This window comes from Schistocerca gregaria, chromosome 4 (assembly GCF_023897955.1).
Source record: "Schistocerca gregaria isolate iqSchGreg1 chromosome 4, iqSchGreg1.2, whole genome shotgun sequence".
Classification (NCBI taxonomy): Eukaryota; Metazoa; Arthropoda; class Insecta; order Orthoptera; family Acrididae; genus Schistocerca; species Schistocerca gregaria.
In genome coordinates this window covers 251228897-251373075 of record NC_064923.1, presented here as the reverse complement: position 1 = coordinate 251373075, position 144179 = coordinate 251228897, and the positions used below count along the sequence as shown (strand labels likewise).

Here is a 144179-nt window from a genome sequence, read left to right as displayed (position 1 = left end):
TTTTTCATAGTTCAGAGCAAGCCCAATAGCAGAACACCATTTAATAACTTTTCCAAAGACATTATTTGTATCATTTTCTATTGTAGTTTCTTTTACTGCATTAATAATGATTCTTGTATTACCAGAAAACAGTGTCAGTTTAGCTTCTTGTTTCAGATATGAAGGGAGGTCATTCACTTATATCAAGAACATTAGGGGACCCATGATCGAACCCTGTGGAACAGATAATGTAATTTCACCCCAGTTAGAAGAAGTGGCGAATTTCCTTAAATCACTTACACCATATAAAGAAACTTTTGGCTTCCTCTTCTATCGATATGACTTAAACCACTCATATGTTGTTTCATTTATACCATAGAATTGTAAGTTCTGCAACATAATGTCATAGTTCAAACAATCAAATGCTTTGGATAAGTCACAGAAAATTCCTATTGGCGACATTTTACTATTTAAAGACTATTACATGGGCAGTGAAATTGTATATTGCTGTCTCAGTGGAAAATCATTTTTGAAATCCGAACTGTGATTCACTACATATCCCATTACTAATGAGATGGCTAACCACTCTTCAGTACATTACTTTCTCTATGATTTTTGAAAATGCTGCAAGCAAAATTACTGGTCAGTAATTATTGACATCTGTGGTGTCCCCTTTTTTTGTAGAGAGGCTCGACAATGGCATATTTTAACTTTTCTGGGAAAATACCTTGAGTTAGTGATGCATTACATATGTGACTCAGAACATCAGCAGTAACTGTTCCACATTGTTTTAATATCCTGTTAGAGATGTCATCTACTCCAATAGACCACTTATTTTTCAAAGATTTAATGATTTTCTTTCTTACACAGGAGGACATTATGTGAAAATTAATCTGACTAAGATTTCTCAAAAGTGATTCTTCCATGTACTGATTGGTTTTTTCATTTGAACTATTCTCATCAATTTTTTCACCTACACTTAAAAATTGTTGTTAAATACATTAGTTACCTGTGTACTGTTGGTTCAGATGGTCTCATTCTCTTTAATTGTAATACTACCCACCCCAGTGGCTACTTTTACAGCCTCCCTTCTAACAAAATTCCATACTGATTTGATTTTACTGTCTGAGATATTAATTTCTTCTTCAAGATACATATTTCTTGATTTTCTGACAACTTTCCTCAGTATGTTACAATAATTTTTATAGTGTAAAATTACTTCTGAATCTTCATTAATTCTTGCTGTCTAATATAGTTTTTGTTTTTTTCTGAAGAGAATTTAATATCTGTAATAATCAAAAGTTTCTTTGAAGACTATTTGGTATTGCATCAGGTAATTACTTGGGCAACTGTGGTGAAAAAATGTTATAAATTTATCAAGAAATATGTTGCAGTTATCATTAGCATTTGACTCATCATATATGACTCCCCAATTAATATTACTTAAACTTTTTCTGAAGTGCTCTATAGACACCACGTGAACAACCTTACACTTTTTCTTAATGGCTTCGGAACTATACACCCTGATAGATTTTACAAGTTAATCAATTGTGCATAATGGTGTAATAATCCATTTATCATAGGGAAAGCATGTGCTAGTTTTACTTCCTCTTGCTGTATAAATTCATTGTCGATTAGAGTGCTACTGTCTTGAGCTATACCCACAGGGAAATTGATCACTGGTTCTAAGTTATATGTCATTAATAACACTTTAGTTCACTTTTCCTATCAGAACTGCTTAGAAAGTTTACTTTGGAATCACCACAGGTTGATAAATTCTTCTTCTTCTTGTCTGACAAGCAGCACAATAGAAAGTCAAACTTTGTATGAATAGTTCCCAATCTCCTAATGGGAAGCTGGACACTGTTGCTAATATCAACACAATATTATCTAGCTGTAGTATTTTTGAGGTCATCTGAACACACTAACAGCTCATCTAATTTATTTTTTATTCCCCTGATATTCTGATGTAGTAATTGACACTGCCCTTAGCTTTATCCCTAATTAACGAACATGAAGCTTCTTTTATTCTATTTTTCCTGATTGTTGTCTGACTGGACTTTGGCTTTAACATAAAAAATCCGTATCAGCGGCCTCAGTAGTCATTAGTGATTTAAATCTTCGATATTGTGCCTCTTGAAATGCCAAAAAATGGTCAAATGTGTGTGAATTTCTAAGGGACCAAACTACTGAGGTCATCGGCCCCTAGACTTACACCACTTAAACTAACTTATGCGAAGCACAACACACACAGCCATGGCTGAGGGAGGACTCGAACCTCCGGCGAGAGTGGCCGCGCAGTCAGTGACATGGCGCCTCTAACCGCACGGCCTCTTGAAATACCGAACACTTCGGCTCGCTTGGTTACACCAACAATTGCCCAAATTCGAGTTCACTCAGTTCAGACGTAACTGTGCAGAACACTGTCTTGACCACGACTGACATTTGCGAAGTAGTGATTGCATTACACAGCCGTCGTTCCAGATCAAATGCAACAGCGCAACCTGCATGCTTGCTTAGTATCTGCATATATGTTCAAGCATGCATTTCTCACGGTGTTTCCACATTTTGTGAACACATGTATTCTGATAATTTGCTGTCTAACACCCTAATCCACAAATCATCATCATCATCATCATTATCATCTGCCCTCTCGGTTGCTAGATACGTGGGGCGGTTGAGATCCTGCATTACACTAAAAGCCAACCTGAAATTTGGCGCTATGCGCCATCTTACCGTGCCACAACTGTTTGCGATTGGTTTGAAGAACATTCTGGATAATTCGAGCCAATGCACTGGCCACACAGATCGCGTGATATAAATACCGTCAAACATTTATGGAACGTAATCGAGAGGTCATCTCGTTTACAAAATCCTGTACCGGAAAACGTTCGCAGTTGCGGACGGCTATAGAGGCAATGTGGCTCAATATTTCCTCATAGGACTTACAACGACTTGTTGAGTCCATGCCACGTCGAGGTGCTCTACTACGACGGGCCAAAAGAGGTCCGAAACGATATCAGGAGGTATCCCAAGACTTTTGTCACTTCCATTAGTCTGTAGAAAGAGGTGGGATAGTAAGAGCAAATTTATTACTAAAATCTTAAAATTACATCTTCTCTATATGATTATCAAACAGAATTAGATATTTATTGCCACATCTCTTAGAGAACTGAGAAATTTCCACCACGTAAATTTCTGTGGCATGAGATGACAGAATTTTGTTCTTCACCGGAGTCTTGGGAGCCTGGCCAGTTTTTAATGCTCGTGAACAGGTGGAAGTCATCTGGAGCAAAGTCCGGCCTGCAGTGCGGATTTAAAAAAAATGTATTTTACCTGACACAACAATTCTTTTGTTTATAGGGTACAATGTGTGCAGAGAGCATTGTAGCAAAAAGCCTATAAATCATTTTTCTTAGTCTGATTGTTGTTACTCAGATTTCTTAATGTCTGATAACACGCTTCAGAATTGACTGTGGTTCCACAGTGCATAAAATCCACAACAAATTTTATTTTAGCTGTAATCTTTCTGTCTCCGAATCTGAGCGCACTTTTTGGTTTGTTGCGTTGGGTGGCGTGCTCTATCATCATTGAATGCTGTTTCGTCTCTGTTTCAGTATAGCAAACCCATGTCTTGTCACTCGTTCCGATTCTGTTAATTTGGTCTTTAACGTATCGTAACGTAAAACATAGACCATAGAAGGAGGCATCCAATGAGTTTTGCCGTTCTCGGAATGGAATGTCGGAACGCAACGAGTAGCAAACGTTCAGTAACTTAACCGGGATCACGATCTCAGATTCGCTTTCTCGACGATTCTACAGAGAAACTCTTTTCTTTTGTCATCAGTGCACTCAAATTTCAGCATCGATCTACAATACTAGATCGCAAAGCCTTCGATTGTTTTCTTAACCGGTTTTTCCACAGTCCATAATCTCGTCTATAAAATCCCGTGTTCCGAAATTACTTTGTCAGAAATTTATTTCTCAAATTAAGGCCTATGTTCGATACTACTAGACGTCTTTTGGTGGGCAATGCTCTGTTTGCCTGTACTAGTGCAGTTCATACGTCCTCCTCTTTCGTGCATGCGTTACTTAGCTCCAGTGTTGGTAGAATCATTCACTACGTCTGCTAAGTTATCCCAACTTTGAAGTTTATCGCTACTTTCATTTCTGATGCTCCTCGAGACCTTTATGTTTTTCTTTGTGTTACGGTCAAAGTTTATGCTATGTGCAGTAATATTTTGATATCAAAATGTTAGAAACAGTCACAATCAGGCTACAGTAGACCATTACAAACAGTACTGTGAGGTGCTTAAAAATGTGATTAGGAAGGCAATGAGTATGTGGTATGCAAATAGAATAGCTAATTCACACGATAAAATTAAAAACCTATGGTCAGTTGTGAAGGAAGTGTGTGGTCAGCAGCACAAGGTCGACGATATAAAGTCAGTTCGTAGTAAAATATTTCTGTTGCTGATAAATCAGATATATGTATATTACTTAATAATCATTTTCTGAGCATTGGTGGTGAATTAAATAACAATTTAGTTTCTACAGGGAATCATTTAACTCTCTTGGCAAATGCCTTTCCGAGATTAAGGTCTGAAATACTCCTCTGTGATACAGGCAATGGGGACATTGAGTCATTAATTAAATAACTGAAGACTAAGGATTTTCATGGACATGCCTAGCAGAATATTAAAGTACTGTGCTGCACATGTTTGCCCTGTACTTAGCCATATTTGTAATTTTTCCTTTAGGAATGATCAGGTTCCTCAACGATTAAAGTACACAGTAGTAAAGCCACTTTATAAAAAGGGAGAAAAAGGATAATGTAGATAATTTTAGACCTATTTCTATGCCATCAGTGTTTGCGAAAGTTATTGAAAAGTCTGTGTATGTAAGGATAATTGATCATTTTATATCACACGATTTGCTATCAAATGAACAGTTAGGCTTTAGAAGTCGTTCAACAACTGAAAATGCTATATTTTTTCTCTGTGGGGTACTGGATAGATTAAACAAAAGGTTTGAAAGCTAGGCATATTTTTTGATTTAACTAATATGATTGTGTTGATCACGAAATATTGCTCCAGAACTTGGACCATTACGATATAGGGGGATTAGGTCACAATTGGTTCACCTCTTACTTTAGCAACAGGCAGCCAAAGGTCATTATTCACAGTGTTAAGAATGGCTGTGATGTGGGGTCTGAGTGGGGTGTGGCCAAATGGAGGGTGCCCCGGGGATCAGTGTTGGGGCCACTCCTGTTCCTTATTTATGTAAATGATTTGTCCTCTAGTATTACAGGTAACTCTAAAATATTTCCCGTTTGCTGATGACACTAGCTTGGCAGTAAATGATGTTGTGTGCAACATTGGTTCGGCTTCAAATATTGCAGTTCATGACATAAGTTCATGGCTTCTAGAAAATAAACTAACGATAAATCACAGTATGACTCAGTTTTTACAATTTCTAACACACAATTCAACAAAACCTGACGTTTTAATTTCATAGAATGGGCATATGTTTAGTGAAACCGAACAATTCAAATTTCTGGGTGTTCAGACAGATAGTAAACTGTCGTGGAAATCCCAGGTTCAGGATCTTGTTCAAAGACTTAATGCTGCCAATTTTACTATTCGAACGGTATCTGCAGAGATCGTTCGACACGAAAATTAATCTACTTTGCTTATTTTCATTCCATTATGTCGTATGCTATTATATTTTGGGGTAACTCGTCCCATTCTAAAAGGATATTTTATTTTGGGCTCAGAAAGGGGCGGTTCGGGCAATAAGTGGTGTAAGTTCAGGAACCTCTTGTCGACCCCTGTTCACGAGTCTGGGTATTTGGACGTTTGCCTCTCAATATATATATTCCTTGCTATAATTTCTTGTTAACAATATCCGCTTATTCCCAAGAATAAGCAGCTCTGAATCAGTTACTACTCGGCTGAAATGAAACCTGCATTTGAATCGGACTTCTTTAACTCGTGTGCAGAAAGGTGTGCAGTATACTATTGCATCCATTTTCAATAAGCTACCACAAGAATTAAACAATCTTAGCAGTAATCCAAGCGCCTTCAAATCGAAACTGACTAGTTTCCTTAAGGGTTACTCCTTCTATTCTGTCGAGGAGTTCCTTGAATAATTAAGTTGATTCTTGTTGTACTCTTGATTGCATTTACTTAAACTTATGGCTTGACTTTTTTTGGACTCATAAACATTTTATTTTTATCTGTTATTAGTTTTACGTTGTAACTTCATGTACTGACACGTTCCGAGACCTTGGAGATTTGCTTCTCAATTTGGTCCTACGGAACCTGATGTGTAAATAAGTAAATAAATAAAGGTCCTATAATAATTCTCTGCTTTCTTGCAGGATAGAAATGTCATCGGTAAATATTATCATCGATATCATTTCACTCACAATTTTAATCCCACATCTGAAACTTTGTCTTATTTTATGCGTTGCTTCTTACAAGGGAACCTCCCCATCGCACCCCCATCAGATTTAGTTATACGTTGGCACAGTGGATAAGCCTTCAAAAACTGAACACAGATCGATCGAGAAAACAGAAAGAAATTGTGTGGAACTATGAAAAAATAAGCAAAATATACAAACTGAGTAGTCTGTGAGCAAGATAGCAACAACAAGTAGAATGTGAGATCTGGTGTGTCGTGGCCCCGTGGTTAGTGTGAGCAGCTGCTGAACGAGAGGTCCTTGGTTCAAGCCTTCCCTCGAGTGAAAAATTTCAATTTTTATTTTCAGACAGTTATTATCTGTCCGTCCGATGCCAGGTAACTGACATCCACAAGAAAACCTAAATCGGGCAAGGTAGAAGAATCTTTTTACCCATTCGCCAAGTGTACAAGTTAGGTGGGCCGACAACATATTCCTGTCATGTGACGCACATGCCGTCACCAGTGTCGTATGGAATTTATCAGATGTGTTAACCTGTGGAGGAATCGGTTGACTTATTACCTTGCGATCAACTGTTTTCGGTTCCCATTGGAGAGGCACTTCCTTTCGTCTACTAATCGCACGGTTTTGCGGTGCGGTCGCAATACACAGACACTAAACATATTACAATAAACAGAGACGTCAATGAACGAACGGACAGATCATAACTTTGCGAAAATAAAGGAAGTAACCAAGGACCTCTCGTTCCGCAGCTGCTCACGCTAACCACGGAACCACAGCGCTCCGCAGATCACACTATCCTTGGTGTTGCATTATCTTGCGCATGGGCTACTGAGTGTATATTTTGCTTATTTTTTTCATAGTTCCATACAACTTCTTCCTGTTTTCTCGATTGATCTTTGTTCAGTTTTTCAACGCCTAACCACTGTGCCTACTTGTAACTAAATCTGACGGGGGTGCGATGGGGAGGTTCCCTTGTTAGATGTACAGGTTGAGCAGTAGAGGAGAAATACTGCACCCAGACCTTGCGACGTTTTAATCCCAATCTTCTGTCACCCTCTTGGTTCCTGTACTTTTCATATATTATGTCTTTCCCTTTCTGTGTATTATTTTTCCGATTTAAAACGTTTTGCATCATTTTACATTTCTATGAACGAGTCCTGATTTTTCTTAAGCTTTTCTCTCACAATAAAGCGCAACAGTGGAACTGCCTCTCTTGTGCTTTTACGCAACTAAAGTCAAAATTATCACCAATGTAGAATCTCAGAAGTACGGGAGGACAAATGACGTTTACGTAACTAGTCGGTAGAGGCGACGAAATGAAATACTCCGAGCCATAATAAAATAACACGTATTATTCCGTGGTGAAGGGCTAATCATGAGTATAAGCTGGCTAATAAAAATATTTAAATGCAGCTTAAGGCGGAAAGTAGTTGCAATTCATGAGACTCTTTTTTAATTTCAGATTTCACTTAGTTAAAGGCTAAACATGCCTCATTCCAGAAGAAACAACTATAAATAAAGGAACAAAGAGCTTGGAATGTTTCACAGGAAATGGTAGATGTGTTTGTAGCTTACTCATGATGATTGCACTACAGACAGCGTTATGATTGATGAGGAAATGATGAATGTTGTTAAGACAACCCCAGTGAGGGAACCGTTCCACAAATGTGCAGGAGCAACTCCGGGAGGACAGAAGTATTGTTCCGACTGAGATTTTACGATGCAGATAGCAGGCTTTTTACAGTGCCGGTGGCAGCTGAAACCAAGTATTATTTCGTACTACGTGCTTTTCATTAGTAATTACATTTTAGTTACGACTCTTATCGGCATTGTAAAATCTTAAGCTCCACTGTAGAGTGAGGGGCTCTCTGCCGTCAGATATTGCATTGCATGTTATTGTATGCTCCATCTACAATTTCATCCGCACTCTGCAGACCACTGTGAAGTGCATGGCAGAGGGTACTTCTCTTTGCACCACGTATTAGGGTCATTCTATTTCAGTTCGTCTATGAAACCTGGGTGGAATGACTTCCTAAATGTCTCTGTGCGCGCTGTAGTTGGTCTAATCGCCTTCGCGATCCCTACAGGAGAGCTGTGTTCTGTGTGGTGTTGCGTATGACGTAACAGGTTAGAGAAACGGCACTATACTGATGAGTTGTTATGGATGGGAGAGCAGGCAACCTGTTTGAGGATTATTTGGTTAGTAGAGGAACTGAGCTGTGGCTTACAAAGATGAGAGAAAGAGAAAAGGTGACGAAGTGAAGTCAAAGAAGGGAAGTACTAGAATAACTCTCTTAGTTCATAGTGAGAGGCTGTTGAGGTAGGGCAGTTGCACAGTATGAAGAGTATGTAAGTATCGCTCGAGGGAGATGTGTCGGTACATGCGTCGCAACGTACTAGGACTAAAAATTAAGGAACACCGAGAGACGTTATAGCGTAGTGGTAGTGACAGCGTCAGTGCTTAGATTATCAGTATGGACGAAGAAGTAAAGGACTTTGACAATCCCGGTAAAAGATCCTATCAGGAGGCTGTTGTGCCAATACCTACGGCTTTATTCTAAAGTTTTAGAGATTGAAACCGAAATTGAATCTGAAGGAGAAAAATCGTTTCTACTTCTAGACTGCGGCTAGGGTTGTTCGTTCTCAACGTCCTCATATATCTCTTCCTTGACCTAACAACATTTCCCCTTCCTCTACTCCCACAGCACACAGTTATCGTGTGTCCACTTACTTTCTGTTTTCTTGTATTCCTGCTGTTGCTTGCTACTCCTCAAAATTCCTGACACTGCGGTCTTGCCGGGTGGCGTCTTTGACAAGTAATCAAACTTCGTGGGTCCCCGCTCCGATTCCTGCCAAGGCTTAACTTTGGATTAAAAGTAATAAATAAACGGCATCTGAAGACTTACGACAACGGCCTCATCAAAGAGCGCAGACTAGCAGAAGGAGGCTAAGGGCAACCTGTGGCCCTTGGGGTGGGAATATGCTCCTAAGAGGCGAAGGAATCAGCGATGATCAATGCTAAGAGGATGGAGAAGGCAATGGAATCCGCTGCATTTAAGATACGTAATGTGTATTCACAGAAAATGTGGTCTGTAAGTGGGAAGTGTCGCTGGCAAAATATTCCAGATTTTTCCTCCACTCGGATCCTCCATGACGAGGCTGAAAAAGGGATGTAAGCATGAGAAAATGATTGAATAACTAACAAAAGGACAACATTCTATGAGGCGGAGCATGAAATGTCGCAACTCTAAACGTGGAAGGGAAACTAGAGAATCTGAAAAGGGAAATGCCAATGCTCAATATAGATATAGTGGGGGTTTAATGAAGTGAAACGATAAGAAGGCAAGGATTTATGGCCCTAAATCACATAAGGGGAGCAGGTTCGTGATAAATGGGAACATAAGTCAAAGAGTGAGTGACTTTTACAATTTAGTAATAGATTTAATCTCACCAGAATTGAGAGCAAACCAACGCCAATGACAATAGTTCAGCTGAGCATAAAGTAGTTACAGTCACATGATATTCCCTGATAAGTGTTTCAATGTAGTATCCGATTTTAGAACTGTCTGAAGGAATGCGCACTGGAGACCGGCATAAGCAGTTTCCGGCATTTTGTACCGTTTTTTTTTTGTTGAGACATGAAGTTCGATTTTGTGAAGCATTTCAAATTATTTTTAATTTTATATTTATAACTTCTGCATAATATATTGACAGTGTTTTTAAATTTGTTATTAGTTTTTCAGAAACAGAATTTTATAGTAAGTAAAATTTTACACTTTTATAAAATATATAAAGTGTGGACGCTGAAGCCATACTTCTCGTACCTTGAAATGGAGGAGGGGGTTCTTCCATGTAATGTGTGATATTTGAAAATAACGGAGTTTCTTTAATGTCTTAAGACTTTTACTTGTCTTGAAAATGGAAATTGTGTTCTGTTTCAGTATGTTTTATAAGATAAGGGAAAACAAACCGATATGCCAAAAAATAATTAGAGTAGAGTAATGAAATTTTCATAATGTATTTGTGTAGGTAACGTATGTAACTGACTAACATTGCAAGATCACAGGTTAAAGTTAGCGTGATACAAGCTATTACAAATGTGAAGCTCTGGTTCATTTATAACAGGTGTAACCGCCAGAAAGCTGAATGCAAGCATACAGGCGTGCATTCATTGTTTTGTACAGGTGGCTGATGTCAGTTTGTGGGATGGAGGTCCACGCTTGTTGCTCTTGGCCGGTCAATAAAAGGACGGTTAATGTTGGTTGTGGATGACGTTAGAGTTTTCGTTCCATGATATCCCATGCATGCTCTATTGGAGACAGATCTGGTGATCGAGCAGGGCAAGGCAACATGCCGACGCTCCTTAAAGCTTGTTGAGTTACGATAGCGGTATTTGGGGGAGCGTTATCCTATTGGGAACACCCTCAAGAATGCTGTTCATGAATGTCAGCACAGCAGGTCGAATCACAAGATTGACGTACACATTTGCAGTCAGGATGCGCGGCATAACCACACCTCAGCTCTTCCTGTCATATGAAATAGCAGCCCAGACCGACCCAGGTCTAGATTCCGTGTCTATCACACAGCCAGTTAGGTTGCAGACCGTCAACTGGCCTCCTCCTGGCCAACACACGGCCATCACTGGCCCGGAGGCAGAACCAGCGTTCACCAGAAAACACAACAGATCTCCACCCTGCCCTTCGATGAGCTCTTGCTTGATACCACTGAAGTCGCAAACAGTTGTGGTTTGGAGTCATTGGAATGCATGCTACAGGGCGTCTCGTACGGAGCTGCCCTAGAAGTAATAGCTTTGTAACAGTTCGTTATGTCACTGTGGTGTCAAATGTTGCTCAAACTGCTGCTGCAGATGCAGTACGATGCGGTCTTCCAGTGCCACGGGGCCGTCCGGAGCCTCGTCTTAATTGCGACTGAACACTCTCGCGACGAACGCTACCAGCAAACATGTACATTGGCCACATTCCTGCCAAGTCTTTCTGCAGTATCGCAGAAGGAACTCCAGCTTCTCGTAGCCACATTACAGGACCTAGTTCAAACTCAGTGAAGTGTTAATAATGGCGTCCTGTCGCTCGTAAAGGCATTCTTTACTAACATCAACTCACTACGTCCAGTCGTGTAGTTAACTAACGATCACGACCGTTACAGCACGTATTTGAAGCAAACGTGATTTGCATCCTCAAAGCGACGCTACTACCGCCACTCTTATGCGACTGTCGCGAAATATTAATAGACACCATGTTTCAGATGTAGAACCACCCTTACTAACATTAGTTTATGTCGCACGACTCCTTCCTGGTGTTGCAATTTTTTTCCCGTCGCTGTACATTTGATAATATTGTACTTCTACTAAATTTGCTTTCACTTACTGATTACTGATGTGTGACAGAATAATAATATGATAGATAGACTATTAAATACAATAATGACAAGATTTTCTCGAGTGCAACTCTAAAATTTCTGTACGATCTTTGTTCCTAGATACATGATCATGTAGTATCTTAAAACATTTTTTCACATTAGCATAAAAACCTAACTTTTCCTTAGTTTTTTTGTAATTTTAGAAAAGACTGCAGGACACAAAAAGTGAATGCTGTCGTTTAATAACGGAATACTGTAATGTATGAGACTTCTATTATCCGGCCATAAGTGTAAGTCTAAAACCTGTTCCAAGGTACAACATTCCCCCCCCCCCCCCCCCCCCCAAACACAACCAACATTACAAACAGAAAATGGAAAGTATATGACGATACTGAACGCGTAATTTAGTGTGTAAAGGGAGACGATAGTGTAGTAACCACAGAGTATTTAAATGTAGCGGTAGGGAAAGAAACTGAAAATGGTATTATGGGAGAATATGGCCTCGGTAGTAGCCATTAGAGAGGAAAAAGACCAATAGCGTACAATTGCTGGAATACGGTAACGTAAGTCCCTTAGGAATGGAATAAGCAAGAAGCGCAGGGAAACTAAAGAGAAATGACTGCAGGAAAAATGTGAAGAAATAGAGGAGGAAATTATCGCCGGAAGTTTGAGTCAGCAGACAGAAAAATCAAGAAAATCTTCTGTGAAATTGAAACCAAACTTGCTTTAAGAGTTGAAGAGCAATTCTACTCTTAAACGAAGAAGAGAGAGCAGATAAGTGCGTGGAATTGATTGAAGACCTCTAAAGGGGGAGGAATTGTCTATTCACGTGATAGAATAATAAATGGGTGAAGATATGGAAGAAATACGGGATCCATAATTACTGGCAGAACTTCGGACGACGTACAATCAAATAAGGCGGTAGGAGTGAATAAAATTCATTCGGAATTACTTAAATTGGGGGAAGTGGAAACCAAATGCGTACGATATTGCAGATGGCGTGTAGAATCTATAAGACTGGAGACATACCATCAGAATTTCGGAAAAATATTATCCACACAATGCCGAAGATTGGAAGGACAGGTACGTGCGAGAACTATCGCACAGTCAGCTTGACAACTCTTGCATCAGAGTTATTGGCAAGAATAATACGCAGAAAAATGGAAAAGAAAAAGAAAGGGTCTGTTAGATGACGACAGTTTGGGTTTCGGAAATGAACAGGCACCAGAGAGGTAGTTCAGATATTGCGCTTGATGAAAACAAGACTAAAGAAAAACAGGATCTGTCGACCTAGAAAAAGTGTTCGATGGTGTAAAATGGTAGAGAACTTTCGAAATTCTGAGATAAAGAGGAGTATGCTATAGGGAGAGACGGGTAATATACAATACGAATAAGAATTGACAAGGAACAATAAGAACGGAAGGCTAAGGACGAACTGAGGATTAAAAATGGTGTAAGACACGGGTGCGGACCCTGTAAATAACATTTCAATCTGTACACTGAATAAGCAGTGATCAAAATAAAAGATACATTCAGAAGTGGGGTTAAGAATCAGAGTGAAAGAGTATAATCGGTAAGGTATACTGATGTCACTCATATCCTCAGTGAAAGTGAGGGAGTAGTATCGCACGTTCTGAACGGAATTAACGGTCTGCTGAGTGTATAATGCGAATTGAGTGTAAATAGAAGAAGGGCGGAAGTTATGAGAAGTTGCACAAATAAGATGAGTGACAAAGTTAACACAAAAATTTGAGACTTGATATTATACAGAGAGATGGAATTCTGCGACACTGGCAGCAAAATAATGCATGACAGACTAGCAAACACAAAGAGGACTTTTCTGCCCAAAAGAAATCTACTAGTATTAAACATTGGCCTTAATCTGAGGAAGAAATTTTTGAAAATATACCCTTTGAGCGTTGTGTAGAAATGAATATGGACTGCGGAAAAAAACGGAAAAGTAGATAATCGAAGCGTCTGAGATGTAGTGCTACAGATGGATGCTGAAATGAGGTTGGCTGATAAACTAGGAAATCAGGAGGTCCTCCAAGGACGACAGGACATACGTTAAGACATCTGCGAGTAACTTTCGTGGCACCAGAGGAAGCTGTAGAAGGTAAATCTATAGGGCAAGTTGGATACTGGAATACATTCAACAAATATTTCAAGACTCAGAGTACAGAGGTTTATTCTGAGATGAAGACATTGGCTCAGAATGGAAGTCGTGACCGGTTGCATGCAATGATGACTAAAAGTAAAAGAAGTGTTCCCTTAAATATACCTTCCCATTTAATCCTTCTCAGGAATGACATTTAACACTCCTGTTAGTCTCTGTTTTCTGTGGTGTATTTACCTCTTACACTCTTTGCAACCTACAAATTACAATGGCATTATAAAATTTAATTAATATTTGTGGCCACTCTTTTCAAGTGATACGTATGGGTCTATGGTCCACCTCCCCCACCATATGATTGGCGTCGCTGCGTCCAGTGTGGAAGGACTCAGATGTAATTTTTGGTACCTTCTCGGATTTTTCTGAAGTTCAGAGGTGTGGAAGTGGGGCACTCAGCCTCATTAGGCCAAATGGGGAATTGTATGAATAAAGAAGCGGTGGAGGGAGCGCTGATATGAAACATCCCAACAGATTAAAAATGTTTGCCAGACTGGGACTCAAGCCTGGAACCTTCGACCTTTGCGGGCAATTACTCTACTGAGCTACCCGAGCACGACAAGACCCGACAGATCGTGAGTCGTGCCCGGATAGCTCAGTTGGTAGAGTGCTTGCCCTATAGAGTCAGACAGATGTCGTGGGTTTGCATCACGGTCTGACACACACACTATTAATGTGTTCGGCCAAATGGGAATCGTACAGGCGCTGTTCTCTACAAAAGGATTACTTGTAAGTTTCTGTTTTTGCCATCTCACAGTTATATCCCGTCCCCTGAATTAACGCAAACACAATCCATAAACACTTACGAAAAATAAGCAGTCGCTTCCAACAATTATCGGATGAGTCACCGTTGAGTCGAAAGTGACAACAAAGACATTACGATTCTCCGTGTTCCTGTATGACTTACCAGCAGTGCTGCCAAAAGGGGGTCGTGAGACCAGTGACCCCAAAGTTGGATTCACGTTTACACCAGTCTCTTCGAATAGCATATGCGGTCGTGAATGAAAGTGGACGTGTCGCGGCCCACTCCGGGCGCTGATAAGGCAGCCTTTATATGCGAAGGTTACGCGCCACAGTGGCAAACGGTACGATGTGTTCCTCAGGACTGCGTCTCCTGCTGTTGGCAGCACTATTGGCTTCTGCTCTGGCAACCGTCACCTACCGGGGGTGAGTCAGTCTCGCAATTATTCCAACTGACGTAGTGGCATCTCTCATATTATACGGATGCACGGTAGAAACGCCCTTACTATTGTAAACATTTGAGCCGTTTAAGAAAATATAACTCGCATACATCTAAATCTACATGACTTCTGTGCAATTCACACTTACGTGCCTGGCAGAGGGGTAATCAAACATCAGATTATTTATTTACCGTTCCACTCTCGAACACAATGCGGGAGAAACCAACACCTAAATACTTTCATGCGAGCTCTTATTTCTCTTATTTTATTATGATGAGCATTTCTCCGTGTGTAGATAGCTGTCAACAAAATATGCACACATTCTAAGAAGAAAGACGGTGATTGAAATTTCGTAAAATGATCTCGCCACAACGAAACAAGCCTTTGTTTTAATGTTTTCCATCCCAAAACGCATATCATATCTGGGACATAGTTTCCCATATTTCCGATAGTACAAACCGAGCTGCCCTTCTTTCAACTTTTTCGATATCCCCTGTCAATCCTATCTGGTGCAGCAATACGTACTCAAGAAGAGGACCGACAAGTATTGAATAGGCAGTCCTTTTAGTTGATCTGTTGCGTCTTCTAAGAATCCTGCCAATAAAATTCAGTCTTTGGTTGGCCTTTCCCCATAACATTATCCAAGTGATAGTTCCAGTCTAAGCTGTTTGTAATCGAAATTCCTACGTATCATTCCTTATGTCATTTATCGTGCAATCGAGGTTTTCCTGATTCCTTATAATACTCATGTGGATGATCACACACATTTCATTATCTAGAATCTTTCACACCATACAGATATCTTGTCTAAATCATTCTGCAGTTGTCATTGATCCGATTGCGTTACTGAACTGTAGACGAGAACACCATCTACAAACAATCTTAGAAGGATGCCTAGATTGCTAAACCGTTTATACAGATTAGAAACAGCAGTCTGTAACACTTTCTTGGGGAATGCCAGGTATTACGTCTGTTTTACTCGATGACGTTCCGTCAGTAAGTATGAACCGTGCCCTTTCTGACGGAAATCACGAATCCAGTGGCGATACTGAGACGATACTCCATAAACACACAGTTTAATTACAACCCGCTCGTTTGGAACTGCGTCCAAAGCATTCTGGAAATCTAGAAATATAGAATCAGTTTAAAATCTCCTGTCAATAGCACTAATTCCTTCATTTGAATAAAGAGCTAGTTCTGTATTGCAAGAATATTTTTTTGAATCTGTGCTGGCTGCGAGGTAACTCATAACTTTTCAGCGTGGTATAGTTCCCAAGCCCTATTGCAAATCAAGGTCAGTGATAATGGGTCTGTAATTTAATGGATTACTCCTACTTCCAGTTTTGTGTATCGCTATAGTGTGTCCAATTTTCCAATCTTTATGTAAGGATTTTTCGTTGAGAAATCTGTTGTATATGATTGCTACGTAAGAAACTATTGTATCAGCATACTCCAAAAGGAACCCAGCTGGCTGCATACACATACACTGTGACACTTTCACTTATTTATCAAAATATTCGAAGAGGTGCTCTATAATATTACAGGGCACTCATGGTGGTCATGCTGATATAACTTACAAGATAAAAGTGCACTTTTCGGTGACAGACTTATTCTGTCATTACAGTGGAAACTATAAGACACTACAATGAAACATTTCCATGCAGATTAAGATCCTACATTACCTGCAAGATAACTTCATAGGTTAATACCTATAGGATAACTTCATAGAAAACCCATTATTGCGTTACGTTTACTGTGGTTTACTGTGTGTTACATTTCAGGCAAGTGAAAACAGAGTTAGTACACTTGATATAGTGAAGGAGTGGAAGTCGGAAAGCTAAAAAATAGTTGATGGAATGTGCTTCTGCTTTAGACATACCCATGATGGTTGCTACCCACAGGGTAGTGATATAGGAGAACAAAGACAAGAAACAGCATGCTACTCCAAAGCAAAATCTGTAAACAATTCTGTGTGTCCCACTCCAGCATACCATAAAGCTTATCTACAACCACTATGGCGCACTGTAAACTATAACTACCTTTCCCTATCTGGCAAGTGAGATCACAGTCACTACATTTGTCATAATCATGGAAATCACACCGTTGTACTTACTGGCATATATACACTTGCACATCAGCTTATAAAGTGAACATTTTTTGACTCACGGAAATCCCTCCAGTCTGCATGCACATATTACCAAATTAATTTACCTGACACTTCCACTGTACTGCGTTCGTGTTTCGCTTTATATTATGTGATACCTATATTCAACAGGTTCATTGCAAATTAGTCGAAGCTGTCACACTCTTTACTTATTCATATGGAATTCCCTGATAAAGTTTCACATTTTATTATTTATCCTTAACTTACATTGTATTAAGTACTGCCTTTAAATCCCTGGAGCTCATATTATTCTGATTTCCTTATACATTTACCTGTGAACACATTATTAGTATCTATATATTTTAAGTACAGAACTCACACTGTAATGTTAATCCCATCACTGTACAAGCTTAATCTATCTAGAAGGTATTTAATGTTAATTGCATCAAAATTGGAGTATTTATAGGATAATTTGCTTAATGAATTATTGGTCCTTCAACTTCAACATTTGGTTTAAGTGAAGAAATAATAATAGTTTCTCTGTGAAAGTGATAATTATATTTAACAAACATTCCATCAGCTAGATTAAAATTTACATTTATTAATTAAATGCAATAAATTTAGGACCATTGTTAGTTATTGCTTTTTCTTTAACTTCAGTAATTTTGTTATTAAATTCTCAAGTTTCACCAATACAATCTTCTTTATCGATAAATAATTTAATATCACTTTCAATAACAAATTTATTTAAAATTTTACCTTCTTTAATCTGTATATAAGGTGTTTTCGACTGAATATATTTTTCCAAATTTTCAAACTATATTGACCAATAGGAATTTTTTAGTTGTGGAAAAAAACACTGATGATTGGTAATTATGTTTTAGTACCTGTATAGTGAAACTGGAATAAAATTAATCAATCATATTTTTTCTAAGAGTTAGATCAACCACAATATCAAGAATTTATAAGAGATATGGAAAAAACTGAAGACAAAATTAATGAAAAAATTACACATTTTACTGAAAATAATGATGATATTACTCTCTTACATGAATATGAAAATAATTCAGTTGTAGTTTTTGATGACTTCATAAGGTAATTGATTGTTTTTGCTTAACCCAGACTTACACAAAAATAACAAAATCTATGTGTTTTAAATATTTTCGTATAAGATGACAAAATTTAAAATCATATTTATCATGAATTTGTTGGAAGTAATTTAAAATTTTAAAGAAATGTGTAGTAAATGTTGGCATATATATATGAACTGAGTTTTATTACAATAGATATAGGAAGAAAAATTAATAATGGTGAATACAGGGAAAGGGTTAAGATTTTTTTAACATCAAACATAAATGTTGAACATAAAAACGTTGTCTGAACATAAATGTTGAACATAAAAACGTTGAACATAGATATGTTAAACTTAAAAATGTTGAACATAAGAATGTTGTCACAAAACATTGAACATTAATCATTAAATAAAAATGATGAATGTAAAATAAAAATGGTTATTGTATTTTATCCCTAATAAATGTCTTCAAAATACGATCCAGAGGTGGTTACAGAATCTAGACAAAATAGAAAGATAAAAGAAGAGGTTTAAGAAATAAAAAACAACCAAGAACAAAATATGAAGAATTTAAAATAGAGATCGAACAGTTATTGATGCAATTGAAATAGGAATCAACGGATTAGGTAATAATGGGTTAAAAGCAATTGAAGAAAATACAGAAGTTAAAAAACTGTTCCTTATAACCAACATTATTTAGCGGAATTTAATGATTTTCCAACACTTAAAAATTATTTTAGTGATAAAAGAGACTGTACATGAAGTAAATTGGAAATGAGTAATTTATTGAATAAATATGAAGAAGTTAAACATAGAAAAAATTGGAAGTGAAGATGTAATTGAAGGAATGTTAAAAATGATCAGCCATACTGAAGATACAATTTCTGAATTAAGGTCTGTTGGTCAACTTAAATACATTGATAATTTACCAGTTAAATTCAATTATGAAATTGGTAATAAGGAATATGAAGCTTCAGATTGGTTAATGAATGTTTTAAATGAAAAATAAATTGCTGTGGATGACTTAGATAACCAATTTAATTATACTGATTTACAAAAATATGCTAGAATTTTATTCAACTAAAATGCTGTATATTCAGTTAATAATCCCAATGAAATTAAACCAAGTAAAGGGAAAAATATAATTATTTGATAAAAACATTTCTTGGAAATGATTTTCGTAATTTTTCAGTAGGAAATCTAAATGACAACTAACTGTTGATGAAGGATTAGCAAAAAGGATACATAATAACCAGTTGAACATATTTGGATCAATGTTTGCCAATTAGTTTACAGAGTAGGAGTAATTCATGGTGAAGAGTTTGCTGAAAATTAATATTATTATAATGAAAAAGTTGCAAGATCTCAAATGTTAACAAATAAATTTAGTGATTTTATTGTTAATGACACAAAAGAAATTCCTTATTAAATTAGATTTTGGAATAATATACCACATGCATTTTGGAAAAGGGAAATATGTAAAAGGAGTAATTAATACATTAATTAAAAAATACTTCTGAATTACATGTATAATTATTTTGGACCTGAGACAAAATTAGAAGAAATATTACTAGAATTAATCCTTAGGGTGGAGGTTGTACAGAACATGTTTTTATAGGGGTAATAAAGTATTAGAAACAAGAAAAGGAGCTGATAAAAACTGTAGTTATCTTCAAAATAAAGAATGTATGTACCTGATGCTTCATTTGGTGAAGAATAGCAAAATATTTTGCTGCAGATCTGAAGATAGTCATTATGGACCGATACCGGTAATCTGTTGATGAAAGGTTGTGACCATAGACGTAAAGTAAAGCAAATTTATTTTATATATGGGTCACTGGTTTATTCGCGACAATGTTGCAGCTTGTGCACTTTAGCTGGCATTAATATCAACAGACTTTCGATATTCAATACATTTTAGATTAACATTCGTAAATTTATGTACCTTCTTTTCCTGTTACTGCTATTGTGCATAGAGACTGGTATGACAATACTGGTTCCAAATCGCCTCTCCTCTGCTCACACAGATTATTCTTGTTTGCTTCGATATTCTTGATGCAGGATTCTCAGTGTGAGAGAAACGAAGCACAGAATATGAATGTGTGAATAAACTTTGTTTTACTAAGAACGTTCTATAACACTTCTTTAATGTACAGTTGGAATACACATTTTTTTGACAATATTAGCTTGGTGGAACTCATCATACGTCTGTCTAACATCACTTACAGAGGCAAACAGGTGAAGATAAATCAATTGAAGTGTGTATCTCTGCTTGTGTTGTTTGTATGTTAATATTATCTGTGGTATATATATATATATATATATATATATATATATATATATATATATATATATATATATATATACTATGGTATATATATATATATATATATATATATATATATATATATATATATACTATCCTATGGTATAATAAGAAAAGATTGAGAGGAAAAAAAACAATATCATTCTTTACAATTGCCCCACACTGCACACTGATTTCATATGGAGGTGCACCGTGGCTGAGCTTATATCTCTGTTTATGGGTTGATAACTCTGGCCAGTATGAGCCTAGCCTTTATTTTTCAGCAATTGTAGTTATCCTATATGGTTGTCAATATATATATATGCATGTCAGTTCCCTTAACACATACATACTTTTTCCTTCATGACAAAGTGCTCGCTTTAACCGCATAGTCCCATTATTGTCAATCAGTATCTGCCCAGTGTTTAGCTTGTGAAGCATAAGTGCCCAGCTCAGGGTCTGTTACCATCTCAGATTGTTTTCACATGTTTAATACAAAGTCAGAGTGCACGTGTTGTGCATTCACATAGCCTTCACTGCACAAATTCGTGAAGCTCATGTTCAGCGGCGTGATCCTTTGTGAAATCTTCGATGTGTTGACAACTGGTTTCCATATCAGCAGCCCGAGGAATGAGTTTCACCTCGTCGCTCACACTTATTCAGTGGGGACACAAGCCGTACATCTGACATCCACTGACAAGGTAAGTTTCTTGTCACTTCTACAATGTTGTTGAGCATAGAAAATTCACATTTTTACGACGTTGTCAAGCATAGAAAATTCATGTTACACAAATTATTGTCATTTTTAGTTCATCGTGTGCACACCCACATATATCACTCGCACAGACTTTTGCATGTTTTTGCACTTTGCTTATGGACGTCTTACATACTGTTGCATTACACATAATTTCTGTAGTGTCCTTTCCACATGCTATACACATTACAAAAAAAAAATAAAAATATAAGAACAAAAGTAAACTTCTCCTATTCATTTACTGACATACCATTATCATTGCTCATGTACATTATAGTCTGATTGTCATTTCGTTTTAGTACATTTTATTAAATTATGATTTCGCTGTTCAATTCCAGTTATATGAGTACACTCTTTCCTCTCACTTGGTTTTACATTCTTTGCATAACAATTCATATAATAACAGTATCTTTTTTCTTTTTTATGGCATAAATTAACATAATTTCATTTTAATTTACAGTGATTTCTTGTTGGAGCATATCTATCAGTTTCAAAGAATTAAAGAAGCAAACAATGCAACAGATTCTACGCACTGCCCAAATAACTATGCATGGCCGTGCCTCTCTATCATTCTCCTGGATGGATCTAGACTCTAAAGGGTTTAGGAAATTTCATGGAGGGGCATTTATGTGCTGAGTTATGTCTTGTTACTAGACTTAATTGTGATCCCAAGAACAAAATAATTTGTTGTTTATAAACATAATGCAAACCTGAAAATACCAATCATATCGAATACTTGTTCAATGTTTAAAGAGGAGCTCATATTTACTTGTTATGTTCATTGTATAAAGGATAAGTGTATCACTTGCTGAAGTATACAGAGTTGTATCATCAATACCATATGTTATGTACAATGAGCGTAAAATAGTGTTTATGTAACTAACAAATGTGTAAAAAAGATATAGATATAACGGTACATAGTAACGTAACTTCAGTAAATATTTCGTAGTTTAGGGTTTAGGATCCATTTCCGTACATATAATCTCTTAGCTTATCTTTGTTTGGTGTATTTTGTGTAGATAGTCGTATTTGTAGTAGAGACTCTCCCTTAATTTCCTGTGTTCCGTTTTATGCAATAGGCTTTAAAAATGCTAGTGCAGGCTGTGGCTCATAGGGTTTGTTTGTTTTGGGTGCTCCAAGACTTTCAGCTGTGCCTGTCTGGCGTTCACGCGTTTGCTGTTGGTTGACTAGCTTACTCCCCAATGCGCATGTGCTGCTACCATGTGTTTCACAAGTTCGTTTATTCATTTACAACTGGGCTACGTGCAAGGCAAGGCGTTGTGTTTAAAGTATCACAGTATCTAGACACACAAAAATAAAATTCTTCCTTGTTACATCCACTCACATTATCATTTACATACTTGACATATAAGAAAAAACACAAATAAAAAGTTTCGTTATCAACTAACAACATAAATTCTCGAATGTGATTTTACAACATGCTAAATCTAATATTGTTAAACATATACACAACTTAGAGTGTATACCTACCTTCATGGTATCTGATAAAGCAAATGTTGATCAAGCTCATGCACCCACTCCACTCTAAGGTCACAGAATGGGGGCCTACCGTGACCGATTGAAGTTTTCTGGTGTCGTGGTGGCATCGGTCTCTGTGTTAGGCATAACATCCACTATGTAGACTGTTGGTGTTTGATCAAGCCAATTAGTATCCTGAGAGGCTCTCGACTGAAATTATCTTTGCCTCTGCGCGTTATTCGGCATATGTGTGTTACTTTGCTGGCCGAATTCAGCTGTCTGTTGGTTATTCTGTTGTCTGGTATAGTTTTGCGCTTGCTATGGGCTCGGCTGATTAATGCTGGTAGCTTGTGTCTGTATGTATTGTAAAGGCTGGCCGTACGCTACTCGCCCATTGTTATCGTCTTTGCTAAGTTTTTGCCCATTTCTTTTATATCCACTTTTGAATTTATGGATTTTTCCATTGCCATTGTGATTATCGTTACCATTACCATAGGTCAGTGTGGGGTAAGGTTGTCATCCGTGTTGCACTACGAATCCGTAGTTTACTTGTTGGTCCGTTAATCTTGGTTGAATACTTCAAGCCTGAGCCTCTCTTGTAGGGCCTCAGACCAATACATATCCAAAAAATGCCCTCTCAAACTGTTCATAATAGTGGCAACGTTCCGCCATGTGCGTAGCCCATAGCAGAACGTCACCCTGTGCGTTCCCAACAACGAATCTAATTTTCTGGTCTCCCCCCCCCCCTTTCTGCTAACGCAAATTATTCTTGTTTGCTTCGGTCCTGTTGATGCAGGATTCTCGGCGCGGGCGAAATGAAGAACAGAACCACTATCACTTATAGAGACAAACAGGTGAAGATAAATCAATTGAAGAGTGCATCTCTACTTGTTTTGTTTCTATGTGAATATTATCTATGGTGCAAAATTATTAATGTTTTACATGTATATCATATATGTATTGCACCATCTCTCCCAAAACTGTCCGAGTACAGTTTTTTGCTCACCTGTACATATTGTGCTGTACCCCCCGCCCCCTCCACCCGGCCCCCGACAATTGCGTTCAAGCCTACTGCTGTGCTATACATTCTTGCTGATGTGTTGGCTCTACCACATACGTAAGTCGTATATAGCATCATATTTGTAAAACGGGACCTGCAGTAATGTACAAAACAAGAATGTCCTTTTGAATTACAGCCTGTTGTTGCCGAAAATAAAATGTGTATATTTTTTCCAAAATGTGAAAAAATGGCGAGAAAGGCCTTATTCTGTAATGTTGTTTCATGTGTCTGAAATGTTTGCAATACCCACGAGCATGACAATATATTTACAGGGACTGATTTGAACGCCAGGGATTTCAGAATTTAAATATTTGCTTTTTCTTTACTCTGATCAAAGTTTAGAAATAATAAGGTCTTTCTGCAGTAATCGATAGTTTTTGCAACAAAATAGTGGAACATTTTCCATTTTGCACATGGTAGGTTTGTATAGGAGATATGGAATAAGTTGATACTTCTGTCAGATGTACCGCTATTGAGTACTGGCCTTTGCAATTTGGTCATCGGTATTTGGCTGTAGTGCTGTAGTTTTCTTTCACATCGTTGGATATCACGAAATAATGGGAGGTGGTTGAGAGAGAGAGAGAGAGAGAGAGAGAGAGAGAGAGAGAAAGAGAGAGAGAGAGAGATGCGAACTTTACCCTGATGTCGAACGTAAAATACTATACAGATTTTGACCATGAAACTAAAGGAAAATAGACTACACGTATTTTGGTGGAAACAAGACATTTATTATCATCACGATTGTGTTTTTTAATAGATGCTCAATTCAATTACAAGAGGTGTATTGATGTTAAATGCAATTGTCACAGTGAAGTGTTTTCCCTCACAGAATGGTAGGCGCTTGCGAGTTGGTATGCTGGAGGTGTGGGTGCATGTTCCATAGGAAGTCACAGAAAAAGAAGTTCTGGTCGGGGTAGCCGTCATTTATCTCGCTTTGTTCCATGGCCCGAGGGTATCACAGCCCGTCGTGTATGTCGGCATCGTTAGCAACGACCGACCCCCTGGATCACCCAGCCAAATGCACTGCTGGGGATACATTGGACTGAAGACTCTTCTCCCAGACACGGATGGAGGTTACAGTCAGCATAGGTGGTAGCAGCTGCCTGTTCCCCAAGCTGTGGATGTTTGAAAAAGTGATTTGGAGAGTACTCCGAAATTTCGTTGTTTTTCTGAAAGGGGGGGGGGATCTTTCCAAGAAATACGTTTAATAGATTGCAAGAAGCGTCCATCTGAGACTGATTTCCGAAAATCGGAGATAGTATATCACTCCCAACAGACAGATCGGCTTGTAGACCATCAGCGACAAGATAGAAAAGGTTTGTATCGCTACCTACGGTGAGAAGACGGAGGAATGAGGGCTTGAAGAGGGGAGGTAAGACTGGCTCTTAGTTGGTTAGTTTGTGACTGCACATTGAGGACAACAGATGTGCAACCACTGAACCTCTCTCCTGATGTCATCTTTTGAGACGATGATTTTTCTAAATCCCAGTTCATGTGTTGCATTATACTCGTAATTTATGAGTGCTGTTTTTTCACGAAAATTTCAGTGTGTAATTGAACAGTCAAACAATTTACATATCTCGTGGTAGCGTGTATTGGCATTCCTGAATTTCGATCATTTTGGCTGCAGGGAGATTGTCGCACAATTCAGCAGGAGACGTCTGTAGTGAACTCTGACATCAAACAGAGATAGACATTCCTAAGCTGTATGCTTACAAATAATACACTTATTAATCTCCTCTCTGTCCAACACCAAAATCTCATCAGTTGAACACAATTCCCGCTAAACATGAAGATAGTACCTTCCACTCCAACCTATTTCCCCGCCAGCTTGTAGGGGACAGGATCATCCCATGTGGGCTTTAAGCATGTATGCCACTAGGTTGGGGTGGCATTGTGAAGTTTTTTCCAACAGGATAACACTAGTTAAATAATATTGTAAGTTTTTGAGCTGTATTGCGATTTAGGCACTCATTGTGTAGAGCTAAGGCATATGTGTATTAGGACCGATTTTTATGATTAATAACGAAGTTATATTCCACCCCAAAATAAGTACAGTACACTAACCTAACCTTCCTCTCCTGCAGCTGGACAGTTTCCCTGTGCTGGAGTGTGCACTTGAGCTTTCTGTCCAGAAGGTGTGGGGTTCGAGTCCCAGGATGGTCACTGCCATTTTGTATTTCCCGCCAATTCCAGTGGGAGTGGGTGGGGTGGGAAGTCAGCATGGCCTTGTGTCAGAGAAATTCCCATTTTGGAATTGCACCATTTTTTGGAATTTCCCTCCAAAATTCGAAATTCCGTCCAAAATTCGAAATTTCCGCCAATTGCGTAGTTGGGGAGGGGGAGGGTAGGTGTGATGAGTGGGAAGGAGCAGGGACCCAATTGCCGACTGGGGATACAGATGGCATCATAGGGGGGTTGGGGTGGGAGGTGTGGGGCACTTAATAGATCAGTTTAATTAAGTTGCGTATCAGTTTGATATCAAAACTGTCCTCAGAGTCCCGTCATCGCCTTACTGCTGCTCTGACTCTGTAGACCTCTGTTCTGTCTTTTGGGCTACATCCAGTACATCTATTGTTTCAATTTGGTATATCTAATCTTCTTCTGTCTGTATCTAATCTTCTTCTTTGCAATTAACTAAACCTTCGTCTTTCAGCAATAGCTGCCAAGTGTTCCTTCCTTCCATATTAAATCTATCAGGAATACTGCTTCGTTGATCTGGAACAACTATTTTCCCGCATAGAAGGCGACACATCCCTCCATCTCCCAGATAGTGTCCTTGTCCAAAATAAATTCTGATATCTATCCTTCAACATATAAAAAGACATATCTTTGGCTGTATTTCCTAGCGTTAGATTTAACTACTCCTGTTTTCTAACATTCCTTCAATTCATGCCTACCGCCTCAACAACTTGCAATTATGTAGGGGGAAAGTTGGCACATGAGCTGTGTGCGATATTCGTTAGAAAAGCAGACTTGATGTAACAACCACCGTTACTCCAGCATCAAAAACAATAGTGACTTGAACAACTACAATTGTTGTAGAAATTTCAGACAAAGGTACTAATGGGTGCTGCTGGTCACGTTAATCAAAATCTCGCTAGACTTAACTTTCAAACATTTTCCTTCAGTATATTTTAATTTATGTACATAATCATCAACACCCCTATTCTCTTCTGCAGTCGGTCCTCCGAGGTGTGACGCAACTGGATTTAATTTGACGAATGTATATCACCATATCAGTTAATCTCATCTATCACATCTATGATTACAGGTGGTAGCGACCTTCACTTATTATGTTGGCTGTCGGAGTTTCCGTCTGTGCCTGTACTTGTCATTGCCCATTATTGTTGACAACCCATCTCTGGTTATTATTTTCATTATAAAACCTGTATCTGCTAAACCCATTTCCATTTGATATGTTGAAGAATGCTGAAGATTAGATGGGTAGATCACATAACTAATGAGGAGGTATTGAATAGGATTGGGGAGAAGAGACGTTCGTGGCACAACTTGACTAGAAGAAGGGATCGGTTGGTAGGACATGTTCTGAGGCATCAAGGGATCACCAATTTAGAATTGAAGAGCAGCGTGGAGGGTAAAAATCGTAGAGCGAGACCAAGAATGACTACACTAAGCAGATTTAGAAGGATGTGGGTTGCAGTAGTTACTGGGAGATGAAGAGGCTTGCACAGGATAGAGTCGCATGGAGAGCTGCATCAAACCAGTCTCAGGACTGTAGACCACAACAACAACAACAACAACAACAACAACAACAACAACAACAAACATGTTGTTGTTACAGCTATGTGGTTCTGCTCGGTTCGGATCGTTATCGTATCCTACCACATGAATTGCATGACCGTTGTTTGAGTTGTTACTGTTGGTACATGCATGACTCGGTCCAGGATTTGATCTCAGATCTGTTTGTAAAACTGACATGAACTCCTCTAACGTCTCTACTGATACACGTCTTAACTTTTATCATGATGTCCATGGGCAACTCTGCCTTTAAAATTCTCAAAATATTGTTAATTTCTGACAGTTTACAATCGTTGTAAAGCAACGGCCATTTATTAATTTCATGAGAAATATAAACTGTGGAAATCCTGTTAGAAGAGTCACTAACGAGATAAAACACCTAACAACATAAATCTTCTGAGTGATGTCTGTCAGTTGCGTCTTGAGCAGGCACACGTATGTGTATCTTAACCTAAGATTATTAAACCTGTCTACACTCAACCCAATCAGAATATTTCCACTGCTGGTCTTCTTGGCGGCGTCTGGTATCAGCCTGGTTACGATGATGCAGCGGTTTGTCTAGAAGTCTCTGAAATTAGTTATTATATTCGCTCGCCACATTGAATCATCCATGTGCGATGATAAATATTTCAACGGACTATGAATGATCGTCCAATAAAATAGTGCTTTATATACACTCCTGGAAATGGAAAAAAGAACACATTGACACCAGTGTGTCAGACTCACCATACTTGCTCCGGACACTGCGAGAGGGCTGTACCAGCAATTATCACACACACGGCTCAGCGGACACACCAGGAACCGCGGTGTTGGCCGTCGAATGGCGCTAGATGCGCAGCATTTGTGCACCGCCGCCGTCAGTGTCAGCCAGTTTGCCGTGGCATACGGAGCTCCATCGCAGTCTTTAACACTGGTAGCATGCCGCGACAGCGTGGACGTGAACCGTATGTGCAGTTGACGGACTTTGAGCGAGGGCATATAGTGGGTATGCGGGAGGCCGGGTGGACGTACCACCCAATTGCTCAACACGTCTGGCGTGAGGTCTCCACAGTACATCGATGTTGTCGCCAGTGGTCGGCGGAAGGTGCACGTGCCCGTCGACTTGGGACCGGACCGCAGCGACGCACGGATGCACGCCAAGACCGTAGGATCCTACGCAGTGCCGTAGGGGACCGCACCGCCACTTCCCAGCAAATTAGGGACACTGTTGCTCCTGGGGTATCGGCGAGGACCATTCGCAACCGTCTCCAGGAAGTTGAGCTACGGTCCCGCACACCGTTAGGCCGTCTTCCGCTCACGCCCCAACATCCTGCAGCCCGCCTCCAGTGGTGTCGCTACAGGCGTGAATGGAGAGACGAATGGAGACGTGTCGTCTTCAGCGATGAGAGTCGCTCCTGCCTTGGTGCCAATGATGGTCGTATGCGTGTTTGGCGCCGTACAGGTGAGTGCCACAATCAGGACTGCATACGACCGAGGCACACAGGGCCAACACCCGGCGTCATGGTGTGGGGAGCGATCTCCTACACTGGCTGTACACCTCTGGTGATCGTCGAGGGGACACTGAATAGTGCACGGTACATCCAAACCGTCATCGAACCCATCGTTCTACCATTCCTAGACCGGTAAGGGAACTTGCTGTTCCAACAGGACAATGCACGTCCGCATGTATCCCGTGCCACCCAACGTGCTCTAGAAGGTGTAAGTCAACTACCCTGGCCAGCAAGATCTCCGGATCTGTCCCCCATTGAGCATGTTTGGGACTGGATGAAGCGTCGTCTCACGCGGTCTGCATGTCCAGCACGAACGCTGGTCCAACTGAGGCGCCAGGTGGAAATGGCATGGCAAGCCTGCATTGCTGCGAAAGGTGGATATACACTGTACTAGTACCGACATTGTGCATGCTCTGTTGCCTGTGTCTATGTTCCTATTGTTCTGTCAGTGTGATCATGTGATGTATCTGACCCCAGGAATGTGTCAATAAAGTTTCCCCTTCCTGGGACAATGACTTCATGGTGTTCTTATTTCAATTTCCAGGAGTGTAGAGTTGCAGATTAGAACAGGACCGTGTCTTAAACGTTCCCTAATAGCATCCAAAATCCATCAGGTCACACCATTTGATACCTACGTGCTCATAGGTAGCAAACCGTGCCTAGTACACGTCCAACGTGGCGCTCAGGGGCCACAGCACAGTTGCGACAACTAAGGATGGTCTTGTGAGAGCCCGAAACCGGTCGTTATAATAAAAGAAATTTACAACTGAAGCGGTATTTTCAACCTCTAATTTAATGCTCAGTTGCGGATGTTCGTCTAAAAGGATTGTTTGTTGCTTCTTATCATGGACTGAGTGGTATTCCTTGTCACATCGGCACTTATCGAAGCACATGCTCTGGCGGTTCTCTCTCGCATATCTTCAAGTGTAGTTTAGAACATCTATACAAAGAATGTCTTTTACGAATTCCCACAATAAAAAAACCAGAAGCGCCAAGTCTGGCGAACGAGCCGGCCTCAACACATCTCCTCCACGTTCAATCCAACGATTTTGGAAATGTATCTGCAACTCATTTCTGGCGAGAAATGTACTGGATACCCGTTGTGTTGATACCACATTCTGTTCCTTGTTCGTAAAGGTTGTTGTTGTTGTGGTCTTCAGTCCTGAGACTGGTTTGATGCAGCTCTCCATGCTACTCTATCCTGTGCAAGCTTCTTCATCTCCCATTACCTACTGCAGCCTACATCCTTCTGAATCTACTTAGTGTATTCATCTCTTGCTCTCCCTCTACGATTTTTACCCTCCACCCTGCCCTCCAGTACTAAATTGGTAATCCCTCGATGTCTCAGACATTTCCTACCAACCGATCTCTAGTCAAGTTGCGCCACAAACTTATCTTCTCCCTAATCCTATTCAATACTTCCTCATTAATTATGTGATTTACCCATCTAATCTTCAGCATTCTTCTGCAGCACCACATTTAGAAAGCTTCTAGTCTCTTCTTGTCTAAACTATTTATTGTCCATGTTTCACTTCCATACATGGCTACACTCCATACAAATACTTTCAGAAACGACTTCCTGACATTTAAATCTATACTCGGTGTTAACAAATTTTTCTTCTACAGAAACGATTTCCTTGCCATTGCCAGTATACATTTTATATCCTCTCTACTGCGACCGTAATCAGTTATTTTGCTCCCCAAATAGCAAAACAACTTAACTACTGTAAGTGTCTCATTCCCTAATCTAATTCCCTCTGCATCACCTGACTTAATTTGACTACATTCCATTATCCTCGTTTGGCTTTTGCTGATATTCATCTTATACCCTCCTTTCAAGACACTGTCCGTTCCGTTCAGCTGCTCTTCCAAGTCCTTTGCTGTCTCTGACGGAATTACAATGTCATCGGCGATAAGTTTTTATTTCTTCTCCATGGATTTTAATACCTACTCCGAACTTTTATTTTGTTTCCTTTACTGCTTGCTCAATATACAGATTGAATAACATCAGGGATAGGCTACAACCCTGTCTCACACCCTTCCCAACCACTGCTTCCCTTTCATACCACTCAACTCTTATAACTGCCATCTGCTTTCTGTAGAAATTGTAAATAGCCTTTCGTTCCCTATTTTACCCCTGCCAGCTTCTGAATTTGAAAGAGAGTATTCCAATCAACATTGTCAATAGCTTTCTCTATGACTACAAATGCTAGAAACGTAGGTTTGCCTTTCCTTAATCTTTCTTCTAAGATAAGTCGTAGAGTCAGTATTGCCTCACGTGTTCCAACATTTCTACAGAATCCAAACTGACCTTCCCCGAGGTAGGCTTCTATCAGTTTTTACAATCGTCTGTAAAGAATTCGCGTTAGTATTTTGCAGCTGTGACTTATTAAAGTGATATTTGGGTAATTTCCACATCTGTCGACAATTGCTTTCTTTGGGATTGGAATTATTACATTCTTCTTGAAGTCTGAGGGAGTTTCGCTTGTCTCATACATCTTGCTCACCATATGGTACAGTTTTGTTAGGACTGGCTCTCCCAAGGCTGCTTAGCCAATTCCACTTTCTGTCAATATCATTTCTGAGACGTTTGTATTCCTTTTTGCCTGCTTCATTAAGTGGAGTTTTAATTTTCTCCGTTCATCAGTTAAATTAAATATTTCCTCTGTTACCCAAGGGTTTCTACTAGCCCTTGTCTTTTTACCTATTTGATCCTCTGCTGCCTTCACTATTTCATCCCTCAAAGCTACCCATTCGTCTTCTACTGTATTTCTTTCCCCCATTCCTCTCTATTGCTCCCTTACGCCCTCCCTGAAACTCTGTACAACCTCTGGTTCTTTCAGTTTATCCAGGTCCCATCTCCTTAAATTCCCACCTTTTTTCAGTTTCTTCAGTTTTAATCTACAGTTCATAACTATTAGATTGTGGTCAGAGTCTACATCTGCCCCTGGAAATGTGTTACAATTTAAAACCTGGTTCCTAAATCTCTGTCTTACCTTTATATTATCTATCTGATACCTTTTAGTATCTCCAGGGTTCTTCCATGTATACAGCCTTCTTTCATGATCCATGAACCAAGTGTTAGCTATGATTAAGTTATGCTCTGCGCAAAATTCTACCAGGCAGCTTCCTCTTTCATTTCTTAGCCCCAATCCATATCCACCTACTATGTTTCCTTCTCTCCATTTTCCTACTCTCGAATTCCAGTCACCCATGGCTATTAAATTTTCGTCTCCCTTCACTCCCTGAATAATTTCTTTTATCTCATCATACATTTCATCAATTTCTTCGTCATCTGCAGAGCTAGTTGGCATATAAACTTGTACTACTTTAGTAGACATGGGCTTCATGTCTGTCTTGGCCACAATAATGCGTTCACTATACTGTTTGTGGTATCTTACCCGCACTCCAATTTTTTTATTCATTATTAAACCTACTCCTGGATTACCCCTATTTGATCTTGTATTTATAACCCTGTTTTCACCTGGCCAAAAGTCTTGTTCCTCCTGCCACCGAACTTCACTAATTCCCACTATATATAACTTTAACCTATCCCTTTCTCTTTTTAAATTTTCTAACCTACCTGCCCGATTAAGGAATCTGACATTCCACACTCCGATCCATAGAACGCCAGTTTTCTTTCTCCTGATAACGACGTCCTCTTGAGTAGTTCCCGCACGGAGATCCGAAAGGGGGACTATTTTACCTCCGGAATATTTTACCCAAGAGGACGCCATTATCATTTAGTCATACAGTAAAGCTGCATGCCCTCGGGAAAAATTACGGCTGTAGTTTCTCCTTGGTTTCTTGCCGCAGCCAGCATGGGTTTCCAGTTGCCCAATAATGCATGTTATGCAAATTAACATTTCTATGGTTCGTTAATGTAGCCTCGTCAGTAAATAAAATCAAATTGATAAATGTGTCATCCCTCTGAATTGGTCGTGGCGGAGATGTGGCTTGTCTTGCTTGTTCACCAGACGTGACGGCTCTGGATTTTTTCTTGTGGGGATTCGTAAAAGAAATTGTTTATAAAGACGTTTCAACTACACCTGAATATATGCGAGAGAGAATGGTCAGGCATGTGTTTCGATAAGTACCTATGTGATAAGGTATACCACTCAGTCCATGATAAGAAGATTTCAGCACTGCATTCATACCAGGGGTCATCATTACAACACCTTCTGTAGGCTAAATGAACGTTCATGCCGCCTTTGTGACCTTCGTTGACCTTCAAAGACCTCACTGTTACACATCATTGGATTCGTCTCGATAGACGCTATCAGAAAATAAGTACCAAAGTATAGCATCCCATTTCAAAAAGAAAAAAAAAATGATCTTCATATCTCTGAAGCGACCCCGCCTAGCAACAAAGAACCAACGTCATATTATGGACCCCGTTGTTCCATGCAACTTTTGTCCGATAAACTTTTCAGCTCCTATCGTGTTTTCGGAGTTATTTTAGGTGACAATAGTCAGTGACTCACCCTATAAAATGGGACAGTGCATATACACTTACGAATGAATTATTTTGGCAAGATCTAAAAACTATACTTTGCGCTGCAGTGTAAGGAGTGAAGATAAATGTTTTACGAGGGTTATTTGGAAAGTAAGTTCCGATCAGTAGAGAAATGGAAACTTCAGTAAAAATCTGAGATGTTTTATTTGCAGCGGTTTGCTACACCTTCCAGTTACTTAGTCGCTGCTCCTACTTAGACATTTGTCATAGCATTGTACCAACGTTCTAATACCCTCATCATAGAAGGCAACTGTCTGTACTTTCCGCCACTTTTCTACACTGGTCTGCAGTTCGTTGTCTGCGCCAAAATATTGTCTTGATAGCCAGCGGCTCGTGTGAGCAGCGATGAACATCAGAGGGAATCACAGTCGGGTGATCTTCGTACTTTGATGATATAATTCTCTACGAAGATCCATCCCTCTGTAAATTCTACGCAAAGCGCTCATTTATCGCCTTAATTTCCTAAGTAAAGCTGATTTTGTTACTGCAACATTCCATGATTTCTGGACGCCATTTTATAGCAACAGCTGTTCGGCTCCATCTTGGAGCTGGAGCTTGCACCTCGCGTACAGGACCCCAGGGCATGTCGGGTGAGGCTGTTTGTTGTATCTGGAATGTAGCGATTCCAGATATCACGCACTGTCGGTCACTTCTGTCGCTTGCACACGAAGCGGCGTTAACGACATAACTCAATGGAATGTTACTGCCACATGTTACAACTTCGCGTGTCGAGCGATTTGCTTGACAGGTGTTATGTGTGAGAGAGATTATGGTGGTCTCGTGTTCTTGTTCACGACATTAGTGCAGCATACTGTTTAAGTTTGGACGTCAAACGCTGCTGTCCAGCACACGTCTGATTCTATCAAGAGGTCTGCTTCCAATGCATCCGTTTTATGACTGGAGGAATAACTACACTGATAAGCCAAAACATTATTATCGCTTCCCACGGCGGCGCTGGGTGACGCGTGGTGTCTTTGTGGGCATGTGATGCGACAGCAAAGGTATGCAAGCGCAGCAGACACGGAGGTGGGATAACCCTAACGAGGATATGGACTGCAAATTGGAAAATCTATTGAGATAAGCGTGCCACTCGTCAGTGACATCGTCTATGACATCAATGTTGACCTACGTTGGCCCATGTTGACCTACTTGTCACCTGGCTCCCAAATCCAAAAGATACATTTCAACCCAAACTTGCCTAAGGAGACTTTTTGTCGCATGTAGCGTCAAGAGTAAAGTATGGAGGACGTGGTGTTATAGTACGGAATGTTTTACTTAAGCAAGTATGAAAACATTTTACAGCAATGTGTTCTGCGTACAGTAGACGAATGGTTCATAGAAGATGGTCATTTGTATGAGCATGAAAATGCACCGTACCATAAAGCAGTGTCACTGAGGCAGTCTTTTATGGACAATAACATTCCTTAAATAGACTGCTTGTCCAGAGTCCCAACTGGAACCAAATGGCACAGCTTTGGGATGAGTTACAACGGAGACTTCGTTCCACTAACCCCAGCATACAACATCACTATCTTCCTTCTCTGGGTTCGACTCTTGACGAAAACTGAACTACCTCTCCTCCACAGACATACAGACACCTTACGAAAAGTGTGCCAAGCAAAATCGTCATAAGAGCGAAAAAAAGAGAAGGATAGACACACTCTATTTTAAGATCCACTAACAGATGTCCAGGTACAGACGAGCAGGTAAAGTATGATCTTACCTTGACCATCTTAAAGCAGTGTGTATACCCTACTGCCCATTAAAATTGCTACACCACGAGGATGACGTGCTACAGACGCGAAATTTAACCGACAGGAAGAAGATGCAGTGATATGCAAATGATTACCTTTTCAGAGCATTCACACAAGGTTGGCGCCGGTGGCGACACCTACAACGTGCTGACATGAGGAAAGTTTCCAACCGATTTCTCATACACAAACAGCAGTTGACCGGCGTTACCTGCTAAAACGTTGTGATGCCTCGTGTAAGGAGAAGAAATGCGTACCATCACGTTTCCGACTTTGAAAAAGGTCGGATTGTAGCCTATGGCGATCGCGGTTTGTTGTATAGCGACATTGCTGCTCGCGTTGGTCGAGATCCAATGGCTGTTAGCAGAATATGGAATCGGTGGGTTCAGGAGAGTAGTACGGAACGCCGTGCTGGATCCCAACGGCCTCGTATCACTAGCAGTCGAGATGACAGTCATCTTATCCGCATGGCTGTAACGGATCGTGCAGCCACGTGTCGATCCCTGAGTCAACACATGGAGACGTTTGCAAGACAACAACCATCTGCACGAACAATTCGACGACGTTTACAACAGCATGGACTATCACCTCGGAGACCATGGCTGCGGTTACCCTTGACACTGCATCACAGACAGGAGCGCCTCCGATGGTGTAATCAACGACGAACCTGGGTGTACGAATGGCAAAACGTCATTTTTCCGAATGAATCCAGGTTCTGTTTACAGCATTATGATGGTCGCATCTGTGTTTGGCGACATTGCGGTGAACGCGCATTGGAAGAGTGTATTCGTCATCGCCATACTGGCGCATCACCCGGCATGATGGTATGGGGTGCCATTGGTTATACGTCTCGTTCACCTCTTGTTCAGTGGACGTTACATTTAAGATGTGTTAAGACCAGTGGTTCTACCCTTCTTTCGAACTCTGCGAAACCATACATTTCAGCAGGATAATTCGCGACCGTATGTTGCAGGTCATTTACGGGCCTTTCTGGATACGGAAAATATCCGACTGCTGCCCAGGCCATCACATTATCCAGATCTCTCACCTATAGATAACGCCTGGTCAATGGTGGCCGAGCAACTGGGTCGTCACAACACACCAGTCACTACTCTTGATGAACTGTGGTATCGTGTAGAAGGTGCATGGGCAGCTGTACCTGTACACGCCACCCAAGCTCTGTCTGACTCAATGCCCAGAAGTATGAAGGCCGTTATTATGGCCAGAGGTGGTTGTTCTGGGTACTGATATCTGAGGATCTATGCACCCAAATTGCGTGAAAATGTAATCGCATGTCAGTTGTAGTATAATATATTTGTCCAATGAATACTTATTTATCATCTGCATTTCTTCTTGGTGTACCAATTTTAGTCGCCAGTAGTGTATTTAAACAGAGATTTGGGACAAGGTAATGAGGCAGTTGTTGTCTTTCTGTGACAGACACAAAGTTTACCGGCTGGTGCCCACAGAGCAGCAGCTGAAAATAATGTCGCAGCTGAGGGACAACCCGTCCCTTGACATCTGGTCTGGAGCTCTCCGTGCTGGCCACCCTGTGGACGTCCGGGTGCCACCCAGAATGCACGGCAGCATCCAAGCCTTCCTCAACCGCCAAGGAGTGCTGCATCACGTCGTTATTAATGACCTCCAACAGTAAGTTTTCCATTCACACTCAATGCTACAGTTACCTTTGATTTCAGAACTGGGAAATGATACACTGTGAGTAGTAAGCGAATTTTGCTATTGGGGCAACAGAATAACTGATGATAACTGAGGTAGAGCAGATTAAAAATGCAGTATAGCTACAGCAAGAAAAGAATTTGTGAGAAAGAGATGTCTGTTAACATTGAATATAAATTTATTCGTTAGGAAGTATTTTCTGAAAATATTTGTCTGGAATTTGGCCTTGTACAGAAGTAAAACGTGGATGATAAAACATTGAAGTAAAAGTAAACAGAAGCTCTTGAAATGTGATGCTATAGAAGAATGCTTAATATGTGTAGGGCGACTTAAAATGGTTAGGGTGTGGGGATCCGGGAGTGGTAAGGGACTGAGCCCACACTCAGCAGAAAATTTTTACACTTTATTTGGTTTCAACAATTTACGAAAGCCACACGCCGTTAACCAGAACACACTGGATTGTCAAGTTAAGCACTCGTAAGGTAATTATTGAATTGTTTAAAAGCGACAGTAAATAAATGAGATACTATCAAATAAAGGCGCCAATAAGAAAGGTAGAAATATAAACATTAAAAAAGTTATGATTGAAAGAAGGGATCTGTTGGTAGGACACTTTGCAAGGCGTGAAGGAGTCATCAGTTTGGTAATAGAGAAAAGTGTCAAGGGCAAAAATGCTACAAAGGGATCAAGGGATGAATACAGTAAACAGGTTCAAGGGTCTGTAGGTTACAGTACTTATGCAGAGAGGATTGGTTGGTTGGTTGGTTTGGGGAAGGGGACCAAACAGCGACGTCATCGGTCACATAGGATTAGGGAAGGAAATCGGTTTTGCCCTTTCAAAGGAACCATCCCAGCATTTGCCTGGAGCGATTTAGGGAAACCACGGAAAACCTAAATCAGGATGGCCGGACACGGGTTTGAACCGTCGTGCTCACGAATGCGAGTCCAGTGTGCTAACCACTCTGCCACCTCGCTCGATGTGCACAGAGGAAGATAGACTAGTGAATACAGCTAAATCAAACCAGTCTTCGGACTGAGGCAACACAGAGCATACACATTCACGGAAACTGTTGTTTAAAATGCGTTGTTGTTGTGGTCTGAGTAAGACGACTGGTTTGACGCAGCTCTCCATCCTACTCTATTCTGTGCAAGCCTCTTCATCTCCGAATAACTATGCAACTTCCATATTTCTGAATCTGCTTACTGTAGTCATCTCTTGGTCTCCCTCTACGAATTTTATCTATTTTACTCCCCAGACATTCCTCCAGTACCAAATTGTGATCCATTGATGTCTCAGAAAGCGTCCCATCAATCGATCGCTTCTTCTGGTCAGGTTGTGCCACAAATTTCTTTTCTCCAGTTACATTCAGAACCTAACTAATCTTCAGCATTCTTCCGTAACATCACATTTCAAAACCTTCTATTCTCTTCTGTCTAAACTGTTTAGTGTCCGATGATTCACATCCATACATGGCTACAGTCCATAAAATACTTTCAGTAAAGACTTTCTGAGACTAAAATCAATATCCGACGTTAACAAATTTCTCTTCTTCAGTAACGCTTTCTCTGCCATCGCCAGTTATTTTTCTTCCCAAATAGCATAACTATTTTACTACTTTGTGAGTCTAGTTTCCTAATCTAATCCCTTTAGCATCACCTGATTTAATTCAACTACGTTCCATTGTCCTTGCTTTGCTTTTCTTGATTTTCATGTTATATCCCCGTTTCAAGACACTGTCCATTCCATTCAACTGCTCTTACAAGTCCTTTGCTGTCTCTGACAGAATCACAATGTCTAATTTACTTGACTTTAATTTGGAATTAAATTCTGGTTGGTTCTAGTGTGGAAGCTAGCATTCTGATTCAATCATATTCTGTGAAGCAGCCATCTTTAATTTGACGTGTCACTTAATGGAAATGGTTTTCTTTAGGAAAAATTTTGCGTTGAGTAAAGCCAGGTTGTGCCACAAATATCTTTTCTCCAGTTATATTCAGAACCCAACTAATCTTCAACATTCTTCCGTAACATCACATTTCAAAACCTTCTATTCTCTTCTGTCTAAACTGTTTAGTGTCCGATGATTCACACCCACAGCAAAATAATTAGGTCAGAAAGAACTGAATCACAAAGCACCAATGTATTCAATTAAAACTTCCATTTTCTGTGTGTGAATTGTCACTTATGTCAGCAGTGTTAACATCATTGTTTTCAGTTCTTTTAGATCACGCAGCACAATGGGTTGAAAGAAATGTTTCAAGTAGTTACAAAAGTGACTTGGATTCAGGAGCATGAAACCGATTAGATTGAGTTTAACACTGTCTTTAACAATTATCAACATATAATTTACCAACTATGACGTAAAAGAAACTGCAATAAGCTCCCTTGCAGTTCTAGTCAATAATAAAATTAATTGGAGAGCCTTGCCTTATCATTTTGCGTGATGTCCGACGGCCAAAGCAAAACTGCACGGCTACTTCAGGTCTCTGATGCATTAATTACTCGTCGACCAATATGACGCCACTTAGAGCCATTGCTGCTTCGGCAGCCATAGCTCCAAACTTAACTGCGTCACAAGTGTCGAAATTCTTTCATCCGCTGTTTACAGGTATTGAAGACGATTTGATGTCGAATAAAGTAACACTACACTATTTTATAGTTGTTAAAACGCTATTTTTCCCACAAAGTAAATTTTTACGTCACCAGCTACAGAAAAGCGACTGCTGAGTTCGGAACGTCGCTACCCCCTCTCCCCTTGCTACTGCACATGACACCACTTCTCGGCCCATCTGCGCAGCCAATTACGACTCGCGACTCCCATTATTCTGACTTTCAGATTGAAGTAGTTTTTTATCAACACTTGGAGTAGTGCATTAAACTAAATTAACAAAATTAATTATTACAACTCTTTCTGCGTATTAACTAACACATATTCAAAAACTTGTAACTTATCTGAGCTACAAAGGTATCTGCTCTCCATTTACTTACAGCTATATATCGAAATTTATCAGTCAACCACAAAATACCAACAACGTTTATGAAAACAATTTAATATTATTATTTTTTGTTGTGAACTGTAGCAGTTCCGTTACATCCTCGACTATTATAACCGCCGTTTGGTTTCTTTACAAATCGTAAATAGCCTTTCACTCCCTGTATTTTACCCCTGCTACCTTAAGAATTTCAAAAAGTGAATTCCAGCCAACACTGTCAAAGGCTTTCTCTAAAACGTAGGTTTCCATAAACGTAGTTTTGCCTTTTCTTAACCTAAGAGTGCCAAAAGATCAGTATTTCCCAGCGTGTTCCTACTTTTCTCCGCAATACAATATATCTTCCCCAGGGTCGGCTTCTATCAGTTTTCCCATTCTTCTGTAAAGAATTCGTGTTATTATTTTGCACCCATGATTTACTAACCTGATAGGTCGGTAATTTTCACACCCACTTTCTTTGGATTTGGAATTAACATATTCTTCTTCAAGTCTGAGGGTATTTCGCCTGTATCATACATCTTGCTCCCAGATGAAAGAGTTTTCTGTGTATTTCGCCTGTCTCATACATCTTGCTCCCCAGATGAAAGAGTTTTGTCATGGGTGGCTATACCAAGGCTATCAGTAGTTCTAACAGAATGTCATCTAGTTCCAGGGCCTTGTTTCGGTTAAGATAAATCTGTGCTCTGTCAATGATTTTCAAAAAATGTCGTTGTTGTGCGTAATGTACGGAACGACGTTGTATGCAATTCATTTTCGGGTGTCTAGAACATCAATGAATGTAGCCAGCGAGGTCATGCATCAAATGAAATAATCTGAATCCATGACAGTGTCTGAATAAAGCAAGTGTCTACAATAACAAGTGTATACAAAAGGATGTAAATAATTTGCAATGTTAAAATGGAGCCACTCTTAGCGACAATAGTTCAATAGTTGGTTCGCTAATACTGCAAGTGTTTATTGACATAATTTATGAACGATTTTGGATTATGAAATTAGAGCAGCAAGCTACTCCAAGAAGTGGTATTAACTCTCAATATGAATTGTATCCATACCACGAAACATTAGTACAGATAAAATACTGTACTTTGCTTCTCACTTTTTTTTGAAATCCGACAAGAACTGCTATTGTCAATCAATGCAGGTCTCTCACAACTAATTCCTGAGCTAATATTGTGAAGGGAACTGCATGCAAGGAAACTTTGAAGCTCGTAAAAAACATCGCTGAAAGTGGTGCATGAAGCTGCACGCCTGCAGTTCATTCAGGCTTCCAAGAACGTGAACCAGTAAGTTTATTCACCAGTCTATGTGACCAAATGTTGCCCTTTCTTCTACAAATCTTCTGTGTTGACTTCTGTCTTTCGAGACAACGACGGCCGTGTTCACACGACTGCACACATATGTTCGTTGTTTGATGAATTGTTAGGGATTCCATCACATCTCGACAAACCCGCTAAATTATTGGGTATTGGGCCCATGGAAAATGTCTTGGACTATTTTGAACAGTGGGTGACAACTGTAGAAACTTGTATTCTCTTCCTAGCCGGACTGAGGCCATTGTAGAGGCGGGCGTCGGTGGTACTAAATCTTAGAGTGATGTATTCTGCGATGAGTGAATTCTTGCCCCGTGTTCTTATGAGAAGTGTGTTCAGTGTCTCCCAAGTCTCAACACACACACTCATCACGGACTAAATTACAGCAGCCGTGCAACCATGCGCAGTGTATCTGCAGCGAAGTACAGAGTGAAGTGAGCCGATACGAAAAAATATTTGGAACACGCTCGCCCTATCATGTGACACTTCTGTCAGAGACAGTGCGCTCGGCCCCACTTGAACAGACTATTTCCAGAGATCCAAAGACATTTATTTACACTGACAACACCAATAGTCATAGAAAGTAGATCATTGGATGAGATGGAAATATAGTTTACTAAAGCACTTGAGTGCCTGCACCAATACTACTGCTGTCCAAAATATCTAATTCCGGTCTCCACTAATCATCTTCGCAACCGGCAGTCCTCAATAAGCTGATGACTTGATGTCGAGTTACGATACAGGACCACTATGCCAATCCCACTTACTTGAGATTTACTGTAGCTGCAGTCGAGATGTTCCATAAAGATTTTCACAGCACCATATTGAAGACCAATGTTAGAAATCATAGACTTTGGATGTTAACTAGCACAACTAGTGAAGCCAAACCATTTGATTTGTAAACAACGACATCAACAATGTCCAAGAATCGTAGCCCTGTGTGGTATAAAATAGCACATTCCAAGAAATTTGACTATGCTCTAAATAAAAGCCACAGATTTATTACAATGTTTAAATAAATAAGTAGACGAAACAGAGATAGCTTCATCCAGTAGAATATCTTCAATAAAAACAAATACTACAGAGATATTCACAAATGCAGCTAGTATTCAGAAAGAGGTCAGTGATTTTACTAACACAGGCACGATATCTTTACTGAAAGAGTTGAATGAAATTAGATTAAAAATTGAAAAATATTACTACTGTACAGTAAATCACAGTGCAAAAAAATACAAGTGAAGACCACTATTTAAAAGTTTGTACTTTACATAATTTTTCGGCAAAAGGGAAACTCAGTCCTAAAGCTTTTGTGAAACAGTTTCAAGGGCTAGTGCAAGAAAAATGGGACGAGAGGAAGAAAATAGGATGTGCTACGGGAAGGAGATGCTCAGTCATGGGGAACAAAGTAAAAATTCTTAGACTAGTACTGGGCTAACAGTACTGAATGCAGTGTTAGAAATACCACCTTTCAGGGGGCAAATTTCTTAGACCTTGGGTGTGATAGCTATAACGATTATTTTCAAAGTTTCTGCGAGAAGAATTTGTATTTAGATAACCCACTTAGTCATCAAGACCTTATTGGTGTAGTATTGGTCAAACTACAAGTGAATATTCAGGAAATTTTTTTAGGGATATATAAAAAGATAACAGAAGATATTTTACAAGTTTTAGACTAGCTGGATGCAATTTGAAAGTAGGAAATATCCAGTAATTGGTGGAGAGGAGTAATTTGGAGAGCGAGAGAAAGTGGTGATTGGAGGAAACAAATTAGAAACCATAATGATCAAAAGGAACATAACAGAAATCAGAATGGGAGAGGCGACGACAGGCATGGCAGTGGGATCAACAATCGTGGTAGAGGAGGCTGGAACCAAAAGGTAATAATAATAACAATAACAGGCGGTGTCAAGAACAAAATGAGAGACGTAATAATGACAGGACTGGAAGAAACTACAAAAGGGGAGACCAAGAAAGGGAAGACTAGAAAGGAGTTTGTGTGAGGTCCAAACACAACCTCAGCTAAGTGTTGTACCATTGACTATGAAGAGGTTGACAGGGAAAGTCCTGGGGGTTTTACAGAAGTTCTTTTCAAAGATAATGAAATAGACATGAACAGACAATAAAGAAGAATGCAAACCGGTTGTAGATGTAGAAATTGATGGAATTAAAGTAATTAATATTGTTAATACAGGTAGCGAGTTATGTACTGTAGCAGACCAAATAAGCTGTGTCCAAATAGCTATGGCCACATTAGAGATAGAATGAGATACCAGTATAGCCATTAAATGAGTGCAGTAGGTTCAAAAAGTTAGAAAATAAAGAATCAACGGTTATTAGTTGTAAATATTCGAGGAATTTTATTGGAGGTTGGTGCTATGATGGTCCAAAATCTTGGTATTGGACTGATACTTGGGACAGATGTTTTGCTGGACCACACAGCAGTTATGGATTTAGGAAAGGGTAGTACGACCTTAACGGTAAACGGTACTCATAGAGAAATTGAATTTGGTATCATGTTTAGTCCCTGCGTAGGTTGTTTAAATGGCCTACACAAATAAATAAATAATGGCGCTATCTGTACTGACAGAAAACGGAATGCTGAAGATAAGAAATAGCACTTATTTTATGTACCTCATTTTTTTTACCGATCTCGGTGTCTGTCAGTCTTCTGAGTTGGTGTGAAAAAGACACATGTAATTAAGTCTCAGTATTTTGTTAAGTAAAAGTTCTAATACGCAATAGAAACAAGTTTTCATTCTACTACCGAGTTATTTCTTGATTGCCTTCTACCGATGCGACAAGAGCTTGCATTTTTAAATGGCCACATTCGGAGACAAAAGTTATTTACGAAGAGAGAACAGCCGCCGCAGCTTCGTAGGCATTGTTGTACATCACTGGGGACAAAAGGTAAGTTACCAGGCTGCTCACCAAAACTACGAGATTAACATTTATCTATACCTACACGCATTTCTGGGCAGACAAGACGTGATGCGGCTTACTGGTAATTGCTGCATATATCTCTCTCCAAACCAATATATCCCATAGGGAAATTGCAGGATAAGTATTACCAAAAATAATGTGTGCATATGTTCAGTAGCAAGTAAATAAAGAGGAAGGTATTCCACAGCGAAAAGAAAATTAGAATCAGAAACAGTAAATGAAATAAAGTATAAAGTAAAGAATATTGATGTTATTTATAGAAAGCATTTTCTGATAGATCAGGATTAATGAAGGGAGAATCTTAGAAATTTAAGTTCAAACCACATCAACCTTTTAAGGTGAGAGCACATGTAACATATGTGTAAATAAACTAGGCCGTTGATAGAGAAATACAGAAGACGTTGTCTTTACAGATTAGAGAGAGATCAACCAAACATTGCTGTAGCCCACTAGTTTAAGTTACCAAAACGTAGCCTCAGTTTAAGTCAAGAATAGCTAGTAAGTTATCTAGTATGGACTTGGTCATGGACAGAACAATGTCAGAAGGAACTTGATAATATTGAGCGGGCTCTCTGTAAAGATGGAAAATTGTTTCACCAAGGCTAGATAAGGAGTTTTGTGTATCTGCTAACAGTTCCTGTTTACGAATTGCAGCACATCTATTCCAAGTAATTCAGACTGAGAATGGTGCAGACCAGAGATCAATTAGTGTTGCTAGGAGAATGTTAACAAAGTCTGAACATAACTATACAGTTACTGAAACAGTGGCATTAGCAGTTTTGTAGTGCTTGAAAATGTTCCAATGCTATTTGATAGGGAAACATATATAGACCACAATGGACTGTCTTTTATTAAGAATTACAGACTGACACATGGTAGACTCACCAGATGGGCCATTGCTCTTCAGGAATTCCAATTTGATATACATTACGTCCTGGCAAGGAAAGTGTGGTGGCAGAAACATTGTCACAATTGCCATTAGGAACGGAACAAGGGGAGCAGAGTGAATCAGATCGCAGAGAAATACGTTTGTTTTACATGACAGAGGTAAAGCACGAAAGAGAGGGTCCGAAAATCTTGAGAAACATAAAAAAGGAACAAGAAAAAGATCTGATTTTGGCTATGGTAGAGCAAACGTGGGAAGACAACCAGAAGACCAAAATTAGGGAACACTATTTGGTGGAAAAAGGAACTGCAGAACTAATTTGGTGTGGGAAGACTGGAAGTTATATTCACCTGAACATATCATAGATGCGTAAAATTACGGTATATCGATAATTTTTACTTATGAACCGTCTGACAGCAACTGAATAAAACACAATTCTAATGCCATACACGTTTCGCCTTTATTTTCCGTAAGGCATCATCAGTGGTTTGGAATATGTTTGCTGTTTAATTTACATTTTCGTCACTGTACCTTGTAATGGTACTTGAATTACGCAACCATTACGGCACCTCACCTGAACCTCTCGATACCAGTAATATTCTACTGTATTTCTGTTAACTACTTAACATATTTCTGAGACAACATTCGGATTTGATTTCACTTTTGATACATCGATGTGTTTATATTGCAATGATATTATTCTTATGTGTATTCTTTCTTTTGTCACTATGATCTTTGACGTATTTGTAACTCTGATTTTTGGGCGCGTAAGCGATTGTTAGTTGTTGAGTTGTAAGAGAGTCGGATCTTGAAAAGGTCACGTCTTGGACGTCATGTTGGAAACACGCATTTTGTAGTTGTCTTATAAAATGTGAGGAAGATGTTTTCAAGTATGATTTGTATTGTGAAGTGATATTTTGTGTTTACGTGATATTGCAATTAAAAGGAAGTGTAACTTAAATTCGGAGTGCCGATTGCTTTTTTTACACCACCATTGTCCTGCAAAACCGTACTCTTCAAGAATGGTTTGTGAAGCGCATCTACAAAACTTTTGAATATAGCAGAATAAAACCTAGGAAAACTTTTGAATATAGCCGAATAAAACCTAGGCCTCTTTGCATCCGAGCTTGGAATCATAACCACTTAGATTTTCAACGACTGAGCCATGATTTTACGACGAGACCAGCGTGGGAAACACAAAAAGATGAGTGTCTAGTTTTTTGATTATTACATGAAATGACTTTATTAACTGTGCTCCAATGACACCTGCCACATAATATGACTGTTGTTGCCCGAAAATGCAGTATTTAGCAGCGTGAGAAACACCACAATCGTTATTAAATGCTGACCTTTGTTGTGGTAGGGTTGTTAGAACCTATAGGTTATAAGCAGTTCTGGTGGTTGGTATTTCCTATTAAGTAGTAATGTTTTGAACTGTACTTATAGGTTTCGTGGACGATTTCCTATATATTACGCTCCTGTTGCATATTTGGTGATGTTATTCTTTTTATGAATGCCAATTAGCGGTTTTTTCCCACATTCCACAGCACTATGAACTGAACACTTGTTTCGATGCAATGTTTTGGTTTCTGTTGCCGACTGTCAAATGTTTTTGTCAAAGATCGAATGTTATTGCCACATTTCGAGTGTAAGTATTGAAGCATCTTTGATCTGTTCGTGTATGCACTTGTGTGTGTATGTGTGTGTGTGTGTGTGTGTGTGTGTTTGATTTGGTGTGATATAATTTTTTTGTGCTGTGTGTATGTTTTTTGGTATGATATACAGGGTGTTACAGAAAGGTACGGCCAACCTTTCAGGAAACATTCCTCACACGCAAATAAAGAAGAGATGTTATGTGGACATGTGTCCGGAAACGCTTGCTTTCCATGCTAGAGCTCATGTTAGTTTCGTCCACCTACACTCAATGGAGCACGTTATCATGATTTCATACGATATACTCTACCTGTGCTGCTAGAACATGTGCCCTTATAAATACGACACAACATGTGGTTCATGCACGATGGAGCTCCTGCACATTTCAGTCGAAGTGTTCGTACGCTTCTCAACAACAGATTCGCTGACCGATGGATTGGTAGAGGCAGACCAATTCCATGGCCTCCGCGCTCTCCTGACCTCAACCCTCTTGACTTTCATTTATGGGGGCATTTGAAAGCTCTTGTCTACGCAACCCCGGTACCAAATGTAGGGACTCTTCGTGCTCGTATTGTGGACGGCTCTGATACAATACGCCATTCTCCAGGGATGCATCGGCGCAACAGGCATTCCATGCAACGGAGGGTGGATGCATGTATCCTTGCTAACGGAGGACATTGTGAACATTTCCTGTAACAAAGTGTTTGAAGTCACGCTGGTACGTTCTGTTACTGTGTGTTTCCATTCCATGATTAACGTGATTTGAAGAGAAGTAATGAAATGAGCTCTAACATGGAAAGTAAGAGTTTGCGGACACATGTCCACATAACATATTCTATTTCTTTGTGTGTGAGGAATGTTTCCTGGAAGTTTGGCCGTACCTTTTTGTAACACCCTATATATACAGTCCTGGAAATGGAAAAAAAGAACACATTGACACCGGTGTGTCAGACCCACCATACTTGCTCCGGACACTGCGAGAGGGCTGTACAAGCAATGATCACACGCACGGCACAGCGGACACACCAGGAACCGCGGTGTTGGCCGTCGAATGGCGCTAGCTGCGCAGCATTTATGCACCGCCGCCGTCAGTGTCAGCCAGTTTGCCGTGGAATACGGAGCTCCATCGCAGTCTTTAACACTGGTAGCATGCCGCGACAGCGTGGACGTGAACCGTATGTGCAGTTGACGGACTTTGAGCGAGGGTGTATAGTGGGCATGCGGGAGGCCGGGTGGACGTACCGCCGAATTGCTCAACACGTGGGGCGTGAGGTCTCCACAGTACATCGATGTTGTCGTCAGTGGTCGGCGGAAGGTGCACGTGCCCGTCGACCTGGGACCGGACCGCAGCGACACACGGATGCACGCCAAGACCGTAGGATCCTACGCAGTGCCGTAGGGGACCGCACCGCCACTTCCCAGCAAATTAGGGACACTGTTGCTCCTGGGGTATCGGCGAGGACCATTCGCAACCGTCTCCATGAAGCTGGGCTACGGTCTCGCACACCGTTAGGCCGTCTTCCGCTCACGCCCCAACATCGTGCAGCCCGCCTCCAGTGGTGTCGCGACAGGCGTGAATGGAGGGACGAATGGAGACGTGTCGTCTTCAGCGATGAGAGTCGCTTCTGCCTTGGTGCCAATCATGGTCGTATGCGTGTTTGGCGCCGTGCAGGTGAGCGCCACAATCAGGACTGCATACGACCGAGGCACACAGGGCCAACACCCGGCATCATGGTGTGGGGAGCGATCTCCTACACTGGCCGTACATATCTGGTGATCGTCGAGGGGACACTGAATAGTGCACGGTACATCCAAACCGTCATCGAACCCATCGTTCTACCATTCCTAGACCAGCAAGGGAACTTGCTGTTCCAACTGGACAATGCACATCCGCATGTATCCCGTGCCACCCAACGTGCTCTAGAAGGTGTAAATCAACTACCCTGGCCAGCAAGATCTCCGGATCTGTCCCCCATTGAACATGTTTGGGAGTGGATGAAGCGTCGTCTCACGCGGTCTGCACCTCCAGCACGAACGCTGGTCCAACTGAGGCGCCAGGTGGAAATGGCATGGCAAGCCGTTCCACAGGACTACATCCAGCATCTGTATGATCGTCTCCATGGGAGAATAGCAGCCTGCATTGCTGCGAAAGGTGGATATACACTGTACTAGTGCCGACATTGTGCATGCTCTGTTGCCTGTGTCTATGTGCCTGTGGTTCTGTCAGTGTGATCATGTGTTGTATCTGACCCCAGGAATGTGTCAATAAAGTTTCCCCTTCCTGGGACAATGAATTCACGGTGTTCTTATTTCAATTTCCAGGAGTGTATATATATGAAGGGGTAAGATTATTTTGCCGGCCGCGGTGGCCGTGTGGTTCTGGCGCTGCAGCCCGGAACCGCGGGACTACTACGGTCGCAGGTTCGAATCCTGCCTCGAGCATGGGTGTGTGTGATGTCCTTAGCTTAGTTTTAAGTAGTTCTACGTTCTAGGGGAGTCCCATAGTGCTCAGAGCTATTTGAACCATTTTTTTAAAGATTATTTTATTTTATCTTATCGTTTCCTTGATTAAGTGTAGTAGGGAGCCTGTGCTGATGTGTGTTAGTTCATTTGTCACATGTTTTGTTTTCAACTTTGGCTTTCTGAATGTGGACGTTTTCTTGCGTTTGTGTAAGATGTTTGTCATGGTTGTTTATTCTCATTATTTTCATTCCTTTTCCATGTTTGTAGGACGGTGGTTATGATGTATTAAATGTTCTGCAAATGTGGAATGGTTTGTTTCGTACTTCCAACATCTGATATGATATGTTCTTTGTATCGTGTTTTAAACTTCCTACATGCCATGCCTATGTGTACTGCATCGCAACTTTGACATTCAAGTTTATATGTTCCTGATTGTTGGAATTTGTCCCTCTTGGTAGCTGGTTGGCTTAGGCAAACCCTTCAGTCACACACAGACAAGCGCAGCCACACACAGAGCACAAAAATAATTATATCACACCAAAACACACTGACATACGCAAATGTGGTGTGCTGTGGAATGTGGGGAAAAAACCGCAAATTGGCATTCATAAGAAGAAGAATAACACCAAATATGTAACAGGAGCGAAATATGTAGGAAATCGTATAAGAAACCTGCAAATACAAAAAAATGGTTCAAATGGCTCTGAGCACTACGGGACTTAACATCTGAGGTCATCAGTCCCCTAGAACTTAGCACTACTTAAACCTAACTAACCTAAGGACATCACACACACCCATTCCCGAGGCAGGATTCGAACCTGCGACCGTAGCGGTCGCGCGGTTCCAGATTGACGCGCCTAGAACCGCTCGGCGACACCGGCCAGCCCTGCAAGTACAGTTCGGAACATTACTACTTAATAGGAAATACCAACCACAAAAACTGTTTATAACTTATAGGTACAGAGACCAAAATGTAAATTAAAGAGCGAAGATATGTACATATCCAGGCCACTGATGATGCCTTGCAGAAAATAAAGGCGAAATGCATATGGCACTAAAATTGTGTTGCTGTCAGACGACCCATAAGTAAAAATTATCAATATACCGTAATATTACACGCAACTGAGGAAGACAGGACTACAAAAGTTGAAGTGTGCGTAAAAGTTGAAAGAAACTTGCATTTTTAACAATATGGGAAAGAGGGCTAGAAAAATATTAGAAAGACGTGGAAAGTGTCAGAAAACGAAAAACCAACAACCAGCAGTAAAGGACAAATATATTGCATTATACCAAAAGAGATGCAAAATTGTCGAATATCAGACCGCCGCAGTGGTGTCAGCAGTTCCCGTCAGATCACCGGAATTAAGTGCTGTTGGTCTTGGCTAACACCTGACTGTGTCACTGTCCAGCTCTGTGGAGCGCTGTTGGCAAGCAGGGCACTCTCAGCCCTTGTGAGGCCAGTTGAGGAGCTTCTTGATCGAGAAGTGGCGGCTCCGGTCACGAAAACTGACAACGGCCGGGAGAGCGATGTGCTGACCACATGCCACTCTAATCCATATCCAATGACGCCTGCCGGCAGTTGATGACACGGCGGTCGATTGGTGCAGTTGGGTCTTCCGCGGCCAGTTCGTATGGAGTTTAGTTTTTCTTTTCAAGCCGTTTTTTTCAGAAAGAATTTTAATTCTGAATCTAATTGTCAGACATTAAAAAATTCATAATAAGATGACTTCTAAAAAGATCTTAGAACTTCGTTGGTTGTAAAATTCTTTACCTTATTCTGAAAGACTCGATCTCAAGAACACTGCACATATTAGTGACATACTAAATGGTACAGTATCTAAGGTAGAATTGGGGGAGAGATTTTGGAACATTTGACAAGATGATGGACTCTCTTCATTACTTTCAAGCTACGTCTCAGAAAAAGTGATCAAAAAACTAAAATCGGAGCTTAAATTTGACGAATCAGCCAAATCAGGACGGACCCGCATTACGGTAGACTATGTAGCTTTTGCAGACGACCTAGTGACTATGTTAGTACAATACAACTGTTTAAAAAAACAGTACAAACTGCAGGTCTCCAAATGTCATTTAAAACAACAAAATTCTCAAAACTAAATACGGGAAAATCGTGAGACTTTTCTCAGTTCAAATACATAGGTGAAACCATACATGAGATTGACCTGTAAAAGATTGGTTACCAAATTCATTGCCACATAATGGAAACAGCCTTCAGACTTAAAAATACATTCCTAACAAAGATGTATATCAAAATTTACAAAATTCATCCATTACAACATAGTCATCAAATGAGAGTATGGGACTGAAAGACTCACTTTCAACATAAAGAGAAACACTGAAGAAACCCAAAAGAGATAACGAAAAGCAAACTGGAAAATTTTAGCTCCGAAGTAGGAATATAAAGTATAAGAGCAAATAGATAAATTGAGAAGTGAAGTAACATGTTGTAAGATATGGAAAAACGCATCTTAAAATTCTATTGAAATATTAAAAGAATGTATCCAACCACATTACCTATGAAGGCTATGAAAGTCTACAAAAGACCCGGTAATGCTTAATGGAAACAATGAAATGGATCGATGCAGTAAAATAAGTGACCTGTCATAAAAGCCCAAGGAGGCCGGAATAGTTTTGTCTGACGAGCGGAAAAGAGCCCATTCTGAGAAAACGACAGTAATATGAGCACAAAGGAAAGCTAAAACAAAAATCAGATAATGGCTTTTGTTGTAATTTTCGTGTGTTAGTAATATTTATATTAAGATAAAGATAAATTATTTTACAAACAGAAACGTTTATATGCCGTGCAAATAATATCCATGCCGATTTCCAGGGTCTTGGAGAAGGAGCAAAATCAGGCGCAGGCGAAGCCTATCAACAGCAAGGACGACACTCGCATTTCATTCACCAAGTACGAACGCTACGATGATGTGAGTATCGCCAAAGCTAAGAATACATTGGATGGCCACCTACGACAGCCAAACGATGAAAATACAAAATGATTTATAGTAACGAACAAACTGGAAATATCTACCTAAACACAACTGGATTAATCCTTTGATATTTCTTTTGTAATTGGTGGAATAGTTTTGTTGGAACTGCTACGGGATCGTACGTGCCTTTTACCGAAACTAAATTGTTTCCGGTTTTGTAAGGGTGAATCACAAATAAATATTACGAGATTTCACAGAGCGAGGCGTTTGAGATGATTATTTTCAGAATCGTTGTAGTACGGCTAACACTTCAGCATAACTACAATGGTTTCCAATCTTCATTTCATCGTCAGAGCAAGGTACCGATTCCTGTGTGGAGATATTTCCACGCAGTTTACGTTGCCACGTCATGTTAGAGAGTAAAACAGCTTCATGGACACGTGACATTGATAATGACACTGATTTTACTGAAACTGGGTGTCAGTCCAATAACTCTCATTAGAAGCGCCATAATAGCTAATGTGGGATCATGGTTGACTGTGGTGGTTATTATCAAATGTTCAAATGTGTGAAATCTTATGGGACTTAACTGCTAAGGTCATCAGTCCCTAAGCTTACACACTACTTAACCTAAATTATCCTAAGGACAAACACACACACCCATGCCCGAGGGAGGACTCGAACCTCCGCCGGGACCAGCCGCACAGGGTTATTATTATACAAAAACATTATGGCTACTGTGGGAAGATGGGATCATTTCCAACAATTCCACTTCGAGACTATAATCAATAATCAATAATTTCTGGTGTATTGTTTTGATTGCTCCTTTTCAAGTGTCAAGTGTCATAGAATACTCATAAAGATGTGTAATCATTCCAATATCAAGTTGTTGCGCGAGTGCGTCAGACATAATAGCAATGCCAGTCATTCTTTGCCTATTTGGAAGTTGAGATGAGTTACTCGCTGAATTTCTCTTGAACGGTAATGCGAGTGTTTGCCATGAGATGCCGAGATCGTTACGAACTGAGCGAAATTGCCAGGATCGTACTCACACACATATAGTGTATGCCATTCGTTGTCAGTTACGATGCACGTACCTGGTGGACCCAGTCGCATCTTGCTGTTCATACTGGGTTCAGTCTCTATCCAAATCTACCAAGTGAGGTAGCACAGTTTTTAGCACACTGGGGTTACATTCTGGAGGACGACAGTTCAAAACCCGTTCGGCCAGCCTGAATTAGGTTTTCCGTGATTTCTCTAAACCACTTAACGCAAATGCTGGGATCGTTCCTTTGAAAGGACAATACCGAGTCCCTTCCCCACTCTCCCTTGATTGTAGCTTGTGCTGCGACATTGATCACCTCGATGTCGACGGAACGTTAAACTGTAATCTTCCTTATATCTGCTCTAAATCTGTGCCTCAGACCCGAGCCTCTCCCTCTAACCTGAATTCTAACTACACTCTCTACCATTCTGACATCAACAGAGAGGTGCTCCTTAGACGCATCTAACTGAACACAATTCGTATTCCTGCTTTGGAGTGTATAACCGGAACTCAGCGACATTCCGGCAGATAGAACGCGACTCCGATTCGATATGGAGGAGTGTAACACGCATGTAAAAGTAAATTCCCTGTCTCCAAGTTTTAACCGTCGATGTAACAACAGCTGGAAAAGAATACAGACAGATACAATCAAATCTGATCCTCATTTAGAGTATCAGTTTGATTTAAACTTTTCTCATGTCTACTGCAACTCCTTACCCGAAGTACTTAACGTATGACCACTCGCTAAATATACTGATTCAAATCCTGGCGAGGAATTGGAAAATAGATTATTTCTCTTTACTGTAAGATAACAGTTGTGCAGACTACTCGAATGAAAATATTATAATACTAACAGTAATAAAAAAGATTTTTATCATAGTTAACGATTTGACGCATATTGACACAGTGCATTCCGTACATACATAAGCATCCATGTTGATTTTGCAAGTTTTCTAATGTCACCTACCAATGATTTATTAGGTTACTGCTTCGGACCTTTTTCATTCATACCAACAATGCCACAAACTGCATCTCAACAGCTTTACTCCTAGGTGCAAAAAGTGGTACCCTTCCATCACTTTTGCAAAATCCCAGGCGATAATTGTAGGAAAAATCACGCTACAGACCTTTAACTGACAATACACAACTTTCTAATCCACGCGACTGAAACATTAAAATATCATGGACTGAAACCCCATTAAAAACTTCACCTACGAACCATCAAAAAGAACGCCCGCAGTAGACCAAAACTACTCGTAGAAACCAGCTGGGCGCGGAGATTAAATCACACAACCATCACCTTCACTTACAAGACTATCTGCTTCATCCTTACATGTTCCAATGTATTTAGTGAAGATGAGTAGGGACAAAATGAAATGATCGTATGGCATTGCCGACCGGGAGGCCCATCCGGGAAAGTTCGGCCGCCGAGTGTGAGTCTTATTTCATTCGACGCCACGCTGGGCAACTCGCTTGCCGGTGATGAGGATGAACTGATTATGAGGACAACACAATAGCCAGTCGACGAGCGGAGAACATCTCCAACTAAACTGCGAATCGAACTCGGGCCCGCTGCAAGGTAGGTAAGCACGTAACCACTCAGCTAAGCAGACGTACAAGACTAGGGAATCTCCCCACAACCTGCTCTGCGTCAGTGTTCCAGGTTAAGTATTGAACCTCTATTCGGTGAGTCATAGTGCGAGCACGTGACCCTGTTGATGGCAATCCGCCCGCCCAGTGTGAGACGCTTATCCTGTATACCTCTTAGTACTACTTGAAAGGGATAGTCTAACAACATTGTGGTGCACTATATGATGGCAGCATGTTTCACCATCTTCGTATCATTGAGTAAATAGTCATCCATAATCTCACAACAATACACTATAGAATCACTCATCACAGGTTGCTGTACGCTACTGATATGCACTTTATAAGTCGTAACAGGTCATAGGGAGGAAACTGCACAGCATCTGTACTTTACCATCTGTACTCCACAGGAGACACCAGTATGGTATTCACGGGATGTCCCTAAGGCGACTAAGTATGAAATGCGTAACATTCTCACTTCGGTTTTACAGATTCGGAAGTACTTGTCGCAGTTGGAATCAAGCTATCCCCGTACAGTGACTGTGCAGGCCATCGGAAACACATCCGAGGGACGCCCTATAGATATCATCCAGATATCCTCTGGAGGGGGCGGCAGCAGGCCCGTCATCCTGATCGACGCGGGCATCCACGCCAGGGAGTGGATCGCGCCAGCTGCCGCTCTCTACGTCATCAACCAGCTGGTCGAGAACGCAACGGCGAGTTCGCTCACAGGCAGCGTCGACTGGCACATCATCCCTTTGCTCAACCCTGATGGCTACGAGTACTCTCTCACAAAGGTAATGAATACTTGGATCTCTCACAATCTACCTTAAGACTGTTACTTACCTAGATACTACATTACAATAAAACCACTCAGTTGGAGTGGCTCTATTTAATTATTTACTTGTTGAGTTAGCTCATCTTGTCAACGCTGAGGCCATTATAAGTCGTCTTCTATCTGTGCAGAAACTTATCATAAAATGATCTAATACATGTTTTATTCCCTCCATTTTTTGATCTGAAACCTTTTTCTCGGTATCCTTTTCACCATAGGAATAATCGACGTACAGTCACCTTTGTAATGGAGGAAAAGTACACCAGCATCCACAGTTACTGTAACAGCACGTACACCACAGCCCCATTGCGGTAATGGGACACATAACAAGCTCTTCTACTGTACTATATGCAAAATTAGTGTTACTCCTTTCATAGGATTGATTGATCGTGATGGTGTTTCTCAAGGATAATAAGTATCGGACTTCGTTTCTTGACGAACCAATAAACAGAGTTCGAATCTAAATTACTCATGTAATAATAACAGAATGTGACCAAAAGTCAAAACCGGACAATTAATTCAAAGTAATTGTTAATAACATTTTTGTGACATCTTCCAGAGATCATGATGCCACACCAAAGTCGGCAACGCGAATCGATACCGCAGACATTATTAGCGAGGGCTCGCTGGAGTTTGTAACGACGTATGAGAGGGGCTGCTGAGGCCCACACCTCCCCCTCCCCCTCCCTCAGCATAGCAGTGCCCTCACGCTGAGGTCAGCATAGTGCCAATCTAGCAAGAGCTCAGCTCCAGCTGGAGACCCCCACCTTCGCAGTTGATGTCATCGATTAAGACTAAGTTTCTGATGACACGTACTTCGTAAATACTGCATTTTGTACCTCAGGAGAAGAGTTTGTTAACAAGTGCTTGAAGTGATGCTTTACTAGTCAATGTCAGTCGTAATTATCAAGCACTCCTGTGACAACAGTCTGTGTCAACGTTAATCATATCTTTTATTCATTTACATAATAAAGTGAACTAATATTTCAAGTCTTCTAGTTTGTTGAGCCTTCTCCCAGACCAATCAAAGAACTCACAGTTGTGGCCGGACGAAAGTAACTTCTTCTGGTCATGACATTTTTAAAACTCAGAAATGAAATATAAGCTCTTAACTTTTGGAACCTTACGAGAACATGCCACCAACATCAATCATTCATCACCTCTGTAAACATCGGTATCGTTATTCGTGCATAAAGTAATCAATATTACCAGACTGCAACATTTACTAGCTAATGAGTTTAGTAAACATAGTACTCTTTAATAAAAATTGATTAATTACTGACAAACACAGTGCCTGGGCTATGGGGTCCTAAATCTGTTATGACTTTCAACAACACTTTAAGATGCACTTTTCATATAAATTTAGGTATGGCACAGATAACACGCTTTGTAATAATACCTTAATCTAAATTAAGCGAATTTGAACCTTAATTTTCGGCAGCTACTTGACTCTGATATCACAGGGAGAAATTTCAGTAGCATCGTATATCTCACATTGAAAGTGAGATTTCACTCAATATTTTGATCACGTTAGCAATTAATGCATTCAAAAGTTCACTTAAATATTTTCACACTTTACTCACTCGGAAATACACTATTTGATCAAAAGCATCCGGACACCTGGCTGAAAATTACTTATAAGTTCGTGGCGCCTTCCATCGGTAATGCTAGCTCACCCTTAGCCTTGATTACACATTCCACTTTCGCAGGCATACGTTCAATCAGGTGCTGGAGGGTCTGTTGGGGAATGGCTGGCGTTCTCCACGAAGTGCTGCACTGAGGAGAGGTATAGATGTCGTTCGGTGAGGCCTGCCACGAAGTCGGCGTTCCAAAACATCTCAAAGGTGTTCTACACTATTCAGGCCAGGACTCTGTGCAGGCCAGTCCATTACAGGAACGTTATTGTCGTGTAACCGCTCCCCCACAGGCCGTGCACTATGAACAGGTACTTGACCGTGTTGAAAGATGCAATCGCCATCCCAGAATTGTTCTTCAACAGTGGGAAGCAAGATGGTGTTTAAAACATCGATGTAGGCCTATGCTGTGCCAAGCAAAACAACAAGGAGTGCAAGCCCTCTCCATGAAAAACACCACCACACAATAACACCACCGCCTCACAATTTTACTGTTGGCACTACATGCGCTGGCAGATGACGTTCACCTGGCAATCGCTATTCCCACACCCTGCCACCAGATGGTCACATTGTGTACCATGATTCGTCACTCCACACAACGTTTATCCACTGTTCGATCGTCCAATGTTTACACTCCAGACACCAAGTGAGGCGTCGTTTGGCATTTACCGCCATGATGTGTGGCTTATGAACAGCCGCTCGAGCATCAAATCCAACTTTTTTTCACCTCCGGCCAAACTGTCATAGTACTTGCAGTGGATCCTGGTGCAGTTTGGAATTCCTGTGTGATGGCCTGGATAGTCGTATGCCTATTACACATTACGACCCTGTTCAACTGTCGGCGGTCTCTGTCAGTGAACGGACGAGATCGGCCTGTATGCTTTTGTGCTGTACGTGTCCATTCACTTTTCCGCTTCAGTGTCACATCGGAAACAGTGGACCTAGGGGTGTATAGGAGTGTGTAAATCTCGCGTACAGATGTATGACGCAAGTGACACCCAATCACCTGACCACGTTCGAAGTCCGTGAGTTTTGCGGAGCGCCCCATTCTGCTCTCTCACGATGTCTAATGGCTACTGAGGACGCCGACGTGCAATACCTGACAGTAGGTGGCAGCAATATGCACCTAACATGAAAAACAGATGTTTTGAGGGTGTCCGGATACTTTTGATCACATAGTGTACTTAGGATGAGTATCAGTAACCTATCACTGGTGACATGACTTGGGATTACGATGTTTTCTAGATAGACATGCGTTAAAATTCACACATATACCAGGTGTAGAAGTATGAAACCGAAATTTTTTTCTTCGTGGTGCTGTCCGTTAGTGTAGGGCCTTGAGACCGCGTCTGCAGCGCCATCTGCTTCCTGTAACGGCTGAAGAGGAATGTCAACACACAGTAACCCAAGTTCCGTACATCGGTATCTGTTTCAAACCCTTAAAATGTCAAATTTTGTGCCTACGAACTAGGATTTGCGGACAGCGTTGGTTCTCTGTTATCATTTGAAGAAAACTGCTACCGAATCGCATCTAATGCTTGTCGAAGCTTTTGGCGAACATAATTTTGGGAAACACAGTGTTTTAAGTGGTTCAAAAAGTTCAAAAGTGGCAATTTTGAGGTGAGAAACGACGAGCGCCGGAAAGCACCGAAAAAGTTCGAACACAACGAATCACAGGCGCTATTGGATGAAGATGGTAGTTAAAATCAATAGGAACTTTCGGAACAATTGAATGTGACGCAAGAAGTCGTTTCTCTACGGTTGAAGAGTATCGGAAAGGTGGAGAAAGTGGGAAAATGCGTTCCTCATGAACTGAATGAAAGACAGCAAGCAAATCGAAAGACCACTTGTGAAATGTTGCTCGCCAGGTGCAAAAGAAAGTCGTTTTTCCATCGAATAGTAACAACTGGTGAAATATGGATATATTTAGAAAATGGGTAAATCATGGGTGAATCCAGGAATATCATCGACATCCATTCCAATCCACAATGGCTGTTAGATTTTCATTACCCTTTACGTACTGAATTACTCATTCAGTATCCTCATACACTTTCTCCATCTCTTTACCTTCGGCCTGCGACGTTGGTATGTATACTTGAACTACCTTTGTCAGTGTTGTTTTTCTGTCGATCCTTCTGAGCGCCACCCTATCACTGACATGCCCTACCTTCCGATTCATAGCGAATCCTGTTCCCGTCAAACCTTTCTCTGCTGCTATTGACATTACCGTATAGTCATCTGACCAGAAATCCTTGTCCTCTTTCCAGTGCAGTTCACTGAGCCCCACTATATCTAGACTGAGTCTTAGCATTTCGATTTTCACATTTTCTAGCTTCTCTACCAGGTTCAGGCTTCTGACATTCCACGCCCCAATTCGTAGAACGATATCCTTTCGTTGGTTATTCAGTCTTTTTCTTGTGGTCACCTCTCCCTTGGCAGTCCTTTCCCAGAGATCTGAATGGTGGCTAGTATGGAATCTTTCACAAATGGAGGGATTATCATTTGCTTTTACAGCTACAGACCATTTGTCCTGTGAATACACGTTATGTGTCTTTACTGTAGTGGTTTCCATTACCTTCTGCATCCTCATGCCGTTAATCAATGTTGATTCTTCAGACCTTTAGGTCAGTTTCCCATCCCAAGGGCTAGAGAGTGCTCTGAACCTCTATCTGCTCCCTTTGACAAGGCCGTTAGCAGAATGAGGGTGTCTTCTTACGCCGGAAGTATTCGGCCGCCAACGCTGATTATTATTCAGAATTTAAGCGCTGGCGGCGTTCGAAACCGCAAATGAGCATGTTTTATTGATCAAAGATGTCACCACAAGACCACGGCTTCACAATCTTGAAAGCTGGTATTGTCCAGTGGTTGAAATGGCAGAACAAAAACTGGATGTGGAAGGAATTAATCTTCAAGGGACGTACAAATGGCTAAACATCCTACCACATATCACTGATTAGTGTAAACGCACGGCTCACCAAACAATTAAGAATGGACATATTGATGTCCGCAATAATGGACTTTAAATACAGTATACAACAGTATTAAGGTGATGGATTCCTGCAAGCAGAAGTTCAACGCAGGTGATTGATTTTGTAGTACTTCGAACTACAAAACTGGCTTATCGAGATATCAAAGATGAAAAGAAAGTGACAGTGAAGAAATTCCAGACAGCTTTTACACAGAGAAATCACAGAAAAGCTGTGAACCGAACGCTTCCCACGTAGAGCGGATCTTAAGACGTCGAGGGAACAAGACACTGGTGAAATGACACAAGGCACAACAGTTGGGTGAACGCTCGCAACTTGGTGTATAGTAGGCCACACAAACCACAGACCAGGCAGTAACGTGACATGAGTGTTAGGAAACGTATCAACAGAGATCAAGGTGGTATTCTCGAGAATCTACCACTCAAACTTTATTTCCCTGGATAGAGTTTTTGTGGACTTGGAACGTAATTGAAACAGTGCCTAGCCCGTGTTGGTAAGGGAATTAATATCCTAGACAACGCATGCAAGAAGCACGACATTGCTTATGCTACAAATCAAGATCGTGGCATTGCAGATGAAACATTAGCTGTCAAGGCTAGGCAGATTCATCGAAGGAAGGACACTGGCATAAGACAACGAATTGCTGCATCCATGTTCGATACGGCAATATGTGCAAAACTGAAATTGGGTGCTGGGATAACCTTCAAGAAAATATTGACTGCATCTGGACACACACTAAAGAAGAAGGAAAAACCTATGGGATGTTAAAAAAAAGCATCAAATAAGCGTTGACAGCGGGGAAAGGTTCCTTGAGGCAGAGTGGAGGAAGGAAAAGACATATTAATACGCCCAAGATTCTGCCAATATCAAAGACACCTGGCGGAATAATTCCGTTTCTAATCCCTGCCTTTGCTGTGCTATCAGCCTTTGGTTCGTTAGCAGGACACCTGTTGCAATAACTCAAGCAGTAACGAATGCGCCAAACGTTGAGAAGCAATTACAAGAAGCTAAAAGGCATATTTTTGTCATGGGGGCCTTCGATATCAGTAAAGGCGTATCTTTAACCACATAGGAAATGGCTTGGATTGCACATATACAGAAAGGAAGCCCATAGCGATACTACCAGCCAGATCGCTTACAAACATAGATCTTCTTAAACTCGTCAGAAAACTGAAGTCCCAAAATTTCGTGGCGTGCTTATGCGGGTGTATTGCTTGAGGCAATGTGGAAATCCAAAGCATGTGGAATGGTCAATCTAGATGTTGTGTGAGGATATGAAACTCACTCAAAATACTATCTAATACTTTGACTCATTCGGCGGTTTAAGACCGCACAAAGAACTGCTTTGTTACTTCACTAGCAAGAACCAGGTGTTGTATAATTTTCGTAGCTACCAAGACGTCAATTCACACTTCTGTGGATATTTCTGCATCAAGATCCTCCTGAGAATTGCATTAAGACAGGCAGTATGCACTCCACTGCGCCATTTGAGGTCGTGTTGCGCCGTCATTCACTTTAACTGTAAAACAGGGTTCGCTTAAATTAAAAGCGAAATAGTTCCCTCCAGCAGATGTAAGCGGGAGCAAGTGTAGTATAGCATTGATCGGTCTGGAAACATACAACAGTATTGATAATGTCACTGAGCTAAACAATAAACTGCGTCTAGGGAACGGGGCTCCTACGACATTTACTATTTAGTTGCGTATATAAAACGATTCATAAAAGTATTTGAGGGACATGCAAACTTTAATACGTTCAAAACGGAAACACAAACAACAGAAGAGACAGGACAAGGTTTCTCAAGCCTACAAGTGCTAGTGCACAATACTGAAAACATTTAAAGAGTCGAATTAGCCAGTGGAAATACTGCCAATCAGTACGATTCGTGCCGTAACGACAGATTGCTGCATGCTGTATACGCACTATTTCCAATAGTGGGTCCTGTTTGTAAATGTACAGAGATTCCTAGTAATCCAATATATCTTGCTGTGACTGTTCAGACATTAGTCCACCTCGAACTGTATATCGTTGATCAGTACTAAAGTTAAATTATAGTACGTCTTCATCTAAAGCAAAATTGTGGGTATCAGGTACACTCAGCATACAAGACAACTTTTCACCGCAAACAAAACTGGAAAATACGCGAGGATTATGCGTATCTTATGTCAATTCGAGTGAAATCTCACGATGACATCACCCTATGTAGTAACTCCAGTTCAAAATGACAAGAATATCAGTAGCTACGATTATTACTCCCACAAAACGTTTACCTTAGCTATGTTTAATAATAACGATAAGGTATTAACACCTAATGAGGCCGCTGTATCATCAGTAATATGGTGTCTTACACGTATTGCATTCACCTTTCTATTTCACGAAATAAGATAAGAACTTAATAGAGTTGAAATCTAAAATACCAGAAACTTTAGGATCACATGTACAATTAATACATACATCTCTGCATCAATATCGTTCCTGAATGCTCTACAAAACGCAGGATGCTCCATAGACGAATAGGTAATTTCTTTAGTTTGTGAATTTCACTCAAAATGTTAGTGGGCTTCTTTGAAGACAGCAATCGTATGCAGGACCGGATTCTAGTTCAGAGCACTACAGATATCAACTCGTACATTCCATGACAAGGGAAATATGAATATAAAACTGTGCTGGATAAATTGATGTGCAAGCTACCTTACCTATTGCTCTCAGACGGAGAGAATCTCAAACTCCTACATGTTCTGGATTCATGGGTACAACTGCCCTTAACATTCTGTTCGTGGGAGTTGCTTGTGTATCCGACCCTTCCACAATCGTCTTGCCATGCATGGAGTCTTTAAGAGCCCTTGGTCAGCTAGAAACATCTCACTTTCTTATTGTGGCGCAGGCAGGAAGGGAATTCTGAAAATGATTCAAGCGTATTTTAGAACTGTAAACTGAGCAGTGCTAGAGTTTACCTAACTCCCAATTTTTCAATTCAATAATTTAAAGCAACAGATAATTTACTGGAGCTGAAACGATTAAAGACTATACATGATATGTACAAAAGATTTTATATCCATATTTGCAAGAGCGATGATGGTTTCAGATGCACACTTAGCCTGCAGGAGTTTAAGGAATTATTACTCATAGTGGTGATAGCGTGCTCAAAGCAACACGAGCGGTGAAGACTTGAAGTCTGGACATATCTACTGAATTCGAATCATCCCTGCAGGCGTTGCAGCATATGTATTAATACTGCATGATCAAATGGCTCTGAGCCCTATGGAACATCTTAGGTCATTAGTCCCCTAGAACTTAGAACTACTTAAACCTAACTAACCTAAGGGCATCACACACATCCATGCCCGAGGCAGTTTTCGAACCTGCGACCATAGCAGTCCCGCGGTTCCGGACTGAAGCGCCTAGAACCACACACACACCGCGGCCGGCTACTGCATTATCATTTCATAAACTACTCGCCACTAACAGTAATTGTGTGACTTGTGGTATAAAATATGTAGAGATATTACACAACATGTAATACATTACGCAAAAATGTCTCAAAGAGCAAAGAATGTTGCAGACTTCCAAGAGTTCTACGATGAATGCGGACAATTTGTGTTCACGGATGTGCCGTTCCTTGCATTCTCCAATATCGTACCAGTACTAAAGTGGTATTCCCAATTAAACTATTTCTTCACTCAAACCGTTCAACTCAGTGCAGCGTGCTAAAACTCGAAAAACAGCGGCGTGGTTGACACGATTTTACCTTACAAATCGCTGGTACAATGAACGAATGGTCTATGGAGATATGGTGTCGTCATTCTGATAATAGTAACAGCATAGTTTGCATCAAAGGTTGTGACAATATTTCCTTGCTTCAAGAAATTTGCAAATATGCATCTATGCAGGATCGGAAACAGAAGAATGTCCTGCCCTCAATCAGTTGAATAAGAGATACGGACAACATAGATTTATGAATGCTTCATAAGATATACAACTATAATTTATTTGGCTTATTAATAAACAAATTGCTTCTTTTTCTAAATTAGTCTTCGTGTTTATTTATTCACTTCCTACTTTTTTTCTGCCCCCTCGCTCACAGGTTTTAGCTGCGTAGTGAGTATTTAACTTACGCTTTCAGCTGTTCTTGCAAAGAAGCAGCTTGAGGGCTCTGCTAGGGAGCTGCACAGCGACTGTAGCTCATAAGCATCGAAATATTGTGAGTATACATGAGGGTTTTTTAGGCTAGGCTGTAGTTCAAAGAAAACTTGCCAGTCAAACGGCGTTCAGAATAAAAATACTCAACTGTCACAGTTTCTTCAGTAAACTGTCTGAGTATTCTTACTAAAGGTCCAGAATTTACTGTCCCCCTGGAAAGTTCTCGCGCTCGAATTATTACTGGAATCGAAAGCTGGCTGAAACTCGAAGTGTAAAACTGTGAGATGTTTAGCGAATCGTGGTACGTATTTCGGAAAGATAAATTAGAGGCCACGGAAGGGGAATCTCCATTGCAGATGACAAAAATATTGTCTCTGAGGTCGAAGTTGAGTGTGACAGCAAAGCCGTCTGGCCTAGGTGACACTAAGTTAATTGTTGGATGTTTTTTACCGGCCACCTCAGCAGTCAGTCATGAGAAAAGCTTTTGAACACATTTTCTGAAAATTATGTTGAGCAGCCTGCACGCAATGGAAATATCTTAGACCTTGTAGCTACCAATAGGCTGGACCTTGTCGACAATGTCAGTGTAGAAGCGGCGAATAGCGATCATGATGTGATTATAACAACTAGCGTTACGAAAGTTAATAAATCAGTCAAGAAGGCTAGGAGAATGTTTCTGCTAGATAGAGCAGATAAGCAGCTATTAACAACTCACGTAGACAGTGTCCGCCCCCGATAGCTGAGTGGTCAGCGCTACAGAGTGTCAGTCCTCAGGGCCCGGGTTAGATCCCTGGCTGGGTCGCAGATTTTCTCCGCTCAGGGACTGGGTGTTGCGTTGTCCTTATCATCATCATTTCACCCCCATCTAAGCGCAAGTCGCCGAAGTGGCGTCAAATCGAAAGACTTGCACCAGGCGAGCGGTCTACCCGACGGGAGGCCCTAGTCACACGACATAGACATTGAACTGTCATCGCTTAGTTCCAGTGTGATGGATGTAAAGGATGTATGAGCAAAGTTTAAGCAGATTGTAAATAATGGTCTGGAGATTTACGTGCCTAATAAGTGGGTAAAGGATGGAAAAGAGTACCATGCTTTAATAACGAAATTCGGCGGATGATGAGGAAGCAGAGAATGTTGCACTCTAGGTTCAAAAGGGGACGCACAAATGATGACAAGCGAAGATTAGTAGAGATTCGTGCGTCGATGAAAATGTCTATGCGCGAAGCATACAATAACTACTACCGTCACACTTTAGCAAAAGATCTGGAAGAGAACTGGAGAAAATTCTGGTCGTTTGTAAAATCGCTAAACCGGTCTAAGGCTTCCATCAGTCCCTTGTTGATCAGTCTGGTGTGGCAGCTGAAGACAGCAACACGAAAACCGAAGTTTTAAGTTTCAAGTTCAAGAAATCGTCCACACAGGAGGATCATATAAACAAAAATGGTTCAAATGGCTCTGAGCACTATGGGACTTAACGTCTGTGGTCATCAGTCCCCTAGAACATAGAACTACTTAAACCTAACTAACCTAAGGACATCATACACATCCATGCCCGAGGCAGGATTCGAACCTGCGACCGTAGCTGACGCGCGGTTCCAGACTGAGCGCCTAGAACCGCCAGACCACCGCAGCCGGCGATCATATAAACGTACCATTCTTTGATCATCGGACAAACTTCCGTGTGGACGAAATAGAAATAAGCATACCTGGCGTAGAGAAACGAAGTATTTAAAAACAAATAAACCAACAGGTCCGGATGGAATCGCTGTTCGATTTTACAAAAAGAACTGTACGGCGTTCTCCCCTTCCCTAGCTTACATTTATCGCGAATTTCTCGCCCAGCACAAAGTCTCAAGCAACTGGAAAAAGCGCAAGTGACTCCAGTATATAAGAAAGGTTAAAGAACGGACCCTCACAATTACAGTCCAATATGTCTAATTTCTGTTTTCTGCAGAATCCTTGAACGTATTCTCAGTTTGAATATATTAAACTTTCTTGAGACTAAGAATCAGCATGGCTCTGGAAAGCATCGCTCATGCGAAACTGAGATTTCCGTTCGCACATGATATACTGAGAACCAGGGATGAAGGGCAACAGGCAGATTCCACCTTTATAGACTTCCGGAAAGCTTTAGACACGGGCTGCGCGGGACTAGCAGAGCGGTCTTGGGCGCTGCAGTCATGGTCTATGCGGCTGGTTCCGGCGGAGGTTCGAGTCCTCTCTCGGGCATGGATGTGTGTGTGTTTGTCCTTAGAGCAATTTGGGTTAAGTTGTGTGTAATATTAGGGAGTGATGGCCTTAGCAGTTAAGTCCCATAAGATTTCACACGCATTTAAACATTTTTTTTGACACGGTACCCCGTTACAGGCTATTGAATAGGGTACGGGTATACGGATTAACTTTACAAATATGTGAGTGACTCTAAAATAATAGAACCCAGTATGTTGTTCTCGATGGCGAGTGTTTATCAGGGGCAAGAGCATAATCACGAATGCCCCAGGAAAGTGCAGTAGGAGTGCTGTTGTTCTCTATATACACAAATGATTTGGCGGGCAAGGTGGTCAGGAATCTGCGGTTGTTTGCTGATGATGCTGTGGTTTACAATAAAGTGTCGAAGTTGAGAGACTATGGCAATTTAAAAGACGACTTATTCACAATTTCCAGCTGGTACGATGAATGACAGCTAGCCCTAAATGTGGAAAAATGTAAGTTAACGCGGATGAGTAGGAAGAACAAACCTGTAATGTTCGGTTACAGTATTAGCATTATCCTGCCTGACACAGTCAACTCGTTTAAATATCTGAGCGCAACGTTGCAAAGCGATATGAGGTGGAACGAGCATGTGAGAACTGTGGAACGGAAGGCAAGTGCCGGCCGCTGTGGCCGAGCTTTTCTGGGCGCTTCAGTCCGGAACCGCGCTGCTGCTACGGTCGCAGGTTCGAATCCTGCCTCGGGCATGGTTGTGTGTGAGGTCCTTCGGTTAGTTAGGTTTAAGTAGTTCTAAGTCTAGGGGACTGATGACCTCAGATGTTAAGTCCCATAGTGATCAGAGCCATTTGAACCATCTGAAGGCAAGTGGTTCATTGAGAGAATTTTAGGAAAAAGTGGTTCACCTGTAAAGCAGACCACATATAGGACGCTGGTACTACTCCAGTATTTGGGATACGTACCAGGTTGGCTTTCGCTTCAGGCAAATGCCGGGATGGTTCCTTTGAAAGGGCACGGCCGATTTCCTTCCCAAACCTTCCCTAACCTGAGCTTGTGCTCCGTCTCTAACGACCTCGTTGTCGACGGGACGTTAAACACTAACCACCACCACCACCACCACCACAACCAGGTTGGATTGAAGGAAGACATCTTAGTAATTCAGAGGCGGGCCGCTAGATTTGTTGCCAGTAGGTTCGAACAACACGTAAGTGTTACGGAGATGCTTCGGGATCTCATATGGGAATCCCTGGAGGGAAGGCGACGTTATTTTCGAGGAACACTATTGCGAAAATTGAGAGGACCGACACTTGAAGCTGCCTGCCGAACGATTTTACCGTCGCCAACATACGTCGAGCGTAAGGATCACGAAGATAAGAAACGAGAAATTAGGGCTCACTCGTAGGGGGGCATATAGATAGTCGTTTTTCCCACGCTCTGTTTGCCAGTGGAACAGGAGGGGAAGTGACAGATAGTGGTGCGGGATGCCCTCCGCCATGCGCCGTGCGGTGGCTTGCGGAATGTCTTTGTACATGTAGATAAAGATGAAATGCAGAGTTACAGACATGCAAGTCGAGGTTGGTTAGATTATGCCGACTCACCTGGGACATTATCACGATAAAACGTATGCATGCATAGTAATACTTACAAGAGTAGTGGATTACAAGTATCATGAATGTGCACGCATTACCAATCAACCGTGTTGGACTTCACGTGCTTTCATGCTTGAACTACAGATAACTCACGCTCTGAGGAAAAGTGCATGGTACATGTAGATGAGTACAGTACGTGAGCTGAGAAGAAAAAGAAACACCAGCTCAACGCTGCACTAGATTTACGTGAAGGCACTCTCGGTACTTGTATACCTTTACCCAGGAGCACGTGCTGCCTATATATAAATAATCAGCACTGAACGACTCCTTCTCATTTCAGTCTGATCAACCACGAAGCATTCTGGGCAAACTGATGACCAAGTGCTGGTAAGAGCACTGGTTTGGTGGATGCTGACAACTTGGTTTCAATCACAACGTCATCGCTTTTCGATGATGAGATAACGGCGTTTCTGATGAATGATTTACATGAAGGCGAACGTAAGAATTTTTTTTACATGTGTGTGTAATTTGTTCTTTTTGTTTTCATGTTTGCATGTGTATCTGTGTGTTCCTTTGTTTTTGCTACAGGTGAACAGATCGATACTGATCAACCACAACAAGCGCCTATTATGCCCTCTTGCACTCAGAGCTCATGAGGTTTTGGTCCAATCGTTGATGACCGATTACATGCCATTCACAGTAAACTTTCACCATTTTCCACTCAGGGCTCCTGGGTTTTTGACCAAGTTCTGCATGAGTTACCACAAGTAACAACACAATTTTTCTCTAGTCAGGGGTCGGCGCCAGCCGCTGAGAGGCACATGAGTGAGTAGTAGTATTACTACTTCTTCTGTCAGTAACAACGATTTTTTATGGTTGCAACGTAGAATGATTTTTTTCTTTTTTTGATGAATTGGCATTGATATTACAAGGAAAACAAAAACCGAACATAGAATATACTACATCTAATTAATTAATAATGAAGGAGATGAGTGACTGAAAGCACTTATCATCAGAGAACGTCTACGTATTAGAAATTAATTATTATAATTGGATGTACATGACTATTGCTTCTATCTATGTGTGATATTAACGAATTCTGCTCCTTCTTCAGTTGTAGAGGGCTTATTGGTACCTTCCCGAAGTGCTGGATCATTCATTGACGAGGGTGTTGACATGTGTGTCACCTCAGCCTAGCGGAGGCAGGGCAGTGCGACGATGTCTACATCACCTCGTCTGGGGCCATCAGACTACTGCCCCCAGCCTAGTGGTAGCAAGACGATGGCATTACCATCTGCATCACATCAGCTGGGGCCATCAGGATAAGCCCTTAGTCTAGCAGTAGCAGGCCGGTGCCGTAGATGTCCGCGTCGAGGGTGGTACCATCAATGTCTGCATCACCTTAACTGAGGTCGCAGGCTAGTACCCCCCCGTTCTAGTGGTAGCAAGGTGGCACAGTCAGCACCCCCCGTTATAGTGGTAGCAAGGTGGCACTGTCGGCACCCACAGAAAACAGAAGGTCCGTCCAGCAAGGCTTGAGCAGCGACAGACTTGACTGGTATACGATTCTTCTTGTCTCCAGCTGTTGTAGCAAACTCGATGTTCTCGATAGTTTTGTAGACTGTTTGTTTGGAACGGCGACGGTATCTTCTGTACGGCATCTTATAGAAGTCCGATAACGCGTGACCTTGAGTCGGACTTAGAATATTTCAGCCTGCCAGCGGCGCGTTATCCCGGACGGGAGCACTAGCCGTACTAGGTGCTCCCTTCCGGCTGTACGCTAAGTCCGCCGCTGGCGCGCTGCCAAGATTGCGTAAGCTGCTCGGCGGGTTGCGTCAGCCGCCTTGTAGGCGTAACATGCTGTTGCATCCTTGAGCCCCCGGTTCTAGATGTACCCTTGTCCGGTTCTTAGCTACGCTACAGATCAGTTTGCAAATAAAACTGTACAAACAGTCTACAAAACTATCGAGAACATTGAGTTTGCTACAACAGCTAGAGACAAGAAGAATCGTATACCAGTCAAGTCTGTCGCTGCTCAAGGCTTGCTGGACATACCTTCTGTTTTCTGTGGGTGCCAACTTAATTTTAGTTTAGATATTAATGATTCATTTGGTCATGGTAACGGGTGGTTTACTGTAGCCATTGTTCGTGGTGGTTCTGGAGTACCAAATGTTCCTGGACTTGAAAGTTTCGTCGACAGACGCCCTTAGTCTAGCAGTAGCAGGCCGGTGCCGTAGATGTCTGCGTCGAGGGTGGTACCATCAATGTCTGCATCACCTTAACTGAGGTCGCAAGCTAGTACCCCCCCCCCCCCCCCCCCCCCCCGTTCTATTGGTAGCAAGGTGGAACCTGTCAGTTCACAATTACCAGCCTGTTCACAGCCTAGCAGCAGCATCATTACAGCTCGTCTTGTTTGTTCACCAGCACCATGTAAATCATGCAGCCACATTAGATTATTCTGTCGCTCCTTGTCCTTTCAGAGACAGGATCTTACAATTTCGCATTGATAACGTCGATGCTGGATTTCGAGATCCTGCTACCTTCCTTCACGCTTGTCAAGCAGTGTTGGGAAGGGAGCCTCCTGAAATCATCAATGACCAGCTACTGCTGCCATCTGGTGCAAAGTAGTTTTGTATTGTGAGCTGTTGCATCCCCATAAAGACGGTGGCAATGATACTGCAGAGACGAGTATGATCAAACTGGGGGAAGGATGGTGTGTTATTGCAGGACGTGATAAGTGCTGAGTGGTATGGAACTTTCACCGAAAGCATCATACTGAAGCGTTTTCCCACTTGAAGGGAAGAGGCTCTGATCAGGCGCTCAGCTGCATACTCTAACATGTCGTGTACTCACATATTTTTGATGCAGTTTCATCCGTCTTACAGAGAGTATTACTTTAAACAGGGATTCATTAATGTCCAGAATATCAAGAAGGGGGATAAATATTGCTTCGAATGGTCGCTTCTGTCTTGTAAAAGAAAGAACTCAATAAAATGCACCAGCTCTGAGACATACAAGACATCTAACGAACATCTTCCCGAGTGGGAAGGCGTGCCGGTCCCCGGCGGATTTGTGTCGAGACTCGGTGTGCCGGCCAGCCTGTGGATGGTTCTTAAGGCGGTTTTCTATCTGCCTTGGCGAATGCAGGCTGATTCGCCTGTCGGCGAATTGCTGCACAAACACTTTCTCAGTGTGCGCGTTCACCATAATTACTGTACCGTGCAAACATGTGCTGTAAACTCGCCTGGTATGAGACGTTGCCTGGTGGGTGTGTATGTGTGTGTGTGTGGGGGGGGGGGGGGGGGGGATTCCACTGGGAGCCGATCGCACAATAACCCTAGGTTCTGTGTGAGGCGGCGTTGCGGTGGGTGGACTGCTGTGGCCTGTTGTGGGGTTGTGAACCACTGAGGGCTACGGTGGGACGAAGCATCTCCGTCGTTTCTAGGCCCCAGTTGAATACACAATACACAAGTCAGAAGATGTGAAGGATAAAGTAGTTGGAACCTTCTACTCTTCCAAAGTAGTAGTTCTGCATCACATAAATTTTATGCTCTTCTCCAAAGGCGAGAAGCAACACTATGCCTGGATCAAAAACATGCCCCGTCTACTTACCACCCAAATGTCGTTTACTGCAGAAGGATGGGCAATTATTAAGACACCTGATTGATTTCTATAGTTAGGAACTGGTACATGTGGAAATGTCCACTGTCGATGAAAAGTTCTTAAAGTTTTTAGAATAGTCACCTGCAGGAACGATGTTCCTTTGTTGTATATACTGACTTTGAGTCTTTACTAGTTCCTTTGGGGCACAGTAAAGGTGAACCCAATCTCTCACACCACTTTCACAGAACGACACATAACGTATGTGGCAGCACATTAAGTTGTATGCTCACCACAAATTTGACTCCCATGTCGAGGATAATCCTGCACGATGGTTGCGCTCTGAGCTCGAAAAACTTGCATGGTATGTTAATGTCCTTTATAGCACGCACAGTCAAAAGACCACCTCGCAGGAGAATGATGCCTCATACAAACAGGCAGTTAAAGGTCATATTTGTGATCTGCCTTTCGACAGGTAAGCAGAAATTTCATGTAGAGGCACTGCCATCTAATGGAGAAGTTTCATAGTGTAGCTCACAACGCTCGCAACTTGAAGCGCAAACTGCCACTACACATACCTGTCTTATTTCATAATCTGAGTGGGCATTATGCTCACTTTCTTGCTGAGCACTTGGGTGCTTTCAAATTGTAGAATGAAAAGGTCAGTATCATACTTGACAATGGTGAAAAATATATTTCATTCTTCAAGCGAATAACACCTAGAATAACTTGCCATTTCCTGGACGCGCTATAATTTATGCAGGCGCCTTTCCGGAAACTTGCTGAGATGATGAATCGATAGTATACACACATCATTCGATCTGCATTTCACGATAATGCGAAGTTTCAGCTGGTAACGAAGAAGGTGATCTTTTCATATGAACATCTCTCATTTAGAGGGCACATCAACTATGAATCCTGGCTCCTATTACACTGAACCGGCGCTGTCATGGGACACAATTTAAAAAAGATACATTCCAACTTCAAAATATTGGCCAATGTTGATATGTTGCTTTTTTTCGCATGCGGGATTCATGGGGGACTTGGTCCACAGGTATGTCGAGGAGAAAAACCCGTGACTGAGTGGGAAGAAGTTCAGGCTGTCTGATGATTTTTGTTACATACTTTAATTGGATGTAAAAAAGCTCTATGAACAGGCCAAGCAACAAACTCTGCCACTTGGAGGATCGCGATGGCTGTCCAATTATGAAATCTTCAAATTCAAGGTTAAGATCCTGAATGTAGCTGCTGATGCTGGTAGGGAATAGGTTCTGGAGGCAGACCTAGAATATCCCACCGATCTACGTGACGAGAACAGTGACATACCATTGTGTCCAGAGTGCCTAGTCCTGCGAAATTGTTCCATACCCTAGCTGTTGATAACGCTGCTGAACAAGCTGAGATACATTCTGCATTACAGGAACCTCCAGCAATGATCCAGGTTTGGGATGCGACTTCTTAGAATCACTCAGAGCACCTCCTTCGCCATCATTCTTAGTTGAAGGAATATATTGGTTTCAATACCGCAGGGGGCTCTTGTGCCATGTGATTTAAAAAAGATTTTTATAAATTAATAAATAATTCAGATATTGGCAAAACCATGGCGAGTGTTTGCAACCTTTATGATATTAATTTATTATCATTGGGATGAGCAAGAAATTACATCAGTAGGCCAAATTTTAAGTGGGCCACAGTCTTCAATGAAGTACAAGTCACTGTGGAAGTTGTTAAGGTTTTAGTGGAGTTCACGCGGCCTGTTATGTCAGTACATGTGTTCTTGATCTCTCCAAATTCCACATGCACTGATTCCATTCCATTTGCAAACACAAACTTGTCAAGTTACTTTATTTGGATAAGACAGTTTCATCTAGCGTGTTAAAGGCTGTGGTTTATATGAAGTAATTAGGGGCAGTCCAAATGAATTTGATATGTCTGGATTTGAAGGCGATTATCCTTATGGTGGCATATCACCTCAGAACGAGAATGTTATCGGTCTGATAAAAGACGAGGCAAATGGCTCACAGGCTGTGGAGTTTACAGGGCTGAGATCGAATATGTATGCGTTCCGTGTAGATGCAAATACCACCCATAGACAAGCTAAGCATGTGCATCGTGTGGCGTCACAGGGGCTCATGATCGAAGTCTATAAGGAGCGTCTTTTTCTGATGATCAATCTCCTCACATGGCGAAGCAAGCAGCCTTTAGGCCATGGGGCATACTGCACTTCAACTGAATGATGATCTGTCGTGCCATGGAAACAAATGTATGTATGAGTGTGTGTGTGTGTGTGTGTGTGTGTGTGTGTGTGTGTGTATATCAGGTATGTGTGTGAATTGTGTATATTATTATATGTATTATGTGTACCATGTGCATGTAAAAAGAACAAAAAAAGTATAAATTATGTGTTTTTTATGTGTGAGGTTCTTCACCTGCTGCTGCTAGTCCCTATACTATGTAAATATTGTAAATAATAAAAATCATTGTCCTTTTCCCTTAGTATAATGTGTCTCTACTGCAGTAAATAGTGTATAGTTGATCAGTTGTTGTCATGTTAAGAAATTGTAAACAAAAGTACTGTGAAATTACAAAATCTCTTTTTTTGAAAAAGAAAATGTATTGTTTCTGATAATAAACAGAAAAGTTGCTTTCTATATCGGTCTTATAATTATCGTCTGATCCTTTCACCATTAAAGTTATTGTAGGGCGGAAGTAAATAATAACAACTTTATACACAGAACTTTTTTTTTTTACACAGAATCATCCAGCTTTACAGAAGGATTCAATAAATTGCTTTTCATGTGTTTTGAATTCAGCCTGTATTAAACTCAAACCTAAGGTGTAATTACATACACGAGAATTCCTTCAATAAATTCTTCCTCCACTGATTCTATTGTTAAAGCCTCAACACTTACAGTGTTTGCTATATCGGGAATACAAGCATTGATGCATTGTTCTCTTGATCAATATCTACACTATTATCGCTCAAATACTCAACAAATTCATTGTATGCTTCTCTCACATGCTGATACCAACGACACAATCTCTCTGTGGCAACTGGTAATGCACAATACAGAGGTTTCATTTTAACAACGCTTCGGTGTTTTAGATATATTTCTATGTCCCGTGAGGTTAATTGTAGAAGTCATTTTCAGGTGCCAAATCTACATTTACACGTTTAGAAGCACTGACAGTTGCATTGTCTGTGTTGGCGAATAACAATACTCTTGTGGGACTTGGCTACTGTGGTTGTGCTACAGCACAGTCAGATGACAGCATGTCCGAAAAATTGGCTGCTACTGTGGAAACATCTCAGTGTCCTCATTCAGCATTGGATCAGGCGCCTATTGCAGTTGCTCTGCTCATGCTACTGTAGAATCTAACAACGTCGAACATCCTGTGGGCTACAGCTGCTGCAGTGTGTTTCAAACACACCAACAAACCAAGTGTAATGAAGCTAGTCAACGGCCTTGCCGCAGTGGATACACCGGTTCCCGTGAGATCACCGAAGTTAAGCGCTGTCGGACGTGGCCGGCACTTGGATGGGTGACCATCAAGGGCGCCATGCGCTGTTGCCATTTTTCGGGCTGCGCTCAGCCTTGTGATGCCAATTGAGGAGCTACTCGACAAATAGTAGCGGCTCCAGTCAAAGAAAAACATCATAACGACCAGGAGAGCAGTGTGCTGACCACACACCCCTCCTATCCACATCCTCAACTGAGGATGACACGGCGGTCGGATGGTGCAGATGGGCTATTTGTGTCCTGAAAACGGAGTGCTATACATAATGAAGCATACACAGTTAGTAATAATAATAATAAAATAATAATAATAATAATAATAATAATTAGAGATGTACTGACATAATGTACACTAGTAGTCTTCTTCTTCATCCCAGCTGATCGATGCTGCTTCCATTGCTGTCAGCATTTCATTCTCGACAGCAAATGATGATGCAAACACAATCAAATTATCATAGAAAAAATTCTCGAAGCGATGGGGAGCTGAGCTTGTGCGCTGCTTGCTGCTGAGTGGGAGCACCCGGGATGAGGGGTGCTTCATGCAAAATGTGCAGAAGTGCAGAGTGAGATGTGGCAGTCCTTCCCTTCTCTCACCTCCCTGACCTAGGCATGTGGCAAAATTTCATAATTTCTGAAATGGCGTTGGAGACAAGGAGCTGCCGACGGCGCTTCAACAAAATGTGACACGAGTAATTGCCTCAGTTGTAATATGACCTCAAAGGTCATTTGATTTCGTATCCGCAGTGCCCTACTACTGATAGCTACACTATCCCCATGGTCGCTAAGTTCACACACAATGTATAATTACGGTTATTATAACCAGTCACAAAAGAGTCAATTTAATTAAAAAATTAATCAGTTAAAGAAGGGTACTTTGAGCCATCAATTAATCCAGGATCTCTTTTACCAATCTCAAAACGATGTAATGTGACTAATTAATAACATCAAAATCAAGATTCACAGGTTGGTTAATTCTTAGGAGAAAACTGTTCATTAAAATTATTTTCTTTTTTGAGAGAAAAAATTAATCAGTTAAAGAAGGGTACTTTGAGCCATCAATTAATCCAGGATCTCTTTTACCAATCTCAAAACGATGTAATGTGACTAATTAATAACATCAAAATCAAGATTCACAGGTTGGTTAATTCTTAGGAGAAAACTGTTCATTAAAATTATTTTCTTTTTTGAGAGAAAAAATTAATTTCATCACCACAGGGAATCAGCCCCTGAGGCACAACTACATAAATAAACAAGTAGATAAATAAATAAGTTGTAACCATTAAGAAATTTAAGTGGATCAAATTTACAAGAGTAATTAACATTTGACCAACAATATCGTCTTACAGAAGTATCAGCTGGAACAACATATTATCAAGGAAAGACTTGTGGCACAAAACTATTAACCAGCACAGTAACAGATCAGATCCAAGAGCCTTGGCCAGTTTCAGACCATAATAAAGAAAAACTAAACTTTGACTATTAGCTGTGTGGTCTACTTCCAATAAGCACAATATACAGGCAGAGCCCATGCTGGGGTAGCAACACACAACAGTGTTCCCTCCCCCCGCCCCCCGTCTGATGTCTAGGTGTTCCTTACTGACCGCACATGTGCGGACCTCTCAGTGACCCAAGTGAGGAGGAAGTAGCACCATACAAGCTAGTACATACAACTAGGTTGGGAGGCAGACCTAGTATACAAAAACTTATTAGTCGAGGTAAAAGTGGAAAAACTCGCGTTAATTACACAGAGGAGAAACTAAAATTTGAATTACAATATAAATATTAAATTTTTACTAGCAAAACCGTGCGCCAGGTTTGTTTGGGACTGACAGAAATTTGAACAATCGCCCGAAATACTTGGGGCTTACTACCTTGAAAAGTCAATATCATGAATGAGCTCACGAACGTAATAAAATGCAACTAATCTGCTGACTAGGTATCTTAAATATATAATTCGCGGTGAAATGTTAACTAGGTTACAAATTCACATCACTAAGACCTGCAATGTTGCATAGTGTGTTACACGTAAAATTCCAAAACTAAAACAAGGAAAACGAAGCGTCAATATTTTACAGTTTACCACAGTACCATCAGTGAGCAGACGAGTAAATAACAGGTCAGGTGCACCCAGCAGAACAACCGTCGAGTGAAGTAACCATACTTTAAACTTAGTAGTCCTTATTAGCAGCACTAGACCACACCAAGCTTTTCAAATTTCAATACAAATATATACGTAAATCTGAGACAAATCGCTCACATACACGATTGACTATGTTATGTTGTGCGGTAGTCTTTCAAAATACAAGCACAATTCAGCTCACAGCCTCCATGGAAAAACAGATTCAGCAGGAAGTAATTATAATAATTGGATCCAGAGTTCGATACAGTAACACTTTCGCTTCCAGAGGATGGGCTTAGTTCTCCGCAAATATGGCATTAAAGGATAAACGGAAGGCTCCCAAAATTATTTCTTTCCGTCGGCCAACGTGCAACCAAACTACGGCACGACCACCGGGATCACCACCACTGTATAATGCTGCCAGGCCCCGCAGCCCACAGAGCTGCCGCTGTCGTGCAACACGCCCAGTAGCGCACACTTGCTTGTAAGCCGTCTAGTGAGGTCACCAAAATGCCCCTACAAACCTCCCCCTCGCTTCGCTCGCCTACAGCCCCAGCGGCACCTGGCCACATCGCGCAACACCAAATTAAAGATACGCATGCAGCTACGTGTCGACTCGAGACGAGCCGCCACGCTTCACCTTTGGTGCCTTTACATTTCCCAGACATAGAGGGACTTACCTTCACCTTCTCTATTACACTTCTAAGATTCTCTTCACGTGAACCACTCAAGTTACAGAATTGTTCATAACATGTGAGAGAGAAAAGCAATATATTTGGTAACATTATCCAATAAAATAAATACAGGGTGTTTATAAATGAATATCGGGGTTTTAACGCTTTATAATATTTATTATATTAAACTTACAGCTCTAAATTATATGTCAAATGGAAGGGCAACTCAAACAGTTTTACCAAGAACCTTGTAAATGTCACATGGCACACATCAAGTCTATAGCCGAGTTCTTCCCAAACGTTGATAAGTGTGTCTTCACTGATTGTAGCAACAGCTGCTTCAACCCCGTTTCTTAATTCAGGGAGGTCTGCTGGTAGCAGAGCCACGTACACACGATCCTTGGAGAAGCCCCAAAGGAAAAAATCGCATGGCGTTAGGTCGGGTAACGTGGAGGCCATGCAAAGCAAGCCCTGTCATTGGTCCCCTTGCGGCCTGTCCAGCGCTTGGGTACAGTGAAGTTCAACCAATCGCGTACTTCGCTCTGCCAGTGAGGTGGCGCACCATCTTGCTGAAAAATGAAGTTCTCTGTCTCATCTTCTTCCAACTGAGGGAGAAGCCATTGCTCTAGTGTATCAAGGTAAGAAGTGCCAGTTACAGTAGGTTCACCAAAAAAGAAAGGCCCATAAACTTTACGCCGGGATACAGCACAAAAGAAGCTGCTTTATTGGAATCTCGTTGCATTTGTACCACCTCGTGAGGATCTCGTTGCATTTGTACCACTTCGTGAGGATTTTCTGAGCCGCAGATGCGCACATTGTGAGTGTCAACTTGTCCACTAAGGTTAAAGGTCGATTCACCACTGAAGACAACATGATCCAGAAAATCTTCATCGTCATGAACATTTCGTAATCCATGGTCTGCCGGCTTTAGAGCCTGTAATAACTATAAACGGCGAGGACGTAGTTGTACGTGTTTCCTTAAAACTTTCCTAACAGTCGACAAGGGAACTCGTAATTCACGACTAGCCTTCTGGTCTGATTTCTTTGAGCTGTGAGTGAACAACTCTCTCACTCGCTCAACAGTATCTTCACTAACTCTCGGTCGTCCTGTGCTCTTCCCTTTACAAAGGCAGCTGGTATCTTCAAATTGATGATACCATCTACGAATGTTATTATCACTTGGAGGATCACAACCGAATTTCAGCTGGAACACACGTTGCACAGTAACTACAGATTCGGTCTTTGCAAACTGCAAAACACAATGCGCTTTATTTCACTAGTCGTCATCTTCGCTACTACCGCTGTCTAGCGGACTGCGGCGAAAACATTGTGCGCTGTGAATGCGCACTGGTGCGAAACACAACTGTTTGAGATGCTCTTTCATTTGACATATCATTTTCAACTATAAGTCTAATGTAAGAAATATTGTAAAGCGTTCAAACCCCAATATTCATTTATAAACACCCCGTATATAGCTATAAAACGTGCAATCACTATGATACACAAATATTTACACACATAGCTCAAAAGTCTTACTGCAGTAGTGTCAGAGATACAAAATAATGATGTTACAATAGAGCACGCTGCGTTATGTGTCCCAATGTGAACAGGACAATTAGTTTTGTTGAATCTGTCAATAAACCGCCAAAGTTTCATTTCAGACTTTATGGCAAGAAGGTTAACCAGCACAGGAAGTTGCCCACCGAATTGGCAAACATCTCAGCGACGTCATCTGCATTTTCAGTCGCCAGCGCAAGACACAGAGCAATGAAAACTTACTAAGGAAGCAACACAACAGCGCCCTCTAATCAGCTGAAATGGCTGTGGCGAACCAGAAAAAATGCAGTTGTTTTTCCACGTATCCGACCGTCTCATAAGCGATGGAAGTAAGCAAGGGAACACCTGGCCAACGATGGTGGTTTTTCTTCAACGAAAAGTGGAGGATTTTGCTAACGTCTAATGATGCGTGAGCACACAGTGTCTACATCACGAACATTTTTCCAGCTTAAGGGAGTCGGCTGATGTGAACCGAATTGAACATGCTTGGGACCAATGACTCTTGCACTGCAACGTCGGGAACCCTCAACACTCATCGTATTACCCCAGTAGGGCCACCATTGAGCAGCAGATGTCTCTACCTCCTTATGGACCGTAAGCCAAGTAGGATCCGAGAGTGTTATAAACTATGGGTCGCGGTAGCAGTGTATTGATAATTACACAGCAGCGTGTCTAGATTTCACTGACACACCAGTATGGGTTGTTCCGAAAACACTGATGCTGTTGAGATTATTTCACATTAAACTTATTTCCTATTGTAATAAGACTTATTCTTTTATTACCAACTTAACCATGAGTGTACGCCCATACATATGTGCAATATGCAGTTTATATTACATTACCACCAATATGACACACGTGTTGTAGCATTAAGTTATTTCAACAAGATGTGAAACTGCACGATCATCTTATGCACTAAACCTCTTTAAATCTCTGTTTATTATAGCCACTATAGGCCGATTAAAAGTGCTTGATAGTTGACACTTCACGTGTTGGAGCTGGTTTCCTTCGATGAGACAGCTCAACGTCATTCTCGAACTGTTCGCCGTTGCCAAACTGCCACAACAGTTGGGTCAGTTCACTTCCAATTCCTTGCCTGGCACTCTTTCTTGACGTGCTTCGATCCAGAATCATGGGTCTTTATTTCGTATTTCGTCACACATGATGACCCCACCAAAAACAAAATCACACACACAAACAGTATGATAAAAATGGTTCGAATGGCTCTGAGCACTATGGGACTTAACATCTGAGGTCATTAGTCCCCTATATTTAGAACTAATAAAACCGAACTAACATAAGGACAGCATACAAATCCATGCCCGGAGCAGGATTAGAACCTGCGACCATAGCAGCAGCGCAATTCCAGACTGAAGCGCCTAAAACCGCTCGGCCACAACGGCCGGCAAAAACAATGACATTGATGAAATACACACATTTCACGCACAGCACTAATCAACACTACTTGAAACTTCCGCACAAGACGCGATTCAGCGTCTCACATACATTTATCAAAATCACAGAGGTGGGCGTACATTAGATAAGCTCCTCACGACATTCTGTGAACTGAATTTTTGAAGTCTGCAATTCATCGTTCCGACTGGAGCACCACAGTCGTAAATATAAGTACTGACCACAATTTTTCAGTGTATTGCAGTGGATAGCACATAACCTTCCACATAGGAGGTCGTAGGTTCGAAACCCGTCAGGTACAGCGAAGTTCTTATTTCTAAATATAATCGAAAGAGTTTAATTATTATTTTATTCAATTAACTGGATCATGTCTAATTTTCTATTTCTAATTTTTTGCCGTGTCATTGTCTTCATCGTTATTTCATCGTATGAGGACACCTCCAGGTAACCCATGACATCGATAAATTACAATTTGTTTTTTGGCACTGAGACTGACTTTTTTTCTATCTTGAGTTTGCTCGTAGAGGTTAATTTTAATCGCCGTAAACAAAGCGATGGAGATTTTAGTTCTGCCGCAGACTATCGACTGTCGGTTCTCGGATACATCGCACATCACCTGGTTGTGGTTAGCTTAGGAGCTGATTGTGAGTTTAAATTCTAGGTAACAAAACATGTCACCAGACGTAATTCAGTCATTGGCCACTTAAAATCAGCTGTCGACAGAGCATTCGCATTCTCGACATACTTCGCGGCGGCTACTTCCAACATTGCTCTGCGTTGCACATTAACAGCGTTCGTGAAGTTACCCGCCGTGTGCGTGTGCGTGTAGCGGTAAGTGACAGATGTCAGCTACCAAGTAATTTTAATTGGATTATACACTGAAGCGCCAAATAAACAAGTATAGGCATGCGTATTCAAATACAGAGATACGTAAACAGGGAGAATACGGCGCTACGGTCGGCAACGCCTATATAAAACAACAAGGGTCTGGCGCAGGTCTATTACTGCTGCTACATGGCAGGTTATCAAGATTTAATTAAGGTTTAACATGGTGCTATACTCAGCGCACGAGCGATGGTACACAGCATATCCGAGGTAGCAATGAAGTGGGAATTTTCACGTACGACCATTTCAGGAATGTACCGTGAATATCAGAAACGCTGGAAAACATCAAATCTCTGAGATCGCTGAGGCCGGGAAAAGACTGTTGATAATTGGAATCATGTTGCCTGGTCGCAGGAGTCTCATTTCAAATTGTATCGAGTGGATGGACGTGTACGAGTGTGGACAGAATCTTTTGAATCCTTGGACCCTTCATGTCAACAGGGAATTGTTCAAGTTGATGGAGGTTCTGTAATGATGTGGAGCACGTGCAGTTGGAGCGATATGGGACCCCTGATATGTATAGATACGACTCTGAAAGGTGATATGTACGTAAGCATCATGTCTGCATCGATTCATGTTCACTGTGAATTCCAGCGGACTTGGGCAATTCCAGCAGGACAATGCCTCACCCCACAAGTCCAGAATTGCTACAGAGTGGCTCCAGGAAAACCCTTCTGAGTATAAACACTTCCGCTCGCCACCAGATTCCCCAGACATGAACATTATTAAGCATATCTGGGATGCCTTGCAACGTGCTTTTCACAAGAGTTCTCCACCGCTCGTACTCTTATAGATTTATGGACAGCCCTGCAGGATTCATGGTGTCAATTCCGTCCAGCACTTCTTCAGACATTAGTCGACTGCATGCCACGTCGTGTTGCGCCACTTCTGCTTGCTCGTGAGGGCCCCACCCAATATGAAGGCAGGTGTACCAGCTCTTCAGTGTAGTTCACGAAAGGTGGCAGGCGATGTACACAATTACTGACTAATCTGTTCACCCAAGAGTGCAAAAGTAAAGATAACCTTCCTTGGATTATCTTTGTGAAATGGCATGTGGAATTTTCTTCAATCCTTTCTGTGTAATGTTCTTGCTGATAAAGTCCCTACTAGTAGCATTTACTGTTGTGAATTGGAAATCTTTTGAGCTGCTAAGAGTCTATACGGTTATGTCTGGATGAGTGAGTAACAAATTTACTTTAAATAATATTATCTGGAATGACATCATAGAGCGTTTTTTGATTAACGCTTGCAAAATGTTATTGATTGGCGACTCCACGGAGTGTTCTGAGCACCACGACCAGATAATGGATATAATTGGAAGGAGAAACAGCATTGGTCGTATTTTTTGGTTTATTATCCGCAAAATCGATTTTCAGTCACTTAGTGACCATCCTCGGTGCTAGAAGTTAAAAATCTTTACATAAAGATCAGAGAGTATAAAACAGAAAATGACAACTACACCTGCGTATGAACATAACAGTTGGTAGGAGCATACCTGTAATATACAATTAAAATAGGTAGGCACCGGTATCAACAAGCTTAGAGCGTTCACATAAGCTGAGGCCGCGCTTTACATGCACCTGTTCAGCAGACCTCGGTGTGACAGGGCTTGGAACGCCCTCTATAGGACATGTATCACGTGAAGACTTAATATTGCTGGTTTTGCGAGATATTAACACAAAATAATTCTTGTGCATTTGTGAATCATGAAGTAACTCAAATTTAAAATGTACGTAAAACACATAGCAGACGAAGAGGGAAGGAAACATCTAAAATATATTGGCGTATTGTTTTTAAAAGACGTTAGAAGTATAACGTTCGTGACTTAAGTAAAATGTTACGTTAAGGCTAGGGAGTCAAATATATAAAAATAGTAATAGTACGAAACAGCCATTACTTAATAATTAAAATGCCGTGAAACACAATGTTCATTACAAAAAGTTTGTAGGTGTGGATAAACAATTTTGTTATCATATTTAACAGACATGATGATGTACATCTCGTTTGTCCCTTTGGACAAGCTAGCATTATTATAACAGTGGTTATACGCTTCCACCCAAGCACTGGGTCACTACCCATACATACATGACATCAAATATACACGGTTGCTTACTGTAAAACATAGCACCCACCATTTGGCGTGGGAAGTTAGAAGTATATCGTTCTTGATTTACGTAAATATTACGTTAAAACTGAGAAGTCAAATATAAAAAAAAATAGTAATAGTACGAAAATGTCACTAAGTAACAATTCAAATGTCATTAAACAATATTCATTACAACAACAACAACAACAAAATAACAATTATAGCCTGTCCAAATGGGACGAATGATATGTACGTTATCACGTCGATAAATATGATAACAAAATTGTTAGTCTACACCCTCAAACCTTTTTTGTTGTTGTAATGAATATTGTTTACTGGCATTTGAATTGTTACTTAGTCGCATTATCGTACTATTACTATTTTTATATATTGGACTTCTAAGTTTTAACGTAATTTTTACGTAAATCAAGAACGATATACTTCTAACTTCCCACGCCAGATGGTGGGTATTATGTTTCTTTAAAAACCTGTGTTATACCTCATTTCATGTTATTCATGTATTATTCTTTTTCATTGTCTTTTTCTCTTTTACCTGCCCTGCACTATGACGACTTATTATCGATCTGTTTTATGTTTTGTAAGTTGTTTCTTTTAAAAACAATACGCCAATGTATTTTAGATGTTTCCTTCCCCCTTCGTCTGCTAGGTGTTTTACGTACATTTTAAATTTGAGTTACTTCATGATTCACAAATGCACAAGAGTTATTTTGTGTTAATATCTCGCAAAACCAGTAATATTAAGTCTTCACATGACCATTGTCACATAGAGGGCGTTCCAAGCCCTGTCACATCGAGGTCTGCTGAACAGGTGCATGTAAACATCAGCCTCAGTTTATGTGACCGCTCTAAGCTTGTTGATACCAGTGCCTACCAATTTTAATTGTATATTACAGGTATGTTCCTACCAACTGTTATGTTCATACGCAGGTGTAGTTGTGGTTTTCTGTTTTATACTCTCTGATCGTTATGTAAAGATTTGTAACTTTTAGCACTGAGGATGGTCACTAAGTGACTGAAAATCGATTTTGCGGATAATAAACCAAAAAAAAAATACAACCAATGCTGTTTCTCCTTCCAATTATACTTACAAAATGATTCAGAAACACTCAATTCGGTACATTTAATTTTATAGAACACTGAAAATCATGGATATGATCTATACAGAGATCGGTCCTGGAGTACATCCGAATGCCGACTGATCTGCTTGGCACACAACAAGAATCACTAGCAGACTTCGTACTACATCGGAAAGATTCGTTCTTTGTCGGTGCAATATTAGACATCGTTTGTTTTTTACTAGTTTTAGCTTATTGTTAGTGTAACAATAGTTATGAAGCTTTAATTCCCCTGGCATTTATTATGTCAAAAGTGGGTTCTACTAATTAATATTTTAAATGGAAAAATCAGTAATTTGGCGCTTAAAAAGTCTGTAGGTCTCCGGTGTTCGTGGCTGCGAGGTTAGATTCGCCCTGACGCCCAGCTGTATTGTACCGATAAGGATATTTGAGCGGCATTTGGAGTTGCCAGCCCCTCTGTCCGCTTTTTAGCTGCTTCACTGCTTTTCGCTGTTGCGTTTGTATCACTGCTCAGCACTGCAATGTATTCATCTTGACTGCAGTGTTCAAATACAATATTAAAACTACTAAGTAAATTGTGACTGGAACAAGTGGATTCTCACAAAACGGGACTTAAGGAGTCTCCTTTATTACTGCGACCCAGTACACCATGAATGGAGAAAACACTAGACGGATAAAACTAACCATAAATGCATGTGTGGATTACGTCAGTGTGTTCAGTTAGGGTAGTGGTTGCAGCCGGACAAGTTGCCTGACTACCACAGCCTATAGCGTCTTCACCTGCTTCCCAACGTGAACCGCGCTAAGTGCTTTTCATGACAGATCAGGTACCTATAATGTCATTCATAGAGGCATTGGAAGATCTCACTTACTGGTACTCCCGCTGTACCCACCCGTAAAACAAAAAACTTGATCACTGCATCACCACTGTTCCCTATATCCCTGAAAGAAACTAACCTGCACTCTACGCACAATTCAGTACCAGATTACATTTAAGGAAAGGCTGAAGCTTTTTCTTATGTCATCCCTGTTATTTTTCCCTATCGAGCATTGAAGAAAATGCTCACTGCTTCCTCCAGTTACGCTTCTTTCTTTTGCCATTTTTCAATCTCAGCAAATTACGTTTTATTTTTTTGTCTGTCTCACTCTCCCATCTTTTCTTGCACGCCCATTTCTACCACAGCTTACAATTTAATTCAACTGTTCACAAATAAATACTGGGTGTTCCTGTAGGGATGATCAGTGTTCAGCGTCTGACACGAAGGATCAGTAGAGGTAAAAAGTTCTAGCCAACATTAACCATAATATGCTTACTTAAGAGCTGTGAGCACTTCTTCCTCTTCCACACTGTGAAACAAAAGCACTTCTATCGTAAGCTCTTTGCTTTTCCATATTTTGAGAGGAGACAGTATGGACCAAAACAAGAAAAAATTGTCAATTAAACATGTGCTCTACAATGCGTGTTTTAAGAGCTATGAGCTTTTAATCAGTAGAATAGATGCGTTTCACAATATTGAAGATGAACAAGTGCTATTTTGCTACCGTTGCTTTTTTGACTATTTCTGTCATAACGAATTCTAAGTAGCGGAGTCCATGCAAAATGCTTATAACAAATTCTAAATAGTGCAATCCATAAATAATGCAACGTGAAGTCCATACAAAATGCAATGTGGAGTCCATACAAAATGCAACAATCTCTTTAGAGGAATCCTTGTTTGGTTTCTTGAGTTGATTTAACAACAAAGATGATTAACAGTCTCGTTTGAATTGCATGTTCTGATTCTAGTGTAAATTTCTTATACAGTGTTAGTCTGAAGTACATAACGATTTCCAAAGTTACACTTTCGAGCTTAGAACTTTTAATGTCTTTCACTTGTGGTAGTTGACAGGTTTCTGCTCACGTAAAGCTAGCGTCATGTACAGAACGTGCATATGCATATGCCATGTCTGAAATTTGTCGAATTTGATGTATCTTTCATGTACCTTTAACGCGTACTTAATGGTTTTAAATTTTAAAAATAACAGTGTTTTCTGATACTGATACTGTTGCATATGATGCTGCGAATATTACGAGTTTCTAATCAAAACTTATGGACAACACGTACCAGTTTTTTTTCTAAATTTACTTTCACTTCCTTTGTAAACTGTTACATAAAAGAATCATGTAGTTTACAGTTTGTTTCATCGATGAACACTATTATCATGAAGACGAAAGGCAAATCACGAATTGCTTTTTCATCAAATATGAAACTTCTCTCTCAGACGATGTAGTTTGCTTTTTCCCTCGGCGAAAAGACCTACATACCATTACTGACATGTACTTAATGTATTTCGCAGGACCGCATGTGGAGGAAGACAAAATCAAGAAAATCCGGTTCGTGCTTTGGAGTGGATGCCAACAGGAACTTTGGTTTCCACTGGAACGGTGAGGAAGCAGTTACATTGTGCATACGGAATGTTGGCTCTGTTATCATAGATTCATACATGTAGAATATTAAGTCCGCGGAGAACAGCTAAAAAGTTTGATACCCTTGATAATGACATCCTGCTTAGTTTTGCTGCTTGATCCTAGGTTCCAGTAGAGATGTAGGCAAGTAACTTCACGCGTGTTGTTGCTCTGTGCAAGTCAGTCAGTAACATACTACGTGGTGTTTTTGATGGTTATGGAACTGACGCACTAGCCTAAAGTGCTAATTAGTGCTACGATTTTCTCAGACCATTTCCTAAGGCCGGTCACAGCTCTTTAAGTTTTTTTCAAATTTTTTTGCGTTTCCTCAGATGCGACCCGTGGGGAGGCTGCAACATTTACCAACTGTAGGTATGGTGCCAGGGCTCTCTAAAATCTTTAAGGACTACATTTGTTTGTCTTTTCTCAATTAGCTACCAAGTAACCTCAAACGACAACTCTAATATCATAGACAGGTTGATTCAGTTGTCCCTAATGACGTCGTTTTATGCAACCTGCAATGTTATATCTGGCCTTCAAAAACCACACACTTAATTTTCGTATTCTCTAGCTCGTTACGCGAAAACTATTTGCCCTCATAAAAAATGAACAGCTCCTTTTTGTAGGAAATTAATGTAGTTAAATTTTGTACTAGGAAACGTTTTCGCTGGAGACCACTGTTTTCGAAGTATTTAAGAAAAACATACAAAATTGACCTTTAAACTCACCTCCACCCCAACACTCACCCACTAGTTACGATTTCTGGTATGTGGTTTATGGCACTCACTCGTACCACTGTACAAAAATCTCCGACTACACTAACTAATACCTTATTTCGGCTTTATTGACCGCTGCAAGCTACTTCGTTAACATTATTGATTTTCACGTGCCCGTGAGGACAATGAAAGAAAAACGACCTCACGATTTTGTGAATTTTGACACTATGAAATAAACAACTACATCATTATAATTGTCAGGCCTTCTGATTAGAAAAACCATTGTGTTTGCAAGGCTCAAGTTTCGATTGAATGGGAAATGTGAACTTAACCCTTACAAGTACAGTCGTTTCCTAGTCAGAAAGCCTGACGAATACAACGATGTAAATGTTTATTTTTTGCTGTTAACGAAATTGTTGGGTAAAATATGCACAAACGTAAATTTTTAAATTTGTAATTGCTCGTCTAAGGAGGTGGTGTAAAGACCAAAAAACGTCAAATGTGGGAATTAATTGGTCCAATTGGAAATTTTTGTGCAGTGGTATGAACAAAATACTAGAAATTCTGATGGTAGGGGGTTGAATGTGGGATTTCAGTTGGAGGTAATTTTGGACGTCCTTCCTGAATGACTTGAAAACTAAGACCTCAAGCGAAAACGTATTGCAGTAAAAAAGTTAACTTCATTAAATTTGCAGTAAAAAGTTTCTGTTCACTTTTCTGTTGGTCTGTTCGCAAATAGCGAGCAAGAAAACTGAAAATCTTGCACGAGGTTTTGGAAGGGCAATATATAAAATGAGTATTACAGAAAATGTTATTGTTAGGGGCACCTGCATCACACGGTATATAGGTAATCTGTTTAGCTGCCGATGTCACATTCCTTGAAAAATAGCGCAAGAAACTGGACTAAAAGTGCATATTTTATTGACAAACAAGCATAAGTTTGAAAAATAGAAAATACTGTACATCAGATTCTTATAATGCTTAATGTTTTTCGTATATTCACCTCTCATCCTGAACAAGGCGACGTGACGCACTGCTTAGCACACTGGACTCGCATTCGGGAGAACGACGGTTCAAACACGAGTATGGCCATCTTGATTTTTGTACGCCGTGCTTTCCCTAAATCGCTTCCGGCAAATGCTGAGAGTTTAATGAAACAGAAAAGCCACCAAACAAATGTTTGGTTGTGAAAATGAGATAGAATAACTTCTTATATTGCACCTCTGTTTGGCGATTTTCTTTGTTAAATATTTCCGCATCCACAATAGATTAACAGAGATTAAATGCCGGGATGGTTCCTCTGAAATGGCATGGCCGATTTCCTTCTCCACCCTTCCCAAATCCGAGCTTGTGCACCGTCTCCAACCACCTCGTTGACGACTGGACGTGAAACACTAACCTCCTCCTCCTCTTCCTCTGACCCGAGTCGTTCAACATTTTCGTGCACGTTCTATCCGAGTCAGCGTGTCGAAACACGGATATTCTCGCCAAGTCACAGCTCCTGTCATGTAGTTCACTCACAGAAGCAAACCGGAAGCAGCCATGTTGATTCAAGCGTTTGTGAAACGCAAATGTTGTATTTACATGAAATGTAAATGCATAATGGAATGCGGACAATAAAAATTTAAGCCGTCCGGGACTCGAATCCAGATATACCACTACTCGCCAGTGCTCGCCTTTATAGACCTAAACTTTGTGTCGTCAATCCTCTTATCTAATGATAAGGTGACCGCTCATGTTCCGACCCAAATTTTCATATCCCTTGTTTAGTTATGCAGCTGATGGTAGACCATACTCGCAACAGGGAATATATTTCATGTGTTACATATCGCTTTAGTCGCAGCAGTGCCTTTTCTTTCGGACTACACGAACTATTCCGAGCATTGAATCGTAATTCGGAATAATATGGGCACTTGAGTATCGTATCGCACTTGCTGTATTCGGCGATTTTTGTATTTATGCTCCCTTATTAAAAAAAAAAAGATGCAATCTTAAGTGATACACCGCGTTAAAAGTATTTCCTAAAAGCTTTGTCCTGCTAAACTGCCCATAAATATGATACCATTGACTAAACGTGTTACCCACTCACACTGTGCTGTTTTCAGACTCATTGCATGATGCACTAAATCACAAGGAAATCAACTCTCAAGATCTCCGTAACAATAGACTAAAAAAATGAAACTTGCTAATATGCATTTCATCTCCCAAAAGCCCTCAGCAAGAAAGGGAAAATGAAATGAAATAATCGTATGGCTCTATTGCCGAGGAGGTCGCATAAGGGACTGGTGGTAGATCGACTGCCGGTTGCAGCTTTCTGTTTGACGCTACTTCTGTGACTTGTGTGTCGATGAAGACGAGATGTAACTAACACCAAATCCAGACCGAAGAAAATCTGCGACCCCTGGCGCGAAGCCGGCAGCTGTGACCTAGCGATTCTAGGCGCTTCAGTGGTGCTGCTACGGTCGCAGGTTCGAATCCTGCCTCGGGCATGGATGTGTGTGATGTCCTTAGGTTAGTTAGGTTTAAGTAGTTCTAACTCTATGGGACTGATGACCTCAGATTGTAAGTCCCATAGAGCATAGAGCCATTTGAAACATTTTTGAACCTGTCATGAATCGAAACTTGGACACTGGGCTCTAAAGACAGCGACGCTGCCTTGTTTACTCTGATCATTAGTGAGACTCTAAAGAGACAATTCCAGAAACGAAGAGGTACCTGTAACACTGTAAAAGATTAATATTAAACGTCGATTAATGGTCTATGTGAGATTAAGAGGGGTAAGAGTTCAACCACTCTGCTGGGTCTGTAATATGTTACTGGAAAATTATATCAGAATGCAATTTGGGACAGCTTAGATCCGGGGCCTTTAACTACGAGCCACACCTTGGCGTAACTCTGCAAACAACGGGCTGGAACATCTTGTAGCGATCGAGGCCTGCCAACATAGGTACAGGTTCATGTGGAATAGAGGAGGCAGTGCTCATAACAGCCTGCAGTACACTGAGGAGACAAAAGTCATGGGATAGTGATATGCACATATAGGGATGGAGGTAGTATACCGAGCACAGCATTTAAAAAGGCACTCCATTGGTGGAGCTATTATTTGAACTAAGGTAAGTCACGTGACACGTTGACCGATGTGATGATAGCCACACAACGGGAATTTACAGACGTGGAGAGCGAGTAATATATGGAACCTTTGAGCACACTAGGTGCAAAATTCTTGAACAAATTTTTGATGAATTATTTTACTATGAGACTGAACACAGTCGAAATAATTAAAAAAACTAGACAGTTTGAGAATTCGGAACGAAGATAAATATGGTTAAATTTAAAAAGGAGATAATTCATAAGAAATACACAACGAGTTCATATAATGAACCCCAGATCATGTCGTACAATCTAGGTCTTTCATTTGACATACCAAAAGTCACAATAAAATTTTTGTAGAAGTATTATTTTCAATATGAAATTTCTTGAAATTGTACTCCATTTGAACTATTTGTTCAGTAATAAAACTTGATATCAATATTATCTAACCAGTCATCCAAAATTATTTTATAAAATTTTCATAAATCTGCCACATACTCTGTTTAACTCATATTTTGACATTGTCAAAATTTTCCCTGTAACGGATTCAGACATATCTTTGCAAACAGCTCGTTTTCCAGGATTTACTTTGATTTTGTCAAGATCTAAGTCAATATCCACTTTTTCTTTGAAATATTTTTTATACATACCATCATTATCAAAACAATGACTGGTTTTTCAATTTTACTGTGATAATTAACATAATTTCTAAACAACTTCTTACTTTTTTCCTCAAAGTTACACACTCTGTAGATATCTAAAATTTTATATCCTTTTTCTACAATTTTTTTTTGTCTTCATCACTTGTCCAAGTTCCAATGAAACTTGTTTCTTCATCATTATAATTTCATTGTTCTATTTTTTCTTCAACACATTTCACACTCATTGGAAAAAACAGTTTTTTCATTTCTGTTAATCTTTATTAGTGCTGGTAAAACTGGATGATACAAACATATAGGTGCAAATACTTTACATTTTATAAAACCATACCATTCAGTATTATGACACTCTGGTTTAGATATTTTTATTGGATGACACATAGGATAAAAATCTTAAAATTGGACAATTGGATAAAGATAACATATCTTCATCTACATAGATACCCTGTAAGTCAAGCTGAAGTGCCTGGCAGAAGGTTCATCAAACCTCCTTCACAATAATTCTCAATTATTCCAATCTCGTACAGTGTGTGGAAAAAACGAACATCTATATCTTTCTGTGCAAGCTCTGGTTTGCCTTATTTTATTATGATGATCGTTTCTCCCTGTGTAGGTCGGGATCAACAAAATATTTTCGCATTCGGAGGAGAAAGTTGGTGATTGAAATTTTGTGTGAAGATTCCGCCATAACGAAAAATGCCTTTGTTTTAATGACATCCATCTCAAATTCTCTATCGTTTCAGTGACACTCTCTCCCCTGTTTCCACGATAATACAGAACGTGCTGCCCTTCTTTGAATTTTCCCAATGTACTCTGCCAGTTCTGTCTGGTAGGGATCTCACATGATGCAACAGTTTTCTAAAAGAGGCCAGACAAGTGTAGTGTAGGCACACTCTTCTGTAGATCTGTTACAGTTTCTAAGTATCCTGCCAATAAAACGTAATCTATGGATAGCCTTCCACATAATGTTTCCTGTTTGTTTCCCTCCAGTTTAAGTTGTTCATAATTGTATTTCCTAGGTATTTAGTTGAATGTAAGGCCTTCCGGTTTGACTGATTTATTGTGTAACCGAAGTTTAACGGATTAATTTTAACACTAATGTGGATGATCTCGCACCTTTTGTTATTTTGGGTCAATTGCCAATTTGCATCAGACAGCTATCTTTTCTAAATCGTTTTGCAATTTGTTTTGTTCTCCTGATGACTTTACTGGTCGATAAACGGCAGCATCATCTGCATACAATGTAAGACAGCTGCTCAGATTGTCTCATAACTGAGACAATATTCCATAAGTACACAAATTCACTACAACCTGCTTGTTTGATACAGTGTAAAAAGCCTTCTGGAAATCTAGAAATACGGAATAAATTTGAAGTCCCTTTTCAATAGCACTCAACTCGTCACCTGCGTAAAGAGCTGGTTGTGTTTCACAAGAACGATGTTCTCTACATCCGTGTAGAGTGTGTCAGTAGCTCGTTTTTTCAAGGTAGTAGTTCATAACGTTCAAACACAATATACGTTCCAACATCCTGCTGAATATCGACGTTAACGATATGGGCCTGTAATTTACTGGATTACTCCTATTACCTTTCTTGAATATTGGTGTGACCTGTGCTACTTTCCAGTCTTTGGGTATGGAACTTTCAGCGAGTGATTGGTTGTATATGATTGTTAAGTATGGAGCTGTTGCGGTAGCATACTCTGAAAGGAACCTAACTGGTATGTAGTCTGCAGTGGAAAACGTGCTTATTTTAAGTGGTTTAAGCTGCTTCACTGCTCTGAGGATATCTGCTTCTACGTTACTCATGTTGTCAGCTGTTTCAGATTCGAATTCTGGAATATTTATTTCGTCTTCTTTGGTGAAGGAATTTCGGAAGGCTGTGTTTAGTTTCTTTGACAACTCTGTCGTCAATAGTATTTTCGTTGACATTGTGTAGAGAAGCCATCGATTGTGTCTTGTCACTTGCATACTTCATGTATGACCAAAATCTCTTTGGGTTTTCTGCCAGGATTGGAGGCAAAGTTTCGTTGTGGAAACTACTACTAGGATCTCCCTTTGAAGTCAATACTAAATTTCGGGCTTATGTAAAAGATAGCCGATGTTGAAGATTTTGCTTCCATTTCAATTTGACACGGTTTTTCGTTGTTTCTGCAACAGTGTTCTGACACATTTTATATATCAAGGAGTATCAGCTCCATCATTTGTTAATTTATTAGGTATAAATGTCGATATATTTTATTTTTGTGTATACACCATTGCTTTGTCTCTTAATTTAATGTCTTTGTATGAACACCTGAAAAAGCATCTGTTGGATTTAATGGTTCGACAATTTATGGTAACCGTTTTAGTTTCTTAGGTTTTTCATACACAGGTGATGTAATCCGATCACATCCGCACATGTCAGGTAATTATATCTGACATTTCGTATTTCTTCACTTCATGTTATTATCTTTTGATATAAATCATCCATTGTTTCTTTACTTTTGCTATGAATCGTTTGACTTTTAAAACATTTTTTACGATCATGCCAGGAAGAACCATGGTATTAACGAACAGTATTTGTTTCTTTATCAAATCTATCTACTTTTGTTCCAACTATTTTTACTTTTCTGTCATTAAGAGTGTGTTGAATTTTTTTAACGTGAAAACAATTTAACCAACCTATAGTTTCTTTGCTGTTCCTTCTTTTTGTTCTTTATCCATTACAGCAACTGTATTTTGTGGTAAATATGTAGATCTGTAAATCGATATACAAACACCAGCAGTTGTTAGATAACAGAATGGATCAATATTAACTATCACCACCAATTGTTTTCTTAGGTCTTAACAACCTCTTCTTAATAAATCAAGAACAGAATTACAATATTCTATGATTTCCTTCTTCATATTGAATATGCAATTTTCTTTAACTCTTTCACTATGTCATTTGAGAACTTCTTTTCTCACAATAATATTTGAAATCAGGAATTGGACCTATGCAATTTTCATTTCTACATAGGTTGAATAAATGTGGTAAATATCGTTTCTGAATTCTTTCAAATCAAACGTTTTTGGAAATTTACTAAGTGGTGAATGTAAAAAATGGGTACTATCTATAACTCTCAGACCTAACTCTTCAATCCGTAATACCAATTTAGTTCCAGGGAAGATAGGGTATAGTTTTATTGTATTTTTAACACAGTACTTCAGAATGAATTGTTGATCATATCCTTGAGCATAATGTATGATGAAACATAATTTTTTTATATCAGGAAAGACACAATTTTTGATTTTCTTAAATTCATAAGCCATAGTGCTAAAGATGTGAACAATTATAAGATCTAGAATATGTGTTCCTGTTTCTTGTTGAACTTTATAATTGAAAAAATGTATCGTTCAGTAAATGTACAATTAATTTTCTTTGGTTTTTTATTTACATAATGTAATTTTAAACTTAATTTATATTATAATATTTGGAAAAGCAAACACCTAGCAATATTTAAATTTGTCATAAAGATAACAACAATGTTTACTACTATTTAGGCAAAATGACACTTTAAATTTTTTAATTTTTCTTTCACAAATTCAACCTTTTTGTAATCTGTATTGCATGTAACATTGATGATTTTCAAATTTCTATTTCTTGTTTACTTTTTTTACATACTTCAAAACTGCACTTAACATTCTTCCAATCTCAAACAAAACCTTTAAGAACTTCACATTTATAAGCTGTATCACAAACCTCCTGCTGGTTGTTGAAAAATCTTCATTATAACAGTATCTATTATGTTTTCACAATAAATTTTATTTTCTGCAGCTTTGTGTTCAGATTCAATACAAAATGTACCTATTTTTTCTTGTATTTTAGATTTACAATTATCGTTATTATTAAATGGTTTATTACATCTAATACAGAATAATGACATTAATAGAATGGTTTCATACTGTTAATTACATGAAAATGTTTAAGATATTTATACAGATAAAATTTCATTGCTTTATCAGCACGAAGATAAATAACCAAATTGAAATGTTCAGAATATATAACATTTATTTGAATATCTATTAATTTTTCATTTTTTAAACATTATCTATGGTAAATCTCTCGTCATTGTATTCATCTACTCGATTGCACAAAATTCTAGTTAGTTCTTTTAGTAATTTGTACTTATCATTTTCTATTATTTTCTTAATTTTAGCAGAAGTTAGTTCTCTGTTAAATACAAAATTTCTGATTTCTTAATGCAAATGTTAGTGCTGTAGGACAATACTGATTATCAGCATTTTTAACTATAGTAGTACATCACTGATCTTTTTATCATCTGTTGAACTTATTATTTTATTTTGTCTGCCATCTTTTGGAATTACCAACATTTGCATATTATATGAAGTATTTCATATATCAACAAATGTTTGTATACCTTTGAGTTTATCACACAAAACTTCAACAGGTTGTTTAATATTATTCAATTTATGTGTCTTGTAGAAACTCGATAATGAAAGTTTCGCATTTGAAATTTTCATTATCTCCTTTCCTGAAATTAGTTCTTTTTTACATAACTGTGCTCCAGAAACTTGTATTTTCCTTATATAATCTATTTCATCAATCACTGAATTATAGATGTCATTTGATTAATATCAAATAAATCATTCTTCAGCGTTTCTTCTTCTTGTTCAAATAGTTCAATATTAAGCAGATAAATCTGATCAAGTGTCACATTTTTTTTCTTGTCTCACTGATCGATTTTTTCAAAGACATCATTGTCAGATCTTTAAAAATAATTTTTATTATGTGCATGTTTCAGTCTTGTTCTAGTCTCTCAAAATAATTCTTAATTAAAAGGAAAGTCTTGTAAAACAATTAAATTAATCCATTGATTCTGATTTATTAATTTACCTGCCATTTTATACAAAATTTTTTAACTATCATTGTAAGTTCTGATACTTAAATTACCTTGATTTCTTGTAGGATTAGGTAAATTATGGGAAGCAAATAAAGTAATTGATTCATCTTTTCTTAATTGTCTGTAATTAGTTAAATTATTTCTTCTGGAAGTATCACAGAATTGAGTAACATTGAACAGCTCAATATTTTCTTCTATTTCTAAGGGAAAAACATTTGATTTTGTAAAATGAATACCTTAAGCTTATTGAAAAATTAGAAACAATATACTATTAAATCCATCGTCGTTTACAATATTTCTTAAGACAAACCTTATATCTACTAGAAAATTAGCACCTAGATGTGGAATTTGAGTAGAAACAATAGCAATATTTAACTTCTTGATAATTTATACACTTTTTGGCAGAATTATCACGCCTATCATCACTGTTTTTCAATAGTTCAAAACGTTCATCATTGGAAACTCTTTTTAAATGTCTCTCCTAAATCTTGGATGCAACATATTTTCCACATACGTAAAGAACATATTTATGAAAATACTTTTATAATAATTTTATAACATTCTTTAGTAACATGCTTATGCTTATCCTCTGTATAATTATGTGAGTAAAAGTTACAATTGACTGCTCTACTTCACGTTTCCTACACTTCTTGACTTTCATTTATAAAAATAATTTTTCATTAATTGTATAAAAATTATTTTCTATAAACAGACATGGAGTCAACCACAGATCCTGTTAACAATAATCAGATGTATAATGATAAACCAGTTTCAATAATTGTTGACGAAAATAATAATCCTTGATTTGATGGAAATCAGGTAGTTGATATTTTAGGGTATGAATGACCTAAGAAATCAGTTACAGGTACTGCTAACGGATAATATTGCAAAAAAATTTGTAATATTAAGTAGTCCCGAAATTGAGCCATCTAAAAATATTAACCCTCATACAAAATTTATTAATGAACCTGCTTTATATTCTTTAATTGTGATATCCAAAACGCCTTTTGGAGAAAGTTTCCAAGACTGGAATTGTGAAGAAGTTGTTCCATAAATTAGACAAGATGGTAAATACAAAATAAGAAAAGAAATCATAGATTCCTGTAGATATTAAATACATCATTTACAAGGTATAAATAAACTCCAGAATGAGATATTCACTCTGCAGCGGAGTGTGCGCTGATATGAAACTTCCTGGCAGACTCGAACTCGGGACCTTTGCCTTTTGGAGGCAAGTGCTCTACCAACTGAGCTAACGAAGCACGACTCATGCCCGGTACTCACAGCTTTACTTCTGCCAGTACCTCGTCCCCTACCTTCCAAACTTTACAGAAGCTCTCCTGGAAACATCCCCCAGGCTGTGGCTAAGCCATGTCTCCGCAATATCTTTTCTTTCAGGAGTGCTAGTTCTGGATGTCTTTCAGGAGAGCTTCTGTAAAGTTTGGAAGGTAGGAGACGAGGTACTGGCAGAAGTAGAGCTGTGAGTACCGGCCGTGAGTCGTGCTTCGGTAGCTCAGTTGGTAGAGCACTTGCCCACGAAAGGCAAAGGTCCCGAGTTCGAGTCTCGGTCGGGCACACAGTTTTAATCTGCCAGGAAGTTTTATAAATAAACTGTTGGCAAACATACAGAAAATTTGAATGAAATAGTTGATGTGGATTTAGATATGTTAAATGGAAGAAAGAGAAAAATAGATAGATCAAGACCTCATATTGTTTCTCCAATAACTGATTAAAGTTTAAGAGATATTTTTGTTACTTTAAGATTACATGATAATAATTCTGTTTATTAAATTACCAGAAAACAAGGCAGAAATCTTCAAAACAAGTAAATATTATTAGAAATAAACATCCAAATTATGAAGAAGCATTTAAGAATTAATTATGTACTTAATTCAACAAATTTATTCAAAAGAACAGAAGAAAGATTTAATATTATTTGTTATCAAAATAATTTCGATACTTGGGTTAATTACTAACAAGAAGAATTGATGATATAATTAATCTTGTATCTTTTGACAGCTGAAGGAGTCTCCAGTCTGTGCCCAGTCTTAATATGAGTAACTTTGTCTGTGTCTTGGTAATGTTTCTTAGAAAATAAAACCAAATTTCCAAGTACTTTTTTCATGATTAAATTTTATACAAGATTCATTAATTTTTATATATATCTAATAAATGAAACCTATTAAAGCCACCTGATTCAATAAATTCAAATTTAAAATTTCCGAATAATTGTGACATGTCATTCTTATTAAATTTTACTTTAATATCAAAATATAATCTTCTTTAATAAAACAATAAGTGTAATTAATATTATGAAACTTCCGGGCAGATTAAAACTGTGTATCAGATCAAGACTTGAACTCGGGACCTTTACCTTTCACAGGCAAGTGCTCTATCAACTGAGCTACCCAAGCATGACTCATGACCCATTCTCACAGCTTTTAATGCCACCAGTATCTCCTCTCCTAGGACTTACAGAAAGCGTTTGACAATGTTGACTGGGATACTCTCTTTCAGATTCTGAAGGTGGCAGGGAGCGAAAGGCTATTTACAATTTGTACAGAAACCAGACAGCAGTTATAAAAGTTGAGAGGGATGAAAGGGAAGCATTGATTGAGAAGGGAATGACACAGGTTTGTCGCCTCTCCCTGATGTTATTCAATCTGTACATTGAGCAAGACGTAAAGGAAACAAAAGAAAAATTCGGAGTAGGAATTAAAATACATGGAAAAGAATTAAAAACTTTGTTGTTTGCTGGTGAGAATGTAATTCTGTCAGAGGCAGCAAAGGACCTGGAAGGAGAGTTGAATGGAATGGATGAATGGATAGTGTCTTGAAAGGAGGATATAAAATAAACATCAACATAAGAAAAACAAGGATAATGGAATGTAGTAGAAACAAATCAGGTGATGCTGAGGGAATTAGATTAGGAACTAAGACAACTAAAGCAGTAGATCAGTTTTTCTACTTGGGGGAGCGAAATAACTGATGATGGTCGAATTAGAGAGGATATAAAATGTAGACTGGCAATGGAAAGGAAAGCGTTTCTGAATAACAGAGATTTTTTAACATCGAGTATAGATTTAAGCCTCAGGAAATCTTTTCTGAAAGTTTAGTATGTACGGATTGTAGCCATAAATGGAAGCAAAACATGTATGAAAAAATTTTTATTCAAGAAGAGAATGGAAGCTTTCGAAATCTGGTGCTACAGAAGAATTCTGAAGATTAAATGCGTTGATCATACAACTAATGAGGAGGTGCTGAATAGAATAGTGGAGAACAGGAATTCGTGGCCCAGTTTGACTAGAAGAAGGGAAAGGTTATTAGGACATGTTCTGAGACATTGAGGGTACTTGAAAGTAGCACTGGAGCGTAACACAGAGGGTAAAAATCGCACAAGGAGACCAAGGCATGAATACACTGAAAAGATTCACAAGGATTTAGGTTGCAGTAGATACTCTGAGATGAAGAAGCTTGCTCAGGATAGAGTAGCATGGAGAGCAGCGTCAAAGCAGTGTCTAGACTGAAGACCACAACAGCAACATAGAAGATCGTACTGCACAAATTTTAGGTTTTAATCAGCAATTATTGAACCCAATCAACTGACATTTCATAATTATCTATCAAAAATAAAACTATTCGAATTAAATAATATGAGTTTTAATCTGGCTGTTGGAATGTTTGTTAAAAAAACTAATTATTCTCATCAAGAAACTATTATTATTTCTTCATTTGAACCAAATGCTGATTTTGGGGGACCAATATATTATGAACCAAATTTTCGTGTAAAATTCCAATTTTTGATAATATTAAGAATTTGGAAATACCTATAAGTGATGGAAATGATGGTCTGATTGACTTTAATGGATCAGATATAACAGTTACTTTATAAGTGTTTAATTAATGTTTTCCTTTATAAATGATTAAGTTTGGAATTTACCATTTTCACTCTTCTCCCATAAATTAAAAAAAGTAAATATACCATACAAGGCTCGAAAATTAATATTAAAAATTGAGATGGATGGATTCATCCTAATCATTATCCAACTTTATATTAATTTAAGTGTTATAGGAACTGATGGAACAGATTATCCGACTTCCAACATAAAATCCGATAAAAAATTAATTATTTGGCAAAATTGTTCGACATTGTCACAATCAAAATAAGGAAATAATATTCTGTATAGATACAACATCCATTTATTTCTTCATTGCTTCTTATTCAGTGGCCTTCATCCCTATCAAATGAATTAACTGTGAAAGGACTCACACTTAATAATGGAACAATAAAAAAGTAAGAAAAACAAAGTACTTTATCCATTAGAAATATTTGGCAGTAATTTTAACTTAGATTTCAAGTTTTGGACATTCTACTCATATATGGTGTGATCCTAATGAAGACGGATTTGAATATGTGACCACAGTTTCAAAAGAAGATAAGGTTGTTGTAGAATCGATGAGCTGAAATTTTGGTAACTAGATATGATCCAAGGGTTTTATTAGTTTTACATGATACATTTAAAATAACCTTTCCATCTTGTTACAATAAAATCTTCACAAAAAACAAATTTATATTGGAGAAAACTGTTGGATTAATTTTCATAAATCGAAGAAACTCAAAACTAAAGATGAATTGCTTAACATTATTGAATTTGAATGAATTTTAAATCTTTTTATATTTTTTAAATTTGAACTGAATAAATTTATTTTATTACTTGTTAAATTTTAACTGAGTAATTTTATCAGATATCTGAATTTTTTTATTAAATGATGTTTTTATTTGTTAGTATACATAAATATTTTAAATGGGGGATGCAGTGAAACCAAAATCGTGGTTTTATATAAGGAAACTTAAAATATTAATTCAACTAACTGCATTCAGTGTACTAGTAAAATAATTGGTAAAAAGTTCACGAAATTACCATCTAGTAAGCTGAACATGCCCATATACTGCTAATGCAGGAATGTAGTCAGGAGGACGACGGTTCAATACCGCGTCCAACCATCCTGATTTAGGTTTTCCGTGATTTCCCTAGATCGCTACAAGCAAATGCCTTGATAGTTCCTTTCAAAGGGCACGGCCGACTTCCTTCCTCTTCCTTCCCTAATCCGATGAGACCGATGACCATGCTGTCTGGTCTCCTTCCCCCAAAACAACCCAACCCAACCCCGGGATGGTAGTTGGAGCTAGACAGATAGTATATTCCATTTCCGAAATCGTTAGGTAATTCCCAGGCAACTGGGAGTGATGTGTCGACCAAAATGGTAGCCAACCTTCTCCACACGATCACTCTGAACCTCTAGCCTACTATCATGAACAACAGTACTGTTCATGCCTCCTCTTCCCCAGCATCACTGACCGGGGAACCTGGAACTGAGCGTGCATCAGTGGCTTTGGGTTTCCCTTATCAGTCGGTGTAGGACTTGTCTGACGTCTGATAATCGTCTCAGAAAAGTGTGAAGGTGAAGTAGCGGTGCACGACTCATGGTGCAGCCTCACGTGTTCTGCAATGACGGGGGTGACTCGTGTTTTTGGGGGACACCTCACATCACTGTCGAGGATAATTTGAGTGTTTTGAGCTTTCGACATCGGATACTCCAACCCCTTGAACACTTCCTTTCAGGCAGCGAGAGTCAACCAAATGGAATGGCCTGCTTTACCTGTTGACATGAATCCGATGAAAATTGCATATTAACAGTTTCTGCTTCTCTTAAACCTAAAACTAGAGACTTTCGCTGCTGCAAAAGTTTTTTAAGCAGTTTATGTTGTTGGACCCCAATTCTTGAGACTTTGAGGAGACGCATGGTGCTCTGTCTGAATCAAAAGTATACAGACCACTAGACAAGGGGTCTGCCAGTATGAAAGGAGGTAAGAGGAACTGTACTGTTAGCACAGAAGCAGAAGTAGCAGAATGGGTCGGCCAGGACAGATCAGAGACTTCGAACGTGGGCTACTCATTCGACGTCATCTTCATACGAAGTCAATCATGGAAATGTCAACTCTTCTAATGCTTCCCATCTCGTCGCTTTGTGATGTAACTGTGGGGTGAAAATACGAAGGAGCTACCACAACAAACAAATACCAGGCAGACCTCAAGAACTGACGGCCAGAAACTGTCGAGCATTGTGAAGGATGGTTATAAGACATCGCATGGCATAAGCGGTCCATAGTGCTAAAAGGAGACTAGACAGTACAAGGTGCATACAGAATTGGGTAGAATGGTCGACCAGCTCCACAGACCACACATCTCTGTAGTCGGTGCTAAGCGACGCCTAAGGTGATGTAAAAAGTGACTCCACTGAGCAGTGGATCACTGTTGGGAACTAATGAACTGGCCCCTTATTGAACTTAAGAAGGGCTGAATTCGGATGGAAGTGAACACACGGTACATCATTGTACAGTTCGGAACAGTTCGGAAACGATGACTGTATCCGCATGATGCAGCGTCCTGTCGTAAAGCGTCATCCATGTACCAATGGTTTGTGGAAATTAACATTACCGAAATAGACCGAACTCCCCAGAGAAACCTAAACGAAATGCACCACCTTTGGGATGAGCTACAACGTGGACTTTGCACTGGCGTCCAACATCAGTACCTTCTCTGGTTTTGGCTCTTCAGTAACAATAGGGTGCCATTCTCCAGAGACTTTGAGGTATGTAATTGAAAGTGCCTACGAAAGAGATCATGACAAGGCGAAAGATGGACACGTCCCCTATTAGCGTCCACTATTAGATGTCCCTACAGATTTGATCTGAGAGTGTATTTGATCGATGACATCGACGCCCAACTTGTGGAGCAGAAATAGTATCTCATGAAATGTGCCTACTTTTCCGGCTACATAAAAAACTTAACTCCATCTGAATATGCCATGACGGCCCTACGTTACCGACCGGCTGCCATGTCATCCTCAGCCCTCAGGCGTCACTGGATGCGGATATGGAAGGGCATGTGGTCAGCGCTCCGCTCTCCAGTCCGTATGTCAGTTTAAGACACTGCAGCCGCTACTTCTCAATCAAGTAGTTCCTCAGTTTGCATCACAAGGGCTGAGTGCACCCCGCTTGCAACAGCGCTCGGCAGATCAGATGATCATCCATCCAAGTGCCATTCCAGCCCAGAGCGTTTAACTTCGATTACCTGACGGGAATCGGTGTTAACACTGCGGCAAGGTAGTTGGCAGCTTCGGCTACATAACTGATACCTACATATCTTTCCCCACCACGACCGGGACGTCTAACAATTTGACACTGCAGTCTAGTACACTGATTGACGTCACCAGTTACAAACGTAGCTTGCAGCTATCCCTCACCAGGTGTTGCAATCCTTTCTTTCAGAGATCGGCGCCAGCAACAACCCCTGCTCTGAACTCTATGCTGGCCCTCATGCCTTCTCAGAACCTGAGACGCAAGCTCTCCGAGACTACGTCCTGAAGAACTCCAAACGCATCAAGCTCTACCTAACGTTTCATAGCTATGGACCCGTAAGTAACTAACACAGTTTTTTTCATCATTAGACTTTGAAGCTTATTTATTGGTCGTGTTAGTACATAAAAAATTACTGGATGTAAGATGTGTCTCCTATGCTAAACACTGTTTCTTCATACAGAACGAAATGTGTTTCAGCACTTTCGTATCATCCTCAGAGTTTCTCTTTCGTTTTTGTTTTCATTTAAATGTGTAAAATTTCAGCATATTTCAAAATATAATTAATCTACAAAAATGAAACCCAATACAATTTTGTTCATCGTTGTCATTCCCTTAATTTTACATGATAGTGCTATGCAGGGTCCTCTGTACATTCTATTGGATTGGAGCTTGTCATCTGCAACTAAGCTATGTTAATGTGAATTTCACTGCTGACTTAACTCATCACTTTACATCTAAACGTAATTGAATTGTGCTAAGGTCTTTCGTAAGGGTATTTGCGATTGCTTGCATTTAGTTCTCGCAAATATTTTTTTATCTGCATTGTGTTGAAATGTTGTGAAGCACAGACAAGCACTGCAGATATTTTCCACATTTTCGTTTGGAAATAACACTAATCAAACTTCACCAAAGTACAGTATAAAAGTTGTTGTTGTCTGTCCAGTCTGTTGGCGTTCACAGTTAGTCAAGTAAGCCTGGCGCCAAAATTTGAATTTTGTTTGCCTTGCCCCCCCCCCCCCCCCCAAATTCCTTCTTAGTGTGTTTGTATGTTTATTGTATGTGTGTGTGGGTGTATGTGTGGGTGTGTGAATATGTTGGTTTTTGTTTTTGTGTTTAGCTGTTTGTTTCGTCTTTTCCTTATATGTGTTATACTATGCACCTTTGCCTGTCGTAATGCACTAATTTATAATGTGTTTTGCTTCTGCTAATGCCTTCTGTATGTGGATATTTTGTTGTATTATAAGTTTATGTTATAGGCTGTGGCCGTATTTTAGAATTTTTAAATGTTTCCATTTTTCTTGGGAGACGGATGTAAGTTATCAGGAGGGCAGCAAATGTGCTATGGAAACTATTACTTTTTTACAGCTCTGTAATGTCCTGAAAATCTTGTTCTACAATCCCTGCATGTTTGCTCTATATATACAGACTGATAAGTTCATACAGTATCCTTGCTAAGTTGAATTTATATGTGTGTTTTGTGTGTGTTTTGGACATTTTCTGTGTTGTTTTGTCTTTCATTTGTCGTATTTAGAGTCTCTGTTTTTTTCCATGATGTTGCCTTTTCTGTGAACAATTTTATTATTGAAGGTGAGTAAGGGTGTGATTTAATCCCCCGTTACATCGTGGATGATGTTATTGTCTGTAAGTTGTGTTCTTCTGTGTTGTTGTGCAAGGTCTTGTGTGTCTGTGTCCTGTTCATTAATTTTCCATTTATATATTCGTTGGTTTAGTTTGTCAATCATATGGGTATCATAACCACTTTTAGTTGCTATTTATTTCATTATATTTACCTCTTGAGTGTAGTTCAGTTTGGTTATGGATGTTCTGTTCAATCTGTGGGTGAGAATCTGAAACCTGCTTCTCATTTGTTTGACTGTGAATGGTAGTCGTACACCTGAATATTGGGAAGTCGTGAATGTTGTTTATTTTTTGTATGGTTAGAGCTAGAAAATTAGTGTGTTTTTGTTTTTGTTTCTAATATAAATTGAATTTCTCGGTGTAAATTGTTTATATTTTATGTTTTTACAGTCCTGAGAATGGCTGCTATTTCATCAGTGTGGGTGTATAGTGTGTTGCCTAGTTATTTTTCTGATGTAGATTGTTTAATTTATTAAAATGAAAGAATTTTTTTGTGCAAGTTTTACAGGGGATTTAGGATGAGTGTTTTGGATTTTCGGCTTAATTCTTTTTATATAGACGTTTTTGACTGTATTTTTAATATTTTTCAATGTTTGTTGAATGACTCTGTGGTACCTTGCTGTTGGCTAAGTGATCAGTTTGGTAACGTTGTCCTTCAGAATATCTAGTGTTTTATCTATGTATTTTCTTTAATTCATGATCAGCATTATATTGCTTTTGTCTGACTTTGTTAGAATGGCATTATATAGTTTTAGTTTTTGTTTTTGCATCTTGAATGTGATATATTCAGATGCTCTGTGTTGGAGATTATGTGGATTTGTGTATTCTGATAATCTGTATTTCTCTGCAGCTATTAATTCTCTTGTTAAGAAAGAGACTAAATTTTCTAAATCTCACCGCAAAAAGTTTGACAACAGTCATTGTAAACTGGTAATCATGAGCACCACCACTCACAATCAATAAAACCTCCACAAGGCACATAAATGAGCAAGATTCAAATTCATACTCCACATATTAAAACCAACATCGATAAGCAGACTGAACTAACCACAAGAGCTGAACACAATAAAACAAATAGCAACAGAAAGTGGTTATGATACCCATTTCATTAACGAACTAAACCAAGAAATATGTAAAAGGAAAAGAAATGAACAGGCTATATGCACACAGGACCTTGTACAACAATACAGAAGAATACAACTCCAAAGACAACGACAACATCCAAAACATAACAGAGCAACAAGACGCACACGAAGTGGCACACACTCACCTACAATAACAAAATTATTGACAGCATAGACAATATAAAAAAACAACAAAAAAAACAGGGAAATCAGATATGATACCGGAAAGACAACGTGACACGGAAAAAGATCAGAATACAGAAGGCACTCACATAAATTCAACAAATACATGTAACACTTGCCAGTCAGTATACATACTTTAAACATGCAGGAACTTTAAAACAAGGCCTTCAAGACACTACAGAGCCCTAAAAAGTAACAGCTTCTGCAGAAAACTAGCTCACCACGTAATAGCTCTCAACCGTCACTCAACAAAACTGGAAAGATTTAAAAATACTAAAATTCATCCTCGGTCCATACCATAAACTTACAATAAAAGATAACTACCTAGAGAAGACATTAGCAAAATAAACAGGCTATGAACGTCTACACTACAATATGTAAAGACACACTGCTTAAGATATTAACGGAACTCTACAGAACAGACCACACAAACGCTAAACACAAACACACACAGTCACAGACATACACAAACACACACACACACACACTCACACACGCAGACACACAGTGAAAGGAAAAAGAGAGAGAAGAGGAGGGGAGAAGATAGTACACAAAAGTAAATTTTGGGGCTAGACTCACTTGAGGAACAGTGACCTAGACACACAAGAACAACATTGGTACTGTATTTTGGCGAAGTCTGATGGATGTTATTTACAAACGAATATCTGCAAAACATGTGTTTCCTTTAAGTGTGCTTCACAACAACATGAAAGATTGCAGTCGCGAAATAAATTAGCACGTTTAAATTACCTCTAGATATAAAGTGTTGAGTTAACTTGTCATCCAAATTTACATATCATAATTTACTTGCAGGTCACAAGCTACCATCACGCGATAATGTACAGACGGCCTTCACGGCCCTATCATGTAAAATTAAGGGAATGCCAACAACAAACAAAAATTGTTTTAGGCTTCATTTTCGTACATTAATTATCACTTGAAACATGTTAAAATTTTACAGGTTTAACTAAAAAGAAACACCAAAGATTACGCGAAGTTGATGAGGCCCAACATATCTGAGCAACTTCGTGTAAACCTTGGTATTTCTTTTTATTTAAATCTGTAAACTTTTAACATGTTTCAAGTGATAAAAAATTAGTGTTTTGCGTAAAAAATGCATGTAATACTGTTACAGTTTCATGTTGTAATATTGTAACTTCCCAGCCCTTAACTAAATCCTAGAAGATGAAATGAAATTCTTATGCCCTAACTACCACCTAAGTATATTCGGCCGCCCCGTTCTCAAGATATTTGCACTTCAGCGTATCTTCCAGGAAAATGGACATTACTATGAAATGAATTTAAAAAATTACATTATTTCAGTTTCTCTGAATTCTACCATCGAGAAGATACTAGTACTTTAGGCAAATTAGACTTTTGCTGGTCGATAAATATTTTCATGCTGGAAAACATTTACTCGACACTACGCATCCTAAATAAGCATTAAATGAGTTTGCTACATCTTCCGGCTTGTGCTAAACTTCTGAGGGTCGAAAAAAGACGAAATTTTTGGCCTTTTTCAGTTTTTTCATTATAACTCGAAATATCCAACAGAAACACGAAAATGAACGCGTATAAAATTTTGCGTAAAAACGGTTATACCGTTTAACCGCAATCGATCATCAAAGATCGGAAATTTTTACTATCCAACGCCCGTAACTCAAAAATGGCTACTCCAAAGGAAACGTGTTAGTCATGAATGTTGTAGAGCGTTACTTCATGCGTAAAAAGACCTCTACGTTTTAAAATTCACTCACTCCTTTGCAAAGATATAACTAAAAAGTTGCAGGTATTCGTAGCGCCAAATTCCTGCTAATACGTCTTTTTGAAGTCTGATTACTTCTGAAGACCAAAGCATCTATATTTGTCCAAATGTTAAAGTTTAAGGTTAATTTAGATAGGTACCTACTGAGCTATGTAGTTATCTCTATGTATTAATATTAATTATTACGCCAGTCTAAGTTCGTAATAAATGTGTTTAGAAAAGGAAAAAAATACGTATTAAATGAAAGGTTTTATTAGTGAAAAATACTTGAGTTACAATAGCGAATCGCTCATAGATAAATTTCTAACAATCATTCTCTAAGCAGTTGTTGTTTTGTAGTTACATCCATTCAAAATTTATACTGTCGATGTTTTTCGGGGGAGAGGGTACCGGAGAAGACACATCGTTGTCCAATTCTTCGTCTTCTTTTGGGGTGGGATTCAAATCGATATCCTGCTAGACGACGGCAATGTCATCGTCGATTTGCACCCATCAAGGAAGATGTCCTCTTCTTTTCTAGAGGTATGGCATACAGCCAAGCACTTTATAAACGCTTTCCTGTAGGAACCAGATGCTTGGCATCCCTTCTTGCAAGTGCAGGATATTGTGTTGAGCTGTGATGGTTGGGTGACGAGTGATTGCATTGTGGATTAGACCTCTTTTTTTCAGATGATTGTTCCTACACATCTGCACCTGCAAGTAAACCCTGAGGGAGTTCTGGCGAGCGACGGTTTCGGTGGGACGTGAACATGGAAACTGGAGCAATCACAGACGCATTTCACGCACGAGTTTGAAGCTACTACCTGTGTATAAATACACAATGAACTTAGTTCCTGCATCAGAAACCTTATCAGGAACGGCGTTTTGAAATGTGTTTACAAATTTGATTTTGTTCCGTCGAGAAAGGTAGAAGTTCGAAGAAATAATATATATTCATTGGCTTCTTCAGAGAGTTTAGTAGTCTTGGGGATGTAAACAAATGTGTCTTGGTTTGCTTTTTTGAGGTTTCATAAAGAAGATACCGGTGACCAGTTTATCCTGTTCCCTGCTATTAGCTATGTGGTCAGTCAGCAGGACCAACAAATCAGGATCTTCCACCATAATGAAGACGTACCCCCCCTCTCCTCTCTCTCGATGTTTCTACGGCTGTATCCACAATCAGGAGCCTGCGTCCTCGATGGTCTGCGTCAACTTTGACGTGAGACGTTCCCTTCTAGATTCGTTTAGTACGAAACGTTCTTTTGGCATAGTTGGCGACATTGTGACATCAAATAGAAGAGACGTGTACGATAGTGTGAGCTCTTCGGGCACGTTCAGCAGGTTCTATGCTTTTCTCAGGTATCCATCATACAATATAGTGAAGCTGGACCCAAAGTGTTTTTTGATGTAGTTCACGTATTTTTCAAGGAAGAAGGAAAACACTTCATCCGTATTACACGCAATTCGATGTAAGATTAATACACCTTCAATTACAGTGTTCCTTATGAGTTTACTATTGACTGGCTTGAACAGTTTAACGAGGGCTGTTTTTTTTTGTCATGAGCGTTATTCCGTTGTCATCAAAAAGAGTTAACCGGTATGGGGCTAGCTCATGGGCGAAGTATGACTTCATATGGAAATAGATTCGACCGAAAATTGTATTAGCACTGGCTGGGAGCAGCTCACCATTCATCTTGACTGTGTACTTACGGCTTCCTCAGGAATTAAGCTTCGTTAATTATTCCTTGAATAATTGCCACGCTTTTTCCCGTCGTTAGCTACTCCTCGTATGGATACCACAAACACAAATAATTAACACAAAACTCTATAAATTACATACTTGAATAACTGAAATAATAAGTAGAGCTAAATACCTAGGCACATAAGAACGTAAGTAAATTATCCTTAAATTTGAAAATTTGGACCAATGTGGATGATTTGGTCTACAAAAGCAGTTTGATTGCAGAAGGAATTTAGCGCTACAAATACTTACACAATTGTATTTGTATCTTTGCACAGGAGAGAGTCGTCCAGCCCCCAAAGGAGGCCTAATTTTAGTGCCAGAAACAACTTGAGAACTCCTTTAGCCCTCACAAAACAAATTGGCATACTTCAAACATATTTGTTTTTCCAATACGAATCAGCAATTTTATACGATGTTGCCGCTTTGTGTTATTACAACATATAATTTTTATAGGCTTTAATAATATAATGCACAAAATAAACCACTTAACTGCAGTATGCGATTTTTCAAGCAAATTTTTTCAAGAGCAACAGCCTAATGTAGTGGTTATTTATAATGCAAACTTTTGTTCATAAGATTATGATAATTTCTGTCAACTGGTTTAGTTGTAAAAAACATATACACCCCACTCTACAGGATCAAGAGATAAGCTTTATCTTACCAACAAAGGTACGAGAGCAAAAAAATATAACTGTATTAAATTACTTAGTATGTCAGACCTCTTACATGACAATGTGTAAGATGTTAATGTGCTAAATAGCATATTTAGGGTGCAGCTTGTTTGAAGATTTCCTATAACAGCATGTAAGCCTGCAGTGAATATGAGAATAGCGAAACTATTCCTGTTGACTCTTTGGAAATTGGTCTGAAGATTCCTCAACACATTATTATCATCTTTTCAGCCAAATTATTTAAACTCTCGTTACACGCAATTTTGTAACGTGGGAGATTAAACTGTACGATGAACGATAAAAGTAAACACTGTTTCCTTGATTGGCAAGTTTTAATTCTGGAAAAATATTCACTACCGAGCATGCATGGGAGTTTTAATCAGATTTACAAAGTGGGACTCGAACCCAGAAACTTTTTGTGGCTAAACTTTCTCAAATTTCAGGAGTTGTATACAGCTCTTGAGGCCGTTTCCTGCAACATTGTATCAAAGCCTCTCGAACCTTATTAAAATCATCATTCCAATTTATTCGTTGCGTATCCTCCTGCACTTGAATTTTCAATTCTGGACAGGATGTTCCTCTTTCTATCTTGTACTGAATTTACCAACAAAGTATTTCTATCATCCATCGTCCATCCCCTAACCTCATCATATGCCCATACCATTTTAATCTCTGATCTTTCTCCTCTTAGGTGATGAATTTTCTATCACTTACTGATCTCTTTATTTAGGGTCCTCTCTCTCACCTTAACGATCTACGATTTCTTAAAATACCCATTAGCACGGCTTCAACTCTTGTTCTATCTTGTCTTGTCGTTTCCCAGGATTACGTTTGATATAAACAAATGCTTTGTATTGTTGTTTTATAGAACCTTTATTTCGTCTTTCTCTTAATTTTATCTGACCAAAAGATGAACTTCAGCTTATTGATAAAGGTGCCCATGGCTCACACTTGGCGCAGTCTCACAATAAAAAAGCGACATCAGTGTTAGATCTGGGCATAACATTCGGATACGAATTATTCCCTTCTCGTTGGTAGCAGAAGCACTCTTTTGTCAACACCATATCTCTTGACTTAAATCTGTAGTATGGTGATTTAGAGCTGTCAGACGTAGAATTTCATAAACTGATCGATCAAATGCTTCGCTGAACTGTTATATAGAAAAACAGATTAGTATTTTTGGGTTCTGTCAGCGACAGAAGGGAGTTGAGAGATCGGTTAAAGGAATGGTTAGTTGCTTGAAAAAAGTTATGAACCGAACTTCAAAAATAAAAGAAGTATGATAGAGTGTAGTCAGATCAGAGGGAAACAAATTAGGAAATGAGAGACTACAAGTTGTAGATGAGTTTTGGTATCTGGGCAAGAAAATAACTGATGATGGCCGAATTAGATGGCGTAAGGTACAGACAGGCACTAGCAAGAAAAGTGTTTCTGAAAAAGTAAATATTTTAACTTGCAATATAAATCTAAGTATTGAAAACATTTTCTGAATGTGTCCATCTCGAATGTACCCTTGTACAGAAGTGAAGCGTGGACGATAAACAGCTCGGACAAGAAGCGAAGCCGGCCATGGTGGTCTCGCGGTTCTAGGCGCGCAGTCCGGAACCGTGCGACTGCTACGGTCACAGGTTCGAATCCTGCCTCGGGCATGGATGTGTGTGATGTCCTTAGGTTAGTTAGGTTTAAGTAGTTCTAAGTTCTAGGGGACTGATGACCACAGCAGTTGAGTCCCATAGTGCTCAGAGCCATTTGAACCATTTGAACCAAGAAGCGAATGTGGCGCTGTAGGTGAACGCTGAGAATTAGACGAGTAGATATCTAATGACAGGTAGTGAGTAAAAGCAGAAAGAAACGAAATTTATGGCACAACTTAACTGAAGGGACTTCTTATCTAAGTAACCCGAAATGCACATAAGGTCAAAATATGATATTTTATTTGACTCGTGTTGATTACACTGATTAGCAACAAGATACTTTCTGCGGAATTACCATCTTCAGCTGTTCCTGTTGAGATCTTGTACTTGTTGTATATACGTACACCTATGTATTTTCTAAGTAATACTACATTGTATTGTTAATAGCTTGAATAAAAAACATTAATGTTCCACAATAATATTTATTTAATAGTTCGTTATGAACCGGCTTTCTGCTTCTTAGGTCATTGTCAAATAACTTGATACTAAATAGATAGTCCGTACAAAGTCAACGATAATTAATAGCTGTACACAGATATGTGATTATTTATGACTATGTCGACAAAAAACACAAGCATGATGTAAGACCTAAAGAGACTATGGACATATAAATCTTCTGTTACAGTATATTCAAATACTGAACCTATGTGAATGTATAAGCCAAAAATGTTCTACAAATGAGTAATGAGACAGGATCCTGTGCTGTAAGGATAAACTGTTGATTGTGAGGAACAGACTGAATAAAGGGAGGGGTAGAACGAAGGCTACGGAATGTGGATGTGGAGCAGATATAACAAGCTTATTATCCAATGCTGAGAGAAATAATGACTGACTGCTACTTTAATAAGGGTGAATAATGGAAAGGTATTTGGTCATTAAGGACCAGATCAGGATTCTTTGATTGGCGGTTGTTAATGGCCAGATGTTCAAGTAATGTTAGTTTTCTACCTTCAGTTCAATTATCGAGAACATCACATTTCACATTCTATGAATGAAATTTATTCACAGCATGTTCAGTAAAGGTGGAATCTTCCTTCTTCAATCTCCAACTCATTTTGTGCTCAGTCAGTCTATCAGTTATAGCCCTACTGTTGAACAGTAAAAGTCTGGGATATATTTCCTGGATTTTAGGTTCCTGGAAAGAACCTGTGAAGTCCTACCCACATAGCATGGGTACTCATTTCATATCAGTGTGGTTGTGCTGCCTGAGGTGGATTAAGGAGTACTGTTATCCTCTACCTCTTATTTTTCTGAGTATGTTGTCAATTAGTGTGGACTATAAACCGTGCTGATGCTCTTTCTGCAATTATTTTCAATTCATTTTCAAAATCTGGTTTGGCTTGTGGTATAGGTAGTAGACAGTGCACCATAGAGTCGAACATGCATGTTTGTGGGTTATGGGTTGCTGGAAACCGACAGGTATTACTATGCCTGCTGAGGTTACTTTCCTGTATATCTTAAATGAATGCTGTTGTTTACTGATGTCAAATGTGAGGTCTAAAAAGTTTATAGACTCTTCACTCAACTCCACTATAAACCTGATTGTACTGTGGTATTTAATTGTCTGGTGGTCCACAAGCACAGTACGCCATCCACATAGCTAACCCAATATTGTACTTTAGAACTTAGAGGCTGTTTATCTAAAGAAGCTTGCCGAAAATTATCCATAAACACTTCATCTAATATGAGTCTCCTGATCAATTAATAATTTTAAGAACACTAACTATGACAGAAATTTGGTGGCACCGCAACAACAGCGAGTTCGCTCGGGAGCGTGTGTCTCATCTAATTTACGCATAGTGACGCATACTCCAGACAGTCAGGCTCATGACTTTTCGTATACACAAAAATTCTTCACATATACTATTGGATCATTAGAGGAAGGTTTCTCGAGCCTTGAAGTTATTGGCCTCCCCTTCTCCTTTGAAGAGATGTTACGGCGTCCAGCTTGCTCTACTTAAATTTCATGCATTTCCGAGGTATTACAGATACCAGTAACACAGGCAGATAGATCAGGTGAAATAAGGAACTAGTAAACGAAGTTGACTTCTTACTACAAGAATTTTACATTATGAGTGAGCTAAACGTCCTCTCTCTATTATGGACAGGAAAATAAAGACGGTACAAGTTCGATGAAACATCCCATAGGAGTTTTTACAAACATAAGAAAATTAATGTTCATCTTTTCTCGCTATTTCCACAAGCTTGATTGCTGCGGGATTACAACGTTTTAATCTTTGCCGTAAATTGCTTCCATGAATGAACAGATAAAAATAGACAGAAAAAAACATATACCCATATAGGTAAACCAGCACAAGTTTCCGCCCCCCCCCCCCCTCGTTATTTTATACTGGCGGTGCCCACAATTACTGGACGACAGTACACACTAGCAGTGCCATTTCTGCATGTAGCATAACATATTAAAATTTCTTTTCTGTTAAGCTAATGTTGTATATTGGTCCTTCCCGCGATGTAAAATACATTTATTAATGGCCAATCTTATTTTAATTTATAACCTAGACGTACCAGCTCTCTCTTTAATTTTCCTAGTCAATGCCGCGACATAGAGTATGTTCAAAGTGAGAGTCAACAGTTTGTTTTCACAGTTTTAAGATAACGATGAATTTCATATCTTTAAAATTCCCAAGAGGTGCTCCATGGGATAGTGTGTATAGGTGAGAGAGTGATTGAGAGTTTCCGATGATGCAACGGAAAGACCCGAAATTTCCGACCTTCGATACTGGAACCAAGTCGTGCGCCACGTGTTTCAGTTTCCAAGGCCAGCCCGTACATTCGGCATCACATCGAGATCTCATTACATTTCGGTTAAGTCCGTAAACGTTTTCATCTGATGTGTGCCTTGTAGCAAAGTCCAGTTCCCCTCGCCGCTAAAAACGAATCGAAAACGTTTGACTAATTGTAAGCAACCGCGCATCCACTCACTAGAACTCACGTAAATGTAATCTTTTTACAGTTCCTCCTGATGTCTGTTTTGTCAGTACGTATGTGGTTTCACATAACATATACAAAATAAGCAATACAGTTCAATATCATTTGATTTACCCCAAGCATATATAACCTGTAGCTACTTTTTGTTGACACGTCTGGTACACATGTGATACAGTTTATAGATATTCATACTTAGATCCATTATAATATTTATAACTTGTGCAGAAAATAACATTTATATATCACAGTACGGCCTTTAAGATCTAACTTTCGCCCTTAGGACGCATATAACACCTTATGACACTTTAGATACACAATGTTTGACATTTTTTCTGGCCACTCAATGGCTGTTTGTCTCTTACAGATTTGTCATGAGCAGGGAACTCTCTTAATATCTGAGTTCATGAAAAAGTATTTAAGTTAGATAAAACAAAAATTAAAATGTTTTTTTTTCAATTTCAGGGTTGAAAGGACTACATACATTATACAGTTTGATGATATGCATAAACTACTGTCCTCAAATTTCGTCTGACTCATACGTCTGTGAATCCAAACTGCTAACGAAACAGAAGAAATCGTCATTACGCGTTAACCAACTACTCTTAGCACCGCCCTTCTGAACTCTACTAGGAATGCGTCTACTGATCTACAATGAATGTTGACACGGAATGGAATGAAGCAATTTTTTTACCTGTTGGTGAAATCTATCGTCTACCCACCACACAATGATTGAGTGTTCTTTGCATCTTTATGAAACTACTTAGTGTTTGCTGAACTAATTGCAGAATTCTGAGAGCACAGTTTCGTGTAAGATATCAATATTTCTTGCCTGAAAGTAACCGTACTGGGAGTAATTCAATGTACCTAACATAGGTACATCCACATCTTCAGGATCCCACTCATGTATAAATAATATGTTAAAATATGTCACTACGAAGTTTGTGCCGAGAAAACATTGGAGAAAAACGTTCCGATAAGTCGTGATCCCGTGTAAATGCATCATGACTACTCATAGTTGGCGCTCTAATCAGTAGCTTGCGCTTTTTAGTATGCAGTCTAACCAGTGTGGTCCCTTTTTGCGTTGATAGCACCAGACCTAAGCTCCATTTAACAACATTCCACTTACTGCAACCTCTTCATTACACACGTACATTCGCACTGTCATTAATACACATATTTTTAAACATATAATTACTCAATTGCGATATTGCGCCGTGGCCCGTTTTCTTTGGTACCAGCTACCTAAATTTTCATTCCTGCTTTTACTAGGGCATGTCCTTGCCTGGTAGCCTGAAAGAGAAATTTAAAAATAACGTATAAACTACGAATGTAGTCGCTCCATGGCTAACTAACGTATCATTTTTCTCCTTACAAATATGTTTTTTTTGTTTTACTTTAAGTACGTGTATGTGTAAATTAATCAACTCATGTTTAATTGTAAAAACCAATCCCTTTTTTATAAGAGCACAAATATTCAGAGCATGTCGATCGTTTCGACTTATTTTTTTTTTACTCCTTCCATATTTATACTACGATTACACCTGTAGTTGTTAAGTTTGTTCAGAATGTGACCATAGTTACTCTTACATTCTTCAGATACAAATACTTTCGTTACAGTGTTTTATTCCATGTACAACTACCGTGTAAATTTGTATATACTGTAAATAGTATTGTAGTGTGTGGATAGTTTTCTGTAGTTAATCATTCTTTCTTCCTCTGTAAATTTTGTGTTTTTTTAAACGTCCTTACTCTATTACTTTTATTTTTATAGTGTAGACTCATTGACTGTAATAATAATTAACTTATATTAAAACCTCCAGCACATAACTTATTTGCCGGCTAGATGTCAAGTTTACATTGCATCCGGCGTGTTAAACAGCGTGTTAGACTGAAATCGTTTCTGTGTGTGCGCTGAGGTTGCTGACCTATGAGTTAGTTCCTACTACGCCTGCGGCTCCTCTCCCTCTTGTAATGCTACTTCACATGTTTACATCTCAAATGCATTACCGCACTGTATTTGGAAATGTACGCATGAATCGGCACCATTGCGATCGTGTTTGATTTTCAGGCTTCATATAGCATTTCGAAATTAAACAGAATCTTAAAATACTGTCACTTACGTTGTTTCCATTTAAAAACTTATAACTAAATAAAATGAAATTTTTTTCTTAAAACTAAGCAAACAGTTATATCTATACATGTTACTGAAGTATTTCATTTGTTCATCTACAGTGCCTCAAGTGAGATTTGGACTTAGTCCAATCCTTTTAGTGCACATATTCTCCTAGATTCTTGAGTGCATGAAGTCCTTTGACCTTTCCACTATTAGGGTAGGCTAATCCGTACGCACCCAGATATGGGATTTTAGTAACTACAAATGGCTCATTGTTGAAAAGCTGCCATTTACGACTGGGCTTCCCATGTTGTCCTACTTGAAACTGTACAGTGCGTCCTATTCTTCTGTCGTATGATTTTTTCCTCTGTCCAGCTTTTTCCTCCATAATAATCAAAGCGTGGTGTACTTTTTCTTCAATTGGCATCTCTCCTGGGTACCTATTCGTCGACTTCTCCCCTTTTAAACGTCAGTCAGTAGATATAAAAGCGGTTGAAGTGTGTGGTAAGTTATTAATGATTTGGTGAAACAGGGAGACAAAGTCAACCCATTTTCTGTGCTTCTGGGGTGTATAGGTGCGTATAAACCTGATAAATTATATGAATACCCTTTCTGTTGGGCTTGCTTGGGTCGGAAATCTGGTTACTAATATTTGTTTTATCTTGTTTGTGTTAGTAAATCCCTATCGTCTATTGCCTATGAAGTACGATGCATTGTCTGTTAACAATATCTGTGGCCTCCCCACTCGCAGGAATAATCTTCTGGAATCATCCTAATAATAGAACCTGCAGTCACAAACCACACTGCATACATCTTAACACATTTTGTGAAAACATCATACAAGGCAATAAAATATTTTACACCTACCTTCCCTTGTGGATAGAGTCCGGCAGTATCCAAGGACACCACTTCCGAATTACTTAGCGAACTCTTCTCCACAAGTTTTGGTGAATTTGGAAGCCGCATAGAGAACCCATAGATTATGAGTGTACCAAATGAAATAATCAATGCAACTTTGCAGTAGACAGTCACACCACTCTTCCTGATCTGATGTACGCCAATGAAACAGGTCTCCCTTGTACAGACTATAGAATTTCTTCAAATTCTCTTCGTTATTTTCAAACAGTTTCAACATTATCTGTCTCCATTTCAGGTGTCCCTCTATCAACTGCTCCCAACTCTTACACATCTGTACATGATATGCTTGTTGTGTCTTGTCCTGCATAAGCAGAACCCGTGTTTCAGAATTCTGTTCTGTGAATTCTAAGAACTCATCGGGGCCTTGAAGTAACCTTGATAAGGCGTCTGCGGTTATGTTTAGTGTACCTTCGTGTATACGATTTCAGAACTGAACACCTGCAAGTACATGCGACACCTGGCTAGACTCCGATCTAATAATTTGCACGTCAACAGAAAAGAAAGTGCTTGATGGTCACTGTTGACTTTTGTATGGTTGCCCCACAAGTAGTACTCAAATTTCTTAAATGCCAGTATAGCCCCAAGAGCTTCCAGCTCTGTCATTGAATATGACCGCTCAGATTCAGGAAGTGTTCGACTAACAAAACTGATTATCTTAGGTATCAGTTCCCCAGCACCTTCAGCAATCTGAAATGAACATGCTCCTGGTCCACGTGAAGATGCATCGGTATTCAAGCAAAAATCCTGTGACATATAAGGGTGGTGAAGAATGTTTTTACGTAGTAAGGCTTCACATTGATTGGTCCATATCCATAAATTGTTTTTCCTCAAAATATTCAGCAGTACACTCTATTCAAAAACTGATCTAGAATGAATTTGCTAAAATTAAACCAAACTCAAATATGTCTTTATATTCTGTGGTGGTGGGAAATATTTGATCACATATAGTTTTCCACGAATCAGGTAGTATACCCTTTGGCAATATAATATAACCCAGGATTTTTTTTTCAAACTCCGACTTCGTAAAATTTTCTGTGGCTCCATATTCTGCATATCGCTATAATACCTGTGCCAAAAGCCTCACACGTTCTTCCCATGTGCGTGTAGCTATTAACAGGTCATCAACAATGTAGAAAGTGATGCTACTGAGGTGTTATGATCCCAAAACTTCGTCCAGTGTGGAAATGAAAACACCGCGCACACTTTCAAGATGAAAAAAAAAAAAAATTCTTAGCTCCCGCCCCCAACATAAAGGCTGTGTACTTCCTACTGTTTCATGTAATGCTATTCGCGAATAGGACGCATTTAAATCAGTTATCGTGAGGTATTTATCATTGCGAATTTTCAGTAACTGTTCTCCATGGTTTTCAGGGCGTGTCCTCACCGGAACAATGATTTTGTTTATACTTCGGGTGTCAAGCACAAGCCTGACACTTCCATTAGGTTTAGCAATAGCTGGATGTGAAGAAAAGCAGAAGGTCTCATGTGGGTAAACGTCCAGTTTATGCTCGTAACTCTATATTACCATGGCGCACCTTCTAAATACTAGTGTATATCAAAGTATTGCATCTTGTAACGCCTCCTTCTGATTATCTGACAAACAAGCACATTCACTCACCTTGGTTTCGACAGTCTATGGATTAATATCTTCTTCAGACTGCTGCTCACAGTTTTGTGTGTCAAGAAACAGTACGTTTGGAGATGAATGTTGTACTCTGATATCAGTATTCAGTTTGAGTATTTTCAAATGTCACTGTTTTAAGGAAATTTACTGATAACTTCTGTCCATTGATTGTAAAGAAACATTTTCCTCGCCCTATGTCAGTCTGTACTTGTCAGAAAGTATCCTCACCAATAGGGCAGTTTATTATAAGTTTTTCCACCACCAGAAAAATGCAATTTAGGTAAAAATCGCTTATAGTAATGGGTATTTATGCTTAAAGTGTAACTTCTTTTGACTTGCTCCCCGCTGCGATCAGAATGTAACATTTCTGTGCCGCAAAAGTTGGCGTATTACATCGTTTTCCCAGCTCATTAAACTGACCTTTTGAGATCACATTTGTCGATGTACCCATGTCAGCTACCGCAGGTTAGAGCATTAATTACAGCTTGCACTGACCCCTCATTGACCATGTTTAATTTGTTTACATCTTCCTGAGACCTTCTTTCGTATCTACCCCTTAATCATGAGCCGGCCGCGGTGGCCGAGCGGTTCTAGGCGCTTCAGTCCGGAACCACGCGGCTGCTACAGTCGCGGGTTCGAATCCTGCCTCGGGCATGGATGTGTGTGATGTCCTTGGGTTAGTTAGGTTTACGTAATTATAAGTCTAGGGGACTGATGACCTCTGATGTTAAGTCCCATAGTGCTTAGAGCCCTTTGAACCATTTTTGAACCTTAATCATGCCTGGAAATTAATTTAGAATAAATTACAGGCCTCCACCCCTTTTATTGGTCTGCGAATGGGGGCTCATCGTGAACTGTTCCGAGTTTTCCTGTTTGGATGGAGGTTAGCCTCTTCATTGTGAGTAGCTACAACTATGTTGTCAGTTTGACATCGCCAGTTCATATCCTGTATTGCCCTGGAATTAAATTATCATTGACTTTGACCCCCACTTGATGCATAATTGTTATTCCGTTGATTTTAACTGTGGGGTGGAGGACTGACGGATGGTATATTTGCGGTCGGTTCCTGACAATGACTGTGTTAGTCATTGCCACCTGGTGGAGATGTGAACTTGTTGGCCATAGCCACTCTGTCTATTGTACTTCTGTTTATGATTTTCTTTGAAACCTCGTTTCCGCTTTTGGTTTTCCCCGCTACCATAATTATTTCTTGTATTATTGTTGTTGCACAGGGCATAAGGGTGTCAAGTGTGACCGTTATTGCCAATGTTTCCATTCTGCTGTTGACTACTTGGCGGAGGATCTGTGGTTGCGACGCCCCTCTTCATATGTCAGGTCAGTCGAGTGGAATACGGATAAGAAATACTCTGCCTCATTTTCGGGTGTAGTGATCAGCTTTTCCCTGATATGGGCGGGCAGGCGTCTATTCAGTATTTTCAATACGACCACGTGGGAAACTAAGTTTATCCAATACCTGGTTTTGTTTAAGTATTTTTCAAGTTACTTCCTCAGTCCCCATTGTTTACTACTGAATGTTGGTGTGTTGAAAACCCCTCAACATAGCCTCTCTTGGCCGTCTGTTGACCAATATTTGTCCAAGAAAGCCAGTTCAAATTACTAGTAGGTATGGCATCTGTCAGCCATATCTGTTGCCCACAACGAACCGGATCTTCAGTGCTTCTGTCAAATTGTGCAGTAACACGCTGTGAAAAGCTTTGATAAACACTATGAATTTCATTTTCTTATCCTCTGTTGAAAAAGTCGACAATTGCCTGTGGTGTATCAGACCCTCGCCTTTCGCTAATGAAACAGATACGCAGTGTTGTCTGTTGCTGATGTGGCATTTTTCGTATGCACGTGATTGTACTCTGGATATGTTTACGCAACTCGTATTGTCATTGGCAGTGCCTCTTGCCTTTTGCAAGTCCTTTCCTCTCCATCTCAAGGACTGGTACCAAATAGTTGATAATTATTGCCGCTATCTATCCTGCTCGATTGCACCTGACTGCTTGCTATTGGCGTCTCTCTGATGATATCCACATTATTAATTAGACTGCTCTGCAACATCTGTTCCGTTGCCCTTAAGCCTAGCTCAGTTGTAGCAAAACAAATTGTTTTCTCTTTCCTTAACTGTTACGACATTGGCCTTGTGCTCTTGTATGACTTCCTGTTTGAGGGCCGTACTCTTACCAGGCTTTCCGCTTTTTCTCCGTCCTTTAAATTCCTCACTTCCTTTTCGAGTTTTTTCTTTTGCTTTCGTTATGAACTTAGCGCCTAAATCTAAAATACTCAATTTTCATAGTTTCTAATGTTTTGCAAATTCCGGACAGAGCATGTGAGTGTGCATGTCATTCACGATCTTTAGATTACCTGCCATTTCTTCTTGTGTCTCTCCAATAGATGACACTTTTTGATTTTGGTTGTTTATCTGCTGAGACAAATCAGTGAATAATTTCTGCACCCAGATCTGCAAGTTTGCATGTTCTACATCTACATCCATACTCCGCAAGCCACCTGACGATGTGTGGCGGAGGGTACCCTGAGTACCTCTATCGGTTCTCCCTTCTATTCCAGTCTCGTATTGTTCGTGGAAAGAAGGATTGTCGGTATGCTTCTGCGTGGGCTCTAATCTCTCTGATTTTATCCTCATGGTCTCTTCGCGAGATATACGTAGGAGAGAGCAATATACTGCTTGACTCTTCGGTGAAGGTATGTTCTCGAAACTTTAACAAAAGCCCGTACCGAGCTACTGAGTGTCTCTCCTGCAGTGTATTCCACTGGAGTTTATCTATCATCTCCGTAACGCTTTCGCGATTACTAAATGATCCTGTAACGAAGCGCGCTGCTCTCCGTTGGATCTTCTCTATCTCTTCTATCAACCCTATCTGATACGGATCCCACACTGCTGAGCAGTATTCAAGCAGTGGGCGAACAACCGTACTGTAACCTACTTCCTTTGTTTTCGGATTGCATTTTCTTAGGATTCTTCCAATGAATCTCAGTCTGGCATCTGCTTTACCGACGATCAACTTTATTTGATCATTCCATTTTAAAACACTCCTAATGCGTACTCCCAGATAATTTATGGAATTAACTGCTTCCAGTTGCTGACCTACTACTTTGTAGCTAAATAAGGGATCTATCTTTTCATGTATTCGCAGTACATAACACTTGTCTACATTGAGATTCAGTTGCCATTCCCTGCACCATGCGTCAATTCGCTGCAGATCCTCCTGCATTTCAGTACAATTTTCCATTGTTACAACCTCTCGAAACACCACAGCATCATCTGCAAAAAGCCTCATTGAACTTCCGATGTCATCCACCAGGTCATTTATGAATAGCAACGGTCCTATGACACTCCCCTGTGGCACACCTGAGAGAAAGGTCATTACGTAGCTTTTGACTTAAATTACCAGACCTCTATGATAGGTCATTCTTAAAACCATCAAATGTTTGCTTTCGTTCATTTTTAAAGTCGCGAAATTTTACATCGAGTTCTTCGGTTTGTTTTGTAGAAAAATTATTAAACAAATTTTTCGTTAGGTCAATGAGGCATTTATACACGTCCTGCGTTGAATGCACTGATGACACATAAGCGTCTTGTGTACTTACCGTGTCTTATTCCGCCACTTTTGAAAGGTTCCGTGACGTGGAGGAATCGAATTTTACTGATTCCTCACTAGCGCGTCTTTCACTGGCTTCATGCGAGAAAATGCGTCTCGGTGAGATTTGTGAATTACTCTCGTCTACAGTTAGCACTGTAACGTCATGAGGTAAGACATTCTTGTCATCAGTATAAACTAAATATGTGTAATATCGTCAATATGATAGGCGTTTTCGGTGTCAATATTATTTGTGGTAGCACCGCTTACGGCGACATTTTGCATCTCTGCACTATTTCCATTAGTCGGTACGCATTTTTAGCTGGTTCGATTCTATAAATCTTTTTTTGAAGTTACAAATATAAAATAAAATATTGTAGCTTATTGTTGGCGTTTATTTCGTGTATTCACATTCCAAAAAATCAAAATAATGTTAACGCAAATCTCTATTTCTGTTAAAAATGCTTCAGATTTATAACTGGATAAGGTAAGGTGCCGATGAAACTTTTGATTGTGACGTTACCAAGCGCACTCTAGCGAACTATAAGCTGGGGTTCTTTCCTACCTTATAGACGATCTTCTTAAATGTTGTTGGAACAATTCCTCCGATTAACCATTTCTATATGCATGACATGTAATGTTTGCCCTTGGTTTTATCTTGACAATGTTATTCCAGTCATGAAACAAAATAAATAAAAACGAATTAGGGCAACAGAATGTTACACAACATGTTTCACTCAATCATGAAACAAAGTAAATAAAAAACCAATTAGTGTAACAGAATGTCACACAACGTTTTTTATATAATTTAATTATTGCACCTGTCGAATCTTTCTCGCACCGTCCAGGGAACGGTCGCCATTTCTACTGATTAATTAACAAGTTTAAGAATAATAATTACGACGGAAATTTTTTGGCGCCGTACCAGAGGCGCAACAATAATGAGTTCGCTCAGATGCGTGTGTCTCAACTAATTCATGCACAGCGACGCACATTCCAGTCAGGCTTTTGATTTTTCGTATACACGAAAAATCTATAACATGTAAAATCGGGTTATTAGACGATAGTTTTTAGAGTGTTGAAGTTATTTACCTCCTCATCTTCTTTGAAGACAATGTCAGCGTACAGCTTGCTCTGCTTAAATTTCTTGCTTCTCCGAAGTATAGCAGATACTGGTGACGCAGACAGATAGATCAGTTGAAATAAAGAACTTGTAAATGAAGTTTACTTCTTAGTACAGGACTTAATGTATTTCACATTATTAGTGAATCAGACAGAAATCTGTGTCCTATCTTTATCATGGACAGGAAAAGACAGACAGTACAAGACCGATGAAATATCTCATAGGAGTTCTTACAAACACAATAAAAATTATGTTCTTCGTCTTTTCTTGCTAGCTCCACAGGCTTGATTGCTGCGGGCACACCGAGGTTTAATCTAGCCACAAAGTACTTTGGTGAATTAATGGAAAAAATAGACAGTAAAATCAAAATATATACTCGTATAGGTAAACCAGCACAATTTTCAATAGAACTGCCTCCCTACTGTAAATCGGCGTAGTCCATGGTTATGGGATGACAGTGTAGAGCAGTGGTGCCCTTTCTACGTACGATCAGAACATACTACAATTTGTTTTCAGCTGTAACTTATATTGTACCTTTGGCTTGACCGAGGTTTATAATACACTTATTGATGTACAAACGTATTTTAACGTATACCCTAGACGTGCCAGCTCTCTGTAGTTTTATTTACATATTCTGAAAGTTTAAATAGGGATCCCTTTGCTGACCCATCTGACTGACTATACAGAGCCTGTTGAAACTGGGAATAATTTTGTTTTAAGCATGTTTCAGGTGCCATCCTTATACCTTGTGCCTCCACTGGATTTTTTCTGGTTTTCTGTGATCATATAGTCAAAATTTACATTGCCTCAGCAACAGCAATGTTAGAAAACAGGTTATTAACATCAATTGAGTCTAGTTTTGAAGTAGATGGCACAGGCACATGTTCTAGTTTTTTCAGTAACACAAGTGAGTTAGATCTTCCAAATTTGTTAGAAAGCTAAAATCGAACAGTTATCTGAACTGACACAAGTCACAACAACCACTAAAAGTCAACAGTTTGCAGAATGTGCCATTAACGTATCAAATCTAAATTTGTCTTCTGAAGATTGCAGTTATAAATAAGGAAATTGAATAGGCACCGAAATGCAATATTTATGAAAAACAGCTAGACATACTGAAAGTGGACCTTTGTTACGCGATGTGTTCACGAAACATCTGGTAGCTCACAAACTAAAAATTGAAAATACAGATATGTTCAGTCGTCGTAGGAAATTTTATAAGTACCTGGATTACAAAAGAAAAAAATAGACCTCATTTTCCCTCATCTGATTTTTGTTTTTACATTATTGCTTGTGCGAAATGCTAGTTTTATTTTCTTATTCTTTAAGACGTTGTTAGACTTGCTCGATATGTGCCCTACATACGTTGTTGGTATGTAGGTTGGTCTAAATTTACTTTTGTCCTCTTTTTTCAGTGCTAATTCCCTATTTATATTATCTGTTACAGGCTCTATGTATCTCTATTACGTATAAAAGGCGATGTCTCGACTGACGGACTCAGTCACTCTCTGTCTCATCATCGCCCAGCCCAAACCACTAAGGATAGAAACTTGAAATTTGCAGAAAGTGTTGATCTTATAACGCAGGCGAGGTTTAGGAAGGGATTTTTTTGGTATTTCACTCCTAAGGGAATGAAATGTGGGATGAAAGGTTGCTTGAAAAATATAGCTAGACCTACGAAAATTGGTATTTGGTTACCTGGTCAAAAATAAAGAAGCAAGTGTAACAGTATTTTTGATAATTTAACCACTATGGAGGTGAAATCGTATGTAAAAGCCTTTTTTTGAAATGCTTTGTTGAAAAACTATTAAAATGCATCTATCAAAATTGGTATTTGACTTCTCGGTTAGAAGTGAAGAAATATGTGTTTCACTGTTTCTGGAAATTCATTCCCTAAGGGGGTGAAATAAGGGATGAAATTTTTTATGAAGCTATTCCATTACACAAGGATTTTTGAAGCTAAATCTATAAACATCTGAATTTGGCGTCTCAGTTATAAATAAGAAAAAGTGTTTTTGGAAATTCAACTCCTGTGCGAGGGAAATAGAAGATGGAAGTTTTTACGGAACTGTTTCAGAATGCAAGCATTCTTGAAGCTGCATGTATAATCTTTTCTATTTGGCTTTTCTTTTAGAAATAAAAAATAAGCATTTCAGTGTTCTTGGAAGTTGAACCACTAAGGGGAAGAAATACTGGGTGAAATGTTGTATGGAAATATGTCATTGTGAAAGTATTTCTAAAGCTAAATATTTGAAAATTGGTATTTGGCCTGTTGGGTGGAAATGAAAAAAATACTTATTTCACTGTTTTTGGAAATTTAACCCCTGCGGTGGTGAAATAGGGTAAGACTGATTCACTGACTCATCATAGCCCAGCCCAAACGGCTAAAAATTTTTTGAAGCTAAGATTGGTATTTCATTTCTCAGTTAGATAACAAGAAATATGTGTTAGAGGATGACAGCTTCTACCAAAATATTACCATAAGAACGAAAAATACGTGATTTAAAAAAAAACCTTAACTCCAGACTTTAACCAAAATCGCTTTTTGGCCTGAAATATATTCGGAAAGGACCATGTTTCAGTGACATTAATTAGCGAGAAAAGTTTAAGTGTTGCAACTTGCGAACAATATAAAAATTCAATTACAGGAAAACAAACGAAAAATGTGTGCGGACCATATAGCCTACACGAGCGGAGCAGCGAGCGATAAGCTAATTCTTCATATAATTTGAGCATATTTCCTTGCGTTGTACATTGTACTAGTTGAAAGAAAAAGTAACTGAAAGAAGCCATGGGCTGGTAGCACATATGTTCAAGCATCAAAGAGTCGCCATTTTGGTAATGAAATGAAGTGTGGGGGTAAAAACTGTAGATGGAGATAAATGTTCAAATGAGTGTAGATTGCAGCAGTTACACAGTGATGAAGCTTTTTGCACACGATAGGTTATCGTGGAAAGCTGCATCAAACCGGTATTCAGACTATGGAAGACCACAAAATGAAAGTGTGCAGTATAACTAATATTACAGGTATATCAACTGAATGAGTGCACTACGATCACCGTGAAGGACTGTACATGAATAAGGTGGGCGTCTGTTAGGTATCGCTGTAACAGGACAGCGATACCTATACAGGACATCAATACAAAATTTGCAGTTTATGAATCTTCTCGAAAAACTAAAGGGAGACGTACATTTACTCTTCAAATTTTGTTTTTATTACTGCCAATATCTTTTCGGAGAAACAGATTTTAGATTGCAATTGATTAGTCTTGACTTTACGTTTTTAAATGTGATTCTTGACAAAGTATGGTGAATACCAATATGTTGCTGAAGAATTTTTCCTTTCTGAACCGTATCATGTTACGTTACCTGTTTTGTGAAATCAGTTTAGATGAATAATATGCCTTTCTCTCTTTCCAGCAAATACTCTATCCGTGGGGATACACTAGCGAACTGCCTGACGACTGGAAAACCCTGGTAAAGTCTCTTTTTGTACTCAACGCTCTAATTGAATCCTGTTTGTAATAGTATAGCTCGCGGCGCAAACCTCCCCAACTTCTAACTGGAAGCTGCTTTCTGCCATCACAGGACGCCTTGGCAAGCAAAGCAAATGAAGCCCAGATAGCTGCTGGGGGTCCTAAGTACGGGGTCGGCAGCTCTACAAACGTCTTGTGTAAGTAATGATCTAGTCTTTTAGTAGCTCTCATTAAACAAAAGTTACGAGTGAGAGAATGTTCTATTCCACTTTTCATTTAGCTGTTTGTAGTAGCAAAATTTAGCCATAGGGTTCGTGTTAGTCATTTTCCTCCCTGTCCCACTTATTTTTAGCTTTCGACTCTGAATCTTCGGAAGTACACTCATGTGATTAAGAGACTCATTTTCTTGACTGTAAAATATAAAAACGGCGCAAGTCTCTATTTTGCTTATGTATATCATTGTCATACTCATTTCATCACTACTTTCAGTTTGCTTTCCGCGTATATTGAGCGTTGGTAAGGAATTCGCGAAAACACAATGACCAAACTTCATAGAAGAAATAAGCAGTTTTTTTTAAGTTTTCGTGGTTTCATACACATACTGTACTACACTACTGGCCATTAAAATTGCTACACCAAGAAGAAAAGCAGACGATAAACGGGTAATCATTGGACAAATATATCATACTAGAACTGACATGTGATTACATTTTCCATGCGGTTCTAGGCGCTCAGTCCGGAACCGCGCGACTGCTACGGTCGCAGGTTCGAATCCTGCCTCGGGCATGGATGTGTGTGATATCCTTAGGTTAGTTAGGTTAACGTAGTCCTAAGTTCTAGGGGACTGATGACCACAGAAGTTAAGTCCCATAGTCCTCAGAGCCATTTGAACCATTTGATTACATTTTCACGCAATTTGGGTGAATAGATCCTGAGAAATCAGTACCCAGAACAACGACTTCTGGCCTCAATAACGGCCTTGATACGCCTGGGCATTGAGTCATACAGAGACTGAATGGCGTGTACAGGTACAGCTGCCCACGCAGCTTCAACACGATACCACAGTTCATCAAGAGTAGTGACTGGCGTATTGTGATGAGCCAGTTGCTCGGCCACCATTGACCAGACGTTTTCAATTGGTGAGAGATATGGAGAATGTGCTGGCCAGGGCAGCAGTCGAACATTTTCTGTATCCAGGAAGGTCCGTACATGATCTGCAACATGCGGTCGTGCATATATAACGTAGGGTTCGTAGGGATCGAAGGAAGGGTACAGCCACGGGTCGTAACACATCTGAAATGTATCGTCCACTGTTCAAAGAGCCGTCATTGCGAACAAGAGGTGACCGAGACGTATAACCAATGCCACCTTATACCATCACGCCGGGTGATACGCCAGTATGGCGCTGACGAATACACGCTTCCAATGTGTATTCACCGCGATGTCTCTTTGTGTCAATGCTCTGAAAAGCTAATCATTTGCATTTCACAGCATCTTCTTCCTGTCGGTTAAATTTCGCGTCTGTAGCACATCTTCGTGGTGTAGAAATTTTAATGGCCAGTAGTGTACTGTTAACACTACTAGATAATTGCCGATGGAGTGGAATATTTAAAGGTCAAGGATGTTAATTCTTAAGAGCGTAACGTCCACATTCTGAACAATTACAGCGAATGGTTTTGTCACCCAAATCACCCGACATGAATCTCATCGAACATTTATGCGACATAATCGTGAAGTCAGTTAATGCACAAAATCCTGCACTGGCAACGCTTCCGTAGTTATGGACAGATATAGAGGAATCTTGGCTCAATATTTCAGTAAGGGAACCCCAAGGACTTTTTGAGTCTACGCAACGTCAGTTGCGGCATGAGCGAGGAATGTCATTAGGAAGCATCCCATGACTTTTGTAATCTCAGTGTAATTTCGCAGGCTTTCCTGGCCGGAGTAAATGTCCATAAAAACTCTTCTGGGATGCAGAGAGCATTTTGTTGCAAAATGATATAGCAAAATTTCATCAGGTGTGTTAGTGTACACACCAAGGTGACAAAAGTCATGGAATGCCTCCTAATATCGTTCCGTACCTCCTCCTCACGCTATTAGTGCAGCAACTCGACTCAACAACTGGCCGGAAGTCCGCCTACAGGAATACTGAGCCATGATGCCTCTATATCCGTCCATAACTGCGAACGTGTAGGACTTTGTAACACGGAATGAACTGCCAGTTACATCCCATAAATATTCGATGTGATTGATGTCGGGTGGTCTAGGTGGCCAAACCATTCGCTCGAATTGTTCAGAATGTTCTTCAAACCAGTGTCGAGCAGTTGTGGCCCAGTGACATGGCATTTTGTCATCCATAAAAATTTCATCCTTGTTTGGGAATATGAAGTCCACTAATGGCTGTGGATGTCTCCAACTGTTGCTGCTTCTGGATCACAGGGTCCCGGGTTCGATTCCCGGCCGGGCTGGGACTTTCCCTGTCGGGGGATTGAGTGTTTGTGTTGTCCTCATCATTTCATCCTCCTCATCATCATCATTCGAAAGAGTGACTAGATTGGACTGTGTAAAAATGTGGACTGTGAAAAAATTGAGACTAGGTAGAGCGCCCGGCAAAGCAAACATAATCATCATCGTCGTCTCCAACTGGCCGAACATAACCATTTCTAGTCGATGATCAGTTTAGCTGGACCAGCGGACCCAGTCCATTCCGTGTAAAAACAGAATTATGGAGCCACCACCAGCTTGCACAGTGCCTTGTTGGCAACTTGGGTCCATGGCTTCGTGGGGTCTGCGCCACATTAGAAATCTACCATCAGCTCAACTGATATCGGGACTCATCAGACCAGTCTATGGTTTACCACTCGTCTAGGATTCAAACAATACGGTCGCTGGCCCAGCAAAAACGCTGAGGGTGATGTTGTGCTGTTAGCAAAGGGACGCGTTGGTCGTCTCCTGCCACAGTCCATTAACGTCAAATTTCGCCGCACATCCCTAATTGATTTCCGTGGTTATTTCACGAAGTTTTGCTTGTCTGTGAGCAGTGACAACTCTATACGAACACCGCTGCTCTCGGTCGTTAAGCTAAGGCCGACTGCCACTGCGTTGACAGGGGTAAGAGGTAATGCTTGAAATTTGGCATTCTCGGGGCACTCTCGACACTGTGGATTTTGAAATATTGAACTCTCTAAAGATTACCGAAATGGAATGTCCCATGCGAATAGCTCCAACTACTGTTCTGCATTGTACGGCCGTCATCACGGCCAAAACCATTCCACATGAATCACCTTAGTAACAAATGACAGCACCAATGCACTGCTCTTTTGCACCTTACCTATGCGATACTACCACCATCTGTATATGCTCATACCGCTATCCTATGACTTTGTCACCTCATTTTGGTACTACTGGAGCAATGCAACTTTAAGCACACACATCAAAAAAATTTTGCATCACCTCGGTTCCGAGAGTTCCGGAAACTTTACAGAAAATTGGAATAGAGATCAACATAAACATCATTTCCGCCCTTTTCATTGCTCATGAAAACCGAACATTGCATGTAGTGCCACAGCAAGACCTTCAGAGGCGGAGGTCCGGACTGCTGTACACACTGGTACCTCTAATACCCAGTAGCACGTCCTCTTGCATTGATGCACGCCTGTATTCGTCGTGGCATACTGTCCACAAGTTCATCAAGGCACTATTGGTCCAGATTGTCCCATTCCTCAATGGCGATTCGGCGTAGATCCCTCAGAGTGGTTGGTGGGTCACGTCGTACATAAACAGCCCTTTTCAATCTATCCCAGGCATGTTCGATAGGGTTCATGTGTAGAGAACATGCTGGTCACTCTAGTCTAGTGATGTCGTCATCCTGAAAGAAGTCATTCACAAGATGTGTACGATGGGGGCGTGAATTGTCGTCCATGAAGAACGTCTAGTCAATATGCTGCCGATTTAGTTGCACCATTGGTCATAGGATGGCGTTCATGTATCGTACAGCCGTTACGGCGACTTCCATGACCACCAGCGATGTATGTCGGCCCCACGTAGTGGACCTGCACTCGCTGGACAGTGTGTCTAAGGCGTTCAGCCTGACCGGGTTGCCTCCAAACACATCTCCGACGATTGTCCGGTTCAAAGTATATGCGACACTCATCGGTGAAGAAACGTGATGCCAGTCCTGAGCGGTCCATTCGGAATGTTGTTGGGCCCATCTGTTCCGTGCTGCATGGTGTTGTTGCAAAGATGGACCTCGCCAAGGACGTTGAGAGCAAAGTTGGGTGACGGAAGACGAGCCGAACGAGGGAAAATCGGCTCACTGAAAAGGCCGTCAGTAGTGGTTCACAGTGATCTTGCTGATTGATCCCATAAGAGAGAAGATGATTGTATGCTTGTTTCTCGTCTGTATATCCAGCGCAGAGACACAGAGTGTACAGAATCCCGTGGCGAGATGGTCAAATTAGGTGTTGAGTCCATTGACTCGGACGCTGGAATCCAGTTACAGGCAACGAGCGTTTCTGACTGCATGTCAAGGACTCTCTACCCCGAGACCTGGACCGTGAACCGCAGTGCTTCAACTGGCAAGGTGAGGACCAAGTGGTTAGGTAATGTTGCAACACCGCGAGGCGCGCGAAGAGCTCAGGTGAGCATGACGGCTGCACCTGCAGCAGAGACAAAGAAGAAACTACAATGTGCACCTGCTGTGTTGTTGGGTCCCATGTTGCCAACTGGCGAGGTTGCCAGGTTTTGTCAGACCACAGCTAGATGTCAGGATGTTGGCCCCAGCCGCAAACTAACAACGGCGAAGAGTGATTCAGCAGAGAGGAAACCAGCCGCAGTTCCACTCGCCACGAAGGGCCAAAACAAGTGGTAGCAGGGACTGGCCACAAGCGGAAAGTCGGAAAACGCAGCCCGACTCAGAGAAGATGAAAATGAGGAATGATGACACATACACCACACAATGCGTTGCCACTGATTAGCAGAGAGGAAAACCAGCTGCAGTTCCACTCGCCACTAAGGGCCAAAACAAGTGGTAGCAGGGACTGGCCACAAGCGGAAAGTCGGAAAACGCAGCCCGACCCAGAGAAGATGAAAATGAGGAATGATGACACATACACCACACAATGCGTTGCCACTGATTAGGCAACTGTAGGCTAAGCCTTCAAGGCGGCAGAGAGGGCTGAATTCAGAGCCATGCCTCCACCGCTGGCTACTTCACAGAACAGAAGGAGGGGCCATCATCTCGATCACTGAACAAATTGGACCAAACGAGAAGACGCCGGACACCACAATCGCCCTTTCCTGGGCTGCTAAGACAACATCCAAAACCCAGCGGAGGCAGTGTGGTGAGATGGACTAGTTTTGAGGCAGCATACTTTCGCATATGGAATAATCACTTGATGTGTCGTCTCACAGGGAGTCTAAGCTACGCCATCAGATCTCCCCCAACACTCGGCCACCTGCTTAGAAGATAGGTGGGCACACATTGTGACGCAGCACATGTAGGCGACGTAGAAGGAGAAACTTAACCAACATCAGTCTCTTGTTGTGTCCAGTCACTGTTGTGCATGACGCTTCTGCATCGATTGAGACAAGTATCTAGCAGCTGCGTGGCAACAGTATCCTACCCTTACATGATGCATCACAAATGGCGAACAGGTACGTGAACATCCCTTACTACCTGTGCTGATTGTCACAGAGGCTTCTTTTCCCATGACACTCTTCCTGGAACCTTTAGCTCCTACACTGGACTCGCTTTCGGGAAGACGACGGTTCAATCCCGCATCCGGCAATCCTGATTTAGGTTTTCCGTGATTTCCCTAAATCACTCCAGGCAAATGCCGGGATGGTTGCTTTCAAAGGGCACGGCCGACTTCCTTCCCTGTCCTTCCCTAATCCGATGAGACTGATGACCTCGCTCTCTGGTCTCCTTCCCCAAAACAACTAGCCAACCTTTCGCTCCTCTACCCTTAACCCATTATTTACTCAAACGTTTCTATCTACTACCTCCCAAAGTCCCCGAATTATTGGGTAAATGTACTCACACACAGATCTTGTGACTCCTTGATTGAAATATTAACTGATTGCAGAGGTGACTGCAGAACATTTTGTGTTAGTCAACATGCTACTGCGAGCATGGAGGGGTACACTCTTGGAATAAGAATGATTAAAGTCAAACTGTCACCCGAAAAATGATTCTTCATATATTTTTATTCTCCTTTCTTTTTAGAATTCTGAAATACACAAGGTTTTTCACAAGTGCCTCTGGAGAGCAGCACGAAAATTACAAGATATACAGAAAAATGGACATAGCATGGCTCCAAGATTCGATTCATAATGAACATTGCCGAGTAGTTGCACGAGGAGCAGACGTATTTGTTTAGGTAGACATAACCACTCTGCAAACCTTAAGGCAGAGATAGACGAAGTAATATGACAGTTAATAACTCGATGGAAATGAATAAAAGTGCGGGAACATACTGTCAGAGGTCTCTCAGTCGTGCACAGAAAGCTGGACGTCACTTGACGCGAGATCAGCGTGGCTGTAATGCCAAATGGTGCTGGCCCCATAACACGAGGCAGCTGAAGGAATGGGAAAAGGCAGCAAACAGCTGCTGGTCTTCTTCCTTAAAACAAGGCCTGGAGGCAATATTTGGATGACTTCTCAATAGGAAAAACTATCGGGAAACTGGAAGACGACGAAGAGTATCGAATGTAGGCCAGGAGTTTCGTATTAGCCACAGCATTGTTCTGTAAGCATAGAGAGCATTCTGAACAACCAGCACTGCTATCCGTTGGAGACGAGGTCAACTACAGCAGCAGATGACTGCTACATTGTGCAGCACACGAGAAGGGAGACACGTCAAACAGCTGGTGTAGTTGCAACCATATTTAACAGGACTGAAATGCAGGAAATCACGCCCACAGTGGCACGGCGACTGCCCATCGACCAGTACGTTGTGTTGTGTTGTGTTGATACCCGCACGTCGGTGGAACATTTTGTGATGGTGCCAAGAACCTAGAGACTAGATAAAAGGAAAGTGGGTCGCGCGCTTTTCTCGGTTGAGGACAGATTCACTGACAGCAGCGAATCGGGATATGGGAGGTGGGAAAACGTAATGCACCCAGGAATATTGTCGAACGTAGTCGTTTTAGTGTTACAGGTGTCACGGTGTGGGAAGGTATAACGTTGCAGGCCCATACTGACCTTCCAATATTTGAACAAAGTGTGCTAACCCGTCAGCGTTATTGCGACGGCTTACACCTTCAATGTGTACATCTTCTGAGGGTTGCATTCGTTCCTGACTTCATTTTCATGGGTGGCAATGTGCGATGGCATTTAACAGCGCAGGTGGACCAGCTCTTGGAACGAGAGGACATTCGGTGGATTGACTGGTCTGCCCATTCCCCGCTCTTAAATCCCATAGGGCATGTGTGGGATGTTGCTGGGAGACGTAATGACCACACAGCAGTTCTCAGTCGCACTGGCGGAGGTGTGGAATGCCCTACCATAAGAACTCGTTACTATCATTGCGGCCAGGATGGGAGCACGTTGCAGAGCATACATTGCCGACCGTGGTGGTCACACACCCAATTAAGAACCACGTCCTGCCTTTTGTAATAACCAGGGAATCACAGTGACTTCAGTGTACTCATTGTCTTTGAACAAAAGTGTCATTACTGTTCGTCTCATTACATATTTCTCTCAGTTAAACTGTGTATTAAACTGTAGCAGTTCTTTCTAAATATTGTCCAGTTTTCATCGAGCTGTGTCACTTGTCAGTGACACATCATGCGAAAGTTACTTTCTCCCTCAAGTTGTGCACACCAGCGTATCATCCTCTCCGTATCGTCGCATTGAATTAGTTCGCGCCTGCAGACAGGCAACCCAATGAACAGATTTGCAAAACGGACTGCTGATGCTCTTTCCCAGGCAGTTCATATCAGTGACTTGAATGAATAGCACGCACCTATCGACGTTTGTCACGTTACAAACTGTGCAAACACTGAGCACCTGTCATGTGAGTAAAAAATTTGAAGAGGTGCTCTATCCACTGATGTCTCTCTGTTTCCTATATGTCTTGTAATTTCTACACAACCGTTTTCTGAAAGCCTGAAGGTACTTAAGAATAACCTTGTATAGTTTTGGAGCTCCTCTTGGATACAAATATCAGAATTCTGCTTCTGCAGAAGGTGCAGTATAATGTTGGTAACGTAGTTCTGTGTATATCAGTTCCAACACTAATCTGGAACCGCTGTAAATATTTGATCAAACTAGGTACGCGTGATTTTATCATTGTATTAGCTACTATCAGGATTAAAAAATAAGCCGGTCGAAACAGCTGTAGCACACTTAAGGGTCGGAACGTGAGAGTGAAGGGGTGAGGTGAAAGAGTAATAAGAAACTCCTAGAGATATTCACCAAAAAAGTTGTGTGACGCAGCCACAGCCCTAATGCACCTCGAGATGGTGATGAGGGTTCGAAGGGGGTGACACGTGAAACTAAACATAACTCTGGAAAGGCTAAAGAATTTTTAAGCAGCCATATTACTCTCTGAACTAAACTACGGAGGAAATATACTGCATACGAGGAGATGCAATGCTCATGGCTTCACTTACATAAAACAAGTGTTGTATTTTGACCAAATCCAGTCCTTCGAAGACGGTCAGAGCCCGAAACTTGCACAGAGAAGTGCGTCAGTGAGAAGTGTTCGTGGTGAAGATGGGACAACTGTGTTGTACGACAGTAAATTACATCATCACAACACCGCCAGTGTTGGGAGAAGCGTTCGATAGGGGATGACATATAAAACTAAGTGTAACTATCTGAAGCTAGAGGAACCTCATATGCACTTGGTAAATATGTAACTTATAATCCGGAAAAATAAATTATGAGGATGACACACCCACTATATTTTAATGGTGTTACCTGAGGTGAGATTTACACAGCTCCTCGAGAATTTTCTGTCAATAGCCAAACACCAACGAGATTCCATTTGAACAGAAGGGAAAGTCACTGATATGAGTAATTCTGGGATCGCTAGGCTGATTAGTAATAGTCTCCGCGACAGTCAAGTCGAAATTTCGATGAATAGAAAGGATGGAAGACTTCTGAACTTTCTAGAACTTTTTAGGCTTACATACTAGAAACGTCACACAACTGCCTCGAGTAAAATGCTCAACAGCCCGAATGGGAAAGAAATATTTCAAACCACCTGACTGCAAAACAGGCATAATCTTTTTAAGAGGGCCACAAAGGAGGGAGCAGTTGTGACTATGGTGATATTTCAAGAAGTACGAAGCCAAAAACGTGGTATAGAGAGCTGGAAAAGTATTTATGTTTGTCAGAACTGAAAGTCAGTAATAATTTTCTTAAACGACCAACTAGGAACGTTTAGTTCACAGCCGACAAACTACTGCACGCTTTGTATAAAAGGAGAATGCAGGGAAGCTGATCCAAGAGACTTTGTGGCAGTTCGTGTTTGTGTGAAACCTATAATAATTTCCACAGTCATTTACAGGCGAAAGATTAATCGCGAAATTCTAAAAACTTCTGAACTTACGTAGTCAATGAATGGATCTTATCCATCATTTTGTCTAGCGTTGAAACTGAAGGCAATCCACAAAAAAAAAGATTAAATTTTGAATTTAAAAATTTATTGGAGAGTTGGGATACTACCACACCAGTGATTGGCTGCAGCACCTTTTAGCAAATAAGAAATATCGAAACAAACATTGACGATATCGGAAACAATTACAACTACTTAAAGCAATTGAAAACAGAGTTGTGTACTCTCTTCGCAAAAAGCTAAAGGACCAGAACCATGAAATTACAGACCACACACGCTGAAGTCTGAAGTCAAATACCACCAGTCGGGTAAACGCATATTATGTCAAAAAATCAGCATGGATTCAGGAGAAAGTAATTGAGTGAAACACCGTTTGCTTTATTCAAACATGGTATCTTACAAACCGTAGATTCAGTTGAGAGTGGAGATTTCGTGTTCATGTTGTTGTTGTGATCTTCAGACCTGAGACTGGTTTGATGCAGGTCTTCATGCTACTCTATCCTGTGCAAGTTGCTTCACCTCCCAGTACCTACTGCAGCCTACATCCTTCTGAATCTGCTTAGTGTATTCATCTCTTGGTCTGCCTCTACGATTTTTACCCTCCACGCTGCCCATCAATGCTAAATTTGTGATCCTTTGATGCCTCAGAACATGTCCTACCAACCGGTCCCGTCTTCTTGTCAAGTAGTGCCACAAACTCCTCCCAAATTCTATTCAATACCTCCTCATTAGTTATGTGATCTACCCATCTAATCTTCAGCATTCATCTGTAGCACCACATTTCAAAAGCTTCTATTCTCTTCTTGTCCAAACTATTTATCGCCCATGTTTAACTTCCATACATGGCTACACTCCATACAAATACATTCGGTAACGACTTCCTGACACTTAAATCAATACTCGATGTTAACAAATTTCTCTTCTTCAGAAACGCTTTCCTTGCCATTGCCAGTCTACATTTTAAATCCTCTCTACTTCGACCATCATCAGTTATTTTGCTCCCTAAATAGCAAAATTTCATCTCATATCCTCCATTCAAGACACTGTCCATTCCGTTCAACTGCTCTTCCAGGTCCTTTGCTGTCTCTGACAGAATTACAATGTCATCGGCGAACCTCAAAGTTTTTACTCCTTCTCCATGAATTTTAATACCTACTCCGAATTTTTCTTTTGTTTCATTTACTGCTTGCTCAATATACAGATTAAAGAACATCGGGGAGAGGCTACAACCCTGTCTCACTCCTTTCCCAACCACTGCTTCCCTTTCATGCCCCTCGACTCTTATGCCTGCCATCTGGTTTCTGTACAAATTGTAAATAGCCTTTCGCTCCCTGTATTTTACCCCTGCCACGTTCAGAATTTGAAAGAGAGTATTCCAGTCAACATTGTCAAAAGCTTTGTCTAAGTCTACAAATGCTAGAAGCGTAGGTTTGTCTTTTCTTAATCTAGTTTCTAAGATAAGTCGTAAGGTCAGTATTCCCTCAAGTGTTCCAATATTTCTACTGAATCCAAACTGATTTTCTCCGACGTCGGCTTCTACCAGTTTCTCCATTCGTCTGTAAAGAATATGCCTTAGTATTTTGCAGATGTGGCTTATTAAACTGATAGTTCGGTAATTTTCACATCTGTGAACACCTGCTTTCTATGTGATTAGAATTATTATATTCTTCTTGAAGTCTGACGGTATTTCACTTGTCTCATACATTTTGCTCACCAGGTGGAAGAGTTTTGTCAGGACTGGCTCCCCAAAGGTGGTGAGTAGCTCTAATGGAATTTTGTCTACTCCCGGGGCCTTGTTTCGACTTAGGTCTTTCAGTGCTCTGTCAAACTCTTCATTCAGTATCCTATCTCCCATTTCAACTTCACCTACATCGTCTTCCATTTCCATAATATTGTCCTCAAGTACCTCGCGCTTGTATAGACCCTCTACATACTCCTTCCACCTTTCTGCTTTCCCTTCTTTGCTTAGAACAGGGTTTCCATCTGAGCTCGTGATATTCATTCTCTTTTCTCCAAAGGTCTCTTTAATTTCCCTGTAGGCAGTATCTATCTTACCCCTAGTGAGATAAGCCTCTACATCCTTACATTTATCCTCTAGCCATCCCTGCTTAGCCATTTTGCACTTTCTGTCGATCTCATTTTTGAGACGTTTGTATTCCGTTTTGCCTGCTTCATTTACTGCATTTTTATATTTTCTCCATTCATCAATTAAATTCAATATTTCTTCTCTTACTCAAGGATTTCTACTAGCCCTCGTCTTTTTACCTACTTCATCCTCTGCTGCCTTCACTGCTTCATCCCTCAGAGCTACCCATTCTTCTTCTACTGTATTTGTTTCCCCCATTCGTGACAATTGTTCCTTTATGCTCTCCCTGAAACTCTGTACAACCTCTGGTTTAATCAGTTTATCCAGGTCCCATCTCCTTAAATTCTCACCTTTTTGCAGTTTCTTCAGTTTTAATCTACAGTTCATAACCAATAGATTGTGGTCAGAGTCCACATCTGCCCCTGGAATGGTCTTACAATTTAAAACCTGGTTTCTAAATCTCAGTCGTACCATTATATAATCGATCTATTCAAAAAATTCCGAAAGGCGTCAGGTGTTCGATACTGTACCATATGATCTAGTAACAATCAAACTACGATATAATTAAATCTGTTCTCAGATATGCGGCAGGTGGATGAATTTTGCACTATTAGAACACAACGCGTCGAACAGGATGAAGAATGTTCAGCAGAAAAGTGGCTCTGAGCACTATGGGACTTAACATCTGAGGTCATCAGTCCCCTAGAACTCAGAACTACTTAAGCCTAACTAACCTAAGGACATCGCACACATCCATGCCCGAGGCAAGATTCGAAACTGCAAGCGTAGTGGTCGCGCTTCCAGACTGTAGCACCTAGAACCGCTCGGCCACCTCGGCCGGCTGTTTAGTAGAAGTTACATTTACATTTGGTTTGGAAATGGACGTGTAGTGGGCCGGTTGATGTTCACAAAATACACAATTCGACGAAGAGTATCCAGATAGCTATTATTGAACATCAGTGTCGGGTGATTTCAGACTTCATCTTTTTTACGGCTTGCTCTTGGCTGGGGACACTTTGAATGAGATTTCTGAATGTCTGTGGAGGAGTGGTAGTTTATTGTTCCTCAATAGCCGAAACGAGAAAAGGTATTGATGTTGGACGCTGAGGTCTACAGCGAAGTCAACGTTCTAATTCATCCCACGGATGATTTATTACTTTTAGGTTGGCACTATGGGTAGGGCAGTCTATTTCACGAATTTGCGCAAACCATTGCCTCACAGATGGTGCTTTATGTCAGGGTGTAAAGTCTTGGTGATACAAACTATGATCGTCTCCGAAGTGTTCCTCTACTGTACACAATTCTGTAAAATGTATTCATATCTTTTCTTAATCTCAACGAGAGGATCGCATCCTGACCACCAGTAGTAACCCTCACACGGTAACACCGTCTCGTCTTTACGTAACTGTTGGCAGTACAAATGATGGAAAGTACCGTTCTCCAGATATTCGCCAAACCCCAAGCCCTTCCATCGGATTGCTAGAGGGTATAGCGTAATACATCACACCAAATCGGCCGTTTCCAATCATCCACTGGTCCAGTGCCATCCCTCATCAGACCTACTGAAGCGTCGCTTAGCAGTGGCTGCAAAGATGTGTGGCTTTTTAACTCTGCTAACTGGACTCCTGGTAGTACATCGGAATTGGCGAATGATACCTTAGGCTGATTTCGTATGTTTTTTTACAACCACCCTTCGCTGTGCTCGATGGCCCCTGTCAGTTAGTACATGAGGGTTATCTGGTCTTTGTTTAGCTGTGTGTGTGCTTATGCGTTTCCACTTCACAATCACATCGACAACAATCGGGAAGCTTTGGATGGGTTGAAAGGTCTCGGGTGACATCTAATGTTGAGCCCACATTCGAAGTCGACGAGGTCTCCTGACGGAGTCATGCTGCTATTACTGCTTCTAATGTTGATATTTTCCTAAAAATTATAAAAAAAATTATGCGCACAACTAATTTCTTCTAGACACTTTCAAGAAAACGTTCGACAAAATTAAATGTAATATGTATATTATTCTCTTGTCAAGTGCATGAGTCACCAGGTCGAGATACTCTGTTATATTCAGTAAGAAAAATTTCTTCATTGTTCCATATGTCATAACCCCGTACCTCGTGCTCTTTCTACAGACGCTGCCGCAGGCGGCAGTGATGACTGGATCAAGGGTGTTGGCGGAGTAGCCCTCTCCTACACCATCGAATTTCCCGGTGGTGGTAGCATGGGTTTCTTCCCTCCAGCATCAGACATCCTGAAAATCGTGACGCCATTCTTCGAAGCCGTGCGCGTCTACGGGAAATATGTTGCTGATAACTATGGATAAAAAGAAATACCACTAACTGATCATTTGCACATGATACACGTATTGCTGGAATAAACAGAGAATACTTTATAAGTTTTCTGCTTATTAGTGCAAAGATGAATGATAAACCTATTATAAATGTCATTCCCACTCTTAAAATGTAATATACTTTTCCAGAAATGCATCATGAGTAGCAGTATTAGAAATACTCGTTTCTAAGAAAAAATGCGACGTTCGAGTATTCACCTAAACTGTGTTTACTTTAACGTTTTCATTGAGTGAACAGGTTACGTTTAGACACATTATGTATTAGAATCGATTATTAAGATCAAGATCTCATGGATTGTAGTATTGTACAAATTACTAAAATACTTTCCTCATTTTCTTAAAATAAAAATTAATAAATAACTATTAGAACCTCCAGCGGCACCCGCCTCGGTAACTGTGCGGTCAGCATGGCGGATTTCTGACCGAACGGCCCGCCATCGATTGCTGGCCAGGTCGGTGATTTTCTCCACTCAGGAACTTGCTGTTATGTCGTCCTGAAGTTCGTATCATCATAGAAGACATTCCTCTACTGAGGTGGCTGTATAGGCACATCCTGAAAGCAAGTAATTTTAAAAAAATGCTACTATGGCCATGCTGAACAGTGTAGTAGGATACATTTTCTTGTCTGGCCTGTTCCTAGAGATAATCACAAATGGACTAAGATTAATAGAACTTCGTTGAATTATTTCGTTCTTCATGATTTTCTCCACTATTTTCGAAGGAGAACTTTCTTTCCTTGGCCAAAGTTGTTCTATATTTCATTTGCTATTAAATATCTCTATACCTTATGCTGCGTCTACAGACGCCGCGGTCGCTGGTTTTCTTATTTTATTTTATTTATTTATTTCAAATAGAAATTCAATACCTGTAGTTCATAAAAAGTGTAGATGCTGAACTTGTATTTCCAGAACAATATGTTATCAACTGCAGACTACACAATAGAGCTTTCCACAAAAATGTTAGAGAAGATCATAAAAAATATGCCAAAGCAGAATGAAACATATACTGGTGTCAAAAATTAAAGCAATAAACGGAAATTTTGCAAAGTTTTGTGTGTTTTGCACAAGTGAAAATAAAGTTAAAAAAAATAGAACAACTGCAATTGCAACATGCATGTCGGCAGACAAAAATGTTCTTTTACAACTTAACGGATTTGCATACACATTCCGACAACTGGCTAATCTCCTTAGCATGGCGTGTGGCCACCTCTAGCAGCAATACAGACCTGACAACGATGGGGTATGCTGTGAATGAAGTCGTCAGTGTCACGTTGAGGCAATAACGCCCAGTCCTCCTGAAGAGCTGCTCGCAAGTCTTGGAGACTAGTTGATAGATGCTGACGCGAAACAGTCCGTCTCTCTAGTGCATCCC

General features: G+C 40.1%; 1 protein-coding gene and 1 pseudogene across 1 annotated transcript; both read left to right on the top strand.

Annotated features, from left to right (window-relative positions):
- Nucleotides 1–36997: 36997 nt before the first annotated feature.
- On the top strand, nt 36998–142853 carry LOC126268061 (carboxypeptidase B-like). The gene is made up of 8 exons (XM_049973496.1): nt 36998–37076; nt 52192–52288; nt 55415–55720; nt 87603–87690; nt 104393–104538; nt 128754–128810; nt 128922–129006; nt 142591–142853. The coding sequence occupies exons 1-8, from the start codon at nt 37003–37005 to the stop codon at nt 142779–142781; spliced, it is 1044 nt and encodes a 347-aa protein (XP_049829453.1). The 5' UTR covers nt 36998–37002; the 3' UTR covers nt 142782–142853.
- On the top strand, nt 75374–75491 carry LOC126268265 (5S ribosomal RNA; annotated as a pseudogene).
- Nucleotides 142854–144179: the final 1326 nt, after the last annotated feature.

Excerpts from the sequence above, each read along its gene's own strand:
- LOC126268061 (XM_049973496.1), top strand. The coding sequence starts at position 37,003 with ATGCACGGCAGCATCCAAGCCTTCCTCAACCGCCAAGGAGTGCTGCAT. Across the intron at positions 55,721-87,602 it reads ACGAGTACTCTCTCACAAAG|GACCGCATGTGGAGGAAGAC; the intron begins GTAATGAATACT and ends TGTATTTCGCAG. Across the intron at positions 129,007-142,590 it reads CAGCTCTACAAACGTCTTGT|ACGCTGCCGCAGGCGGCAGT; the intron begins GTAAGTAATGAT and ends CTCTTTCTACAG.